Source organism: Bactrocera neohumeralis, chromosome 5, assembly GCF_024586455.1.
Source record: "Bactrocera neohumeralis isolate Rockhampton chromosome 5, APGP_CSIRO_Bneo_wtdbg2-racon-allhic-juicebox.fasta_v2, whole genome shotgun sequence".
Lineage (NCBI taxonomy): Eukaryota > Metazoa > Arthropoda > Insecta > Diptera > Tephritidae > Bactrocera > Bactrocera neohumeralis.
In genome coordinates, this window is record NC_065922.1 from 39,382,912 (window position 1) to 39,513,117 (window position 130,206).

General features: G+C 35.0%; 10 protein-coding genes across 16 annotated transcripts; 4 read left to right on the plus strand and 6 right to left on the minus strand.

Moving 5' to 3' along the window:
- Positions 1–4,025: 4,025 nt before the first annotated feature.
- On the minus strand, positions 4,026–9,616 carry LOC126760063 (integrator complex subunit 2). Its single transcript, XM_050475424.1, has 4 exons — positions 8,718–9,616; positions 8,328–8,572; positions 5,089–6,528; positions 4,026–5,012 (listed from the first exon to the last, which is right to left on the minus strand). Exons 1-4 carry the CDS (start codon positions 9,519–9,521, stop codon positions 4,154–4,156), a joined length of 3,348 nt encoding a protein of 1,115 aa, XP_050331381.1. The 5' UTR covers positions 9,522–9,616; the 3' UTR covers positions 4,026–4,153.
- A 377-nt stretch (positions 9,617–9,993) lies between these two features.
- LOC126760059 (spectrin beta chain) lies at positions 9,994–22,003 on the plus strand. Of its 3 annotated transcripts, none has more exons than XM_050475411.1 (9): positions 9,994–10,145; positions 11,481–11,960; positions 12,046–17,632; positions 17,709–17,905; positions 18,758–18,932; positions 20,671–20,721; positions 21,251–21,354; positions 21,415–21,581; positions 21,651–22,003. In XM_050475411.1, exons 2-9 carry the CDS (start codon positions 11,499–11,501, stop codon positions 21,835–21,837), a joined length of 6,930 nt encoding a protein of 2,309 aa, XP_050331368.1. In that variant the 5' UTR covers positions 9,994–10,145; positions 11,481–11,498; the 3' UTR covers positions 21,838–22,003. The 3 variants fall into 3 exon arrangements, with proteins under 3 accessions (XP_050331368.1, XP_050331370.1, XP_050331369.1); XM_050475412.1 differs by lacking the exon at positions 9,994–10,145 and adding an exon at positions 10,308–10,406; XM_050475413.1 differs by lacking the exon at positions 20,671–20,721.
- A 2,253-nt stretch (positions 22,004–24,256) lies between these two features.
- Positions 24,257–26,549, plus strand: LOC126760068 (signal recognition particle receptor subunit alpha homolog). The gene is made up of 3 exons (XM_050475438.1): positions 24,257–24,475; positions 24,531–25,166; positions 25,351–26,549. The coding sequence occupies exons 1-3, from the start codon at positions 24,359–24,361 to the stop codon at positions 26,422–26,424; spliced, it is 1,827 nt and encodes a 608-aa protein (XP_050331395.1). The 5' UTR covers positions 24,257–24,358; the 3' UTR covers positions 26,425–26,549.
- Positions 26,550–26,947: 398 nt separating this feature from the next.
- On the minus strand, positions 26,948–33,803 carry LOC126760060 (adhesion G protein-coupled receptor A3). Its single transcript, XM_050475414.1, has 4 exons — positions 33,298–33,803; positions 33,017–33,235; positions 32,741–32,954; positions 26,948–32,126 (listed from the first exon to the last, which is right to left on the minus strand). Exons 1-4 carry the CDS (start codon positions 33,510–33,512, stop codon positions 27,693–27,695), a joined length of 5,082 nt encoding a protein of 1,693 aa, XP_050331371.1. The 5' UTR covers positions 33,513–33,803; the 3' UTR covers positions 26,948–27,692.
- Positions 33,804–36,278: 2,475 nt separating this feature from the next.
- Positions 36,279–37,822, minus strand: LOC126760083 (26S proteasome regulatory subunit 6B). Its single transcript, XM_050475466.1, has 4 exons — positions 37,705–37,822; positions 37,569–37,652; positions 37,065–37,512; positions 36,279–37,006 (listed from the first exon to the last, which is right to left on the minus strand). The coding sequence occupies exons 1-4, from the start codon at positions 37,726–37,728 to the stop codon at positions 36,333–36,335; spliced, it is 1,230 nt and encodes a 409-aa protein (XP_050331423.1). The 5' UTR covers positions 37,729–37,822; the 3' UTR covers positions 36,279–36,332.
- A 1,451-nt stretch (positions 37,823–39,273) lies between these two features.
- On the plus strand, positions 39,274–62,776 carry LOC126760058 (uncharacterized). The gene is made up of 4 exons (XM_050475409.1): positions 39,274–39,757; positions 50,081–52,953; positions 54,480–59,271; positions 60,491–62,776. Exons 2-4 carry the CDS (start codon positions 50,109–50,111, stop codon positions 62,646–62,648), a joined length of 9,795 nt encoding a protein of 3,264 aa, XP_050331366.1. The 5' UTR covers positions 39,274–39,757; positions 50,081–50,108; the 3' UTR covers positions 62,649–62,776.
- A 2,876-nt stretch (positions 62,777–65,652) lies between these two features.
- LOC126760084 (protein TIS11) lies at positions 65,653–86,542 on the minus strand. 2 transcript variants are annotated; one of them, XM_050475467.1, is made up of 4 exons: positions 86,486–86,542; positions 85,434–86,218; positions 69,494–69,816; positions 65,653–67,284 (listed from the first exon to the last, which is right to left on the minus strand). In XM_050475467.1, the coding sequence occupies exons 2-4, from the start codon at positions 85,512–85,514 to the stop codon at positions 66,477–66,479; spliced, it is 1,212 nt and encodes a 403-aa protein (XP_050331424.1). In that variant the 5' UTR covers positions 85,515–86,218; positions 86,486–86,542; the 3' UTR covers positions 65,653–66,476. The 2 variants fall into 2 exon arrangements, with proteins under 2 accessions (XP_050331424.1, XP_050331425.1); XM_050475468.1 differs by lacking the exon at positions 86,486–86,542 and adding an exon at positions 86,385–86,473.
- Positions 86,543–88,409: 1,867 nt separating this feature from the next.
- On the plus strand, positions 88,410–90,302 carry LOC126760088 (ras-related protein Rab-18). Its single transcript, XM_050475477.1, has 4 exons — positions 88,410–88,587; positions 88,644–88,815; positions 88,880–89,140; positions 90,076–90,302. Exons 1-4 carry the CDS (start codon positions 88,529–88,531, stop codon positions 90,169–90,171), a joined length of 588 nt encoding a protein of 195 aa, XP_050331434.1. The 5' UTR covers positions 88,410–88,528; the 3' UTR covers positions 90,172–90,302.
- Positions 90,303–94,482: 4,180 nt separating this feature from the next.
- Positions 94,483–98,067, minus strand: LOC126760065 (RNA-binding protein 25). Of its 2 annotated transcripts, XM_050475435.1 has the most exons (10): positions 97,982–98,067; positions 97,772–97,905; positions 97,582–97,711; positions 97,412–97,520; positions 96,499–97,350; positions 96,122–96,302; positions 95,942–96,051; positions 95,186–95,865; positions 94,718–95,124; positions 94,483–94,658 (listed from the first exon to the last, which is right to left on the minus strand). In XM_050475435.1, the coding sequence occupies exons 2-10, from the start codon at positions 97,832–97,834 to the stop codon at positions 94,566–94,568; spliced, it is 2,625 nt and encodes an 874-aa protein (XP_050331392.1). In that variant the 5' UTR covers positions 97,835–97,905; positions 97,982–98,067; the 3' UTR covers positions 94,483–94,565. The 2 variants fall into 2 exon arrangements, with proteins under 2 accessions (XP_050331392.1, XP_050331391.1); XM_050475434.1 differs by having other exon boundaries at positions 97,772–98,066.
- Positions 98,068–102,591: 4,524 nt separating this feature from the next.
- LOC126760061 (calpain-D) lies at positions 102,592–116,745 on the minus strand. 3 transcript variants are annotated; one of them, XM_050475417.1, is made up of 11 exons: positions 116,294–116,745; positions 114,258–114,772; positions 109,900–110,650; positions 107,480–107,694; positions 106,803–107,069; positions 106,486–106,641; positions 105,161–106,422; positions 104,756–104,962; positions 104,416–104,682; positions 102,985–103,127; positions 102,592–102,929 (listed from the first exon to the last, which is right to left on the minus strand). In XM_050475417.1, exons 1-11 carry the CDS (start codon positions 116,563–116,565, stop codon positions 102,752–102,754), a joined length of 4,233 nt encoding a protein of 1,410 aa, XP_050331374.1. In that variant the 5' UTR covers positions 116,566–116,745; the 3' UTR covers positions 102,592–102,751. The 3 variants fall into 3 exon arrangements, with proteins under 3 accessions (XP_050331374.1, XP_050331373.1, XP_050331372.1); XM_050475416.1 differs by having other exon boundaries at positions 105,161–106,641; positions 106,803–107,066; XM_050475415.1 differs by having other exon boundaries at positions 105,161–106,641.
- Positions 116,746–130,206: the final 13,461 nt, after the last annotated feature.

Below are 130,206 nucleotides of genomic sequence, written 5' to 3' on the forward strand. Positions count from 1 at the left end.
TTACTGAATATCTGGAAGTCACACGAAGCTAAATCAGGCATACGGAGGTTGCCGCGCGGTATTGGTTGAAAATTGGGAAAAAACTCACGAAGAATCAATACAGTATGTCAAGGTGCATTATCGTGGTGCAAAACGCCAGAGTTATCGATCCATAATTTCGGTCGCTTAGGAATAGCTTCGTGCAATCGATATCATCAGCATACGCCAGCAGCTGTACACTCTTATAGAAGATGATACCTGCTCTATTAAGCTCTGCAGCTCGAATTATTTCCTCCAAGAGTAGATTGAAGAAGTCACATGAATGGGAGTCGCCTTGTCTGAAAACTCGTTTGGTATCGAACGGCTCGAAGATGTCCTTCCCGATGCTGACGGAGCTTTTAGTATTGCTCAACGTCAGTTTAGTTTCACAGCCGTATTAGTTTTGCGGGGATACCAAACACAGGCAAAGCGGCATAAAGGCAACTCCTTTTCGTGCTGTCAAAAGCAGCTTTGAAATCGACGAGGAAATTGTGCGTGTTGATGCTCTTTTCACGGGTCTTTTCTAAGATTTGGCGCATGGTGAATATCTGGTCAGTTGTTGATTTTTCAAGCCTAAAGCCACACTGATAAGGTCCAATCAGTTTATTGACGGTGGGCTTTAATCTTTCACACAATACGCTCGATAGAACCTTATACGCGATGTTGAGGAGGCTTATCCCACGTTAGTTGGCGCAGATTGTGGGGTCTCCCTTTTTGTGGATTGGGCAGAGCACACTTAAATTCCAATCGTTGGACAAGCTTTCGTCCGACCATGTTTAATAAAGCTGATGCATGTTTTTTATCAGCCGCCTTTCTTCGCCGCCTTGTTTGAATAGTTTGGCCGGCAATCCACAGGTAATTGCTATTCGAACTTCTTCATAGTCGGGCAATGGAACGTTTGCTCCATCGTCATCGATTGGGGAATCGGGTTCGCCTTCTCCTGGTGTTATGCTTATGGTGTACTGCCATTCAGCAGGCTGGAGAAGTGTTCCCTTATAATTTTAGTATGCTCTGAGCATCGGTTACTAGATCACCTCCTTAGATTCTACAAGGGTAGGCTCCAGTCTTGAAACCTACTGTTAGTCGCCGCATCTTTTCGTAGAAATTTCCAGCATTACCCATGTCGACCAGCTTGTCAAGCCCCTCGTACTCACGCATTTCGGCCTCTCTCTTTTTTTGTCAGCAAATACATCTCGCTTGCCTCTTCAACTTTCGATTTCTATCCTATTCCGCACGTATTGTGGTCGATTGTAACGTTGCGAGGTAGGTCTGTTTTCTCTCCGCTGCGCCACCGATCGTACCAGCTTTTGTTTTTTGCGAAAACCAATGGTTTCGTTTGCAGCTGTACGTTAGGAGCTTGAAATGCCATTCCACAATTCCCTTATACCGAGTTGCTGATGAGTGCTCTTAGAAGCAGGACTGCAAGTCGAGTAAAAAGCCGTTGGGCTGTCTGTTGCGATTGCAGCTTATTATTGGCCTTAACAACCGCGCCGTTAGTTCTGCTTTCTCCAAAATGGATACGGCAGCGAAGCAAATGGGTGTGGTGGTGAACGAGGGTAAGACGAAATATCCCCTGTCATCAAACAAACAGTCGTCGCAATCGCGACTAGGTACCCATGTCACTTTTGAAAGTAATAACTTCGAAGTTGTAGATAATTTCGTCTATCTTGGAACCAGTATCAACACCGCCAACAATGTCAGCCTGGAAATCCAACGCAGAATAACTCTTGCCAACAGGTGCTACTTCGGACTAAGTAGGCAATTGACAAGTAAAGTCCTCTCTCCACGAACAAAAACCAAACTCCATAAGTCACTCATTATTTCCGTCCTGCTATATAGTGCAGAGGCATGAACGATAACAACATCTGATGAATCGACGTTGCGAGTTTTCGAGAGAAAAGTTCTGCGGAAGATTTATGATCCTTTGCGCGTTGGCCACGCCATAAACTAACTAATTACGCCAGAGACATTAAATTTTACCACCGAGATAGTATGAGAAGGCTTTATGAGAGTCGGTGTGGAAATTGGATGATGGGCGTAGCACCGCCCAGTTTTTGGTGAAAGCCCATATCTTTGCAGCAATAATTCCCTTAAAGTATGGAACCCTTTGAGCAAAAATTGTCCAAATCCAACCAAAACTGTTCAAGACCCTAAGTACCGAAAATGTGGACCCCCGTATCTATAGTTGACTTTTGATCAAAAATATCGGCCAATGTGTGAGATATAAAATTGAAATCATGGATAATCCTTCTCTGACAATGGTATGTCTGTATTTCGATAATTGATCAAAATAGACCAATACTTCCCTTAATCCCCATATACCTAATATAATATAAAGATTTTAGAACTTCCAGGTGACTTTAAGCTGGATATATCAGCCAATGTTTGAGTTGTCTCAAAAATGGATATTATAGGGTCGAAACCAACACCCCTATACTATACATACATATAGTAATGACTTTCGTTTTTCTAACAAAATTATGCCGAATTTGTCGGTCAGTGTATGACTTATATCTTCTTCTTTATCGGCGTAGAAAACGCTTACGCGGTTATAGCCGAGTTAACACACCGCCAGTCCTTTCTTCTTTTCGCAAGGTGGCGCATTTGGAGATTCCAAGCGAAGCCTCCTTCTCCACCTGATCCTTTCAACGAAGTGGAGGTCTTCCTCTTCTTCGGCTTCCCCCGGCGGGTACTGCGTCGAATAATTTCCGAGCTGGAGTGTTTTCGTCCATTCCAAAGAATAATCTCATGTTACTTCTAGGAGGCGATTCCGCTCCAAACAGGTAGTTTCAAGAATGATATCTACGAAAGAAAACTCTTGGGGAGAAGAACATTGTGTTCCTTAACCGGAAACATGCAAGCCTCATTGTGCAAGTGTTCGGTGGAAGACATCAAGCGACACGTCTGAAGTTTATTAGTCTGTCTCCCATTATATGCAGGCGACCATACTGGTACTGGTCGATTACCTTGAAAGGCTCATATTTTTAGTATTTTCTCCCAGGTGTGACACTTCAAATCTTGGAATTGTTAACAGTCGGCACAGGGTTCTAATATTCGATATCAAAAGATTTGAAAAGTTATGATCCACCATTTTTAGATGAGAGGTGCCGCACAAAAGGCTCTATGTTTGCAAAGTGATGATACCCCAAATTTGCCAACAGTTCACATACAGCTCTGTCTGACCATCTTTACAATAAAATATATTGCTTCTGGCCTGTTCTTCTTCTGTTCTCACATAAACACCGCTTACGCGGTTTTAGCCGAGTTTACAACAGCACGCCAGTCGTTTCTTCTTTTCGCAATGTGGCGTCAATTAGAGATTACAAGCAAAGCCACGTCCTTCTCCACATGGTCTTTCCAACGGAGTGGAGATCTTCCTCTTCCTCTGCTTCCCCTGGCGGGTCTTTTCGGAGGCTGTTGTTTAATTTTCATTGGGGGCGTTTTTCACGCGGCGGGTCCCAAACCTAGCCCACAACCCTGGGGAAGGTATGATTCGCCTTCTCACTTTAGCTTGCCTACAAACGGATGTTCTTTGGCTACCCAGAGGGTGCTAAGGCGGGAACTCGTGGGCTGCTTGAGCCATATGTGAAAGAATCATTTCTGGCCACTCTCAAGTGAATGGCAATGAGAGAACTTTACTCACTTGCATTAACTTAACATAACATAACACTCCATCCTCCCTTCCCTTCTGTCCTTTTACTTTAGTAAGATAACGCACATATATAGTGGACGGGCGGTCAGACATCCCAATTTCACCCATCATCCTTAACCTCGTCTCATCTTCCTGATCAATTGGATCAGCACTATTCTATATACATCAGGGTTAGTTTTATGTGCTATAAATAACCGTCATATGATCAAAACTATTATATTGCAGGTAGATAGGTAGGAGTGATGCCACTTCAGGCTCAATTAGCGCTGATACGCCATTTCGATGCAACAAATTAGGAAAGTAAATATTTTCATTTTTTTGACATTAGTAATATAATTTTAATAAAAACTAACGATTTAGTTAAGATAAATCTTTTTATTAATATTACCAACAAACTTAAAAATAACGGAGAAGTCACTGCGACATTGTTTACTATTTCTTTACTGTCTAAGTGAATTGATTATTCACGTTTGTGGAACAGTTTCAGTACAGTTCAACTTTATTCACAATTTTAGTAATCAGCGTTTCAAAAGCTTCCTCTATCATGCTTATATATTGTTGTGTATCCTTGAAGCACTTTTGTTTTGTATTTGATGTAAGTTGCATTTGAGTTGAGTTAATACCTAAAGTTCCCTGTGAATGCAAACTCTTTCCAGTTAACATCAAAATATTAATACAGTCGTCAACTAAAATTGGGAAAGCTTCCGCGAATCGTATAAGGGCCGGAAGAATGTTACTTAAAAATTTGCACTTAGCATGTGTGGAAAGTAGAGATAAGGAAGATTGGACTGTGTTAATACAGAATTTTGAGACACTCAAACTTTTGGGTATAGCGTATTTAAGAACGAGATGTGATGCTAAATCGATTGTAAAAATTTGTTTATCCATTTCCGGCATACTGAGAAATTCATGCAAAAAATCTATACATATATGCATTGAAGGGACTCCCATTACCATCATTGGTATAACTTCTCGTGGATATGTTTGGAAGTGAACTAGTTTAGCTAAGGAAGGTTCGGATATAAAAGCCTGATGTATAAATGAGCATATTATGCCTTGCGTTTCTCGTAACGAAAACGTTGCTACCGTGTCTTTTGCATTTTTGTTCATGTCTGCTAAAACCTCCAGAAGTATATGCACAGCTGCGCTCTCCTGAGATGCAATTAATGCTGTCTTCAATTCATCGCGATCACTATCACTTTGTAACTGACCATTTTTATCTAATATCTGTTTAGATTGCATTTGTATGTTGAGAAAAGCTTTAGATGCGGCCAAACTTCCTTGAAGTATTCGGAGCAGTATCATTAACGTGTAAGGAGAGTAAAACACATGTTTACCGCACCTGAAATATGTAAATCGTATATTTCATTTCTTCGGAGTAAAAAAAAAAATAGCTATATAAATAGTTGTAGACATACCTTAGAACCTGTAATGGATCCAATAAATCTTCATTAACATATGTACATCTTGTAGCACCAGTTTCCGCATTCATTACAGAATTTAAAGACATTTTCCAAAAACTAGTAGGTAAAACCGAATTAAGTCGTAACCATATATCCTTATAGAGTTCTTGAATAATTCGTGGAACGTTTTTCTGAAAAACTTTTGACATGTTTTCAACTATTAAATCTGTATATTGCGCAAGATCTTCAGCAGGCAGCTTTAAAAGCGCTTTAAAAACCCGTATTGCTATTGCCGGTTTCGTACTTATTTTTTCAAGTGCCTTAATAACAAGAGCACGTTCAATTTGTTTATTCACCATGAGGTTTGGTGATACTGGATTAGATACATAGTGCTCCTCCATCCAATCGTCAACCATGCTCAAATGAGGATAGTTGGAGATAATTAAGCGAAGTAATGGATGAAATAGACCAGCGTAATCATTTTGATATTGTTCCGCTTTCTGCAACAAATACTTCATAGGCAGCTCTGCCAGGAAGTTATTGGTATACTCTTTTATTTTTCTTCCGGCGGTAGACTGATTGTGTGTATTAGAAAGACGAGTCTCTTCATAAAGAACCAAATAATATAGTATAAGTAGTTGAGCCGTTAAATTACATTTTACTTCAATGCCCACTATTTCCTCCAATTCTGCGGATGTAGCGCCAATTGAAATAGTTTGGGTGGCTCCAAAGAAGTTTTTATTATCAATAGTAGTAGCTTTCGATGATTTAAAAATATGTAAAATTTCGGTTTCAGAGAATGGTTTATGCATGTGATCAACATTGACTTTCCCCAACGGATTCGGTACTATTAACGAATTAACATAAACTTCTATTAAAGCTGGCATTACAGGATGAACTGGTCGCACAGAATTACAGATTTGCTTGTAAATCCATAGTTTAATAGGAACTTTATGCTTTAAAAATGCTCGAGATTTCAATAATTGATGTATACAATGGACCGAAAGATAACCGGAAATATTTGCATTTAAATTGGGTGTTACTGGCACGCGAACTGCATGAGATGCGACCACTTGTTCAGTAAATAGATCTTGTGTGAAAACTTGTTTTATACGATTTGTACTATTTGGACGAATAGGAATTTTCATGGCTAAAGTAGAACAAACTAACTCGCTGATGGCAGTTATTTGATTGCTATGGAAATGTATTGCGAGCAAGAGCAACATTTCACCCAGAGATGCAGAGGTGTCTGACTTTCTGCCAAAAAATTTATCTTCCTTTATAAGCCATTGTAGCCATTCAACTGATTTATTTTCAAGAACTGTTGTTGATACAAGAGATGGACACGCAATAAGCATACAAAGGGCCAATGAGACGAATCGAAGTCCAGATTGTGTTGGTTGTGGGCGGCTAGTAACTAGTTGAGTTAACATATTGACTTCGTCATCATTAAATCTAAACGTAAAAATAAAAAATATAAAAAATAGAAATAAATTATTAAACAAGGCTTTCTAAGTTTTATTTAATATATGTACATATATGTGTGTACATCTAAAAAGCTCTCAGATTTAATTTATCGAAAATTTACTATACAAAAGTCGACAGTTTTTTCTGAATCAATGGAATCAGAATTGCTTGGAAAGACATTTGTAAACTTTTGCAACATGTTGCTACAGAGTACAATAGTTTTGTTCACCTATCGATTGTATTTATTGTCTAAAACTAATCGAGATAAGACATATATATATAAATGATCAGGACGACGAGATAAATTGAAATCCGGGTGACTGTATGTCTGTCCGTCCGCCCGTGCAAGCTGTAACGTGAGTAAAAATTGAGATATCTTGACGAAATTTGGTACACGTGTTTCTAGGTAAAAAAAAGTAAGGACGAGTTTGTAGATGGGCGTATTCGGACAACTTTTACGCCCACAAAACGCCAATAACCAAAAAAAAAGTACCATAACTAAGCACTAAATTAAAATATAAAATTCCAATTTTTCACAGGAATGCAAAAAATTTTGAAAAAGTGGGCGTGGTCCCGCTTTCTTGTAAGTTTAATGTACATATCTCCTCAACCACAGAAGCTACAAAAGCCGAATTCGCCTAGCGAAAATATTATAAAAACTCCTAACGACAATGTGAAAAGCGCGATAAACCAATTACTAAATGCGGCAGAGACATTGAATGTTACTTCTGAGATAGTATGAGAGGGCTTTAAAGGAGTCGGTGTCAAAATTGGACGATGGGTGTGGCATCACTACTTTTAGGTGAAATCACATATCTCGAAACCCGCCCGACCTATTTCAACCAAATTTGGTACGTGACATTCCTCTGACATTTGTATGTTACAGTGTTAGGACTACAGCCACGCCATACTTCCATGTAATACAATTTTAAATTTTACTTTAAACTTTCACTTTCCTATTTACTAATGATCCAAACTGTTCCAAGTTCAAGTCCCTAGGAACTGAATATGTGGTTCCAGTGCCCGGGCGCAACGTTTTGAGGGCGGCAAAACGATCTTATTATAAAAGATAAAGAGTTGTACACTCACAATGTAATAATCTGAATAACAATGAAAAATATAATTTTTACTCGAATACTCTTCAGTCTTTGAATTGTCTTACATCTTTTGGCTTATATCTTTCTTAAAAATATTGATAGAACTTAAAAATGCACTTTTCTAGCTTTATCTAGCGACGTGTCACTCTCACAGTTACCACATGCTTTGGATGTAACACATACTTTTATTTCTCCAAATTTTCAAAAATGATATTTAAAAACTCCAAATCGGGCAAAAATTCTTGCAAATTGTGTCAAAAGTGTACAAGATATAGGGCGAAAATGGGTTTTTTCTATGGATTTTACTAAGATGTCTTGTAAATTTCCTACCAATTTCCTCAAAACCCGTATGAAGAGAATTTTGGAACTTCAGAATTTGCGTGGCTTCTAGTTCCTAAATTTTATATACTTAATATCGAAGATATTTTGTAAAAATTTACTTTTGTTCGAACCACCTTATGAAACTTGTAGGTATGAGGATAAAGGGGGGCGGCAGAACATCCTTGACCCCGGGCGCCCAAAGTTGTAGCTACGCCACTGGTTATACCCGAACTTAGCTCTTCTTTACTTGTTCTTATTTCTTATTTTTCGCAATTTTTAATAGGTTTAAAGATAAGGTGCCAATCTCCTATTTTTGTACATTAAGTAAAAACAGAATTAGGCGTATATACATACATATGTTACACTTACTTCAATCCGGCTATTCCACGCAAAGCGCAATATAAACGCATTAACACCACTCCTTGTACAGTATAATCTTCCCCATTTCCTGGATTTAAAGATTTTTGAACATTTTTTTGCAACTGTTGCAATAGCTCTACTCGCACTAAATTCAATGCGTCGCTCTTTCTTTTCTGGCTTGACCTTATATAAATAGCGAACCACGTCCGAACATTTTGATCATTGCCGAGTAGCATTCCAGTGAGAAAGGCCACCTAAGAGAATATAGACGTATGATTACATATGAAATAAATATACATGTAGATTTCTAAAATAATCAAAGGCTATCCGAGTGTCTGAAGCACCGACCTTCTGCATAGTTACTAAACAAAGTTAGTGAATATGTAAGTTATTACTTACCAAGTCTTCGGGAAACTTTAAACAAAGTTTGAGCATAAAAGATGGAACTTTTAGAATCTCTACACATATAGATCGCGTTGGCAATGCTTGAGATGGGTTCATTTCATTTAGCGCCATTAATAATGAGAGTTTTAGTTTCCCTTCATTACTTTCTTCATCACAATTCAGAATAATATGTGTAACCACATCCCTGTAGCAATCAGGAAAATTTGCCACTAAAGCGCAAATAATACGTTGTCCATTTTGCACATGCACCAAAGCATCCGCTAATTCCAAAATATTCAATAAGGAAGGAAGTTCCGCCAAGGCAATACATAAAATATCGACAACTTCCTCCAAATAGATTCCATCGTCCAGAATCTCTGATTGCAAAAATGTTTTTTGATCCGATAATTGCCATTGAATATTAAAAATCTCAGATAAAACAACTCGCACCTTCCGAGTAACATCTGCGCGCTCAAATCCGAGAGCTATACCGGTTTGTAAACCAAATTCATGCTGCTGCCCTTCGAAGTACACCGACTTCTGCCGTGCTTGCAGCTCTTTTTTTAATTCCTGTTCTAACTCATGGTAATTCACTTGCAAGTATGAAACTATACTATTTACAACTTCAATTCCAATGAGAACCGCTAAAATTTGTTTACGCGATTCCATTGATGATTCCGTGTTATCAAGAGGGGACAATAAACTCATCCGTACTAGTGAAGGTAACACCGGACGTATTTCGTGAGATGGATAAGTGGAAAGAGCTGCAATATCCAAATTTTGCATGGCCGCAAAAACTCTTGAAGTTATATTTGCCATTTTGTCTTCAAAATCGATTTAAATATTTACAAACAAACAAGTTCTTTAAACCTAAATCATAATGTCAAAATATTACTCGGAATAGGGATGGTACGACCGGCTTACTCGATTATAAAATTGATAACTTGGCGGTAAGCTACCAATCGGTTAAATTACAGTGCTATCAAAAATGTTAAACTTTCTAAAAGGTTTAAAAGTGATAAGCGAAACTCTTCTATACGTACAATTGTATAAATAAATGCAATATATAAAGATTTAAACATGGATGCCACTTTAAATATTTGAAAGTTTTGCACGTTGTTGCCTTGGCAAACAGTGCTATGTAATTGATAAGAATATTTCATTTCACACCCGAACAGACCTATTCCTATTGGCATAAACAGGCATTTGTTCTGGTTGGAAAATTGCAACCATGGTTGTATATTGTCGATAGTGCAGGTTATGCCGTATAAAGGCAACATATACATAATTTTTCACTTCTCTCTAGTTGTCGTTCTGCTGTTGTTTCCGAAGATTAATTTTTATAAGAAATTGAATGTTTAAAAGAATATTACCTTAATAAACGCCTAAATTTTAAACAAACGAAGTGAGAATTAATACATAAAATACAAAATACAGAGAGCGGTATGTATTGTTAATGTTTATTGAAAGGTTTTTACTGAACATTAAAACATAAAAAGACAACGCCCAGGAAAGCGTTGAAGAGGCTGTGGTGTGGTGGTAGAAAATTGGAACACAAGTATGTAATAGCATTGAGTGGTGTTTATAAAATTGTTCACTGTCATTGATGACATCACCTCGCTTACTCTATTCATTCTAGTAGTATTATCATGGGTCGTGAACATTAATTATATTTAACATGAACTAGGAAGCCTAATTTAAAAGGTGATTCCATTAAAAAATATATACATATTTATAGCTAATAATAGACAGTGAAAAAATTTCGAAAACAAAAATATAAAAGTGTTTAAATTAATACATAGAAATCTACAAATACGTGTGTGAGTTTTTAATCTAGGTGCTTCAGTGAAAGTGCTAACTTTATTTGGTAAACCTGGAGTGCGTGAATAATCTACTCAAATAATGTGAAAATTAGATGTGGTTTTCTTATCGGAGTAGAGAATTTTGAAATTCAGATTAAACGCTAATATAAAAAATAAAGTTCTTGAGTACATATGCAATTTCTTATTATTCATAATTAGGTATGTATGTATTTATACAAATGCGGTCGGAAAAGTAACCAAATGTTAAATTCTTCATTTCCTCTTATTTCTAAACATAAATATCTACATTTATTCACTAGTGATCAATATTTTATTACGTAATTGATAATGACCGCAGTCAGTCATATTTACCTGTATACAGTAAGAGCTTCTACAACTACATACATACATATGCAAGTGACCAAACTTTGCGGCATCAGCAGTTAAAAATCATTAAGAGAATTCAGTATATTAGGATATACTAATGGTCCAATTTATTTGCAAATTGTAGTTTTTTAAATATTTATATAGTACTAATGCAAAATAATTCAGTACTTTCGTTTCTGAACTTATAAAAAATATTAACAAGTATTTGAATAATTCGTGTTAACATTAATTTAACCAAAATATATGTGCTATGGAACGTTCGTTGACTTACGTATCTATATCTTATCTTATGTTATGCGTTACACATTTGATTTTAATACACTGTTCACATGGATGTGTTGCTAACTATGAGCACATACATGCGTAAGCACAGTAGGGCGTTGTACAAACTATAATGCGCTTAATTAATTTGTAGAAATATGATGAACGGCATATAGAGAGATACTAATTTCCTCCATTTTAAGTTTACAGTATAGAATTACCTTTTTGTAATAATTCATAGATATAGATATTTAATACGGTTCTCACAACTTGAACAAAAGTAAAAATTTTAATAAAAATTGTTATTCCTTTCTATATATTTTTTTAGATATAACTTATCGACAAAATGACGACCGACATTTCAATTGTTCGATGGGATCCTAGTCAGGGTCCTGGAAACGAATATATCGATGAATACGAATATGATGGAGGGAATTCCAGCTCTAGACTTTTTGAAAGATCGCGTATAAAGGCTCTTGCTGAAGAACGAGAAAATGTTCAAAAGAAAACATTTACAAAGTGGGTTAATTCACATTTGTGTAGAGTTAACTGCAGGATAGGAGATTTGTATGTAGATATGCGTGACGGAAAATACCTTATAAAACTGTTAGAAGTATTATCTGGTGAACGTCTACCAAAACCAACAAAAGGTAAAATGAGGATCCATTGTTTGGAAAACGTGGACAAAGCTCTACAATTTTTACGTGAGCAACGCGTACATTTAGAAAATATAGGATCGCATGACATTGTGGATGGAAACGCTTCTTTAAATTTGGGCTTAATTTGGACCATCATCTTGCGATTTCAGGTAAATTATTATTATTATTTTGTATTTTAATATACAAATTCTGTAAATGGTTCATATAAAATGGTTTCTACTAATTGTTTCTCAGATACAAGACATCACAATTGAAGAAGTCGACAACAAAGAAACTAAATCTGCTAAGGATGCTTTACTTTTGTGGTGTCAAATGAAAACTGCTGGATACAATAATGTGAATGTAAGGAACTTCACCACTTCTTGGCGAGACGGACTCGCATTCAATGCAATAATTCATAAACACCGTCCTGATTTGGTGCAATTTGAAAAGTTGTCCAAAGCGAACCCCTTGTATAATCTGAACAATGCCTTCGACGTTGCTGAAGATAAGTTAGGTCTTGCAAAGTTACTCGATGCCGAAGATGTATTTGTCGACCATCCCGATGAAAAGTCTATTATCACTTATGTGGTTACCTATTATCATTACTTCAGTAAGCTAAAGCAAGAAACAGTGCAAGGCAAACGAATCGGGAAAGTTGTGGGCATTGCCATGGAAAATGATAAAATGATTAATGACTATGAACATTTTACAAGTGATTTACTAAAATGGATCGAAACAACTATTCAAGCCCTTGGAGAAAGAGAATTTGAAAACTCTTTAGCGGGAGTGCAAAGTCAATTAGCTCAATTTTCAAATTATCGAACTATTGAAAAGCCTCCGAAGTTTGTAGAAAAAGGTAATTTAGAAGTGTTGTTATTCACGCTTCAATCGAAAATGCGGGCAAACAATCAGAAACCTTATACCCCTAAGGAAGGAAAAATGATTTCTGATATAAATAAGGCTTGGGAGCGTTTAGAGAAAGCAGAACATGAGCGAGAGTTAGCATTGAGAGAAGAGCTTATTCGCCAAGAGAAGTTGGAACAACTGGCTGCTCGTTTTGATAGAAAAGCTTCAATGAGGGAAACTTGGCTTTCCGAGAACCAAAGACTAGTAAGTCAGGATAACTTCGGATTCGATTTAGCAGCGGTAGAAGCTGCAGCAAAGAAACACGAAGCTATTGAAACAGACATATTTGCCTATGAAGAACGTGTACAAGCAGTCATTGCTGTGTGCGACGAATTAGAATCAGAACGTTACCACGATGTTAAGCGAATATTGCTGCGTAAGGAAAATGTTATGCGATTATGGACGTACTTGCTGGAACTATTACGCGCACGTAGAATGCGTTTAGAAATATCGTTGCAATTACAACAAAACTTCCAAGAAATGCTTTATATTTTGGATAATATGGAGGAAATCAGGCAGCTACTTTTAACTGATGACTATGGAAAACACCTTATGGGTGTAGAAGACTTACTTCAAAAGCATTCCCTTGTCGAAGCAGATATCAACATTCTTGGAGAGCGTGTTAAAGTTGTAGTCCAAAATTCTCAGAAATTCTTAAGTGATGATCCAGAGTCGTATAAACCTTGTGACCCTGAAATCATTGTTAGCCGTGTTCAACAATTAGAGGATGCATATGCTGAATTGGTTCGTCTAGCTGTGGAGCGCAGAAGTCGCCTGGAAGAAAGTCGAAAATTGTGGCAATTCTATTGGGATACAGCTGATGAAGAAAATTGGATAAAAGAAAAGGAACAAATCGTATCCACCGATGAAATTGGACACGATTTAACTACAGTAAATTTATTATTGAGCAAACATAAGGCATTAGAATCCGAAATTACGTCGCATGATCCTCAATTGCAAGGTGTTGCTAAAATAGGTGCCGAATTAATTACTGAAGGACACTTTGGAGCTGATCGTATTAAGGATCGTTTGAAGGAAATTCTTTCTAAATGGGATCATCTGTTAGATTTGACTAAGTACAGACGTCAACGTCTAGAAAATGCTGTAGAATACTTCCAATTATTTGCTGACGCTGATGATGTAGACAATTGGATGCTCGATACGCTAAGAATCGTTTCGAGCGAAGATGTTGGACGCGATGAAGCCAACGTACAGTCGTTGCTTAAAAAGCATAAGGATGTTGCAGATGAACTCAAGAATTACGCTGAAGTTATTAACGCTTTACACAAGCAAGCTGAAGATTTAAAATTGAACGACACAGAAAAGGCCAATGTAGATAAGCGTCTAGAAGCAATTGACACTAGATACAAAGAGTTGACCGAATTGGCGAAATTGCGAAAACAACGACTATTAGATGCACTCAGCCTCTATAAGTTGATGTCTGAAGCGGACGGTGTTGAGCAATGGATAAAAGAAAAGACCAAAATGTTAGATACAATGACGCCCGGAAAAGACATTGAAGATGTCGAAATAATGAAGCATCGCTTCGAAGGTTTTGACAAGGAGATGAATGCCAATGCTTCTCGTGTTGCCGTTGTTAATCAATTAGCTAGGCAACTGTTGCATGTTGAACATCCTAATTCGGACGAAATATTGGAAAGGCAGAACCATCTCAATCAGGAGTGGTCTACTTTACGCGAAAAAGCAGAAGCTAAAATGGATGATTTGAAATCTGCCCATGGAGTGCAAACATTCTATATTGAATGTAGAGAAACGATATCATGGATCGAAGACAAAAAACGCATTTTAACTGAAACCGATAGCCTAGAGATGGACTTGACTGGTGTGATGACTTTGCAAAGACGTCTAAGTGGTATGGAAAGAGATTTGGCAGCTATTCAAGCTAAACTATCTAGTTTAAGCAAAGAAGCTGATAGTATTGAGAATGAACATCCAGAAGAGGCACAAATAATCCGTGATAGAATTTCTCAAATAGAGCTAATTTGGGAGCAATTAACCCAAATGCTGAAGGAACGCGACTCTAAATTGGAAGAAGCGGGTGATTTACACAGATTTTTGCGTGATTTGGATCACTTCCAGACATGGTTGACCAAAACCCAAACTGACGTGGCATCTGAAGATACTCCAACTTCCTTGCCTGAAGCTGAGAAGCTTCTAAATCAACATCAATCAATTCGCGAGGAAATTGATAATTACACAGAAGATTATAAGAACATGATGGAATATGGTGAGCGTTTAACATCAGAATCGAATACGTCGGACGATCCACAATATATGTTCCTTCGTGAGAGATTAAATGCGTTGAAAGATGGTTGGGAGGAATTGCATCAAATGTGGGAAAATAGACAAGTGTTGCTCTCACAAAGTCTGGATCAACAGTTATTCAATAGAGATGCACGTCAAACCGAAGTGCTATTAAGTCAACAAGAACATTTCCTTAGTAAGGATGATACTCCAGTTAATTTAGAGCAAGCTGAGAACCAACTTAAACGTCATGAAGCATTCCTCACTACCATGGAGGCAAATGATGATAAGATAAATACTTTGTTGCAAGTAGCTGACACCCTTGTGGAGAAAGAACATTTTGACGCTGAGAAAATCGGAAAGCGAGCTGAAAATATTGCAAGTCGTCGTGACGATAATCGCCAACGAGCTTTGGATCAGCACGAAAAGTTAAAGAATCAAGTGAAATTGCATGAATTTTTACAGGATCTTGAAGAATTGGCTGAATGGGTACAAGAAAGATATGTAACATCCCAAGATGAGACCTACAGGAGCGCTAAAACAATCCATTCTAAATGGACACGACATCAAGCTTTTGAAGCAGAAATTGCCGCCAATAAAGAACGTTTATTTGAAGCAGAAAAGGCAGCTCAGGATTTGTCTAAAGAGAAACCAGAATTCAAAGATATTATAGAACCAAAGTTAAAAGAACTGGCCAAACAATTCGAAGATTTAGAGGTGCACACAAAAGAGAAAGGCGCAATGTTATTCGATGCAAACCGCGAAGTTCTGGTACAACAAACTTGCGACGATATCGATTCCTATATTACCGACTTGGAAAAGCAAATCGTCAATGCTGACACTGGCAATGACCTGACGTCAGTTAACATTCTTATGCAGAAGCAACAAGTCATACAAACTCAAATGGCAGCTAAGGAACGACAGGTAGAGGAGATCGACAAACAAACTGAATATTTGCAAAAGACAACTCCATTAGAGAAGATCGAACCAATTGTCACCAAGAAAACGGCAGTTCTTGATAGATTTGAAAAAATCAAAGCACCACTAGTGGAACGCCAAAAGCAACTGGAAAAGAAGAAGGAAGCATTCCAATTCTGCCGGGATGTTGAAGACGAAAAGTTGTGGATTGACGAAAAGTTACCTTTAGCTACTTCAAAAGATTATGGTAACTCATTGTTTAATGTCCATGTACTGAAAAAGAAAAATCAATCTCTTGCTACCGAAATTGATAACCACGAACCTAGGATAATGGCAATATGCAATAACGGCAGAAAACTAATAGATGAAGGTCATGAAGATGCTAAGAAGTTTGAGAGTCTGATTAGTGATCTAACTCAGAAATGGCAAGAACTTAAAGATGCTATTGATAATCGTAAGAGAAATCTTTTAGAATCAGAAAAGGTACAACAATACTTTTTCGATGCGCAAGAGGCTGAATCGTGGATGAGCGAACAGGAGTTATACATGATGGTGGAGGATCGTGGAAAGGATGAGATCAGTGCCCAAAATCTAATGAAGAAACATGAAAACTTAGAACAATCTGTTGAAGACTATGCCAATACAATTAGGCAATTAGGTGAAGTTGCACGCCAATTCAATACCGAGGACAGCGGTAGTGGTGATGCCGTGTCTCTTAAGCAATCCCAATTGGACAAACTTTACGCTGGCCTTAAGGATTTGGCTGGCGAACGTCGGGCGCGCTTGAATGAAGCTCTACAATTATTTATGTTGAGCAGAGAAGTTGATGACTTGGAACAATGGATTACAGACCGGGAAGTTGTTGCTGGATCCCAAGAACTTGGACAAGATTATGATCACGTAACATTACTTTCGGAACGCTTTGATGAATTTGCACGTGATACTGAAGCCGTTGGCGGCGAACGGGTTGCTAAAGTTAACAATATTGCTGACAACTTAATTCAAGCTGGTCATTCAGATTCGGCTACAATTGCTGAATGGAAAGATAACTTGAATGAATCATGGCAAGATCTTTTGGAACTGATTGAAACACGCACTCAAATGTTGGCTGCCTCCAAGGAACTTCACAAATTCTTCCATGATTGTAAAGATATCCTTAGTCGTATCATTGAGAAGCAACATGGTGTTTCGGATGAATTGGGACGAGATGCGGGATCTGTATCGACTTTGCAACGAAAACACCACAACTTCATGCAAGACCTTATGACTCTTTATTCACAAGTACAACAAATTCAAGAGGAATCAGCGAAACTACAAGACTCATACGCTGGTGACAAAGCCAAGGAAATTACTAACCGAGAGCAAGAGGTCCTACACGCATGGTCTAATTTGCAAGCTATGTGTGACGCTCGTAAGCAAAAACTCGCTGACACGGGCGATCTATTTAGATTCTTTAATATGGTTCGCATATTAATGATATGGATGGAGGATCTTGTGCGACAAATGAACACATCTGAGAAACCTAGAGATGTTTCAGGTGTTGAACTACTCATGAATAATCACCAAAGTCTGAAAGCTGAAATTGATACACGAGAAGATAACTTCGCCGCTTGTATATCTCTTGGTAAAGAGTTATTAGCAAGAAGTCATTATGCATCAGCCGATATTAAAGATAGGCTTCTGCAGTTGAACAACAGTCGAAATGCCTTGCTACGACGTTGGGAAGAGAGATGGGAGAACTTACAACTAAGTAAATGAGTTATATATTAAATTACAATTGAAACGATTTTAATTTCCATCTTTTCATTTTGTATTTTCAAATATAGTATTAGAGGTATACCAGTTCGCCAGAGATGCTGCCGTTGCTGAGGCTTGGCTTATTGCCCAAGAACCTTATCTTTTGTCTTCAGAATTGGGTCACACCATTGATGAAGTTGAGAACCTAATTAAAAAACATGAAGCATTCGAAAAATCTGCTGCTGCCCAAGAAGAACGCTTTAGTGCTCTTGAGCGCTTAACAACTGTAAGTATTTTGACTACACATCGCCACAGTAATGAATTGCACATTTTTATAAGATTAGGTAGTCCTTCAATCATACCAATAGAATTGTGAAAAAAATTATTAACTAAGTTCGGGTTGTTCAGAGATATAAAATCGGTAATACAATTTTGAAAAAGTTTATTACGTTGTAAACAGTATGATATTTAATATACGTTTGTGCTTACATAAAAAAGCTTACATAAGAAGGGGTGATTCACTTCTTTCGGGGTAGAACCGATACCAGGGTCGTTAAAGACACCTCAAGTGTCTCGGGGCTTACCTGAAGCCCGCACTTAAACCCCATACAGAGTGTAAGGGGACTATTAAAAGACCATTTGCAGCGAAAAACCCGTCATAATAGACTTCATTCTAGCAAATTCGAAAGGACGAATGGAGCAAAAATTCTCCTGGCGAATATAACTTACAGATTTGTAAAAAGAGCTAAAGCTGTAAAGAGCTGCAGGGAGGTAATTTTCCAAAAGAAGTCTCCAATAAACTACTGGACTAAATAGATCAAATTTTTTATACAAAACATCGAAATCTAATATGTACTTGACATTTTTTTTTTGCTGCAGTTGGCTTAATGATATGAGCACAAAAAATACAATGAAGAACAAATTAAATTTTTTAACATTAAAATTAACCTTTAAAAAACTATAAATACTATACATTAAAAGTCGATTCTTTTTATTTTGCGAAACTTGTTTTTTCGATTTATCAATAAAATCTAACTTTTAGGAATTTGTACATCATAACGTGTCGTGGCTTAATTGTGTTAGCACAAGTGTATATTGTTTAAATATGTATATACATATATATATTTTTTTGTTTTAGTTTGAGCTTAAGGAAATCAAGAGGCGTCAGGAATTGGCGGAGGAAGCTGAGAGGCAGCGAGTAAAAGAGGAATTGGAGGCTAAAGCAGCTTTGGAAGCTGCTGAACAAGCTAAACGGGAAGCAGAGAGACGTGATATTGTCGATGCGGCAGCAGCAGCGGCTGAAGAATCAGCAGGTAATTTTGATTTTATTTTTATTTCATAACAACAGTAACATAATTTAAAAAGAATTTTTAAATATTATAATATTTGTGAATTTTATTTTGTTGCTCATATCTTTTGATACTCTTGCAATATGTTGCTACAGAGCATAATACTTTTGTTCACATAGCGGATATTTGCATCACCTAAAACTAATAAAAAATTTATATATACATATAAATGATTAGGATGACGAGACGGGTTGAAATCCGAATCTGTCTGTCCGTCTGTCTGTGAAAGCTGCAATTGGAGTAAAAATTGAGATATCTCTATGAAACAAGTTCGTAGATGGATGCAATCGGAAACTGCTACGACCACAAACCGCATCCGCAAGATATTTCGTTTTGGCTTCGTTCACTACCAGACCCATTTGTTTCGCTTCTTTGTGCAACATGGAGAAAGCAGAACTAACATAAATCGTTTGGTATCGAACAGCCCGGAGAGGTCCTTCCAGATCCTGACTGAGCTTTTGGTATTGATCAACATCAGTTTACACAAGCGTATTAGTTTTGCTGGGATACCAAATTCAGATGTGGCGGCATAAAGGCAGCTTCTTTTCATGCTGTCAAAAGCAGATTTAAAGTCGACCGGTTGACTTTGCTCCTTATGTATTATTGATGGTATGTGAGGTACCTTAATAAAACTCAGACAGCATATTTTTCTGTTAATAATATTTAATAATGCCAAAAATGGATAAAAAACAGGTCAAAACTACAGCTATCTCTCATATACCTAATACAAGATTTTCAAACTTTTTGTTGGCTTTATACCGTATAAGTAAATCGGTCAATATGTATTAGCAAAATTAACTGAACTTATAATATTGGATATACTTTAGTTTAATGCGGAAAATATGTAAAATTATATTAAACTACATATAATAATTTCCGTTATTCTAAGAAATCTTATTATGGTTTAGCGCTGAAGCATGAATGGAGTTGGTTGAGGACAACCTAAATATTCTTACCAGCCTAACCTTTAGATAACCTTTAGAACAACAACAATGAAGTTGGTCAATAATCTCATATCCTTATTATCAATTTCGATCATCTGGTTGTCGTTTTGCACATTAACTCATCGATTAAATTTAGGCTATTCGGTTTAGTTTATATCACATATATCTTCTTTGAAGTTGATTTTAACTGACGTGAAATAAAATATATCAATAAAATTATATGAATGAGTCGATGACCTATAATATAACTTAATAAAATACCTAAGTTGATTGTAATTCAATCACGATTTCGTCGAATAACAAATGTCGAATTCTTTTGCAACATTTTTAAAAATAAAGTTTTGCCAACACCTGATTGTAATTCACCAGATTTGATCCTTGCAAGTTGCAGGAGTACGAAATGTTCGGTTACTCCCGAACTTATTCTATTAGATATTGACAATCGAATGACGGTATGTAGAATATAAGCTTTTTCTGCCCGAATTTTAACTTGCGATCTATCTCACAGTTACGAACTATAAAGAGAGGAAATAAAAGTTGAGAATTAAGAAACCTTAAACTCTTTTTTTATGTTTGAATTTATAATTCACATTTTGTCCAATTCGTTTTTTTACTTTCATTTTGATGTTCTTAAATAAATTATTTGCTTAATTGTTGCATTGGAAAGTATGTAATTTTGAATATATAACTTTTAGTCATATAAACTGTTTAATATCGGTCTCATATTTTACTTAAATATTTTTGCTGCCATGGAAAAGTCGTAGTAGATACATCTGTTGATGTGGAACGTACTGTAGAGCCACAAACAGGTATTTTAATTAATCTGTGATAAAAACATGTTCAGAAAATGGTCATGTAACTAAAACAAATAATTTAAATAAGTGTATTATTTTGTTATATTTATGAAGCATATATACATAGAGTACAAAGTATTCAAAGTTTAAGTTTAAGAAGTAGAAATGATTGGATTTGGAATGCATTGCATATGTTACGCTGGATTAGTGCATAATATTAGATACAGTTTGTAAAGGAAGTTATTTCTATTCATTGGGTGTCTAAATACATCGGAATGGAAGTAATATATTGTTGATAAAATCAGCGCAGTATTCTGATCACCCGTCACAAGTGTATTGCAGTTTTCTTATTCGTCTGCTTCTATAGACAGCTTTCGTGTCGCCTTGGCGCTTTAAGCATTTTTGCTGAATTTGTGGAAGGTTGTAGGCAACTATATTGTTTTTATTTGTATGGCCACGAATATACAACATATGCTTCTAAATATATTTTTATAAAACTTTTTTTCAAATTCAATATTTATACGAAAAATTTTTTAATACTCAGAACATGCAACTTTGTCGGCTGGAGAAGGACAGGAAGGTTATCTCACAAGAAAGCATGAATGGGAATCTACTACGAAAAAAGCTTCGAATAGGTCTTGGGATAAGGTATGACTCGCTATTGTAAAAATATCAAGATTCATTTTCTGGATTATTTTTATTTTATAGGTATACGTAGTTGCAAAAGTAGGGCATTTATCATTCTACAAAGATCCAAAGGGTTATAAAAGTAATCCTGAATTGACTTTCCGTGGAGAGCCCAGTTATGATTTACAAGGTGCAGGTATTCAAATTGCTACCGATTATACCAAAAAGAAGCATGTCCTAAGAATAAAGTAAGTATAAGCAATGGTTTAATGAAATACATTAAATTTTTTCATAATATGTGTTTTCGTATTTTAAAGGCTTTCTGGGGGCGCCGAATTTTTATTACAAGCGCATGATGATGATGAAATGTCTCAGTGGGTATCGTCCCTGAAGGCCCAAAGTGATTCAGCAACCGTTGCTGAAAGCAGATCGCAAACATTACCAGCTACTTCTCAGAAGGATGAACCGAAACGCAGATCTTTCTTTACTCTTAAAAAAAAATAAAGTGAGGACGTTCATTATTAATAATAATATTAAATTTTGCTTACAAAATTGCACGACAAATATGCTAAATATATGTATATGTATCTTATTTATTAAAAACATGTATGCATTTCAATGTATTCAATAAAACATTTATTCCTCAAACTCTTATAGGGGAAGATCAATATTTAATTTATTTCAAATTAATTTGACTTTTTTCAATTTCTTTCTAAAAATTTTAAAATCTTACCCTGCCCTGATCATAATGTACTGGGTTTCCCACTCTTGAAGCAGCATATAGTAGTAGAGTTGCTCCCAAGATCACAACAAATCTGATTTAAAAAAATTTACTGTGAACTCCAAAGTATGGGGGAGATAGCTGCATTCGTGAACACGGAAAGTGTATCAATAGCTGCAATATCCAGAACGAAGCTGCGCAAGGGTCACCCGCGTTTCTCGCGGCAACTCGAGCTCTTTGTCTGCAATGGGTGGTGATTTGACCCAAGAACGCAATTCACTGGAAGGGAGTCGGTGAAGTTGTTGATAGCTCCACTGTGAATGGTGATCAGTACCTGTCGGAAGTTAGTTGCGTTCGAAGTCCGGTCGGCGTACTGTTCGATGTCGTCGACGTAATTGAGGAAAGACCTCTTGATGTTTCTAGGAGGCGGTTCCGCTCCAATCACGTGGTTGCAGAGGTGATTTCTGCGAAAACATTCTAGCAGGAACTGCTTGGAGAGGAGTTCATTATGCTACTTAACGGGGGGAATAAGCGTCTAACTAATCGCGGTCGTATGAGGAGTGAAGGAGCATAGACTATCAAATGTTACACCTAAAATCATAGGATTATTGACAGTCGGAATCTTGACGCCATCGACTGCAATATTAAGATCAAGTCTATACTCCTTCGTCCAGTTCGTAAATATGGTCGCTGTGGATTTGATGGGTAAAAGTGTTAGGTTCCGTGCAGAGAAGAAACGAGAAAGATCGGAGAGATAGCTGTTTACCTTTGAACACATGCCATCGATTCCATTGCCCGACGTCAATATCGTACAATCATCAGCGTACGAGGTTATGGAAACTTCCTCTGGTGGGTGTGGGACTTTCGAGATGTAGAAGTTAAACAGTAGCGGGGAGAACACATCACCCTGCGGAACCCCCTGTTTAATTCTTCTTAGTTTAGATTTTTCTCCTCGAAACAGTACGGATGATTGCCGACCGCTCAGGTAGTTCATGGTCCACCTCTTCAGTCCTGGAGGGAGCGTAGTTTTATCAATGTCCTGGAGTGATTGACAGTGTCAAAAGCTTTTGACAAGTCCAACGCTAGGAGGATCTTTCTCTCACAGGATGGTTTCTGGTTGAGGCCACGAACTATCTAAGCGTTTATGACGCTAAGTGCTATGGTGGTACTGTGCACTTTTCGGAATCCATGAGGGGGGTAGGCTCAAGTGATCAGTGAAGGTCGAGAGTAGCAAGGTCTCAAGTGTCTTCACTGCTGGGGAGAGGAGAGTTATCGGGCGATAGGACTCCCCTTTGTTGGCGGATTTCCCAGGTTTCAGTAGTGGGACCACTCTTCCGACTTTCCACTTTGAAGAGTGATCAGCGACATGTTGAGGACCTTGGTTAGATAGCTTACTCCCGTCGAGCCTAGATGCTTTAGCATCAGTGCCAATGGATTTGGATGATTTCGCTTTGTTGATGACATTCTGAACCTCCTCATCGGTGAAAGCAAGTGTCGCGCAGTCTTATGGCATTTTGCGCAGCCGCAAGCACATCGCTTGGTTTTGTCTACCGAATCTCCAAATTGAGATCCCTTATTCGGGGATCGGCATGGCGTAAGGTGTCGCGCTCATTAGCTAAAACGGGTGCTTCGGGTGGGAAATTTGGGCGGAAATACTAAAGCACCTTTAGCGCACTACCCATTCGTACCTAGTCGTTAGTGAATGTTAATTCCAGAATGGTGCCGAGTTGACGTCCTTGTCTTTTCTAGTTTCTGCTATTGTTTGACATATGTCGCTTGAAATCTGCCGCACTGTTTGTGTTTACAGCTTCAGAGGTAAACAGTTTTTATATTGCAAATTAAATTATGTGCAAGTATATTAACAAAAAAAAATTTTAATATATTTAGATGGCAGAAAGTAAACAACGCACAGTTTGCTATCCATTTTTGCAATATTCTTAACTTTTTCGCACACTTTTATTTAACTTTTTTTTATTAAATGAACAAATTTCACTATCAGCTGTCTAAATGCACAAGTCTGCCGTCTGTCACCATAAAATTTCAATGCGCATTAGTGTTGCTTAAGGAGCATTAATTTTGCTCGTCTGTCAGGGCTGTTACCCAAAGTTTTCTACACAGTACCTGGCTTTATTTTTTACGAAGTTATCGCCTTTCAGTAAATCAGCTATCTGGCACCTACCTTTAGTTGACAGTTGAGCTGTATATAGTGACATACGTGACGTGATTGAAATGTTTATATGAATTTACGAAAATTGGTTGTTTCTGCTGTGACGTGTCAGGGGATGCATATTTAATTAATTTGATATGTTGGATTACGTAGTAGTGTTCACAAAAGGAGGTATAATCCTTTGGGATTACAATTCCTCTGAAATAACTTACTCTGCCTTCATAAATAATCTTATTAGAAGTTTCATACTTGAGGTATGTTGAATTTTATATTTATTTAGGGCTTTATTTATTGAGTAAATATTTATAGGATCGCAATACGGAATGTAAATATTTTGAAGAGGATAATTTAGCAGTACAATATAAACTTGATAATGAATTGGAACTGGTATATGCGGCTGTTTTTCAAAAAGTTATTAAATTAAATTATTTAGATGCATTTCTTGGAGAACTGCAGCAGGAATTCAGGAGAAAGTTTGCTGATATATTATCATCTGAAGGAAGACTTCCTACACAATACGATTTTAGTGCAGAATTTCGAAAAACGTTGACAGCTGTGGAAAAGTCGGCAAGTAAAGTTAGCAATGCACCGAAACAAATGCGCTCTTACAATGAATCCACAAAGTCAAAAAAAAATGTTGCGTCGATGTATGATGATAATAATAAAAATGAAATTGTAAAAAAAGTGGTCATACAGGAAACATCTAAACCCAAAGACATTAATTTAACAACAGAAAATTTAATTTTGGAAAACCGCAAGAGATTGAAGGAAAAAATGGCTGCCAAAAAAAGTCCTACAGAACCAAAATCAAAAGCAAATGCATCAGAAAAAGCTGGCAAAAAACCAAGAGTATGGGATTTAGGAGGTAGTTCAAAGGATGCGGTAATATTGGATAGATCAAAAGATCAGCACCAGGATGTTCAATATCAAAAAGTACAAAATAACGTAAGTTCGTTTACTTTCTTTTACCAAAAATACTTGTTTGGGAACCCGAAGATATACCAAATTTGCAAAAGCAATATTTAGTGTATGGTTACATCTTTATATTTAACAAATACGAATTATGACATATATTATGATAAATGGTCCATCCAATATGCCAATACCTAATGATTATCTTTACTTACAGATTGTTGGTACAATGCAGGGTCGCATTCAAGACCTAGAGGTTGAAAGCGATGATGAATCAGTAGAACTTGACGAAACAAAGAGTGGTAATCCAAATAGCGGTACGAAAACTAGCGGCATTTTGTCTTATTTTAAAGGGATCGTTGGCTCTAAAACTTTGTCAAGAGTGGAACTGCAGCCAGCACTTGAGAAAATGAAAGATCATCTGATATCGAAAAACGTTGCGGCTGACATTGCTTACAAGTTGTGCGATTCTGTAGCTACTAATTTGGAGGGCAAATCACTGGGTACATTTGATTCAATTGCTTCATTGGTGAAAAACTCCTTAAATACTTCATTGGTACGTATATTGTCACCTAAGAGGAGAATAGACATTATACGAGATGCTCTGGAAGCAAAAAATAACGGCAGACCATATACAATAGCATTTTGTGGCGTTAATGGAGTAGGAAAATCAACAAATTTGGCCAAAATTTGTTTTTGGCTAATTGAAAACGATTTTAGTGTTCTAATTGCTGCCTGCGATACATTCCGAGCTGGCGCTGTGGAACAACTTAGGACACATACTCGCCATTTGAATGCTTTACACCCTCCAGAAAGACATAACAATCGAACCATGGTTCAACTGTATGAGAAAGGTTATGGGAAAGATGCTGCGGGAATTGCAATGGAAGCTATTAAATATGCCAATGACACAACCATTGATATTGTTTTGATCGATACAGCCGGTCGCATGCAAGACAATGAGCCCCTTATGAGATCATTATCGAAATTAATTAAAATAAACGATCCCGATTTGGTATTATTTGTTGGCGAAGCGCTTGTAGGGAATGAAGCTGTTGACCAACTTGTTAAATTTAATCAATCTCTCGCAGATTACTCTTCAAATGAAAATCCTCATATAATAGATGGAATTGTGCTTACAAAATTCGATACAATAGATGATAAAGTGGGGGCTGCTATTTCCATGACCTATATTACCGGTCAGCCGATTGTATTTGTTGGAACCGGACAGACTTATTCAGATCTTAAAGCTCTAAACGTTAACGCCGTGGTACATGCATTAATGAAATAAATTATTTACTTAATTCCCCTCCATTAATGGCAATTCGTTATTTTTCTTAATTATGCCATACTATTAGACCAGGTATAACATGATGTTAATTTATACACCAATAAAGAAAAAAATATTTTCATATATGTAATCGTTTTTAAATCACAAATAGATCGGTCGGTAAACGCAGTTTTTAACCACAGGTAATGGGGTATTTAACATTAGCAATTGTATTTCAATTTTCTTTATATATTTCTTAAGAGTTAACATTTTTTATTTTAAATATAATGTATGAAAATTGATCATGTACCTTGCGAAGTTGACAGCCAAGTTGCACCAATGGCAATATCATATACTACCAAATATCGCTTGACATGGGAATGTGTCAGGAAGCTAACTGCAGTAGCGATCGAAATAAAGTTCGACTATTTTTGGGTATTAAAGAAAAAGAAATAGAAGACAAACTTCTAAAAGAAGGTGCCTCTGTTGCCTATCTGTTGGGATATATAAAATGTATAACCAATAACAAGAACAACGTAATAAATATTTTTAAAATTTGTGTTTATTTTATCTTAAAGCTATTAACCTAAAACATAATACAAGTTAAAATGTACAAGTTATTTACGAATTTATTTAATAATTATTATTATATATATTACTTATTACTATTATTACTATATCTTACATCTTTGGCTACTAAGTATAGCAGTCAAGACATGTTACCCTCAACTGAGTTGCCTCCGCTTCAGTGCCAAAACAGCCTTATCTGTTATATTTTGTATTCAATAATTTATGTTTATAATGTTTAGTTTCTATTGTAGACACGAAATATGCTATTTTTTATAAAAAACTTATGTAATATTCTTTGTATGACTTCAGTTCTCTAGGTTGATTCCAACATCAGAATAAAGTGTCTTCAATACTAAAAACAATGATTTTTAATTGTACATACCTATGTATATAAGTTATAAAAACTTAAAAATGCTGAGTAAGTCAAGCTTAATAAGAGCCCATGTGGTAGCTTGTAAAATATTTCATCACAGTAAGCTTTAATTAATCACTTGTATTCATACTCTTTTAGGCAGAAAAGCGCAATTCGCCAACACTTGCGAAGTAAATTTGCTTATTTTAAATCATTATATTGCTTGCCGATAAACATACATATGCAATACGCATATATTATGTAATATAAACTTGAGTATGAAGTTGGTGGCTTGACTTTGGATTGGCAATAACATTACACCCTTGGCAAGCCAACGTTAAAGTTTTCAGCAATGGAGATTACATTTCTAACTTCCCTTAACTTTTTGGTCTATATAAGAAATTATGCTACTTTGACTACTATCATCCTCAACTGCATCATTAGACGCTTCTACAAGCGGTTTCGCTACCACACTATATGACGAAAGGCTTGTTGATTTTGTTTGAGGTGAAGGTGTCGTAATCGGCATTGATGCTACCTCCGCCTCGGTATCCATGCATTTCAAATTATTGCTTCCATCTATGCTGGTAGCATTGGTGGGAGTGTGATGATGTTTAATAGCTTCATATAGTTCATCAATTGATGGATCGTTATCACTCATTTGATGTCCTAACGTATAATCACTTTTAGGATTTTCATCTTCAAAATCATTTAGCGGATCTTCTGTGTCGCTAGTGTTTGATGACTGATAGGGAAACTCTTCGGTTAATGTAATGTTTAAGTCGTTGTCAGGCTGAGGTTCGTATAAGCCATGACTTCTTATGCTAATTTCAGAATTTTGGTAATTCAAATCACTTTCATTTGTCGGACTAATCGAATGAGCGGTATTTGCGTGTGGTATGCTGAAGACATTATTTTCGCTGGCAGACTCATATTTATCGGCAAACTCGGCCTGTTTTAGTTTACGGCATTTAGGAGTCCTTTGGTTGTCACTAACCAAAAATGGTACACTTAAGGAACTGGCATTCCAAGAACCCACTCTACCATTCTCTAAACTAAAATTTGATGAATTATTTGAATGTTCGTTATTCAAAAATCTATTTGAAGTATCAATGGAATCATGTAGATTGTTAAGTGACTTGGAATGCTTTGGGTTGTGTCGAATTAAAATACCCGCCATAGAGGATTCTTCAATGTTAATTTGGTTTGTAATGTGTAATGTATTCGATATATAAATCTCATCTGGCTTTAAATCAAGTGTCTCTGATGGTTTACTTATTTCATAATTTGTAACACTTGGTAAACCGACACTATTCATTGCATTAACATCTTCATTTTCCATTAATGGTGATGGAGCCTTTAATGGGCTAGAATGCTTAAGCAATTCCGGTTCTGCTGGGAACGAAATTGCTGAGGAAACTGCCGATGCATTTTGATATAACGGAACTTTTTGTTCATCCGAAGAGTCATCTTCATTTTCAATTTCTTCTTCACGCTCACTTAGAGTCTCAACACAACTGGGTTTATTTGGTCGATTTGAGTTCCTAACTTTTATGATTTCATGTTTCGGTTCTTTTGTCTCAGGTATATTAGTATATATATTTGCAACAAAATCGGATGCACAGGGGCGGTTTTGTACTGAACAATCGGAATTCATTCTAGACATAGCTAAGCCATTTCGATAATTCTCCATCGGTGTATAGTGTGGCGACTTAGAGCCAGCATTTGTATAGGCATTCGATTTATAATAGATGTTTGTATTGTTCACTTTGCTACCACCTCTTAATAGGGTAATAGCATTGTGTCGTTTCGAATAGATGTGAGCATTTTCACTTCCTGTCAAAGATGAAATGTCACTAACGTTGTCCAAATATTCAACGCGCTCCACTTGCCGTTGAAGTTCAAAATTATTGCGTTTCGCTAAGCGCTTTTGTTTTTTAAAAAACTTTCTCGCTACTATTATTTGATTGGGATTATAAAATATTTCAGCACTTGGTATTTCGCTAGTGATGGGGACAGTGGTTAGACTGTTGACAGCCATATGGTGATTGTTGATGATAGATGTTTGATTTACGTTTGACGAGACTGTGCCGAGTAAAGGACAATCGAGATTTTGTAAAATTTGATCGGTTTTATGTGAGTTGCTTTTCATACTGCGTACACTACTACTACGATGTCTTGAGCATTGGCTATTTGTTCGGGAACCGGACATACTTACATCATAAACGGCTGAGGTTTTATTTGCTGGCAAAGCGGAAGGCACATTTGCATCATAGTAACTCTGTTCATAGCTTTTACAATTGGCATTTGTTAAACAAAATCTTCGCCCCCAAGCGCTTCTTGTATCATTTCTAGACAATGTGTAGAATAGGATTAAAAATAATCCAAGCAAACAGCAAGATGCCGCAAACACCATACTGTACATTCGATTAGTCGTTAAATTTTCTGAACTTTGGTGAACAAATATTGCTGCTGATATCCAAGATACAATGAATAGGATCAAAAATAGTAAATGAGCTCGCAAATGTGTTATATTCGATCTTTCGAAGTCATCGACTATACTGCTCACTGGATTACTAAGGGTAAGACTTCTATATTGGTCGACCCCTGTAGAATTATGATTAACCCGTGACACAGTGTTTTGCTTTAAGTCCAGCCAGTCTAAATCAATATTTTCGGTAGCCATTGTATTATCGGCAAAGTGTTTATTTGACAACACATTAATGGCTCTCTGAGACATATGGCAATATATACATAGCATTAGTATAACAAGAAAAATTAAAAGTATTATAGCCGGAACAAATAATGCGTTCAATGACGATGAATTATGTAGAAAACAAAATGAATATGAAGCATATTCGTTGACATTAACTGCGCTCGATATACCACAAATTATCATTCCAATACCCCAGCCGACTAAGTATATACTAAGTATTGGTTTTTTAAATTGTACTTCCTTGGGCACGTCAGGTTCAGAGGCTACTTGATAAGTTTTGGATAAACCTTTGTACAAATTGCTAAGACATACGCACAGCCATAACAAAACAGATAAAGAAAAGTAATGTAATAAAATTCCAACTACCCGGCAAATATGAGGATATTCTGTTTGGTATATGCCAAGTACAAACACGGCTGATAAAGATGAAACTGACAGCCATATATTCACCAGAGAGTGCCTTTGTTGACGATTCATTCGAATTGCTTTGCGAAAAATTACAAAAGTAGTTATATTAATCCACGAACATAAGAAAACAACTACGCTTCCTATATATACGCTTACAGGTGCGAATCTAAAAGTAGCTCCTGACCCTTCAGTTATATAGTCATTAAGGTATTCAGGGCGTTGCAGAAGCCCATAGTAACCCAACCGACTACAAGTGAACAACAATAGGCCACGGTGAAAATACAACTTTCGACATTCCCGCGGATTCCAAATATTTAAATTATCATCCCACCACGCTGGTATCGGCGAACTTTTTTCATTATGAAAAGGATGTACTCGTAACATGATGAATATTTTATCACTTATATCAACTAACGGTAATGACTCCATTGACTCTTTTGATATTTTCGCTCCGATAACTGCAGATGTCAGCAGTAAATTTTGTACTTCTGGAAAATTACTATTTTTGTCCATAAGGCCAAACAGATTTCCATTTCGAAAGAGTGCAACCATAAGTCTAATTGATTTTTCAGTTTTATCGAACAAGGAAGTTACAGGAATCTGAATAGCAGCATCGATATACCTCTCGAACATCGGAAACGTGTCATTAGAAGTGCTACATTCAAAGTTACGATGTTCTAAGTTATTAACACTATTTAGCCATGTGCACGATATACCAGTAAATGAATCAACATGAATGTTGAAAAAGTCCACGAAAATATTTCTGGAAATAGACAACTGGTCATTACTGATGTCTTGATCAGTGGGTGGTAAAGACTGAACATGCGATGATGCTGTTTCGATTGTATTCAAAAAACTAAGACATGTTTCAAATTTGGTTTGCGCTTCTTCAAACAGACGCTTTGGCAACAATAAAAGGTTTGATACCATACTTAGTAGTAAGTATGGCATATCTTGCTTATACGATATGTAGTCCAAATATTTCTTCAAAGTGCGTGCAATGAACTCCAAATCCATAGGATCCTTAATATTATTCAAATATATTTGAGTATGTGTGAAATTTTGTAGCCGTTCAGCAATTTCGAATGCATTATTTTTTGTAAAATTCATTTTTGAAAAATGCTCTAAAATTTTTGTAGTTTCACTTACGAAAGGACAAACACTTGTATCTAAGTTTTCCCATTCTCCTATTGCATTGCAATTGTATGTGACTATGAGCCCTTCATTTTCAGCACATCCCTGACTAACAGTTTCTCCACGTATAGCTTGGGGCCAGTAATAAGTTCCCTTATTTGTTCGAACTATTGTGGCTTTACAGTATGTAGTGTCTTTTGCTATTACAACTACTGTAATTGCTTTAGATAAATTCGCCTGTTGTGAATTTAATGTGCAATCCCACATTCCAGAATGATTTTTAGAAATTTGTTCAATTTTGAGGATAGAATTGAGTATACCAGAGTCAGAGATGTGCTTTGTTGAGATATTAACATCGGTAAAAACTTTCTCTGGGTCGTTGTAAATTATATCATCAGTTGAGTTAGAGCTGCGAACTTTTTCTGACCAACCCCAAAAGATATGGGCCCGTGATGAAGGAATGTCTTCTGATTCTCGAGCTACCTCTATGGCAACACGGGGAGCGCGACATTTTAGTACTAGTTGATCTCCTTCAAAAACAATCTAGAATACAAAGAAAATTATTTAACTGGTAATATTTTGTCAAATTAATGTAATTATTAACTTAAATTGCGATGTAACGTTTGTATTTAATTATTTGTAGTTAATTCATGCGTATCAACATGTATTATAGGCGCTGATTCCAGTGATGCGAAAATAAAGAAACGAGCTTAGATCGAACAGATCTTTAGATGATAGATTGGTTGGTTGAAATGGTAATAGTTAAACTAACATAATATATTAGCGAAGCGTTTGTGAAGTATCGTGTTTAAATTATCTTGTAAAGCTGAAAAATTTCTACTCCTCCGTTTTCTAACAAAGTGTTTTTACCATGTAAAGGATATTGCCACCGAATTTTTGATTGAATTTCGGTAGTATGGAAATACAATTTGGTATAACTTAGTTAAATATTAATATTACTCGTTCTATATGTTTTCTTTAACGATATATATATTGTAAAACATGCCAATAAGTGAAATTTGTGGTGGACATTCTAATTTCTAAATAACTTTAATATACTTCTTTTATGTATTTATCTTGAGGGTAACTCTTGGCGTTCATATCAAAATTTAACTTTGCTCTGCGCATAAGATTTTTTATATTTATATTAATTTTACCTGATTTTTTAATGGTATTAGTTCCAAAAATGTTTGTAAAGGAGATTCGCAATGTAAATCCACGCCAACTCTTAGTTTTTTCAAGAATGTATCTTTAAAGTATACAGGTGATTCGCACTTAGGTGAAGGCTGCATTTTTATGACGCGATCAGTAGTCCAAGCTAAGAGCCAAACTAAATCACAGTTACAAACTAGAGGATTATTTGAAATATCCCTGAAAAGCATTATATATTTAAACATAATTTGGTGGAAAAAGCGTTCAAGTTCGATACTTACAGGTACTTCAAATTTTGCATAAATTCAAAGGAACCAGAAAATATATGTCTAATAGCATTTTTACTCAGTTTTAAACGTTCCAAATTAATTAGTGATGCTCCAAATGTGTCCTTGTCAATTTTTCTCAATAGATTTGAAGACAAATCTAAACGTTTCAGCTGCGTTAAACTATTGAAATCGTCACTTTGGATGCTTGTGAATGCATTATTGCTTAAGTCACTATAAAATATATTAGAAACCATTAATAATAATTTCTGGTAAATATAACAAAATTTTCCTACAGCGAAATCATATGTTTTCCAATTTCAGAAAAGTCTAGGTTTTCCCAATTGGAGATAGTTGTCTCTGCAACACCACCGCACTTAACTCGTACATTGGAGCTATTATCTGAGGCTGCTTTACACTGGCATCTAACCGGACAAGAATTTACAATGTTTGCCAAAAACGTGTGCATTGGCCAAACTATAAGCCAAATGTAAATACTTTGCACCCGCATTTTGATTTTTTATGAAAACTTTTATTTATAGACACATTCCAAAATAAAAACTGAATACCACTTTTACTATGTTGGAAGAACTCTTTATGGATAGATGTATTTTTGATACACTAAACACAATTTCCTATCTGTGTTCTTCCATTAAAATACGTCAATATACATTTATTTTTCATTTGTAATATTCATAACAAAATAACTTTAAAATATGTTATATACTTTTAAAAACAAATATTTCCAAAAATATCTTTTAAGCGAAAAGCCAATAATTTAAACATCAACAAAAACGCTCTCGGAGTAAACTGTTCCGTTTCCAAAGCATTTCCGTGTTATTCTAAACGTTACCACATAACCAAAAAATTTACGGCAATTACACCCTTGGCTGTGTGCCAAACGGTAACATTTTTATCCTTGCTGAGTTAGGGTAAACAATTTTCCAAAAGTGTAAAAAAATATTAAATTTTCTTTTGCCAAAAATTTAAACATTTACATTGTTGGCGGTGTTGGTACTGATTCCAAGATAGATGAAATTATCAACGACTTCGAAGTTATGACTTCTAACAGTGACGTGAGAGCTAAGTCGCGAGTCGCGAGATATTTCGTCTTGCCCTAGTTCACCATCAGTTCTTCGCCGCCGTGTTTGAATAACTCGACCAATGGCATGTCTGCTCCATCGTCATCGATTGAGGAATCGGGTTCGCCTTTTCCTGGCGTTATACTTTCATTGCCATTCAGAAGACTGGAGAAGTGTTGCCTCCATAATTTTAGTATGCTCTGGGCTTCGGTCTCTAGATCACCTTTGGGGGCTCTAGAAGAGTATGCTCTGGTCTTGAAACCTTGATGAATTTTCTTATGCTGGAATATAGTACTACAGATAACCATATTTCGGTCCCCGGCGAAGTCGATCAGCCTCAATCCATTTGTGTTGAGTGGACCCTAGTGCCAAAGTTATCTTTTTTGCCCACCCTGACGTTAAAGTCTCCAAGCACGATTTTGATATCGTGGCGGAGGCAGTTCTCGTAGGTGCGTCGGGGAGGACGCAAATCAACGATATGTTGAAGAACTTCGCTTTGATGCGGTTCATCCACCGGGGTGAATGACAGTACTCGGCGACGGAGTCTCTCTCCCACCACGAATTCCACACCAAATTTGCCCTCCTTTATATGGCCACTGTAGTAAACGCCACAATCACCACCGGAGTCAAACAAACCACTAGCATGGTTTCCGTAAAGTGCACAGCACCACCACAGTACTTTAACCAAAAACGAGCTTGATCCCTTCAGGGATCGAGAGTTGAACTACAATACAGTCGGCAATCATCCGTAGTGTTTCGATGTTAAAATTCTAAGAGAGATATTTTCTATCAACTCGTACGCTGATAATTGAACGATATTGACGACCGGCAATAGAATCGATGCTACTTCAGTCCTCACACAACCACGATTATTGCCAAAGTTCTGAGGCGGAACAAAATCCTCAAGTCGCTAAAAACTTGGTTGGCAACATATAAGGCAATCGGCAACATATAAGGCAATCGGCCTGACGGTCCTTCACCACGCCGGACGGCTATGGTCCCTTGGATGCAGTCAAACACCGTCGAGGGAGCTTCAGACACGCCAGAACTATCCGCACATAAGGCAATACGCCGACCAGACTTCGGACGCAACTAACTTCAGACGTGCACTGACCATAAACACCTTTATCGACTTCCTCTCAGTGAATGACGTACTTGAAATAAAACCACCACCCATTACAGACGATTACTTCGAGTTGCCGCGAGGATCGATAGTGAGCCTTGCGCAGCTTCGTTCGTGATGCTATAGCAAGTAAACTCCTGCTAGTCTGCCCACCAGGATTATTCCTGCTGCCCACTGTAGCGTTCTTAGAGCTACTCCATACCAGCCAGTAAGCGTGGGAATAGTCCGCGTCAGCATTTTCTCACCAACTGTCAAATTCTTCGCTACTCCAATATCAGCGCGGTCTTAACGACAACAACAACAACAGTATCAGATGCAGTTACAGCAGAATCGCTGAAATTGTGCCAATCATAGGAATCAGGCAGGGCTCATATTTTTCAAGTTTTAGTCTTAAGCCAGACTTTAAGAAGACCTTAGAAAATGAAATTGTAAAAGTTAAAATCCAAGTGGAGAAACAATTTGCTTAAATAAAAAAGTTATCAAATTGTAAAAGTGGAAATTAAAATTATTTTCTGGACAACAGCCGTAGGACTGAATCAATAATTTATATGATCAGCATGCATGCCCAGCTAATCCTACACATCTGACACCCCTCTCCTTATGGTCCAACTCCGTCGAGACAGCACGTTTTCTAGGCCTACCCTAACGGGGACTAGATAACCGTTACAATAAAATGTGCGTTAAAAATGTTTGCAAACTCGAACACATACGTTTGTTTATCAGTTTTTGCACAAGGCCTTTAAGAAAAAAATTGAAACTTTGTTCTGCGCGCTAACAAAATTTTTTCCGATGTGACTGTAAGTTACCGTTTTTCATTTCGGTAATGTTAAACTGTGGTGAAACACTATCACTTTTTGTGCTGTTACACGCTCATCTTGACGATTTCTCTATTCAATATCCAGAAGTCTACTTTGTAGGAATTTTGTGAATTATGTATTCCGTTTTATAGAGGAAAATTAGACACAGGCCAAATGATGCAAGGGTTTGCAGAAAACATACAAATCAGTTTTGTGAATTTTCAGAAAGTTTTAACACGACGTCAGCTAAACAGCTTCAATACAAAATAAAAAAATTGAATATTAGAGCAATTTTAATACACAATTTTTAGAAAATAGCTACAAAGTACTTATTTATAGAACTCATGCTCTTGCTCATCTTTTTTGATGTTATTTTTATATCCTTTCTCGAAATCCTTTCCTAAAACAATATAACGATTCTCTCTCACAGCATGCATTCCAGCCTCTTGACAAATGGCGTTTATATCCGCACCAGATATTTTATCTGGGCGTGCCACAAAATCTTCCAAGTCAACATCCTCACTTAAATTCATTTTCGAGGTAATTGTTGAAAATATCAATCTCTTTTGTCTTCTGTCTGGTAGTGGAAATTCGATTTTTCTATCCAAACGGCCAGGGCGTAAAAGTGCTGGATCCAATGTATCTGCTCGATTGGTTGCCATAATAACTTTAACATTTGTCGTTTGATCAAATCCGTCCATTTGATTCAAAAGCTCCAAAAGAATACGTTGAACCTCTCTATCTGCACCAGTTTGAGCATCAAACCGTTTTGTAGCTATAGCATCGATTTCATCAATGAAAATTATAGCCGGAGCATTTTCCTTCGCTAAACGAAAAACATCTCGTACCATTCTAGGACCTTCTCCAAGATACTTCTGAACGAATTCTGAACCAACAACACGTATAAATGATGCAGTGGTATGGTGTGCTACTGCCTTTGCCAACATAGTTTTTCCACAACCAGGTGGTCCATACATAAGCACTCCTCGGGGAGGGTCAATACCTATAAATTGGGATTAAAGTTTATTTGAATTGCTTTGCTAATTACCATTATTTATTACCAATTTGTTTGTACAACTCGAAGTGCGTCAAAGGTAATTCAACAGCTTCACGTATTTCCTGTTTTTGCATATCCATGCCACCAATATCTGCGTAACTTACGTCTGGCTTTTCATCAGGTTGAAGCATAGAAATAGAACTATCGGCTTCTGGGGGTAGTACGTCTACCAAAGCATTACTGTGTTTATGCAATGCAACCGATGCCGAAGGTTTTAATAATTCTCGATCAATCGTAGATAATATGCGAACATAGTAATTAGAACCGGTAGTAGAACCCACTATTCCCGTATTCTGGTCAACAGCTTCCAAAAATTGCCCAATAACCAATGGGACCGATTGAATACGTTTAACCTCCTCTTGAGCATGAAGGTATTCTTTCTTTAAATTACGTTGTTCGTCCTTAATATATTCTTCTTGCACTTCCAAAAATTCGAGTGTTTTTTGGAGTTTCTAAAAAAAAGCTAAATTAAGTAAATACCAATAAAAACATTCACACATTTCATTACCTTATATCTGACATATAAATCATCTATGTCAAGTTCATCTAAGGAACTATGCGCATCCTTTAACTTAAAGTCAAGTATATCCTCCTACAAATTTTAAGATATTTAATATTAAAATAAACAATTATATTCTGTATACCTTTTCCGGAATAAGTACATCCATTTTTGAGTGTAGTAATTATTGAACGCACAATATAAAATTTGTAATGAAAATGACTGGGTAAAATTTTAAAGCCTTGCCATTTCAATAAATACTGCATGGTGATGCCATATTAAAATTATTATGGTATGTGAATCTGTTATACATTAGGTATATTTGATTGCAGCGAACTATTATGCTATTATTTGTTGAGTATAGAAAATATGCGAATATAATTATTAGATTATTAAGGTTCTCCTTTATTACTACAAACTTACTTACTTGGAGTTATTTTCGCCTAGATCCCAATTTTCGTGTACATATTTTAGGATTTGTGTTTAATTTCTATATTGTTTTCGTATATCAAGGCAAATATATGTACAAGATATTATTTTAATTTCCTTTTTAATTCTTTAATTTAATTTATTAACTGCATTAATCCGGATTAATTCAGGTGTTAGTGAAGATAACTCCGTTGCTAACTTTAAAATTTTAGAGTTAGCTGCATTTTTATTGGCAACATAGTTATAAATAGCCAATTGTGAATACAAAACAAGCAACGCTAACAGCTGTTTTTCAAATTTTCGATAATAAAAGAAGATTTATGTTATGATACAGTTTAAAAAAAAACGTGTTGGTATGTTTTTGTTATAAAAAATGGTTTTTTAAAAATGTGGTCGGCTAAGAACCGCAGTGTTTATCTTCTATCCATTTTCATTGGAAATATTATAAAAATTCCAATCAGCTGTTTACGAGAGTTTCAAACTTGCATAACTGACATCTGTCACCTACAAATTTAGAATTGATTAAGTGCGCAGTTAACCCGGATTAACGCTGTAGTCTGTCGAGGCTATTACGGTAACACATTTTCTTCAGCAGCCTTATAAGTTTTAGTTATGATTAGCAAGCGGCCGGCCTATTCCAACATTCACACTTGAAAATAAAAATATGCCATGCTCATATATTATTTGATAGTTTAAAATCGAAAATAACTGTAATAAAAGTAGAGGACTATTCAAGGCAAGTATTTGGAATATATTAATTTCTTTAAAAGAAAAAAATATACGAAAATTACTAATTACACAAAAATATTCATGAAAACTATTGGAAAAACTTTAGATTTAATTCAATATATTCGGAATTATTTTTATTGTATTTGTAAATTTACTTATTCTAAATTGAAGCCTACAACTCTAACCTTGATAATATTATAGCATCACTAGGATAAAATAGAAAAAAAATCGAAAATTATCTATGAGATTCTGATTAGAATTATTGTGGCAACAATACACAAATAATAAATGAATAATTTGTCAATTTAATTCTGTTTTTAATATTAAAAATATGTCAGATGCATTAATTTTTCAATTGTTTCTTCCAATTGGATTTCTTTTTCGAATAAGATCGAATGAATATAGGAAAACTGCAAGCATAACATTTTCCATATAACTAAAAACGATTTATTTTGGAAAGAGTTGGTACTTATTGAAATTGATTAAATTTTGAAATCGAAACATAAAAAGACTTGTTGGCAACACTGATAGAAGTCGACATTTTGACGAAGTTTAACTCGTTCGATTTTTACACCCTGAGTACATAAATATTTTCTATGTAATACAATAAATGTATTCCAATAAAATAATGAACTTCAATACATTTCGGGTAGAATTTTGAGAATATAAGTAATTAAAGAATGTATGAAATGTATTGTTTTTGATAAAGAAGCCTTAATTGCCAAAGGCTGGAACTGACTAACGTCCGTGTGCTGCGGTAGGCTTCGCCGTCGCTCGCTGTGTTCGGTCGCCGCTGTTCTCGCTCCCACAGCTACTACATTGCCATATCCTTTGTGCTTTGCGTGCTTGTTACGCATCGATTTGGGCTAAACGTTAGATACCACCTAACAATATTTAGGGTGTAGTGTTTTGCTATTAAATGTTATTTACGCTCGCTATAATGTGAAATTTTACGAAAGTGATTTATTAAAACTAAAAAATGCGGCGATATATCCAAGAACAAAACTAGATTTAATTTTCATCTAGGCTATTGTTTACTGGTGAGTTCTTTCTACATAGTAATACACGTTGTATAATACATAGCGTTGGCTATTAGTACAAATTCAAAAGTAGTATGTACATTTAAAATTTTCCAGCGATCACTCAAAACCATTTAAAAAAAAGTTGAATATATCAAAGTTTATTCAAAAATACAACATGTGTATTCATAAAAAAATTTTGTAGAAGTGAAATGGTCCTATGAATAATAAAAAAGAAAGTGTAATTTGCAATTACTTGATTTGGTTGTAATATACACATAAGAAAAATCAGCTCAGACAATGTTTGGATACATTAGAAGCGTTTCTCACTTTAAACATTATATACTTGTACTATACTAAAGATGAATTTCCTAGGACAGCAAATCAATATTAAGACCTGATAGGACTCGAATGGTATTCTGTTACTGCAGTTTCAACCTCAAATGTTGCAAAGCTGTTTCCTTCTGTTCGCTAAATACTTATTGAACACACAAAATGTGTATATTTGTTATGGGAGAAAAGTGATTTTTATGACAAATGTCATTTAATGCTAATGTTATAATATATAAAAACTCTGAAGGCAATTGAATATTTCCACAACATCGCAATGCTATATTGGTTAACATTGGTAAGGAATCTACCGAAATAAATAAATACAAATTAGTAGCGCGAATATCTATACAAGTATATTAAGGGTGTAGGGTTTAGACACAGGTCTAGAGTGATATCACCGTTCCGACCATATTTGGGTCTAGGTGGAACGAATCGACCAACGATTGTCATCTAGGCGACATTTCTCCAAATTCATTTAGGGATTCCAATTAATTCGAAAATATAAAAAAATGACTAACAAATGTTTTAATATTAGCAAATAATTTCCTACGTTAATGTATGTCTTGACTTCCTCAACTTATAACGGTAAGCTAATGCTGTTATCATAATTAATTTTTTGTTGTTATACCTTATTATCGCTTTCTAACGAAGTTTGATTGTACAAAGAAATATGTTATTTGTAAAAATATTGAATATTAATTGACAGTCGTAGTAACAATACATTGTTTTATATGTAGCTGTTAGACAAAAAATAAAATACCTTGTTCTACACATAAAAGCCAAAAATCCAACGCTGATTGCCAAAATTATGAATTGTTCGAGGAAATAGTATTTAAAGCTATAAATTTGGGTAAATTTTAGAATAGCATCCCCCGATTTCAAGGTTAAAATGGGTATGTATGGATAGGGGAAGTCCTCCAGATTAAGAGAATATATATATGTATATATGTATATATGTACATAGTTGCCGCTGATTTATGGTTGCATTTAAAGTTCAAAAATTCAACTATTTAAAATGCGTGTTTCTCCCTCTTATAATGAATTTTATAGTTATATTTTTTTTTATATCCACTAATACTTCACTAATTCGTTTCTAACCATTTATTTTATATTAAATAGTGCAAAAATAACTTTTATTCAACAATTAACTTTTGTTCATTTATTTTCGTTCACACAATAACAAAAGGGTTGCATTCTAACTAATAATCAGTGCTACCTTACGTTCATATTTTACAGAAGAACCAAAAGAAATAAAGAAAACAAATAATACCCCAATGCCAGGAAATATATAACACATTAGTTTTCCGCATATATGTAATTCCTTTCTGCATTGACGACCTTCGGCCGCGCTTCAAAAAAATAACCCTCTGTCGGACCAACACCTGGGCGTGCTCAGTTCTTTTGCGTTGAACTCCTTTTTGCGTTGGCGGCCTTCGACCGCGCTTCACAAAAATAACCCTCGGTCGGACCAACACCTGGGCGTGCTCAGTTTTAACTACTATATGTATATATATTCTAGATCTGGAGAACCTCCTCTATCCATACATACCCATTTTAACCCCGAAATCGGGGGATGCTATTCTAAATCGCAGCCATAAATTTTGTAAAAAGTTACGGTACCGTTAGAAAGGGGAAATCCTCCTGATTAAAAAATTTAAAGGTCATAGGTACCGCAAACACTTATTTTACGAGATATTCGACCTTAAAGTTCAAAAATTCCCAAAATTCGAACATTTCAAGAAGTTTTTCACCACATTAAACACACTTTACGCGTAAAAAAACGAATTTCGTTATAAATGTGGTATATACTAGGGGAGATGAAGAAAATGCAAAAATAATGTTGCTAACACTTATATTTTTAAACTATTCTCGATTGAAAATTCAAAAATTTGTATTAATAACACATGGTATCTCAATGTTTCGCTAAATTTTTTCACATTTTTCACTTTGTATATTTAAATATACACTTTAAAGATTGAAATAAGTCCACATTTTACTTTTATTTTGTTATTTTTTAGCTAAATTTATTAATTTAAAAATCACTTACCACACTTTTGGCTGAAGAGGTTAGAGTGTTTACAATTATGAGATAAACCAGCTTTGCCACATCTTAAAAACCAAATATGAAGGATTTATCAACGACAACGTTTTCTTTGTTTGGACTTTCGCGTGATTCTTTTTTCTATATTAACTATAATAAAAAATACTTTTCAACATTTTTCAAGCTATAATTGAGTCGTGAAGAATTTTTCCATATACATATGTGTATGTATAATATGTGATTTATATTTAATAAACACATTCTATGATAATATTATAAAATGTATATCATTGTAATCTAACATTTTAATATATTACAATTTTATATTATAACAAGATCAAGTCGCTCTAAAAAAATAACACTTCTCGAGCCAAACCCTGGGTGACTGAAGTACTTTCGCGTAGTACTCCTATCTGTGATAAACACTTGTATTTATTAGAACCAAGATTGCTTAACTGTGGGACGGCATTTCAAACTCCTTACGTACAGAAACCATTGGTTTTCGGAAAATGCAAAAGAACAGCTGGTACGACGAGGAGTGCCGTGTCGCAGCGGAGAGAAAACAGGCTGCCTACCTCGCAACGTTACGATCGACCACAACACGTGCGGGATGGGATAGATACCGTGAGTTGAAGAGGGAAGCGAGACGCATTTGCAGACAGAAAAAGAGAGCGGCCGAAATGCGTGAGTATGAAGAGCTTCACAAGCTGGCCGACAGGAGTAGTGCTCGAAAATTCTACGAAAAAATGCGGCCGCTTACAGAAGGTTTCAAGACCGGAGCATACTCTTGTAGAGCCCCCAAAGGTGATCTAGTCACCGATGCCCAGAGCATACTTGAATTATGGAGGGAACACTTCTCCAGCCTGCTGAATGGCAGTGAACGTACAACGCTAGGAGAAGGCGAAAGCGATTCCCCAATCGATGACGATGGAGATGACGTTCCATTGCCCGACCATGAAGAAGTTCGAATAGCAATCACCCGCCTGAAGAACAACAAAGCGGCGGTGGCCGATGGATTGCCGGCCGAGCTATTCAAACACGGCGGCGAAGAACTTATAAAGAGCATGCATCAGCTTCTTTGTAAAATATGGTCGGGCGAAAGCATGCCCAACGATTGGAATTTAAGTGTGCTATGCCCAATCCATAAAAAGGGAGACCTCACAATCTGCGCCAACTACCGTGGGATAAGCCTCCTCAACATCGCGTATAAGGTTCTGTCGAGCGTATTGTGTGAAAGATTAAAGCCCACTGTCAACAAACTGATTGGACCTTATCAGTGTGGCTTTAGACAACCGATCAGATATTCACCATGCGCCAAATCTTGGGAAAAGACCCTTGAAAGGAGAATCGACACATACCACCTCTTCGTCGGTTTCAAAGCTGCTTTCGACAGCACGAAAAGGAGCTGCCTTTATGCCGCGATGTCTGAATTTGGAACCCGCAAAACTAATACGACTTTGTAAACTGACGTTGAGTACCACCAAAAGCTCATCGGCTTCAACACCCGCGCCGTTCTGCTTTCTCCAGACTGGACAACGAAGCAAAGCAAATGGAAGACAAGACGAAATATCTGCTGTCATCAAACAAACAGTCGTCGTACTCGCGACTTGGCTCTCACGTCACTGTTGACAGTCATAACTTTGAAGTTGTAGATAGTTTCGTATATTTGGGAACCAGCATAAACACCACCAACAATGTCAGCCTAGAAATAAAACGCAGGATAACTCTTGCCAACAGGTGCTACTTCGATCTGAGTAGGAAATTGAGAAGCAAAGTATCCTCTCTCGACAAACAAAAACCAAACTCTATAAGTCGCTCATAATTCCCGTCCTGCTATATGGTGCAGAGGCTTGGACGATGACAGCAACTGATGAGTCCACGGTGCAAGTTTTCGAGCGAAAGGTTCTGCGAAAGATTTATGGTCCTTTGCGTATTGGCCTCGCGAATATCGCACTCAATGGAACGATGAGCTGTACGAGATATACGACGACATTGACATAGTTCAGCAAATTAAAAGACAGCGGCTACGCTGGCTAGGTCATGTTGTCCGAATGGACGAAAACACTCCAGCTCTGAAAGTATTCGACGCAGTACTCGCCGGGGGAAGCAGAGGAAGAAGAAGACCTCCACTCCGTTGGAAGGACCAAGTGGAGAAGAACCTGGCTTCGCTTGGAATATCCAATTGGCGCCACGTAGCGAAAAGAAGAAACGACTGGCGCGCTGTTGTTAACTCGGCTATAATCGCGTAAGCGGTGTCTACGCCAGTAAAAAAGAAGATTGCTAAATAGAGAGAGAGGAATTATAGAGAAAAATAGAAATTTCAGCTAATTGATCATTATTGTTTATTATCATCCTCCATTTCCTCATAATTGTTAGCACATAAATGATTTTCACTACGAGTATAAAAAGTAATTTCTAAAATATAGAATTCGTATATCTTCTTCTTAAATCTAGTAAAATAGGTTGTTGAAATGTTCGAATTTTGGGAATTTTTGAACTTTTTATAACCTTATATCCGTAAGACTTTCTCTATCCAACGGTAATTTCAGATGGCGGCGCCAAAGAAATCGGAAGTTCAGATGTACCACAAAAAACCGTTAAGCGCGACGGTGGTAGAGTGATTGTCCGGGGAGCGTTTTCCCGGCACAGCGTTTAACAATTGACGAGAATAGATGGTAGAATGGACCAATTTTCATATGTCATATCTCTACATTCCCAAAAAGCTAAGGTACCATTCTCGTTCGAATCTGTCTGTCTGTGAGTTGGATTTTTAGCGCTCACTGCAAAAAGTATTGATAACGTCCCGATTAAAACCAGCGCCGACTCTCAATGAAAACCGCATTGAAAATGTATGGAGTGATGTTAAGATACAGATTGCTCAGAAAAGTTTTAAAAAATATTGATGAATTGATCGTGCAGGCATGGTACGCAATTCCACAAGTGGATGCCAGAAGTTGGTGGATGTCAAGCAATTTTGAAAAATTCGTAGACACATTACATAGCATTAATGTTGTAATTTTCTTATTTTCCGCAGAATTGGCACCGTGCTATTTCTATGTCCAGACCAAAATACGCAATTAGAAACTCAATAATTTTTTTTAAGATATATGAAAAAAATCTTATAAATTGTTTGTACTTAACTTACTTGTTCATAGATTTATGACATGCTAATGAAAATATTCAATTTGTTTTCTGGTTAGATTAAGAATAAACTTCGTATTATTAGATGCTCAAAGTGTGCTGTCCCTCAGTCCACGTCTGTATGTTTCTTCATACAAAACTGTAATTTGTTATGAGGAAACGCAAAAATGAGAGACTTTTAGGCTGAACAGTCGTGGTCCGCCCTCTAAATGGTTATATGTACATATCTTCCAAACCGTTGAAGTTAACTAAGCCAAACTTGTTGAGAGAAAGTCTCAACACTACGTCTTCGCACATTCTGAAAATAGGTATAATCATACAATAACCTCGCCATCTTCTCATATATAGGTTATGTTAAAAACTACTAAAAATGCGATAATCCACTGGTGGAGAGAGGCTTTATAGGAGCTGGTGTAAAAATTTTACAATCGGGGTGACACCGCCCGCATTTAGGTGAAATCCTGTACTCAAGAAATTTCACCAAAATTTAGTGTGTGAGCTAACCTCAAATCAGATATACATGATACAAACTCAACCAAGGGACTAAGTATAGTATATTGGATATATGTACATATATGTAGTCTAAGGTATCGACCAATTTCCCACGACAATCGGTTCTACGCACCGGAATTGACTCGAATTTCATCCGACCAAGGGCTGTTCTTTCGACGATCTAACCCGGTTTGGATCGGTTTAAAAAAAAAAAAAAAAAACAATTTCTTTCATATTCAGCGCTAACCCACATTATTTTTAGGAAGACTTGTCCGATATATTCGGTATAGAGCAAGTTTGCATATACTTCATTCAAAAAATAATTCAGTTAACATTTGAATAAAATTTTTCTTAGTCCCGTATTTGGATTCGATATTAACGAAAAATATGACACAAAGCATTTTTTCATAATAATACAAGTATTTTTAGGTCAATATTACTGTCAGTATATATGTATTAAGAATTATTTGTCACTTTTTAGTTCAATGTCCTAGTATAAAAGCATGGTTTTAGCCTTTTAAATCATATTTATTATTTAGACACACGTGGTATTTTCACTTTCTTTAAGGATTTGTTTGAGTAAATTTGTTACTCAAATGACATCATTGTAAAGTTGATGATTTTAGCTGCATAGTTTTAGAAGTATTTTTTTTTTTTGCAGGATGATTAGTTAATGGCTTAAGCTGCATAGTTTTAGAATAATTTTTTTATTTTTTTGGAGTGCCTAGCAAACCCTCGGTTCTTCTTTCAGTGCCATTCAGTTTCAGTTACAAACATACAGATGAAGTTAATGAAAGCGTTATAAATCCGCTAAATGCATTGGGTACAGGTATTTGATGTCTGGCTCCCTGAAAAATTCTAATCGGATTTTGATAATTTTTGGATATAAGATCAAATACTTTAAGGGTACTATGTGTGCAAAGGTTTTCCCCCGATATATTCATTGACGTACATATATTGGAACTGAAAGGTGCTGATGGAATTTAAAGTTGCGTTGTTGTATATTGTAGAAGTGGGAGGTGCCGTGAGCACTGCCCGGCTTCTTGGTTGTGAAGTTAAAACTTGTAGCGTGTTTATTCAGTGAATTATCGCGCTTTTAGTACTTTTTAACTTAACCGCTATATAGACATGAGGTGTGGTTATTATTTTTATAGGGTATGAAAAGACTTCTTTTCAGCAACTTTTGTTGAGTTTATTTCAGGGGATTGTCACTTGTTACCGTGATCTCTTGTACCAAATTACAGTTCGGTATCCAAATTATGAGCTTAGTTATCAAACTTAAAGGGTTTTCGTTTAATGGCATTTTGTAGGCGTGGCAGTGCTCCGATTACACCCACCAGCAATACATATATAACTCTCTTGGGGTGTTCCTTAGTACCCAAGAGAGGTATGTATATCTGTTGTAACAATCCCCAACAATTTGCTTTAAACATTCATTTTTAATCCTAACATCGGCATTAAAAAATTAAAATCTAATTTTTAAACCAAATTTTTTTAATTAAATTAAGAAAACATTTTCGGCTCTAAACTACATATAGTATATTCAGAATTTTAATTTTACTAAGATATTTTACGCATAAACCGATTTATACAATAGCATACAAATTTGTAGACCTTACTCCTTTTCTGCGATGAATTTATCAATGAATGTTTTATACTTCCATAACAAAGATATATAACAGGGTATATTAAGTTTTCCACGGAGTTTGAAACACCCAGTAAGAGTTTGTTCATAAGTTGAAAATTGTAATTTATTTTTCAAAATCTATGTCATCTACCTCAAAGTAATCCCCTTTGGCCCCAATTTACTTGAGCCAACGTTTTTCCAATCCTCGAAACAGTTGTTAAAGTCAGTGTAAAAAGTTGTTAAAGTAGTGTTTGCTGAATATCCTGAAGTCACATTGCTGAATATCCTGAAGTCACATAAGCTAAATCAGGCGACCTCTTTTTACAAATAGCTTCGCGTAAACGACGGCTTCGGCTCCCCTTTGACACGATATTCGGCCTATTAATCGTCTGTTTCATAGCATAGATCCAAGACTCATCGCCAGTAATAATACGTGTCTTGACATCCTGGTAGTGGGAAAGCAGTATGTCACAGACGTTAAACTGATGCGGTTTTTCGAAAAAATCAGTTATTTTAGAACCAATCGTGCTTTCACGGTATGGCCGCCAGTAAGCCGGTGCAAGCCTTTTAAATGGCCTCTACGTCTACATATCGCTTTCCTTTCATGGGCAAATGCATTTTTCCGAAAAGGAAGAAGTCGCACGGTGCCATATCAGGTGAATACGGCGAGTGGTTAATGGTTAAAATGTGATTTTTGGTCAAATAATCGGTCAATGATGTCCTTCGAATGTTGGATTCTGAGCAATTTTTGGTCGTCAGTCAATTTGTGCAGAGCAAACCATGCACACACCTTTCGTAAGCCCAAATGGTCGGTCAAAATTCGATAAATCGATGTTTGGAGATGTTCAATTCCATTTTCATAAATTTCAATAATGATTTCGGCTGATTTTTGATGAATTCACGTACAATTTCGATGGAATTTCTGGTGAACCCGGATTTTGATTGGCCCAAATGTTGATCGTCATTTATGTTCATCAATTGAAACGTTTCGGTAAAAATCTTTACCAATTTAAAAACAATACTTAATGTTGGCTCTTTGTTAGAGGCTCATTTTCGCACCAATAACACAAACATACTGACACTTAAAACGCAATAACTTCACTTCCAATCAATGAAATATCATGAAATTCTCACTGGACAATCGATAAAGTTAGCAGATTAACGCAACAGTTGACATATAGATGGCACCACCAGGGGGCGCAAGATTCAAAAAGTCCTGTTTATTTTGAAATGCGCCTTGTATTGTATCATCTCATATTTTCATACGATCAGTGATTTATCCGGTTTATACCGGTTCTGCCTGCTTGTTTCAAGTAAACAGCGTATTTTACGATCATTTTATTTAAAAAAAAAATTATCAGAAATTTAACGGTGTCCGAAACGGTTACGTGTTCTATTTTTGGATAGCAAAACGTTTTTGAGTTCACATTCTTTTACGTTTTTGAAATTACTGAGTTTAAGATTTATAGGTACGTATACAATGCCTAGGCAGTGCGTAAATTGTGCCAACAGTTTTTGTTATGTGTGCGAAGAACTAACTTTTAAATCGCAAAAACGCAATTTTACTCGGCTTGTGCTAAAACCTTACGAACTGTATTTTGGTGTTAAAGTTAGGGACCAAGAAAAGCATGAGCCCCTCATATCTGTTGTAAAACTTGTGTAACATTGTTAACAGCTTGGTCAAAAAGTTCATATCAATTGAATTCAATTGAAGGACACCTTACATATCTTAGATATCATATTTTCTATCGCATTGTAATAAATGTAACTTGTATTCGTCACTCCGGAGTACTCTATTCCAGTATTGGGGATTTTTTTTACATTTACTTTGCAAATCTTAACAGCTTCTTAATATTTAGTTTTTGATACTAGAGTTTCTTTTGGCAAAGAATCCACGAAGGTTCGATTCTTCTAAGCGCCTTCTTATCGTCCGAACTGATGTGTCTCCATTAATTTGATGTCCTACTTTAGCCTTTATTTCACGAGAAGTCATGAACGGGTTGATTTTGCTCGTACTACAAATTATCCAGTCTTCTGACGGACTGGTTTTTCGCGGTTCTGAACTTCTTTGCAGGTTTTGTGCTTTGTTTTTTTTTTTTTTTATACAATTAAATAGCTCTAAATATAAATTTTTAGAGCAAGCGAACTTTTGTGCGATAGCCGACATTGATTTCTCCTTCTGATAGCACCTCACAATTAGCTCTCTCATTTTTGAAGTACATGACATTTTTTTTGCAGATTCTAATAACTGAAACGTATTTAAATTATTGCCAGTATATTTTACTGTTAAGTTAAAAAAAAAATCGAAAATATAAAGAAAAAACTCCGCGTTTCTAATTCCGTGGCCAGCCAAGAAACACAAAACGGGAAATATTTTCTTTTTTTTTAATAACCAATCAGCAAATAGCCATATGTTTACTTACAAAAACCATTCATCGCCTGAACCATGAATAACGGTGCTCATAATTTACAGTGCGCGTCTTATAAAAAGTATACAGCAATTTGATTTTTTCTACCATATCATTTCTAATTATAAGGCCTCCACTGTATTTGTAATTCATATTTTTTTATAAATAATATAATATTTTAAGTATAAAATGAAAATTTGCTTATTTGCTTAATATATGTATGTATATGTACATATGTATATATATAGTACAATTGTCACTTAATAATTTGATCAATAAATATGTTTAATTTTTTGTTACAGCTAAACGGCATCATTGCGCAGCTTCAAAATGTCTCGCTTTGGATTGCGAAGCAGTTCGGATATCTTCAAAGTCTCTGAGGAGCAAACAAATCGCAAGAAAATTGGTCCCGACAGCAAAATGTCATCGAAACGAAGTTGTCAGAAGAAAAAGAAACTTATTTACTTGGATAAAGATGAGAGATTGAACGAGTCTTGTACTCAAAAGGAAGAAAATAAGTCCCCGGTTTCTATTATGTGTAGTTTGCCTCTGAACCGATTAAGTGGATTTATAGAGAAACTTAAAACAAACAATTTGAGTTTTGAAATTAAAAACCAATATAGTAATAAAAGTTCCCATAATGAAGAAGAAGGAGTAGATGGAAACAATTTGTGTAATAAACAATCTACTGGAACTGTCTGTGACAACGTTGGTTCAAATCATCAGGAATTCGACGACTGCACTTCATCTGTTGAAGAAAGTGTAAGAATTCTTTGCTTGTACTGTGATAAAAAGTTCACGTCCTACAAAATGCAACTGAAACATGTAGAAAAGTTTCACATTCAACATAAGAATCGCAGATGTAGTGGCCGCAACTCACAAGTGGCAGTACTAAGCGATTCAAAGAAACAGCGAGGAGATCCATGCGGCATCGTAGTAGCCAAATATCCAGGCTGTACATACTGCAAACGATCTAGGACTAATCAAATTGAGGCATCGATTAAGGATTTAAACGATCTTTTTATTCATTTCGTTGATTGCCATCCGGACAAATATTTTGGATGTAAATCTTGTGTACAACGCTTTCCAAATAATTCCAAATTGTCCCAACATATGCAAACCATTCATAAGGATATACCACATTTCACTGATGATAGTTTAAAATGCAAAGATTATGATTTAACTATATCGGAAAAGGAGGATGCTGAAAAGAGCTGTCGAGATAAATTTAAAATGTCAAAACCACGTTGTTCTAAAGCACAAAAGAATGCTAATGCTATTAGCATTCTGACTGCATCTACTGAGGACGCTATCCCCACGAATTCCAATACAATAATGGGTGCTGAAGAACCAATTTTATCTAGATTAGGACTAGCACAAAATCGACTACCTAATAGCAGAAAAGGTATTCGTTCACGAAAAGATAGCATCCTCTCAGACTCAATACTGAAGCCTGATCAGCCATCTGTTTATATGACAGCAGTCAAAGCACGTAATAAATCTGGAAAAAATGCAATCAGAGAGAGTGGTGATGCCGAAGTGGTTTTTCGTATGCCGACAAGAACGGAAATATTGTCCAGTGTATTCGATGAAAACTTTTACAGAGATGTTGTTTCAAATGTTCGACATAATCTATTATATTTTTTGGATGGGAAGCTTTCGGGAAATATGGGCAGTGCCATGAATATGAATTCATCTATTTCTTTGATTAAACATCAAATACCAACTATTAGAAGTACGTTGGCTGAAAGTCCCATTGTCCCAGATGATCGAAATAATATAGATAGTGAGATTCATGCTGCCACAAGTCTGTCAACAACTACAGCTTTTCCAACGCTCTTAACTGCAGAACAATATGGTGGAGATGCAGTTTTATCAAAAATTCGGAGGCCACATACAAAGCATTCTTGGAAGTGGAAGTGGGACAGTGTGAAAAAATTTAAGTTAATAAATGAAGGTGGAAAAATAGTAAAGAAAATGAAGCAACCAATGTTGGGCCTGCGCGATTTATCAAAACTGGATATGTGGACTCAACTGTCTATGCGTCGAAAACACGAAATACAACAATACATTTTAAATGTTGGTTCCCATTCGAATGAAAGTGTACGTGAAGAAAAGCAACGAATAAATGAACAACTCAATTATATTTTGGACATGCGCCTATTACCTCACATCATCCTGGAACAAAATGAGCAAGCAATAATCAAAATCGAAAATGATGAATTCGGAATATTATCCCATATGCCAAATAGTGAGGAAGATGGAGCATATAACATTCTGACTCAATCATTTGTCGATGAAACCTTTTTTTCCATACTTCAACTTTCACCTAATCACGAACATCATTTTAATCGAACACAGTTTGTATTAAGTGGAGAATGGGCACGACCACGATGCTATCTATGTATGTGTTGTGGCGCAAAGTTCGAAAAGTTGAAATCATTAGAGGAGCATAAAATGTTTCGCCATTCGCATGTTCTTTCCGCGCACTATGAGGTTGTTGGGCGCGAGTTACTGGCAGGAAACTCGCTATGTCACTTATTTATACCTAATAGAGCACTCAGTTATTATGGCAATGAAAGTTACAATAACTCGAATATTGTACGTAAAATTGGTTGGAAAAAGAATGAGTTGATTCACCTAAGTCGAAGATTATTAACGGGTTCAACAGGAGATGATGACTCTTCTGATAGTATACAATCGACTCTAAATAGTTGCACATTAAATGTTTACAGTGCTAAACATAGCACAACCACAGATGAGTGTGACACTGACACAAAAACCACCTTAGACATTAACACCGGATCACCATCTAATAGTATGCAATCGTCGAATTCCCTTTTCACAGCACCGTCGAAACTGCATCTCAAATATAAGGAGGCAGCTTCAATTTCTACAAAATGTTCCAAATGCTCTCGCAGATGTAATGGAACGTTGGATTTGTATCGGCACATGTTAGATTGCTCAGGTGATTATATATGGTCTTTAGCGAAGAAACGAAAATACCGTTACTATTGTGGATCGAAAAAACGGCGCTCATGGAACAAGCATAATTTCGCGGAGTTACGCAAAAAGCCTCAAAAAATCGCAAAACCATCGCCGCCATCAAATGACACTGAAGAAAGCATTTCTTCTTCCAAAGTTAAAACTCCATCAAGACAGCGCCCTAGTGATGGTAAGCATTCATGTAGACTAGATATATTTTATAAATAATTTTTGTGTTAAAAAATGTTCCTTCAAAGTGCTTAGCGCATTTCACTTTAAGCGCTCCATGTCGGTTTTAATGAAGTTAAGTGGACAAGTTTTTGTAAAAATATTGTGGTTTAGCGTTGAGAGCGAAGTGATTTTCATCCACTGGTTGATGTTTCTTTTATATACTCAAAATTTAATTAAAACTAGTATCTATATCATTTGAGTTAATTAAGTTTATCTAATAACGGGTTTTTCAATAAGAGCGCTACAAAAGTTTATTAAATAAAACCAAAGCAGTTTGGGATACCAATGAAGTTCTTTATTCCTGTGAAAGTACATTCGATGACATTATATTCTTTTTCATGGCTACCACTAGCATGCTTGCAAAAGTCCGGACGCCGAACCCAATTTCGACGGTTTTCAAGCATAAATCGGCCGATGTTGCTGCAATTTCACTTTCGATATTGGTACGAAGTTCATCAATCGTCGCTGACTTGTTGGCATAGACCATAGACTTAGCGCACGACGTTCACCAAATTTGGTTTTCAATAAATCGATTGAAACATTCGCTGTGTGGCTTGTGGCGCCGCCCTGTGGAAACCACATATTGTCTAAGTCCATATCCTCCAATTCGGGCAAAAAATATTCGGTTATCATTAAGCGGTAGCAATTCCCATTCACAGAAACGTGCCGGTCTTGATGATCACGGAAGAAGTACGACCCAATGACGCCGCCGGCCCAAAAACCACACCAAATCGTAATTTTTTCGTAATGCAATGGTGACTCATTTAGTACGTATGCACAGGAATAAAAAATTTCATTGATAATCCCAAACCGTTTTTCTTTAACCGCTTTTATTGAAAGACCCGTTATAAACATCCGGTACTCGAAGTAAAATGTAGAAATGAAAATATAGAAGTACTATATCGCCGAAAGTATAAAATAATAGTATATCCTATATGATTGTAATCCTTTCTTTTTACCATCAAATAATGAATATTGAATTCCTTCGCAACATTTTTTAATATAAAGTTCTATGAATATTTGAAAATATTTCTCCGACTTTGGTCATTCCAAATAGCGAGAGTATAAAATTTTCGGTTACTACATGATAGCTCTTCATTTTACGAATAAGTAAACTACAGGAAAAATAACCATTTTTAATAGAATCTATTGATTGCTAGATTTTTTTCCGATTTCAATTGGCTCGCTGTATACAGGTTGTCAACTAAAAGAAACATATTGTATGCTCGATTCAACTCGAATTTGACATGATGTTTAAATATAATTTGATTATTTCTATAAATCTATTTTTATTTTATGAAATTACAACAAAAAGCCTATAAAAATTTACATGCTGCGACTACTTTATCGTGGTTATCACATGAAAATATGTAGAATTGACATACTAAACACTTCAGATTATTTGAAGTGTAGTTTAAAGATTTGAGCTGTTTTATATTAAATTTTAACAAGTTTTTACAAGAATTATTTTTTCTCTTCCCTTAGCTGAATCAATTAAAAAGATGCTGGAAAACTTACCGCCGAAACGCATTTGCAAAAAAATATTCCCGGCGTTGACCAAAACAAAGAAATCGAAGTTTATAACGAAACATAAGATATACAGTAGTCAAGGAAGACTTAGATCTACACGGGCTAGACAAATTTCAAAGCTATCAAAATCCAAAGTAAAATTTTCCAACAAAACTACCAAAACTAAGAAAAGATTGCATCATAAATCAGACAAAATGCTCTTGAAACACAAGCCCAAAAATTTACTTAAAGTGGATAGAAGTACAGAGAGTAACGACGATATAAATGGTTTTACAAGTAATATAGAAAATGAAAATCATAGAAAAGCTCAAACTTCTAGCAATATTTTACCTCAAGTCGATGCATTCTCTCATAAATGCGATGTGATTAATGAAGAAACAGTTTTGGAAAAATGTAATACGCCATATGTTGTTGAATGTACGGACGAACCAGCAAAGAATTCAACAGAAAATACCACAATTCCGAATGAGAGTAGAGTCTGTGACAGCTTACGTTCAAATAAATTTGGGACAGATTTTCAAAAATTGTCGACTCTTGATATTTCGGTAAACAATGAGGCCAAAAACAACTCGCAATATATTGATAATGTTACCTGCAATAAGAAAAGAAGCAAAAAAATTAATGACTGTATTGCGATGCTGACCGGTAAATTGGAGGAAAAACTAAAGACTGAAAAAAGTTCATTAAACAAAGATGAGTCATGCATAGAAAAAGAAATTAACAGCGAAAGCAAAAATAAGTTAAGCAGTGAATCCAAAACGCCTAAAAGAAAAGCACTTTCGCGAAAAATAATAAAAGTTGACAGTATACCCTCCCAATCATCAATAGCTAAAGTTGAGGTAATGCTGCAAACTACAACCACAACCGCACCAATTATATCGAAAATGCCGTCTACTTCAATCGTAGAAAATGCGTCAAATACAAAAATGTTAACAGTCGCTACGTCAACAGTAACAATAACCACATGCAAACCAACGGTTCAAAATAATTTAAATTACCTCCCGAAACCAGCAAATATAAATCTGTTGCAAGAAAATAATAAATATTCTTTGTTAAATAAACAGTCCACGCAATTAGTATCAACCAATTCCGGTTCTGTTTTATCCGTAATGCCACCAATATCCTTGGCTTCATCGAATGCTACTTCATTATTGCTGCCAAAACCTCCCGCACCGTTAGTCGTGGAAAAAAAGAAAAAAACAACGCCAGCAATGCTAAATACAAACACAATTGCTGAATTGGTACCTCCGTTTCCAACACTGCCACTTAATCTTCCATTGCAAGCTATACAAGTCCATCCAACACCCATACCGCCGCTGCCCCAGCCGCCTGTTTTAACAGTATTACCACAGCCACCTCTTCTATCAACGCCGGTGCCTATCGCTCCTGTTGTACCTGTTGCTCCTATGGCGCCCATTGTACCCGTAGCACCAATGACACCTATAGTGCCTGTTGCGCCCTTATTTAATTCGGAGCCACTCAATTTATCCAATACGAAAAATATCAAAAAACCAAATGTGAACGAATTAGTTTGTTTACCTCCATATCGGGGTGGCATACCTATGAGAAGACAAACCATTTGTGGTTTTGAAGCTAGAAATTTTATTCTGGAAGATGAACCTTTAGACCTCTCTAAAAAATGTAACAAAGATCAATTAAAGGATGTAACGCCTGTGATGCCACTTCTACCTATTATTAAGCCCATGGAGGTCCATAATATTCCTCCTATTGGCATGAATATGGCTATTGCGTCACATCAAGATGCTGTTTTAAATAAGCAATTCTATTCGAATCTTGAACTGCTAAAGATTCCACAAATACGCAATCCTGGAAATTCGAATAGCAATGAAGTGAGTTTTGTGAATTCAATCCCAAAATGTCCGGTTAAAAAACGTAATGTAGGTAAAAACAACAACGAACCGACTTCAAAGACAGAAACTTCAAATAGAAATAAGGGCAGTAATAAAGAAGCTTTATTGAACAAAAAAGATAACTTAATGAAGGGAAAAAACTCTCAAAAAATGGATGATGAAGTTATTAATCATATCGATGATGCTATAAATTCGGTGATTAATGCTGTTAAGGCAAGTTTGCCAGATAATGAGGATGATGTTGGTGGCAAATATAATAAGTGCAATAAAAATATTGATCAAGTGCAACCAGTAAATCTAATACCTCTAGCTAATCAAAGAAAAGCAGTTCAGGCAGAGCTCCCTACAACGTCGACTCAAATTCTTATGACGCATTTACCATTGCCTGAATCATCCTTAAACATGCAAAAGTGTAACGAAGAAGTAACGAAAAATGAAGTAACAGTTGGTAGTTCAATGAAGCCTTTGGTGCAACTACCTCAAAAACGTTACGTTCGATCGAAAACTGTAGATTGTCGTCCAAACGCGTTATCAATTGCTCCAGAAAACACATCAGATAATTTGCTACATCAAACTGAGTTACCCGTGGTTGAGCTCAACGTAATAGCCGCAACAACTACAAACATTGTTTCTAATATATCGGAATGCTCAAAAAGTGTCAATGTTATGCCTGAAGATAAACTTGAGATCCCAATTATAGACTGTAAAACGAAAAGTTCAAGCTGTGAAACCTCTTTTCAAAACTGCGAAACAGTATTATGCCAAAAAACAAATAACGATTTAAGTGTTTCTAACGAAACGCACTTAAATGATAAAGAACCTTCAAGTCTTCCGTCTGAACCACAAAAGAAATGCATTTCTCCCGCAGTCGAAGTTTCGAATGAAATAAATCCAAACATTACAACTGAAGAAAATATGAGCAACATTAATAATACGTCATCTGGCTTCCATAGTTGTGGACAAGTCGATAGCACCGTGGAAGCTACGAAGAAACAAAGACGTCGACGTAAAAATGAGTTAGCTGCTATTGTGGCTGACCAACTTCTGGAAAGCTTTAAAATTGATAAAACCCGTCGTGATAATCTTAAAAAGTTGGAAAATTTAGCATACGAAAAGAGTGAGGACCTGTTTGTTACAGGGATGTTATTAATGTCAAGTACAAAGAGAATTGTTACATGTGCTAAAACCGATCAACTAAGTAATGATGTGAACTCGAATAAAAATACTGATAGCGTAAATCGGCAAAGGCAAGAGCAAAACAAAACCAAAGCAGCCAAGGTGAAGCACAAACAAAATGCTTGTAACAATAAAACCATCCAGCTTGCAGACATAATACCAGCTCTCGTGAATACAAACAATGGTCCGAATGAGAAATGTAGGGACGATAAAAGTGCTGTAAATAAAAGAATTAAAAAACGACAATCTCGTAGCAAAGGCAAACCATTGGACAATGAGAATATAAGCAAATTAAAATCATCACTTGAGTCATTTTCTATTGGTATAGAAAAGCAGCTTACAGAATTAGAAGCTAGAAACTCAACTACTATTAACGTTCCTGAAACAAAAGTCTTAAATACTTCCCCAGTTTCTATGAGACTATCTCTTCTAAGGCCAAGTATACTTTCTGCCAACATCGAGTCGAATTTAAATGAACAAAAAGCGCTCACTATTGAAAGTAAAACTGCAATTTCCAGCCGTGATCCGCGCCTCAATAAGAACATACACAAAAATGATCATAATGAATTTTCTGAAACGGCACCAGCGGAAAAGGATAAGAATTTGGAAGAAATAGGTGATGTTGAGGAAGATAATTATCTTACAGAAATCGCTAAAAACGTAAACGAGAAGATAATGTCTTCAGAAAATGAAGAGTTTATGTTCGTAAATGATGGCTTTGAATTAGCTAATGAACTGCAAGATGATTCAAATAGCAAATTTTATAGCCGTCCACCAACTTCTATGAGTGTTCGAAGTGCTCCAAACTTTAACGATGATCGCTCGAATTTCGGATCAATTTGTGATGAAAATACGAATACAGAAGTGATGGACATGGATTTAGAAGACGAAATGAGTGTGTATACCAGTTATTCACAAGATGTAGGAAGAGGTCGTGGCAGAAGAAGGCGTCGACGAAGAAGTATTTTGTTAAAACGGAGACCAAAAAAACGTGTAACTCATGACAGTTCGGCAGAGAAATTCGAGTGTACATTGTGCAAAAAAATCTTCTATTCACTGAACTCATTGACGAAACACAACATGACTTTAGCCCATGTATCAAAATTATCTGCACAAGAGTACCTATTATCGAAAAAAATGGAGAACACATCAGTTCAGATTGAACCCAACAATAAAGATACGCAAAAATATATTCCAACTGACTCCACAGTTTCTCGAAAACCAGCGGACAACAGTGATACAAATCGAGTTTCTGAATTGAATGATTCTGATCTTCCACATACCAATCGCTTGGAACAACGGGTTCATACTGTCAATATCACGGGAAAAAGGGAACTTTTTGATACTGACAAAGGTAAACCACCTTTTAATAATGCGCCACGCTTGAATCTCAATCCAGATGAACGATTGTTTTTCGAATGTTGTAACATATTGAAAGGGGCGGAAACAACATGTGTAAATAATGTCGAAGATAATAATATTGGCGGTGCATTTGATTACAACTTCAAAGACAAAAGTCCAGTATGCATGATCCCAAGCAGTACATTCAAATCGTTACCTGGTGAAATCTCCAAAAAGCAGATGACAATAGAACCAGTTAGTGGCAAATCCAAAATCCATCAACAAGAATTTAGAAGTCCCTCGGTTCAACAGGCAACTATTTTAAACAAAGTTGGGCCTACTACATCCACTCGAGATCAGTAAGTATAATTATTATGGACAAAGTGCATCCGTCTAGTATAATTTACAAATTAGAAATTTGTATTCCCAATTATATTTTATTTACTAATGTTTTCTTTTTTATTGTCATTGCAAAAACTACTTTATTGTTTATGAAAAACTATAAATATTACTTTCTTCAGCACAACTCTTACCAAAGCTGGAATAATTAGTTCAATTTTTTCTACTAATATTTCCAATTTAAGTTCAAATGATTTGTTTACTAATCATGGAACTTATAATTTATTTTCATAATTTCGAAAAAAAAGACATCAAACTGGTGGTTAAAGGAACTGTTAAAATTTTACTTAGCTTACTATTTTTCTTTGGTGATTTCGATTTCTTTAAACAAATCATTTTACATTTTAGTACTTTTAATAATACTGCACCAATATATGTAAACTAAATTTTGTGCAAACTAAACAAAATTTCGTCCGGTTTTAGTATATATCTCATATATTTCAATAGAAGATATGTCAATTAAATCAAACGAGAATAATTAGCATTATGCAAGAGGTTTCTGTTGATTGATTTAAATATAAATATTAGTGATAATATGACGTACCTATGATAATATAACCGTGTTCCCAATGATGTGTCAAATATGATTGTAATCTATTCAAGATTTCGAATACCCGTAAATAATTCTCCGGCTTGATCCTTGACAATTGCGAGAGTGTAAAACATTCGATTATACAAGAGCTTAACTCTTCCTTCCTTCGTCTAGAAGATCTTGTTGCGCAACTCAGTATTTAAATTGTTTGGTCATGATACGTTTCCTAGTATACTCAGATCAGTAGCATTATGCGATGTACAATCTTGCTTCGTACCTAGGTCAAGTAGGCAAGCCAGTCATAAGTAGTCTTACACAATACATTTGAAAGCCAATACCATATGGAATGCGGCCAGTCTATTGATGGTTTGAATTTGGCGTCCCTTATGCAAATATGAATTAAATTTATTGATTTTATTCGTTTCGTTGTGTGAGTTTGTTTCATTAAAAATATCGTAAGAGAGCGAACTTCCATTAATATTGGCTTATAATAGTTCAAAGTAATGCAATCAGAAAATCACAACTAAGTTCTAAGAATTTTAAGTAATGGGTAAATCTAAATTAATAGCGATTTTTTTATCACTTGGTATCTGTGATCAACGGAGTTAATATTTTATACTTAATAAAGCTTTTTGGTTTTTTTTCAGACGCGCTGCTTCTCCTAACTATTCCGCCATTTCTCAGTTTTCAGCGGTAACGAATGCAACGTCTAGATTTAAAACTAAAGCTGCTATGAAAGGTTATGAAAATACTAATGTGGACTTATCAATGTGTAAGGAATTGGAAGCCAAATCGCCAGCTGTCTGTAAACTGACAGAATTAGCTGAAATCGCCTTGGGAAATGAGAAATCAAATTCACCAGAATTTACCTCCATATCAAATAACCAGGAAGGCTCCATATATAGGCGGTTAGCAAGTCGAGAATATATAACATCGTCAGTCGCAGTTGATAATCCAAAAAATTGTATTGACGGTAATGACAATGCAGACCGAATCAAAAGTAGTGAAGCTCAAAGTTCTACATCATCGAAAACCATAATGCATTCTTCCAAAATAAAATCTGTAGTGGGAGAACATAGTAAAGAAGCCTGCAAAAGAATTGTTATACCTGAGAGGCCGTTCAAAAATATCGGTCTCGAGGAGAAGGAAACAATTACTTTTCAAAAGCCCAAAACAACTGTTAATTTGCTAACAGATGATAACAGTATTTCTACAACTAGCTACTCGGATCGTGATGATTTTGATTTTGCCTCTTTGAGTTGCGATGAAGAGCCTAGCCCAAAGGTGAGTAACGAAAGAAATATCAAAGATAACTCGGATAGTAGTTCTAGTCGAGCAACAGCTAAAACTTTTGAGAATAAATCACTCATAATGGATCGCATATTTAAGAATATGGGTACGAAAGCAAAAACATCTGTTAAAGTACAAAGTATAGGAATCCAGAAAGACCCGTCACCCAAAGCGGATATCAATCAATTGTTTGATGAATTACGTGGTGATTGTGGTCCTAAAGTGAGAGGATCCGAGAGCACTTCAAAAAAGCATACTAGTTTAGATAGCTCTGAAAACTTGCAACTTAAGCAAAGGCAAACAGCATCTCAAACGGAAAGGCCATTATCGTTTACTCGTGGATCGAAAGAGAGCCGAAAGAAATCCAATGTTACTTCGAAAAGCCAGAAAGAAATAACGAGACTGCAATCGGAATTAGGTATGAGTCAAGAAGAGATTGTCAAACTAATTAACGAAGGGCAGAGAAAATCGAAAAGACGTTGTGCGACAAATAGACCAAAAAAGTTGGTGGAAATGTGGAGCTCAGATGAGTATGAGGAATTTTTGTCTACGAAAGATATAATTGCCTTAATAGAGGAAAAGGAAAAGCAAGAAACCCGAAAAAAACGAAAGACCTCGAATCACTTAAGTCCATGCAATAATAAGAATAAAGTTATTGAAACTCCAAAGCTAATAACTGGTAGGAGAAAAAGTGTAAGGTGTGTAGCTGATAATAAGGAAAGACATATAGAGGCCTCTGTAGAGTTGCAAAATTATCACTGCAGTAAATCGAAGGCTCAGAGCAATCATGTGCCGATACATTCCTTGGAGAATAAAGGAAAACATACTCGTAGTTGTACAACAGTTGACAGCGATATTAAACTTAAAAATAATATTAGTAGCGAATTAAACCATAAAAGTACAACTAATCGCCTAAGTAATAAGAAAAAACGGTTGGCTAAAGCCAGTTCCGAAACTGTTGTACCCAAATCGTTAGCATTAATTGGGGAAAATAAAAAGGAGTCTAAAATGGAAACCACTTCCACAGAAAATGCTAAAGATATGCGGCAAGGGAAGGAGGAAAAACTCGATAACAATTTATCAGATTTGAAGCAAATTAATTCTAGAACTAGGAGTAATAAAGATAGAAAGCATGTTGAATGTAAGGAAATTGTAAATAACACAAAATCATTACCTAGGGAACCTGGCACTAGTGTTGTAGTTAATAAGAAACACACTAATAATCAAAGCTATAAGAATCGAAGAAAAAATCAATCACATCAATCGCCCCCACGTCGTAAACGTTTGGCATCTGAAAAACTGTACTACTGGTCGTCGTCAAGCGATGAAGATTTTGGTAAAATTAATGCGACGTGTGCCCAAGAGTTTGATGGCGGCGAACAATATCAAAAGCATGGTTGGATTGTAGGAGATTCTCATAAAAAATTAGTAACTTTACTCGCAATAGCAAAAGGAAATAAAAAAGTTGATAATAGTTGTGGAGTAAAGAAAAATGTTTGCAGGAAAAAAAACTAATGTTGAATAAGCATGTAAATATATAGTTTTAAAATTAAGCTAATGTTATATGTATAACGGATTTTTTATTAAATATATTTTTAAAATAAAGCCTAGCTTATGGTAATTTTCAGAAAATGTTGAACTTAGTTAATTGGGTTTTCATTGAATAAAAAGTTGTAATCTATTTCATTTTATACTAGCTCTGAAACAATGTATTTTACAATTGTTATATTGTATTTAATAAAGTTGTTGGGTTAGGTGAGCGATTATAAGTATATATGTATATATATAATGCTCAAGAGGACGAGAAAAGTCGAAAGCAGGGTGACTGCTCGATAAAACTTGATATGCGGGTTCTTAGTACACAAAAATTACAAAATTAAAAAGTTCTTGAGGGGCGTAATCGGACCACGCTCACAAAACACCATTAACCGAAACCACAACTAAGCACTACATGAATACATAAAACTGTAATTTGTCACAGAGGATCCGTGGTAAATGCGAACGATTACAAAAGCACTCCGAACTAAATATAGCCAAATGCAAATGATATTTCTGCAAGCTCTCAACATAACCAAATAGGCACGTATGAATATGTACTCGTGTGCCATATGCAAACCATTAAAGTTTGACTTCGAAAAGTGCTTGATTTGCTCGTGTATTTGGCTGTTAATATCTGTTGAACTTCCATTTGTATTGTACTTATTTTTTGCACAAATTATTTTTTCTGCAGCTGCTGCAATTGCGAACGCCTTGCAATGTAGCAAGGGGCACCTGTGGACGAACAATTTTTAAAGAGTGTGCGTGGCCCCGCCCTCTAATAAGTTTAATATATATGTATATATACATATATTATAAGAACTGCTACCGACCATGTGAAAATAAATGAAATCGGAAGATAACCTCGCTCACTCTCCATATAACGATACTGTTCAAAACTACTAAAAGCGCAATAAATCAATAACTAATTACGTCAGAGACATTAAATTTTAACTCCAAGATGGTATGAGAGCTTTATGGGAGCCGAAAATTGGACGATGGGAGTGGCATCGCCCACTTTTGGTGAAATCACATACATATCTCTGGATCCGATCCATTTGAGTCTTTCACATTGCAGTATACAAATCAAGAAGTAAATAATGTAACGGGATACAATTTCAGTAGAACCTGAGAAATCGTGGGTATCGTTCCGAAAAAGTCAATTTTGAGAAAAACGCGTTTAAAGTTTAGGAGACAATGCTAGTGAACACGGACGCCACGTCACAAAATCGGCTGTATCTCCGAAAATAAGTAGAATTTTGAAAAAAATCGATTTTTTATCATTTTATTGATTTATTTTTTTAATTTATGACGAAATTTAACTAAAACGTATTAGCAACATCTGAACGGAAATGATAACGGTTATTTTCCTACGCATTTAAAGAGGCGTGAGAAGCAGTATTGATCTCCTAATAACAAATTTATGGAAATATCTCTCTTTTACAAGTAACAGCCATATCTCTAATTATGAATGCAAGTGCGCTAAATCTCTATCCATAGCTCTATATATGTAACTGCTGTGAAATGTTTTTTTAAAGACATTTCAACGTCGATTGATGTCTTATTATACTCCTAATTGTAATTGTGTTTAAACGCTGAGCGCAAAGGAATCTAACTGCTGTCCCTAAATAAAGCAAATTACTGTTGTGCGTTGTGCGGCGCGTTTTTTATCGCTCAGCGTTAATGCCGACGCGGCATCCCTAAATAAAGCGTGAATTTTACGTAAAATTCTCACTTAAATTCAAAAATTATCACAAAAAAAATTAAATGGAAAATAAATTAATGTATTATTAATACTTACATCCATTTGTACAAGCATTTAACACCGCGCTTCAATTTTTTTTTCAGGGAAATTACAAATTTTCTGCAGCCAACTTTACTTCTTTACCCATTTAGACCTGAAACTACTTTTTTTTTATTGAAGTGTTTTTTGTCTATTTTTATTAGTCCTAAGGTATCACAGAACATAAAAAAATTTTTAGAAGAAATAACATTTCTACAGTTTAGGTAGAAAAGGCCATATCGTATGTGATACAGTAGGCTCATATATACTATACATATGTATATGCAATAATACAACAAAAACAATTTCTTATCAAGGGAACTTCAAAATAATTTATTACTTCTGGTGTATCGTATATGAGACGGAAGTTCTAAATGGGTTAACGCGGTGTCAAAATCAAATTTTTTAACCCTCAGCTTTGCCGTCGCGGCAATTAATTATAAATATATAAAAAAAAAGTGCACGCATTTTCTTTAATATTCGTTAAATAATGCAGACTACTGCTCTTGAGCAGTTTCCTTCTATAGTACGTAACATACTCTCGCGTAAAGTACAAATTGATATTCTGTTCTCGTATAGAGGGTGTACAATTATCGATGTGTAAAGAGAATTCTGTAAGCGAAGTATTCATCATATCGGTTATGGGTACCTAGCGAAGGTATGGAATATTTCTTGGAACAGAGATACTAGATTTTTATTGAAATCTTATTTCGACATTTTTGTTGATGTTTGAGTTACCTTAGGCTAAGGCGCCCAGTTTTTGTGCATTTCAAATTGCATACAAGACAGGATTATGGACGACTTGATTAACAAATAACTATTTCAATAGTAAATCACTAATTCAGTGTTCAAAACTTGATTTTCAAAATATTGATTACTTAGCTTTTAACTTTTAAATTTGGTATATCGGGGAAAAATTTAAATTAATTTAAGCAAGCGTTGGATTTTTTTCGGATATAATGGGCACGCAGGCTACCCAGTGGATTAGGCACTTTCAATACATTATTTTATAAACTAATTATGTATAGTATGCGTTTCAACACCATTAATCCATGATTGTAAGGGTAATAGAGAATATTTAAAGAAAATGAGCAATGAGGATTAAGTTTTTTGTTTTAGCCAATTTGTATTCTATCCAGCAGATATATTTATACGATTAAATTCCCATAAAAAATTACCAAGAAAAAACAGTTATAAACATTTTAATAAGAAAAAGTAAATGTATTTTATTCAAAATTTGTATAAGCACATGTAAAAATAAATGGAAGCATTTTTTAACGAAAGTAAAAAAGGAAGACGACTAATTCACGAATCATCTCTTAACCAATTAAATAAAAATTGTATAAATACTAAAATATCTACATATGTATATATTTAATTAACTGTAAGGCACTTTGAGAATTTTCATCAGTGTTAACCATCTTCGAGTTTTTGTAACGTATTGGAATAAATATTTTTCATTTCATTTACACATTATTATTGTGTAAAAAGATAAAAGTAGGTAATAATTTACGTTATACAGGTAGTTACGTTAATATAGTATCCGGGTAAATATATTTTCAATTTTAATACTACAAAATATTAATTTCTCATCTCACATTGACTTCATTTCATTAATAAATTTCATAACTGCACCTAATTTATTACATTATCCATTGTGTTTAAGTTATAAATTAAAAATTTTATATGGAAGTATTTTAGTGGTATATAAAATATTTCTGTAAACAAAATGAAATGATATATTGTATATATAAAATAAATATTATATATAGATAATTTAATAAATGCAAAAGCATATTTTGCCTATTCATCTTTCTCCAACTCTTTCCTACGAACTAAGTCCCCTTTCTAGTATATACCCATTTTCTGGATAAAGAGATATTTAATATAAAATATATAAATTATCGTAAAATATATTTTTTGTTTAATAATTTAGCTTGTATATATATATATGTATAATTTAAAATGTAAAACAACAAAAAAACTAGAAATTTTAATTATATTCAAATTGAGATTTCGTCAAATTATAAAGCTTTGTTAGGAAACTTTTCAACAGCTGAGCTCAATCTGTTAAAAACTGGCAGACGTGCATCTTCACCACTGTTAAGTGATGAAACAGAATTAACTTTGGCCGGAATTTTATTAACATTCCTGATTATAGCGATTGGAGAGCTCGAACTCTTTTGTAGGACCTGTTTGCCTTGAATTGTAACAGGCTTTATGTACAACGAAGTCTGATTTTGTATTGAACCTAACATTATATTAGGTGGTGGTGTATTCACTGGGGAAATTGGTGCGTTTGGGCTTTCGGGTGGAGTGTTTACGTAAGGAAATGTGTTCTGGAAAACCGAATTTACCGGGCTAACTTGATCGCCAAATGTAAAATTAGTCATAGAACTGGTAGGACTTAAGGATAATGACCCTGTGGGTGACTCTCGATCTGAGCCTGTTGACATGCTCAGGGGAGGACTCAAAGGTAGTGAATGATTGAGATTAGCTGCGCTGTTTCCTGGTTTAGGCTGCAATGGATAAGTTGTGATGCAGTTATGAAAACTGGAATGATTTTGCAATTTTGTTTGCTGCTGTTGTTGTTGCTGTTGTTGCTGCTGCATTTGTTGTAAAGCTCTAGCTTCATCCGCGTTATGTACAAAATGACATCTTGGGCCATAAGGACAAAATCCAACGCTGTGGAATGTGCGACAATATTCGGTTTTGTACTTTGGGTGTCTTTGTAAGTTTCGTAGCTCATGATATCCATGAGCAAACTGGCACTTTTCTCCATACTTGCATTCACCGGCTTCTTCGAACGGACGACAAAGTTCGGTTTTATATCTTAAAACAAAGAAAACAATCTATATAATATAAATATTTCAAATTTATAAAATTGGTATAAATAACTATGGTAAATTGCAAAGGACGTTGTCTTCAGTTTTGATGCATGCATAGAGTGTGTTTTTAGACATTTGGTTTTCAATGAGGCACTACTTTTATGGGAGCTGACCTTTCTGACAGCTGTTACTTGATTTATGCTCAGTTTCGTTTGCCATTTCATAATGCCTAGATTTACTCCGGACCTAAGGTGCCACACGTTAGGTGAATGGACCCAAAATGAGATGGCCACCTATCCCAATTTTCTCAAGAAAATTTTGTTTAGCGTTGAAGCTTACCTTTTATTTGTGATAATAAACGGATCAACGAAAGTCATTGATCCATATTTAAAAATAAAAATGAAGTCATCCATAATGATACAGTGAATGAAGAATTCTATAGGGTGATCATTAATGACCTTTCCGTGCCTGAATTGGAAGATGTTGATGTGGGCGAACTTTGGTTCCAACAAGACGGCGATACATGCCATACACCCGACTAAACAGTTAATGTCTACGCAAATAAGGCCGAGACGATTTACGCCTTGAAACAGAATATTCTGCGCGTTATTGTCGACATACGGCCGCAATGCGCGCAAAAACTGATCGAAAATTGAACCTCTCTGTTGGAATTAATTCGAGCAAGTCGCTGCGCGGCATTGCCCTGCCCGAAATCATTTTTAGAACATTATAATGCCCTTATTTTTATAATATATTTATATTTTTTATAATAAAGGCAAAATCTTGGCAATAACATGAAATTAATGCCAGCACACATGCCTTGAAAAACTGTCTTTATAAATTACTAAAAAACAACAAATGTCCACACTGCCTGCTTTCTCCATCTGTTCTCAATTATACCGGCACTTTAAATTATTCAGTATTTCGTTTTTTTTTAACATAGTTCCATTCAAACGTGATATGTGACCTGGTCTACGGAAAGGGGTCTTAGGTGTCAAAAAAAAGGAGAACAATTAATGAGATAACGAGAAACTGACGATTATTTTTAACAGCTTTTCCCAGAAAACTAGTTTTTGCACGTTAGCTGCCTTTTCGTAGACCAGGTCACATATACTGATCATAGTGATCCACCAACTTTTCGATACCAGTTTTGTAGTACGGGTTTTCCTTTGCTTCAAAATAGGCCTCAGTTTCGGCGATCACCTCTTATTCAATTTCTTCCCAGTGAGCATTCATTTTGAAATCTTAGAACAGAAAATAGTCGCTTTGGAGTGGGTTCATCGTGAGCAGTTCATTTGGATAACTGTCGATTGAACTTTGGAACGAAATGTTATGTTTCATTGTCACATATCGACGCAAAGGAGAAATTTCAGTTGCAACTACATTTTTCCCTTCAAAAAGCAATGTTCTTTTTTAATCTTTTTTTCCAAAACAAACAAAAGTTGCTTCACTTAAAATGATATAATTTAATGCTCCGAACAGCTGTCTAATTTGTACACCCTTTTGAAAGTTAGGGCTAACTAAAAATCATATGGATTTAATTCTAGCGCCATCTACTTGTATGTGTCAGGTCGGGGAAGTTTCCATATGTTAACATGAAAATCATTGTTAATGGCTACATACAAACATACTACAGCATATAGTGCCACACAAACTGAAAGACCATAACTAAGTCCTTTGTATTGAAAATTTGTTTATTTGACAAGATATCTTTACAAAATTGGAATTTGGAATACTGTTCGAGATAACAGTACAATCTCCGAACAAATTTTTTAGATTAGGCCACCATAACATATACATAGATGCCATACAAATTGTTAGATCGAAGTCAAGTTTTTGCATGAAAGTTTTTTTTATTTATAAAGGGTATTATAGCTTCGGCGCAAACGAAGTTAACGTTTATTCTTTCTTTTTGAGGAAATTCGTGACTCTCCTGCATCGACGTTATGTTAATTATTCAAAATTTAATTTTTAAGATGACCGTTGCATCAGTAAATGACAAAAAATGGATAATGTGGATATTTGGACAATGCGTAGACTTCATTCCTACAACGATTCATCAAAGCTATAACACTATTTATAATTTAATATTTAATTAATTTGTAGCATAAGTTCTCCGCAGCAAAAATATGGTTTATATTGTATGATTATATCAAATTAATATGCAAAAATAGTGTATTACAATTTAGAAAAAAAAATGTTTATTATATTACCTAGAAGTATTAACTTGCTGTGGTAAGGGTTCAGATTGTGTTCTCTCCAGTTTACGATGTAAGTTCAAGTTTCCGAAGTTTTCTAATATAGTTGTTACATAGGACTCAACATTTGCCTCATGTTGTGCCTGAGGTTGTGGTTGCGAAATGGTTCTGGTCAACGCAGTGTGCGGACGGCATTGATCAGAATCTTTCTTGATGTCCAGCTTTACTTTCTGGTCGACTGCTTTGACAGAATCATCCATTTCGGAAGTAATTATATCACCATTGTTGCTAACTGTACGACTTGAACGAATATGTTGCTGTTGATCATTTGACTGGTTCTGAAAAACATATAACACATTAAAAAACGTGTATAACAACAAATAATCATATGAAGATAATGCATAATATTATCCAAATAATTATAGAAAGCTAACTGCATAATATTATAAAAAAAATTTCCGTTGTTTTTGGTTTTTATACTCTTGCAACACATTGCTACATAGTATAATACTTTTGTTCATCTAATGGCTGTTTGCATCACCTAAAACGAATCGAGGTAGATATAGCGTTATAGGAGACGCGACAAGTTGAAATCCCCATGTCTATCTGTCTGTGCAAGCTGTAACTTTAGCAGTAAATGTAAAGTGTAGTTGAGATGAATGAAATTTGGTACACGTGTTCTATGGTTAAAAAAAATTAAAGACGAGTTCTTAGATGGGCGTTATCGGACCACAGCCCACAAAACGGGATTAAAAGAAAATCTACAATTTCCACAACAGCCGGGTCTTCGTTACCGGAAATGACCCGGATTTAATTCGGTCGGACGATAGGGAGTCGAATTGCCAGAAACCTTGTTTGGTATCGAACGGCTCGGAGAGGTCCTTCCCTATCCTGACGGAGCTTTTGGTATTGCTCAACGTCAGTTTACACAGCCGTATAAGTTTTGCGGGGATACCAAATTCAGACATCGCGGCATAAATGCTGCTCCTTTTCGTGCTGTCAAAAAGCAGCTTTGAAATCGACGAAGATTCTCTTTTCACGGGTCTTTTCCAAGATTGGCGCATGGTAAATATCTGGTACACTAATAAGTTCTGGCACACTAATAAGTTCCAATCAGTGTGTTGACGGTTGGCATTAATCTTTCAGACAATACGCTCGATAGAACTTTGTATGCAATTTTGAGGAGACTTATCCCACGATAGTTAGCGCAGATTGTGGGGTATCTCTTTTTAAGGATTGGGCAGAGCGCACTTAAATTCCAATCGTTGGGCATGTTTCCGTCCCACCATATTCTACAAAGAAGCTGATGCTTGCTCCTTATCAGTTCTTCGCCGCCGTGTTTATATAGCTCGGCCGGCAACCCATCGGCCCCCGCCGCGTTGTTTTTCTTCAGATTTGTAATTGCTATTCGAACTTCTTCATGGACGGGCAATGGAACATTTGCTCCATCGTCATCGATTGCGGAATCGGGTTCGCCATCTTCTGGTGTTATGCTTTCACTGTCATTCAGCAGGCTGGAGAAGTGTTCCATCCATAATTTTAGTATGCTCTGGGCATCGGTTACTAGGTCACCTCTGGTGGTTCTACAAGAGTACGCTCCTGTCTTGAAACCTCTTGTTAGTCGCCACATCTTTTCGTAGAATTTTCGAGCATTATCCCTGTCGGCCAGCTTGTCAAGCCCCTCGTACTCACACATTTCGGCCTCTCTCTTTTTTTGTCTGCAAATACGTCTCGCTTGGCTCTTCAACTTTCGGGTTCTATTCCATTCCGCACGTATTGTGGTCGATTGTAACGTTGCGAGGTAGGAAGTCTGTTTTCTCTCCACTGCAACACCGATCGCACCAGCTTTTGCTTTTTCCGAAAACCAATGGTTTCGTTTATACGTAAGGAGCTTGAAATGCCGTCCCACAGTTCCATTATACCGAGTTGTTGATGAATGCTCTCAGAGAGCAGGAGTACAAGCCGAGTAGAAAATCGTTCGGCTGACTGTTGTGATTGCAGCTTCTCGACGTTGAACCTTCCTCGTGTTTTCGACGTGCGTTTTTTCCTGCACAGAGGCAGATGAGAATCTTGGCTGCAAAAAGATAATGGTCCGAGTCGATACTTTGACCTCGGTGAGTTCGCACATGTAAAACACAGGAGACGTGTCTTCCGTCTTTTACAAACATGATCGAATTGGTTTATGGCTTTTCGATTCGGAGACAGCTTGATAAATTTTCCTATGCTGGAATAGTGTACTACAGATAACCATATTTCGAGCCCCGGCGAAGTCGATCAGCCTCAACCCATTTGGGGATGTTTTATCATGGAGGCTGAATTTACTGACCGTTGTGCCAAAGATACCTTCCTTGCCCACCCTGCCCTTAAAGTCTATAAGCACGATTTTGACATTGTGGCGGGGGCAACTCTCATAAGTGCGCTCCAAACGTTCAGAGAAGACATCCTTGGTCACGTCTTCCTTCTCTTCCGTCGGGGTGTGGGCACAAATCAGCGATATGTTGAAGAACTTTGCTTTGATGCAGATTGAGGCTGGACGTTCGAAGTTTCTCTCCCACCACGAATGCCACCCCGAATTTGCGCTCCTTTATATGGCCACTGTAGTAAATGCCACAAGGAACTACTCATCTCAGTCCTAGTCCATCACATTTCTTGGACTACGTTGTTGTCAGCCTTTACTTTTACGAGGACATCAAACCGGCTGGACAGCGGCACCTTTCCAATTAAGGGATCGGATATTATAGGTGCATGTCATGGCCGTCATAAAAGCTGAAGCAAACATGCCGCTGAGATAGTGGTTGGTATCTGAGTGGCTCAAGGATGCAAATGTGATTTGTATGCAATGACCTAGTCAATCCCCTAATCCCAACTCGATTGAAAACTTATGGAGTGTCTGACCTTAAGAGGAGATTGGCGCAAATGTAGCGGAAAGCAAAGGACCTTTGGGATGATACCCTATTGGAAAACTGCCAAAAATAACTTCAATCCATGTCGAATAGAATTAGAAAACATATGAAAAACCATGGTAGATATGCAGGTTATTAAAAACCCGGGAATATAATAAAGGATAACTTCATTTTTTGTTTTTATTTTGAAATTTTTCAGTTTTATTTTTCGTCATACATATTTAGGTTTAATATAGTAAAGCAAAATATAACTACAACAAAATCGTTTTAATTGCAAATACTTCAAAGCTATTAAGTAAAAATTGCTTACACCCATTATTTTGTCCATGTCAAACAAACACGCACTTTAAATAGTTGAATTTTTTAACTCTAAATGCAAATATACATATGTATCAGTTTGAGTTTTCTGTTTCCTATTTGATTTTTATTTACTTCTTGTGTGTCAGTATCTCCCGGTTTTATCAACAAATTTCCAATTCCTTATTTTGGAACGATTGCGTTTTCCGTTACTGGAGATAAGTGTGTTTCAAGGATATCAAGTCGGGAGATTGATTTTTTAACAAAACTCACTATTTAACTGATCCATATTTTGGAACGAGTGTGTTGAACATTATCCCAATCCGTTACTTTAGCCCCCAAAGTGTTTTCCAAGATTCTTTAATTCGGGAGATTGATATAGCCATTTAAAAGAACGATATATTTTCCTGAAACCAATCTTTTATCAGCAGCCCCAGACCATTATGTTGCCGCCACTGTGTTTAACGGTTTTTTTTTGTATACTATGAATGCAATTCTTTACCTTTCGGATGACGAACATTCCGTCAGGTATCAGTTTCAAACAAATTAATTTATTTTTCGTCACTCCACAAGATATTGCGCCCACTTTTTCTGACCACTTGGGGCGGACCAAATTGCATGATTTTTCGCGAATTGTAATATTATCTGTAATTTTTGTTTGCAATAATGGTATTATTCTTGCTATCCTGTCAGGTAAATTAGCTCGATGTAGCCTTCGTCGGGCTATTCGGAAAGATATAATAGTCCTGACAGACGACAGCGCTAATTTGCATTAGCGGGCTTAATTTACATTTACTTGCGCATTTGACCTATGTTAATGCAAATTTGTAATGAACAAGAATTTCGTGCATTTAGCTGAATTTACCAAATTTGAGTAGGCAACACTGCTCAAAAATTGTCGATTTTTGCTATTTTTTGACAGATGTCGCTTGAAGTCTGCCGCCTCCTTTGCGTTTACAGCATCAATGGTAAGCAGTTTTATATTTTGTAATTAAATTATGTGCAAGTATATTAACAAAAACAAATTTTCATATTTTTAGATGGCAGAAAATAAACAACGCACAGTTTGCTATCCATTTTTCCAATATTCTTAACTATTTCGCACACTTTTTTCGCGTTACAATCAATTATTGCTTTTAATTTAACTCTATTCAGGGGTGTTGTGGAATCCAAGACAGAATTGCTTAGATGTCAGAATTGCAAACCAATTATGATTTTCAATGGTGTCACAGAAGCTGATTGGATTTTCGTCTTTTCGAACATACGCAAAACCAATATTCGAATTAGCTGTGTACTAATGTGACAAAACTTGCAAATGAATACATTTGGAAGCAATACTTTAAAGTTTTTAATGAGTTCCGAATTAAAGAAAGATTTTAAGAGATAACATTTATCGAATGAATAGAGACGCTTTTGGATGTTAAATTACGTTTTGTAAATCTAATATCTTTAAATATCCGGATTTTTTTTCCAAAAACTCAATAATTAAAACATTTTATGTTTTATACTTATGTTTTCCCCTATAGAAAAAAAGATAAATTAATTTGAAATAATAAAATAACTTGATTTCTTAACTTATAATACAAATCTATAAGCGACTATCTTCTTGCTTTGTTTCAGATAGCAAAACCGATAAAATTGGTTTCCGTGACACCCGAAACCGATACAAATTCTGCTTCGAATATCAAACCAATTATATCAGAATTCATGACACCTACTACTTTTTTTGATCGGTTTCAATTCTCATTCCGACAACTATCCGATTCCACAACACCCCTGATTATCTTTGAACGTAGTTAATAATAAACGTATTTTTTCGTTAAATTTATATTGATTTTCCAAAAATACCAACATTTTTATTAACAATTTCTCTTATTAATTTTTATTTCACTTTTTTTTTATATAAATAAACAAATTTCACAATCAGCTGTCTAAATGCACAAGTCTGCCGTCTGTCACCATAAAATTTCAATGCGCATTAGCGTTGATTAATGCGTTTTAATTTTGTCCGTCTGTCAGGGCTATTAAGCTACCAATATCGGCTGATATTATCCTTGAAGATATAAATGGGTCCTTTTTACCAAGAGTGGCGATATGGTTGTCCGTTGTTGTTGATGTCTCTTTTGGTCCACCGCGAGTTTAAACATTCTTTGTAATCTTTAGGACATTCTGCACGAAATACAATGAGCGGCCTAATGTGTTAGCGATATTCCCAAAACTTTAGCCCTCTTCTCTGAGGTTCAAGACGATTTCCTTTTCCTCCGCACTGCAATGCTTTTTTCTACCCATCTATACAAGTTGTTAGTTTTTAATGCATTTTAAACATGGAGCTATACAACCGAAAGAGCAAACTAATACAATAAATCGTCCGATTTGCTGAAAGGAGATCCAAGAAATATGAGGATATTTTGCTCAAACGATAGCTAATGCCCTAGATAATAGAAATAACAATTAAGGAAGGCTAAGTTCGGGTGCAACCGAATATGCTTCCTGGGTTTCATAAACTACCTCACACACAATCACCAATCATATGGAGTAAAGTCTGTTAGATGTACGAAAATCCTAATATTAATTATATCAAGTTTTCGCCCTATTTTATGCATTTTGGGCGCAAGGTTACACTGTTATCAAATAACTACGCTCTCTCATTTTAATAGAGATAACTCATGCGTCAGCTGATATATGGGGTAGAAAATCATCTGAAGTACGAAAATCGTTGTGCTAGGTATATGGGAGCTAAGGGAAGTATTGACACGATTCAACCCATTTTCGACACACAGACATACCAATGTCAGGAAAAGATTATCCATGAATTTCAATTATATATCTCACACATTGACCAATATTTGTCAACTATAGCTACTGGAGCCTAAATATTCGGTACCTAGGAGCTTGAAAAGTTTTTGTTGGATTTGGATTGGTTATGATCATAAGATGGCATTCGCTAAAGGCATTATGTGAAAGTGGTCCGATTACGCCCATCTCCGAACGCCATATATTTTTGACAAAGAACAAGTGTACCATGTTTCATCAAGATATCTTAATTTTTACTCAAGTTACAGCTTGGATAGATGGACGGATAGACAGTCACCCGGATTTCAACTTCTCTCGTCGTCTGATCATTTATATATGTATATATAACCCTATATCTATCTCGCTTAGTTTTAGGTAATACGTACAACCTTTAGGTGACCAATCAATGTGTTGCAAAAGTATAAAACTTTATAGTATTTACATACATACATATATGGGTATAGCAACAAGATAATGACACTAAACATTTCATCAAGTGATTGTATAGTCGACGGAATTGAGGTTAAGCATCAGTTTGTGCAGTTTCCTAGCCTCAACTCTATATAAAATCTCAGGACCGATATGAAAGAATTGTTTCGAACGAAAATCAACCAATTTGAGAAATTTGTAGCAGGTAGTGAAAAACGTTTGAGCAGAATTACCATATGCACTTTGCCAGGATCTGATACATCTGTTATATCTAGGAAGCGTGACCTTCTGTTAAAAAAACGAAGCTATTCAATGAAATATGATGTATTTTATTATTCTGCTAAAGTTGAATCCATTTTAATGTAATTATTTTAAATTTTACGTACTACATAGAATACTCCTATTTCTATATACATTTGAATATGTTGTGCAAAATTTTTGAGACAAAACACATTTTCTTATGTAAAATTAGAAGATTCGTTTCGTTCATGTGGTATAATTTAAACAAAGGTTTGGCTCCTATTTTATTTTAATGAATCTAAAAAATATTTAAATCTGTTAAAATTATCTTTGGTTTGCAAGCATAGTTAACAACGTGTATACATTACAGTTGTGAAATACATACTTTCATAAATTACATATGTATGCATATTGTCTAATCCATTAATAACAAATTATATTTTTCATTTTACTTTATATCTGCAAAAATTGGTACTAAGCTCTTAAGTTAAGATTATAAACTTAAATAGTACACAATCTTTCAACATTTATGACCATATACATACTTATGTATGTACATATGTACGTTCATATACCCAGACTTTTTTTGGAAACGTTAAACCAACCGTCAAAAATACAATAAATGGAAATAAAAAAGCCAAACAAAACTCTTGCTTCGATGCTGTAACACATTATGCAACTTACCAATTATGTATAGAGCTCAAGTTCAAACCACTACTATGAAGACACCAAACAACACACCACTCACTCCACAAAAAGTTAAATCACAAGAAACCCAAAGCAAATGCCTCTTCCAATAACCTGCTGAGCAACCATGCAAAACTTAAGCGAAGTCAAGTAAATGAGGCAAACTCATCTACGGTAACTCGGCAAGACAGAGCAAATAATAACGCAAGCCATCAACTTAGTTTTTTTTTTTTTATTATTGCAATAGCCAACCTACTCAGCTAAACCCAACCGGCTGAAATACCTTCACTTCAGCTGAAGCTGTGATCGGCAATCTTTAACTGCATTTTCTGTACGTATTTTTAATCATATTCATGCGAGGCAATACATACACAACATGCAACAAATTGAAACGCAAAAATAAAAATAAAAAATTGGCTAAAATTGTAGTTTTCGGTGCTAGTCTTATAGCGCTAAGTCTAACACCTCTTAGGTAAGCTTGGTCTATAGGTATATTATTAACGTCAAAATATTTTACCTAATTTCATATTTCACAATTAACCATCTCTTCTGGTATTTAAAACAGGCAATGGCCGATTTGATTTGTTAACGTTAAAATTAAAAAAGAAACACACAATGAAAGCAGGTATCTATATAGATATACATATGTACATATATAAGAATATATGCACATTTTCATTTGAGGTATACATACATACATATTTACGTTTTTAAAATTTTGTCTGTAAATATTACAAAACAGAGGTAAGTTGTTGTCTCTTAACCTAAAAATTTCCTAGTTTGCATTGATTAATTTTCCTTTTCATTGAAAATTGAGATTAGGGAAGTCCATCCAAATACTCTCACTCAGAAAAAAACCCAGATAACAAATTAAACAACTCTGCCATTCGACTGATTCCCGCATCTTGCGTCATATCGCATTACTACACTACTTTGTATTGTTTTGAACGTTATAAACTGGTTTACCACAATCGCATCTACCCTATAGTTTCGCTCTTCGCATCTACATTTTCTCACATATTGCACTTTCAAACACATTTACACAATACAAATACATACATATATAAACAGGCATAAATATATTTACATATGTATGTAAATTCAAAGTGATCTTTTCCTTGTAGCGTGTTCAAAAACCTGTACGCAACCCAAAGTAATCACTAACTCTCAAGTTGTAGACTCTCAAGAAAAATATCAACTTTGTCTCTTTTCAACCAACAAACAACTTGCAAGTTAAATTTATTTTTAAGCAACGTGTGTTAGCACTTATCTCCACATGTATGAACAAACACATTATATACCTAAATGTATAAGTATATATGTAGATATATAAATTATATATACATATGTATATGTATGTATGTATATGTTACAAAGTTAAAAAGTACAAGTATTTAATTTATACAGTAATTTTATATTAAACACAAAATTATTTACCTAGATTTATATATATACACATATACATATGTACATAAAAATATGCTTGTGCTCGTATGTACACAAATATATCGTATATAAGTACGGAGTTACATATACATAATCGTATAGGTTTATTTATATGTAATTGTATGTGATGTTGTATCGCGCTCGTATGGGCGCTCATGGACAACAAATACCGGACATGTGAGTGAGTCAAAGCCGAACACAGAGTGCTGGCAAAGACTTGCTTGACTCTTGTTTTCAAGTAGAAATACTTGTATATACATATGTATATACATTGATATGTATATATGCACGTCTTTATATGTGTGTATGAATATATGTATGAATGTATATATGTCGGTACATGTGTTGAGCAAACACACAATCTAAACACACATCATATAGATACGTACATTTGACGCTCACAAAACGACTATTGTGATCTTAGTTCCTGTTCAGAAAATGCAAACAAAAGTGAGTATGTTAAGAATAATATATTATTATTATCTTACAGGTTTTGGTGCTAAGCTATATTTTCAGACAAATAACTTTAAGTGCATATATACATACATATGTATGTCTGTACAGATGAACGATTTAATTAGCTATTACAAGCCACAAATTAGCAAAAAAAAAAAAAACTCTCAATATAGAAAGAAATTAAATTAAAAAAATTAAATTAGGGTGAATTATTTAATTTTCAATTACGGTAGCAACGTAAGCACAACTATACCCTGCGATATCCCACTATCTCTACACAAAATTGAAAGAAATATTTGGTTTCCCTCCTGTCCATATCTAGTAAAACCGATAAAGATAAGAATAGTGATAAACGATAGGTTCAACGAGTTCATTAAATACCTATTTTACCACCGAAATAGCGGTAAAATAATTCAAATATAAAGTCCGAAGGAGTTAAATGTAGCATATGTATAATATAAGTATGTACTATATGCTGCTGTTCATGCAAATGTGGAAATTTTACTCCAATTCTTTTTATTTAACAAACATATGTATGTATCAATTACACGCGTATGCGATATTATTTTATGAGAAACCCCGTGACTACCACTCAGTTATTTAGTTAGTGTGCGAATGAATTGAATCAATGTTATCCAACCGAAAATGTAACTGAAAGATCCGACCCTCCATTTTCGGCTTAGATCAAAAACACTATTTTGTGTATAATACTTGGATTGACTTAACAATTTTACTAGTGGAGGAAGGCTCAAAATACATCTAATTCAATTTTTTCACGGTAGATTGGTTCCAGAATAAAAATCCGTGTGAAAAAGACATTGATCTTTCTCCTAAATTTATGCTATTTACCAATGCTCGGATTCTTTTAAATTTGTAATATGTCATTTATAATTTATTTTTAAATCGTTTAAAAACGTAGCCCTAACATTAACAGGGAGTGGGGGTGGCACTACCAACATTAAATCCATAAGATTTTTAGTCATACCTTATCTTTAAAAGTTACTTTTATAAATTTGACAGCTTCGTACTAATCTTTTTTGAGATGTATCATTTTGAATGGAGCAACATGTTAGTTTAAAAAAAACATGGCTTTTTGGGAAAGCAACCGATGGGAAGTGGATTGCTAAGTTTAAACGAGGCGAAATGAACACCGAGGATGCAGAAGCAAGGCCTCAAGTGTCTTCACGACTGGGGAGAGGAGAGTTATCGGAAGATAGGACTCCCCTTTGTTGGCGGGTTTCCCAGGTTTCAATAGTGGGAGCACTCTTCCGACTTTCCACACATCGGGTATTTGAAGAGTGGTCAGCAACAGGTTGAGGACCTTGGTGAGGTAGCTTACTCCCGTCGAGCCTAGATGTTTTAGCATAAGCATGTTGATTCCATCATGGTGCGCAGCCTTTTGGCCTACTGAAGGGTGCAGTCATCATGTCTCTTCGGATTAGACAAAGCCTTGACAGTAGACCAAAGCTCACACGGGTGGAGGCTGCAGGACTTCAAGTGCTCTATCCATTTCGTCCGTTAGCTAAAACAGCTGCTTCGGGTGGGAAATTAGGACCGAGTTCCGCAATTCTTCCAACCGGAATGAAGCAAGCGGCAGCTGCTGCGATCACCTTGCAGAATCGATGTTCGCCAACGGTTACGTGCCGTAGGAATGGGTAGAGCGGTGAAGGTTTTCTCAGTAAATTCTGTGAAGCCGACCCAGTTAGCTTTGTTAAAGTTAACAAAGATACGGTCGTCCACAGAAACAAAATCGGGAGGTTTCTCGATCGAGATAATTATGGTCAGGTGGTTTGATGCGAGAGTTCGCATAGGTCGCCAGGTTATGGTATTTATCAGACCACCGCTAGCAATGGTAATATCGGGGGAGCTATTACAGATGCCCCTATTTCTGGTGGGGGCTTCATCATTCATTGGGCAGAATGTCGAATCGTCAATCTATTCCGCCAGCTCCATCTCCCTACGATCGTTTGACAGACAGGAATGCCAAAGATCGTCGTGCGCGTTAAGTCGCCTAGTACCAAACGATTTTCACTACAAAGTAGCGCTCCTATATTCGGGTGATATCCAGTAGGGCAATATGTAACGGTGGAGCGGTGGAGTTGTTTATGCTTTTTACAGCATTAATGATATTGTAGTTTTTCCAAACTTCTTAGATCGCCGAAAGAACAGCCCTTGGTCGGATGAAATCCGAGTCAATTCCGGTGCGTAGAACCGGCTGTCGTGGGAATTGTGTCCAAACTTCTCGTATTTATTGCTTCTTTTTCCCGTCCACTTTTTCAAATACATATCTGCTTTAATGTGATTGTTGTTGCTTTAGCGGCTACGTAGTCCCCGTGGGGATATAAAGCCTTGTTCCAGTGATCGTATTAATGAATGTATATGTATTCGGATGCAGTTTCGGGGAATCCCCGGAATGAGATTTATTTATAATTTTTTTTTTATTTGTAAAATATCGTTCAGCCAAGGTTCATAAAGATTCTACAATTTGTACTCAAGTTAGCATTTACATGAACTGACGGAAGACAAATAAATGGAAACCAATTCGCCTATTCATGCTGATCAAAAAAGAACAGCCAGATGAATGAAACTATTCTAAATTTAATATGTTGTGAAAGTAAAATATATACCATATACACATATACATACATATATACAATACTTATGAAATCTTAGGCCCCTAGAAGAGGTTTTCAACGATGGTTAATTATTTTTCAAAGCCAAACTGCATTTTGAATTACCTTGTGAAGCTATAAACATATTTTTGAACTGTGTGAATTTTAAGTTAGGATTGTAATTTTATTTCGATATAAAATTTGTGGTATTTAACCAGGCTTAGGATAATCATGTCAATAACGATCATTAAGCGTTAAAGTGGTTATAACAAGGAAATATCATAAATATATAATAATTAATTTAAATAATTTAATATATAATATTTAACTTTGTAATACACCAATTTTAGATGGAAATTTATAATATTTTTGTAAATAAGATTTTTACTTTCATTTTTTGAAGCTGTGTAAATTCTGAAACCATTTCTATATATAATATTCATATGCATACTAATAGTTTACTTGAAAAATATATTCCAAATCCATTTTCCAGTTGAATTTCGTGGAAAACATAGCAATTTTTGCCCATACAAAGGTTTTGCTTGAATTAATTTCAAGTTTGTGAGCCCAATTAAGAGGCAAATTTTATGTTATACATATACATACACGTATTCAATAATATGTGCATGACATGATTGTCTACGTTGTATCTAAAAGTTCAATCCCTTAAATTTGTTGGTACTTTTGATTATACTCGCACACTGTCTCTGATTTCAAATACCGGTTTTGTATTGACGATGACTTCGGAAAAGTAACAAAAGAAACAAGCAAAATATTACGATTTATATACCCACCATTAGGTAACCATGAGGTATTTAAACTATGGCATAGCAAAAGAGTGGCACAATTTACATAACATACAGTGATTGAGGTCTAGGTCGACCATTACTATGTAGTGAAAATTTTAGTATTCAGAGGAGTTCATAAGCCCTTATCTGTGTTTCAAATTTGGTACGGTGTATTTAAATGCGATAGTTTAATTTTTTATACAAACATACTCATATATGAACATATGTAAATAAATGTGAGTATTGTCCACTCAAAAACTACTTACATTTTGATAGCTTTAGTTTTTGGCTAACCAACAATATTTGAAATTAGCTGAATAAGTGTAAAACGCCAAACAAGTTACCTGAAGTACCTGGTAAGGAGCCATATTAATTTCAATTATCCTAAATATATGGCAGTCCCCATATATCCTTTTATATTTTATGTTATCTATACAGAGTCCTAAGCTTGCATAAATCAATCGTAAGTAATTTAAATATTTTCCACTCGAAATTAGATAGTTAATATCAATGCAATGAAATTTTTTGTCGCTTTATTTTTGGTTGCAGAGATGATGGATTACTTGTATGGTATGTTACTTAAATCTTTAAAATAATGGAAGCAATAATTTTATTTTGTCAGTTTTTGTTCATCATTATCTTATTGTCACTTGCTTAACACAATATTAAAACACAATATTAACCATTACCTCTATTTTAATCAAAGTTTGGTAGTTATAAATTACTACCACATAAGTAACAAGAGAAAATTAAATGGTTAAAAACGGAATTGCGGACGGAAAACGGAAATTGTTGCTAAGCCCTCAGCAATATGTAATTCTAAGTTCATCTACAAGACATCTTGTAGAAATATTGAACATGCTAATTTTAAATTTTAAGTCAATTTGTTCCATTAAAAAAAATTATTATTTTTGTCTACAGAATCACAAGAGTTAGTTTTTCCATTAACTCAACCTTTCTTAGGCACGAAGGCATACAAATTAACATAAATATAATTCGAGTTTGCAATATTTATAGAATCGATTCAATTACATATAAAAAAACTTTCTTTTTCTCCATTATATTAAAATGTATATATGAATGAATTTATTGTATAACCAGCTTGTGTGTACCCTTCAACTATATTATGTCTTCAAATTATTTGGAGAATGCTTTCGGAGTGAATATAGAAAATTATATATTAAAATATCAATCAATGTAGAAAATACATATGCCAATGTTTCAAAAATCCAACTGAATTGACTGGATTGTTAATTAATTTTAGCCTTTATTCATATAAACACACTAGGTCGAACTAATAAGAGAACGTTTAACAAAAAATATTTGTAAGCCCAAAAGTTTTGTAAAATCTACTACTTAAATAAATATGCGATCGTTTGGTATCAAATGTCAATAGTAGTTATTACACATGAAAGCAGCATATACCTTTCCCCCATTTTCTTTCAGCAGTGCTTAGGAGTACGAATCCGATCTTTATTCATTCAAGTATATAAAAACAAATTTATACATGCGCATATGTGCGTTTCTTGTATGAAACGGATGACGATCATGCCCTCAGTTGTCAGTGCGTTAGCCGTATACCATCATGTACGATGTTCGACTTTCGAAGCAATTTGCTATTGATACATTAGTTTGCTTATGACATGACTATACTAATGCTTATGTCTTATGCTTTGAACACAAAGACGACTGCACCACACAATCCGCACGACAACGAATGTTTTGTCTGCAATCTGCAAATGTCCTCTTGAAGCCAGCTTCTTGAACATTTTGAAGACCGCAATGAAATTTCAAACGACAGTACACAACCGTACTAAAACCGTTGACATGAATTATATTTAAATATTTTTCAATGCCTTTAAGTAATTGTTTAGGTGTAAACTGCAGTCACAACATTTAATCAAAATAAATTTGATTTTACTTCAAGTTATTAAATGAATAACTTTATTTTCAAACAGACATTATTTATTAAAATTGTATAAACGTAACGTTTACTAAGTATATCTATATATAAAAAAGTATATCTATATATAAAATGGAAATGTACTAAATGCGTCACTATCTTATATTGTAATGTCATAAAGAAACATATGTACAAGTAAACAATCATATAGTACTAATGTATTATAAATCAAGTCATAGTTAGTGAGTGTGTAAACTAGGAGTATACGAGTATACATGTGTAACGATCAGTAAACCTTCAGTGTATACTTATATACAGATAGATCCAAGAATAATAATTTGTACATATACCATTGAAGTGCTCATATGTATATTTAGGTTTTCCTTATCTCAATTTAAAAAATTTAACGCGCATACTTGCATATGTGTGTATGTATTTAGGTACTTGACAAACTCTTTAAGATTAAATTAAAAAAATTCTTACGACCAATGAAATATGTATATGTAAAGGACGAAATGAATTTAGGAACTAAGGTAGCTAGGTTTGTGTAAATTAGTGAAAAATCAGTTTTTGTTTTAAGATATGATCGTTCGCTCAACTACATTCATACCATGTGAAGGCATCAGAGTGAAACAGCAAATAAATACTCTATTGGGAATATACTTATTGTGTCTGATTTTTTTTCTTAGCTACTCAAACGTCCCGGCTGCCGCACACGGTTTTATATGCTTGTCTAATCTGCTCAATGGTTTTGCTGGTGTCCATCATAAATAAATATAAGTACGTTCCACTATTATCAATGCTATACTTCTCATGAACTAGCGTGTATATTATTTTACTGTGGTTTTACTCGCTAATATAGTATATTATTGATACGCGATACACAACGATATGGTTTTAGATAGATATTCATAACAGATGTTTCCTCTGAGTAAAAGAATAGTTAAAGATTTAAGACAGTACTAAACTTTAAAGAAATCTAAATATTATAATTACATAAATAGCTAAAAACCATTTCGCCGCATGGATTGAACATCTATACTTTTAATATACTATTCACGAGATTTATCAGTAATGCATTATTGTTGAAATAACAAATTCCTTTTCATTAATCGATGGCTAACGTTAGAACTTTAACGTAAAAAAAAATGTAAGCGTGCCATTTATATGCAAATGTAAAAGTATGTTGTAATTGTATAATTTTTTTAATATACATATTTGAAATACTCTCAATATAAACAAACTCCGAAAAATATTTTTCATTTGGTTTTCCATTGTTTCTAATTAGTACGTGTAACATACAAATGTAGATATATGTATATATTTTAATTTTTTTTTTTTCAATATATATCACTTTAAATATAAGTTATAAAAATACTGGTTAACATTTATAGTACTTACCGCTTTAAAAATATCACCGCACTCAAAGTAAATTAATGAAGAATTGTTTGTACTCTTCTGCTGTATAATAGCTGCAGACATTATCGAAAACAAATATTGTTATTCCAAGTATAAAATATATAATTTATGGGGAGAAGCACGCTTTTCCCGTTGTACACAGCGATACGAAATGAATACTCTAGAATTCTTCCAGGCAAAGGCACAAGTTAAAATAGAGATGTGTGTGTCTTTGATAACGTATTATGAACCACTTTTTCGATTGCAATATTTAATTATTTTTAATTTGGTTTTCAATTGATCGTATAACAAAGCACAAGAAAATAAACCACAATGAAAGTCGCAATGACAGCACAAAAATACACTTGATATAGCACATGGGCAAATATGTGTGATGATCGCTGTTTCGTTTATAGTTATTCCAATTTATATGTATTATGTTTTATTTTGATTCTTCTTATTTGAGAAGTTCCTTCGGCTCTCGTATTCGTTTCTTATTGTGCTGTGGTTGACGACGTCTTTTTGCTTCTATTTATTTCATATCGAATATTATCAGCCTGTTGCTGCGTCGATTCTTGTTTTTCTGGCGTAATCGTTTGTGTTAGTAGCGTTAATGGCGGCGCGAATTCATACTACCAATTGCTTGCAGGGCAGTTATGTTGTGCGGTTTTTTGCGTAGGACAAAGTACTATGATTTGTGTACAGTTCTTTGAGTTAGTTTTTCCTTTTACTATTTTATCAAATTCTACATACGGTTATATTCTTATTCGCTCACAGTATATTGGAATCTAGAATATGAATTTTAAACAAATCGTTGGAAGCATTAATAAAAACGATTCTAACTCTAATATCCTTGCCACATTCTTTATAATCCTCAATGTTTTAAAAGCTTCAAAATATTTTTTCCAATTCGTTTATATATATATTGAATAGGAAAAAATATTTGAACAGTACACAATAAACGGCAATCTGAATTAATTCATCGAATAATTTTAGTTCCAATTATCTACACAAAGCACTATAACTAAAACAATTAGGTAAATTCAAATTTATACCAAAACACAAAACACAAACCACACTCGTCAAACTCGATTAGAAGACTGATTGAAACCTTGCTTTAAATAAGCACTACAGAAGTATAAATGTTATCGACTTTCGATACACTATTTATAAAACGTATCAAAGAAACTACCACGCTGCAATTAATAACTGCCGCCGTCCCAGGCTTTGTCCAAGTCAAATTATTTCTAGAGCACAACGAGTTTATTTAAAACAAAAAAAAAGATTATTTAGTTATATAATAACAATTGCAGCAGTTACTTTTAAATTGTATGAACATGTTTTTTATGTATTCATGGCAAAACGTTATATAGTTTTCATTTAAATATACTTTAATTAAACTATATGAACTTACACGACACACACGTTATATGAACTAAAACGACATACAATCCATCGACACACATGTGATTCTTTTTTCTATATTCTGTAATAAAAAATACTTTCCAACATTTTTCAAGATATAATTGATGAAATCATATATGTTTCGTGATTTATATTTAATATCATAAAACTCTATGATTTATATCAAATACATCTTAAACACCTTTAAAAAAATAACGCCAATACCTAGGGTGACTGAAGTACTTTCGCTTGGAAAATTAGAATATTAGAGGCAAACTACTGTTAAAGAAAACAGCACTGATCAACATTAACTTCTGCAGTAGGCAGGGTGACGAATTACGATTTTTTGTTACAAAGGGCGTTGTTTTCGTAAAAACCATCCCGTCAGTCGTCTGCTTGAAGTGAAGTCGCATCTTAGGAACATCAAGAGGCCCCTCCTTGCTTAGGTCGACAACATTGAAACGTACGCCTACTTGGCGCATGGTGAACATCAGGTCAGTTGTTGATTTTCCTGTCCAAAAGCCACACTGACAAGGGCAAATCGGTTTGTTGACCGTGGGATTTATGTTTCACACAATACGTTCGTTAGAACCTTGTATACGATGTTGAGGAGACTGAACCCATGGTAGTTGGCGCAGACTGTGGGGTCTCTCTTTTTGTGTATTGGGCAGAGCAAACTTAAATTCCAATCGTTGGGCATGCTTTCGTCCGAAGATATTCTACAAAGAAGCTGATTCATGCTTCTTATCAGTTCTTCTCAGGCGGGTAATTGCTGTTCGAACCTCATCAGAGTCGTACAATGGAACATCTATTCCATCTATTCTCCATGGAGGCTGAATTTTCTAGCTGTTATACCAAAGATGCTTCCTTTGCCCACCCTGGCGTAAAATCGCCAAGCACAATTTTTCATCGTGGAGGGGGCAGCTCTCATAGGCGCGCTCCATGTGCTCATAGAAGAAATCTTTGGTCACATCGTCCTTCTTTTTCATAGTGGAGTGGGCGCAAATCAGTCCTGTGCTGAAAATATTTGCTCTGATGCGGATTGTGACTAGACTCTCATTCGCCGGAGTGAATGCCAGGACTCAACGACAGACTGAACACGAATCCCACATCGAATAATGTTATACACAAAATTTGATTAAAATTAGTTTAGTTCTTCAGATATAGGATTTCAGGAAAAGTGGGCGGTACCACGCGCATCGTTCAATTTTATTTTTTTTTTAATTTGCAATTTACACAAAACATTAGATCATCAGACGATCAAGAACTTCCTTTCAAATCGATCATGCAAAATATTTGTCACAATATATTTATATTAACAAGGTAGGGTTTACTTTTATTTCTTTATAATAAATTACAGTTTTAAGATACCATCATCGGCTAGAAAAAGTTATATCAAGATGGCGTTTAAGTTCTAAAAGTTGGAATGTACTACCACTTTCTCACTTTCATGAATGTATTGCAATTTGAAAATAATTTCTTTGATTGTGTACATTCCGGATAAGTGTTTTATATTTTGCAGCTCAATTGCGATAATGCAATAAATTTATCCAGGCAACATCTATTGCCTGTGAAGATACCCCTTACACAGTGTCAAAAATTTCGACATACAGCTTAATTAAACAAAACTACATATAGATATTTACGATTTTACGTAGAATTCTTTTTGAAAAATCGTCATCACATACATTGAAATGAACGACAGAACTATTAAATTGTTGATTATTGGAGAAAGTGGAGTTGGAAAGTCAAGGTAAACAATTAGAACAAGTGTGTAATGAAAATAATAAATGTATGTAAATTTGGCAGCCTCATTCGTCGATTTGTTGAAGATAAATTTGATGACAATCACGATGTCACTATTGGCATGGATTTCAAAAGCAAAGTTATAAATATTGATGGCCTTGAGTATAAATTAGCACTTTGGGATACTGCAGGTGCTGAAAGATTCCGAAGTCTCACTCCCAGTTTTTATAGAAAGGTATAGAAAAAGTGATTGAATGATATCAAAATATAAACAATAAATGTTTACTTTATTTTTCTAGGCGTTGGGAGCTGTATTAGTGTATGACATCACTAACCGCGAATCATTAACCAAATTAGAAGCGTGGCTTGCAGAGCTTGAAAATTATAGTGACAATCCAAACATAGCTACTATAGTAGTAGGAAATAAAGTCGATAAAGAACGTGTTATTAGCCGTGAAGAAGGTTTGAAATTCGCTCGAAAACATAGAGCTCTTTTTCTTGAGGCGTCCGCAAAGGGTGATAAATTTGTTGCAGACGTTTTCAAAGAAATAGTTGAAAAGGTAAATAACAAGATATCTTTTTCAGTTGCAATATTTAGCAGGTTGCGTTTTCAAAACTACTGAATTTGTGGTTAGTATGTGCTAGTGGTAGGCATTAATATATGTCAAAACACCGAAAAAACAGAACACCAAAAAATCAAAATACTGACAAACCAAAATGTCGACGTGTGAAAAATATTTTATCTTGTCCGCCCTTATTTATATCGAAGCACAGAAAGAGAATTCTACTGACTAAGGGTTATGATCCTGAGCGAACAACGCGACCTTTTCTTTATTTGCCTGTATTGTGATTTGTCGGTATTTTGACTGTCGGCATTACCTTATGCACACAAAATATGAAGTGTCGTTACGTAGTCCATTAGGAGTAGTCACAACAACGGAGCATGTTTCACTGGTGCCTTGCTCTTGACATTTTATGAAGTCTTCTCGATCTATTGGTCTCCATTCTTGATTGTGTGCCGCCACCAAACTGTGTGAGCGGAGTTTTCCAATAATGTTTCTTCAGTTCCTTCTATTGAGTACCTTTGGAGCTTTGTAGGTCGCTCCATTGCGTTTTTATCTTCTATGCAATGTTCCTGTCCAAATCGTAGAACAGACAATGCAATAGTTAATAGATGTCGATCATGTTTTTGGCTGGCAGTCGTACAGCACTCTTGGCAATCTCGTCCACTATCTCATTACCTCTATGTTTTTGAGTCCTGAAGTGAAGACGGTCTAGCTACACTTCCGTCCTGATAAGCGAAATGAGGTCAGAGATTTTAATTTTATTGAATGTTTGTGAAATGGCAGAAATTATTCCTGATACCCGGTTGTTGATGTCCAAGAAAATCCAATTGGGTAGTTTAACTTTTATGTAAAAAATCGGCACTGATATTAATATTTTTGTTTTTCTTTAATATTTTATAATTATAATAAAAACATGTTTATTGTTTTAGATTGTGTCATCGGACTATTATAATTTTTCTCAAAATGGAGGTACAATTGACGTAAGTGCCGAGGAAGAGACGGGTGCATCAAACTGCAGATGTTGATATTTGTTTACAATACCCACTGTATGTAATTTTGTAAAAACAATATATATGTAAGTCAAGTAATCATCTATTTATAGAAAATTTGTATTTCGTTAGTTTATTGGTTAAAAATAAAGAGCATATAACAATTATATACAAAAGTTTTTGTCTTACCCCTCGAACTTTGACAACATTTTTATTCATACTGTAATGTTCTGTTTTTCTTTTTACAGTATAAAAAATTTCTCAAAATCATTCTTTTTTTACTTAGAGAACTTATGTAGCCTCGGTTGCCTTTGCATTTCATATGGAACCCACTCTTCTCACACTTTTGCCTGTATTTGCGAATTAGTAGAATTTATGGATTACTTGCGGGAACTGTAATTAATTACAGAAAATTTATAAATAAAAAATTAATGAAGGCCTAAGTTCGATTGCCAGAGCCCGAAATATGGCTATCTGTTGTACTACATTCCAACATAGGAAAATTCAAGCTACCTGGCTGTCTCCGGATCGAAAAGCCACCAACCAGATCGATCATGTTGTGATAGATGGAAGGCACGTTTACAGTGTTTTAGACGTGCGTACGCTTCTAGGCCGTCACATAGATTCTTGTTGCAGCGAACATACGCACCCGCCACATGCACCAAAGAAACTCACGTCAACAAACACAAAGAAGGTTCAACGTCCAGAAGTTGCAATCACAACAGACAGCAAAATGATTTCTCTCTAAGAGCACTCAACAGCAACACGGTATAATGGAATTGTGGGACGGCATTTCAAGCTCCTTACGTACAGCTGCAAACGAGCTGAGCCTAGGTGTGCTCTGCCCAATCTACAAAAAGGGAGACCCCACAATCTGCGCCAACTACCGTGGGATAAACCTCCTCAACAAAGTTCTATCGAGCGTATTATGTGAAAAACTAAAGCTCACCGTCAACAAACTGATTGGACCTTATCAGTGTGGCTTTAGGCCTGAAAAATCAACAACTGACCAGATATTCACCTTGCACCAGATCATGGAAAAGATCCGTAAAAAGAGGATCGACACATACCACCTCTTCGGCGAATTTAAAGCTGCTTTTAACAGCAGGAAAAGGAGCTGCCTTTATGCTGCTATGTCTGAGTTTGGTATCCCCGCAAAACTAACACGGCTTAAATTGACTATGAGCAATACCAAAAGCTCCGCCAGTTTCAAGAAGGGCCTATCGAAGCCTTTCGATAGGAAACTAAGTTTCAGACAAATCCATTTCCTATCGTGCGACTTCTTCAATCCACTACTATAGAATATAATTCGAGTTGCAAAGCTGAATAGAAAAGTACAATCTTCTACAAAGAGTGTACAGCTGCTGGCGAACGCCGATGTCGTCGATATCAATGGCCATAAAACCGCACCGTTGGTTCTGCTTTCTCCAAACTGGATAAAGAAGCGAAGCAAATGGGTCTGGTAGTGAACGAGGGCAAGACGAAATATCTCCTGTCATCAAACAAACAGTCGACGAACTCGCCACTTAGCTCTCACGTCATTGTTAGAAGTCATAACTTCGAAGTCGTAGATAATTTCGTCTATTTAGGAACCAGTGTTAACAACACCAACAATGTCAGTCTGGAAATCCAACGCAGGATAACTCTTGCCAACAGGTGCTCTTCGGACTGAGTAGGGAATTGAGAAATAAAGTGCTGTCTCGACGAACAAAGACCAAATTCTATAATAACTCATTATTCCCGTCTTGCTCAATGGTGCAGAGGTATGACGGTGACAACATCTGGTAATCGACGTTACGAGTTTTCGAGAGAGGTTCTGCGGAAGATTGATAGCCCTTTGCGCATTGGCCACTGTGAATACCACATTCGATGGAATGATGAGCTGTATGAGATATAGGACGACATTGACATAGTACAGCGAATTAAAAGGCAGCGACTACGCTGGCTAGGTCATGTTCTTCGAATGGACGAAAATACTCCAGCTTTGAAAGTATTCGACGGGGAAGCAGAGGAAGAGAAAGACCTCAACTCCGTAAATGGGAGGATGGGGCTTGAAAGTGTTGGGGCCAAATTTGACGATGGGTATGGCTCCGCTTTCCTTTAGGTGAAAGCACATATCTCGGGACTTGCTCAACAAATTTCAACCAAAATCGAGTTAAAATTTTACACGAATAGTGTCTTTGAAGAGTGTCACCTAATGACCAAAAATTTTCCAAATGGGACCAAAACTTTTCAAGCGCCTAGTGTCTTTTAAAATATCGATCGATGTGTGAGATACATATATAATTTAAATTGAGAGAGAATGCTTTACCGATAGTAGTATGCTTGTGTGTTACAAATGTCTTAATTAGAGTTAATACTTCGCTTAGCCCCCATATAGTTAATATAAAGATTTTCGAATTTCCGGATGACTTTATACAACATATGTATATGGGCCAATGTGTAAGTTAACCTAATAAATTTGTATTTTTCTAAAACAGCTCATATTTTTACTTAGAAAGATTAAAATCGAAAAACTTGCCTTGTAAGAGTATACTTGTAAGTTTAAAAAACCTTCAAAGTATTATACTAGAATTACTCATCTTAACTTAAACTTTATCAATTTAGATTATAAGCAAACATTTGCAGAAACTAGAGTGGAGAAATAGGTATTAGACGCGCTGATGACACAATGAGTTGTAAATTAAAGTATGTAGAGTAAAAAAATTTTTCAACCTTTGAAAAAGTTAATACGTGTCAAGGGAGCATCTCATGTGACGGTTTCAAAAAATCGTATTTGGTTTTTGCATAAATCCAATCTAAAATGTAATTTTCCGAAATTGAATGTAGTTGGAAAAATGCAGGTAAGGTCTTCAGAGCGCGTGACCTACTTGTATTTTCAAACGCTTTTTTTCACGAAACAACATTTTTTAAACTAGCGTCCAGGATTTCTCAAAAACGGATCCATCGATGACTTTAAAATTTTAATGTTTGATTCATTACACATGTGGCTATCGCCCCAACTAGAATTTTTTAAAAATATTGAAACGTGTTTTATTTTCATAAAAAAGTACACCCTATTCTTTTTTTTAGACGGTAGATACGTTCCTCAGAAATCCGTGTAAAAAAAGAGGCGTTTCTCATAGTAAAATGGGGGATACGTTCCATGTCATTTCAAAACCGAGTAAGACGAAATAAAGAACTATATTTACTTCGAAAAACCATGTAAAAAATGTTGAAAACTATAGAATTTCAGATATGCATACAAATTGTATGTTCATATTGCATTTTATTGAGCATTAAAACTTAAAATACATAATTCATACAGGTGAAAAATTGGTAGATTAAGCAAAAAACAAAAGAAATCTGTTAATTCAGAATTATGAACAGAAAAATTAGAATAGAAATAAAGAAAAAAATATTTACATAGCTACATAATTATTCGTCGCTACTTGATAACAAGCGCAATTGTTTACGACGAACTGGACTAAAGTCGGTATCATCGCTGAAGATATCCATTTCGGCAATGTAAATATCATGCGAACAAAATGTGGAGGTAAGAGTTATCGAATAAGTGGATTTCCCAGCTACTACTATGTCTGTTCATTTCAGCAATGGTGCTATGTAAGTGTAGTAAAAACAAACATAATTACAAGACAGTGATTTTGAAACACTACTAGATTAAAAGTTGAAAAAATTTTTTTTTTTTCAACCGCGTAACTTCAAATCTGGTAAAAAGAGTTGGGTGTAGTCGCAAAAAATCATAAATTTTTTGATGTTAATGTTTAAAAGATTTGTAAAAGATCTTAATTTCGGCGATAGCATATTAACATGCTATTTTTTTATGTAATTAGCCAGTTTGTTGGAATTATGATGTAGTTTGTCTACCTTTTTTCTTCATGGGTGCCAATGGAGCGAAAAACTTTGCAATTAACAAAAAAATTTCCTTAAAAAAATTCAAAATTACAGCTAAAGGCTTAATAAATATATAGTAAAATTTGAAAGCTCTGTGTTTTCTCATTTCGTTTATAATTATGTCTAAAAAAAAATCCTAATAAAGGCCATACCACGGGATATCGACTATGTATACTAAATATAGTGCAATGCTTACAAGTTTTTATATGATGCTTTCTGAGCATCAGAATCTTGATATATACAAACAACAGGTGTACTTAACGAAATAAATTTGATTACTCGTTTGCATCATCACTATAATGTTATTTAAATAACATCCTCTGTTGAAAGCATTGTGCAATAGTTTGTTGGACGTAATAAATTTCAATACTTTTTTTATGAGAAAGTAATAAGTAAATACGAGATACATTATTTAAATTCTCTTTAACTAAAAGATCCAAAAAAAGCTATGAATATTATATCTAAAAACCGATATATTTCATATCAGGTTTATTTTTATTTTATTTATATAAATATGCAACTTAATATTACACAAATTATTTACCTATCCCAATTTTTTTTGCATCAACTTCATAAATTAGCAATCTCCACATTTTAACAACGAATACTTCTGCTTCTTCGTCTAGGACCTAAATAAATATATTTATTTATATATCACAATTTTTAAAACTCCCTAAATGTTACTTACCATTTGCACATCATCCAAAATGCTTTGAGGTGAACTTCCAGCAAGCACCTTTGAACATATAAAATCCACAAGAGTCGGTTCGGGCTCCCCAATATATTCAATAATCTTTTTATTTATCCATGGTCTAATTTTTCGTTCCATAAGGTTGTTGTCGATTTCATTACGATCGAGTTTATAATTAAACAAATCCTCCTTTTGTGTCGGAATCCTGTCAATAATGCTCTTAATATGACGCCGTTTTTCATCATGTATCCTAGTATTATTTTCCTCCTTTTTGTTATTCACTGTTTCTTGACTGGCAGTATCATTCTTACCATGTTTTTTCGAGTTAGCTTTTCCGATATTTGAATTTTGGCGGTCTGTCTGTGCTGTACTTCCCCCACTTCTTGATTGATTGTCATCATAATCTATGTTAAAATAATACATTTTAATCTTTATGTCAAATTGTCAAAAAGCAAATTATGTTACCCAATGGAACCAATTTCCGTCTCTTCGAGTTATTTTCATCGTCTATATCCTCGTCAGCGTTAAAAACACCTGTCGCCTCAATTTTCTTTTTTTTTGAGTTAGCACTTAAATTAAGACTAATAACGGTTGCTTGTGTGGGCGGCGTGGTAGCATCTGTCTTCTGAGATCTGGAATTGCTTACACTCTGTAATGTGCTCGATGGTGTAGAGCTGGTTGCATGAGTATTCACGACAGGTACAAAATCTCGTGACTCAGAACCATGGCGACTGTAGTTGGTTTCTATATTTGACGTGGAATCAGCTCGAGAATTCGCATCATCGTTTGAAATTGACTCTATAGAATATGATTTTGATAGAGCATTTAATTCTCCTTCATCATTTGAATTAACATCAAGTAAGAGTCGTTTACTTTCAATTGATTGCAATTTTTCTCTAATACGCTCCTTCTCACGTTCTTTCCGTTGTATATTTTCCAAATTTACATCAATTAATATTTGAGGTTTATACAATTTTTCGTGTTCCTTCTTTGCCCTCTCATATTCTTGTGAAGGATTCTCATATTCCCCACTGAATATTTTATTTCGTAATTCTTCCAATTCTTCCTGTTCTTTATTGCGATCCTTAGCATCAAGATCTGCTTCTCGGACGCGATCTCCTAACCTTCTCTGCAGTTCTCGACCTCTACAAGAATACAGTAAACAGAAATTTAAGAAATATATACAACATTTTTAGTAAATACAAGTTTTTTACGCCTTACTTATAATATTTATGATCATCTCTTTCATCATCATAGTCTTCAACGAATTCTTTAAGTCTTTTGGCTTCCTTTTCACGCTCTTCTAGTTTCATTTTATCCTTAATTCGTATCTTTTAATAACATATGTTAAGAATATTTTTAATAAATTTACACTTCATGCACTTTGTCATATTTCCATACCTTTTCGTACTCTTTCGCCTTTCGTTTTTCCCTTAACTCCCAGTTTTTTAGTCTTTCTTGGTAAGCTTCTTCTTTTTCTCTAGCCTTTTTTTCAGCTTTCTTACGTTCTCGTAGTTCTTCCTCAACTTCTTTTTCTCTTTGTAGATCTTTAATATTTTTTACAATTTTTTCTTCTCGTTCCCTATGTTGGTAATTAATGTAAATAAATTTGGTTACAATCCAATGCTTTTGAATTCATAAATTAGAAAAAATACATTTTATAAAGTAATTTTAGTAAAAATAACTTATAAATAAATAAATTATGTGTCTAATAAATAAATTATTATTACAGTGTATATCACAAAATATGTCGTTTATTGACCATTTTAAATATTAACCTTTCTCGTTCTCGTTCACGTTCACGTTCACGCTCTCTTTCTCGTTCCCTTTCACGCTCCTTTTCTCTTTCTCTTTCCCGTTCACGTTCGCGTTCTCTTTCGCGTTCCTTTTCACGCTCCCGTTCCCGCTCTCGCTCCCTTTCGCGTTCCCTGTATTCTCGGTCACGTTCTCTTTCGCGCGAACGAGACTTACTTCTTCTTCTTCTGCTTTCCCGTTCCTTATCCTTTCTATTGGGTGATACGCTGCTGGAGTGGCGGTCCTTTCGACTGGTCACTCTTTCGACTTTATCAATTGGGACCTTTTTTTCTGTAGAATCCCAATCTTCATCACTTATATCGTCTTTTATAACATCAGGTTTTCGATCCTTTTCTCTTTCTTTTTCATATTCTCTATCCTTATCTTTCTCCTTTTCTCTCAATTTTTCTTTTTCCTTTTCTTTTCTGTGTTCATCGGCCTCTGCCCTTTTTCTGAATTTTCCGATTTCGCTACTAATCAAATTTCTCTTTTCCTCTTCTAGATTAGTTTCGTTAAGGACTTTTGTCATTTTATCTTCCGTCCGGGCCATTTTAGATTTATTTATTCTACCTCCGAATACGTCACCACGAGAATTGGAATCAAATTCATCGAATTCATGTTTATGCTCATCAAGTATTTTTCTCATTTGACTAAGAACATAATCATCTTCTGATTTCTCATCTACCGCAGAAACATTGATTCCGTTTTTCAGTTCTTCTTCCTTGTAATTGTCTAAAAGAAGTTTATTTTTCGCATCAACTTTAGCCACAAGTTTCTTCCCATCTAATTCAAGTTCACTTAGAAGACGTACAGCTCGCATACCCGCGTTAGGTCCACTATAAATTAAAAAAAATTCGATTATATTTTGCATTTTATAATTTACAACTTAAGCCTTACTCATATTCACAAAAACCAAAAGTGGAAACTCGTTTCCAATTCACCACTACACCACAAGCTGCCAATATTCTTTTGATCAACGCTTCAGGCACTCGTTCACTTATATTTCCTACAGTAAAATAAGTATTTCAATATAAATAGCATATTGTTTTTTTTGTTTTTATACGTACCCACAAAAACCGTAATAATTGGACCACGAAACTGGGGAACCGGATCAGGTAAACGTTGGTAAACTGTGGGCTGGGAACTGATAGTAGCAGAACTTCTATAATTCCTTGCTGATGGTATAGGAGGCATCATCTATTTATCACATAATATAATTTCATATATAAGATTTAGAAACTTTGATATACAACTTACATGAGGAGGTGGTATAGTCGGATTCATATAAGGTGGTATAGGTGCGCGAGATGGATACGACATAATGCTTGGAATATTTTGTTAAACTTATTACTTCAATATTATAGCTGGAACTTTTTAAACACCGGTGATTCCTATGTAATTCAATTCAAAAATCGCTCAGTAAAGTATTGTTAAAAAGTTTTTAAATTCTATTATATTTTCACGCACACATTTTTACAAAATTCAAAGATTTTGCCACACACTGATTGCCTTCTTATTTCTATCAAATGATGGCGGACAAACTAAATGATGCCACATTACTGAAAAAAGAAAGATGTAAGAAAAAATTCGGTAACGATTACACATAAAGTGTTGCCAGATTCATGTCCTAATTACTTAAGAAAAAAGAGAAACCACTACACCTGGGATAAATTTATTTATCTCTGTCTACACCATTATTAAATTTTCTATGGTTATGTGTCTTGATATTGTTCTACTTATGTCGATAATAGTTTTTAATCCATATTGGCAAGTCACCTTTTAAGTATTTCTCTCATGAACTCCGCGGTTTATTAATTTTCAGTTTTCACTGAAAAAACAATTTTTTTGTGGCTGGAATGTTTGTTAGCAGAAATTAGCAAACTAATGTTAATAAGTGGTTTTTAATAATGGCATCATACCATCTTTTTAAAATTAATCACTGGAATTCTCAGTCAAAATTTTTGTTCATATTTTCCTTAAGAACAAATCCACCAGGTATACGCGAATTTTCGTGAAAAATTATGGATGTCTTACAAACTATCTCCCCTTTTTTTACCTAAATTTAATTCGCTTTCGTCAGACAAAATCAAATTTTACCACTTTCGGACATTATGACCACCTGACTGAACTTTGCGAGATTACGGACAATGAACTTACAACTTTCCTCACTTTGCGTGACAGTTCATACCGAAACTACGAAACGCAGAAAACAAAGGGCAAAAAAAATTGTATGATTTTCTGATTTCTGAAAGTTACCATTCACTAAACAGTTGATTAGATCCATTTGTTTACAATTGAGAGATTTTTGTGACTATCACGCACTGAATTGCAAAATAGTTCAAAGTCACAAAAATTGTCTCCAACGGGGCATCTCGACTTTAATATCTAAATCTAGTACTTTGATACAGAGAGATTTTAAATTTGAAACGCCTTGTGCCAAATATGTCGGTCAATATAATAATTAATATTTTGGACATTAAGTCTTTGAGTCTTGCAAGTTGCAAGAGTATTAAATGCCTTTTCTTTTACTTAATTTTTTTTACTTCTACATGTTTGAGTTGCTTACAAAATATAAAAACCGACATTCAATTAATATCTATGATGATCTTTATAAGTGAAGTGTAAGTATATACAAAATGCAAAAAATATTTTGTGACTAAAGACTGTATTGTGAGTAGTGAATTGTCAAAAATTGAGACTTTACTTTAAAATGTCTCAAATATGTAGTGATTGCGAGACTCCTTACGGAGTTGCGCTATTAGATTGCCGTTTTGTTGGCAATAACACGTGAAAAACTAATTCAAATTACATCAGCAGCCCGTTTCTTCGTTTATCAATTTTCGAAAAATTTCACTTCACTAGGGATGGCAAAAAATTTGTATTACTCGATTAATATTTTGTAACGGATTTCGCGATTATTCGTCTTCCTTGTAATTCACGCTCTGCACACATAGAGCGCGACAGACTGCAAGCGACATCTGTCAAATATTAAAATACACACGTTCTTATAGACACAGTTACATATGTAGCTGCGCAGCTGCCTCAATAACTGTGTCCTTACAATACTGAAAAAAATAACATGACAGCTTGACACGATTCACAGGCGATCTGTCCAAAAAAGCCCATTGAAAATAGCATTTAGCTGGATCACCCGTTATATGTATATTTTTTCAATAAACTTCCTAATTCCAGATACTATGTTCTTATCGATTTTTTTGTGTTTATCGTGTTTTCCACTTTGATCAGGTTTTGCTATAAGGGTTCGTATTGGAATTAATCATGTGATGCACTTCATTATATGGAGTCACTCGCTTCGCTGTTAATTTTTCCCAATTTGCTCTTTCATTTTCATACCTCAGACAGGAAAAAAAAAAGATGTCCAATGGACATATTTTCTGAAGCAACCGAGCACTCTCAAAAACTGTGTCAGGATGTGCCATCGTTTCTGCCATTTATTGATTACTTGTTTGATTTTCGTCTTTCCGCTTCGCAACCCATACTCTTTGTTCTTTCGTACTCTTTTGACTTCCATGTCCATTTTGCCTGGTGATATGATACCAGCTGCCTCGTGAGATACTTTGCGAAAAGTGCAGGTGCCTCCAATAGCACTGAGCCGAATTACCGAGTTTGTTTTCTTGACGTATGTTTTATTCCGCAGTGCCTGCTGAGTTGTGATGCTATAGTCGTCGCTATTCAGGGTGATAACTTCAAGCATCTTGCTGTTTGGTTTATTGCGTGTCCAGTGAGTCAGTCTTCGATCTTCGGTGCCGACTGATGACGTAGCTTCTCATTTTGCTCTTTTGCTACCTCTCTTACTGCAAAGTTATTCGCATATCCATCGATGTGAACCTTCCTCGGTAGTGGAATGCATAACACACTCTCGTAGAGTACATACCCTAACAGTCAATCTGAGCTGGATACAATTTTCCCAGGTATAATTTCTCTAAATGTGAATATAATCGTATACAGAATATTCGCTCTAGTATTTTGCCAAACAATTCTGTGAATGGCCTCGCATTATTATTGATGGCAATCTTTAAGACCTTATTTAGAATGCCATCCAGGCCTGGCGCTTTAGAATTATCAAACCTCTGTGTCGCCTGAATCACATCCACGTCTTTGACTATTGTTCATCCATTTCAGCATGTTCACCTGCTTAAGCCTGTCGTTTCTCTGGTGGCTGCGCTGGGAAGAGGGTTTCCACGATGATTCAAAAGCTTGAGGCAGCCCATTGTTTCTCCTCTGCTAACCATGCTATTCGGCATTACCAGCTTGTACGCATTGTCCCGTTTTAAGGTCATTACAGTACTCTTTGTAGCGTTCGCATAGTTTCAAGGCTCGGTTGATCACCGGTTCCTTTGGCAGCTCCTCCTCGCATGATAAAAGCCTCGCATGCTTTGCTAATGTGTCTTACCAGCATCTTCGCCTGTCGATCTACATTTTCCGTACAACTCATATTACCGTCGAGCAGGAGTTTGAAAAGTTTTTCTTATAAGGTTTCGATCTCCCATCCTTTCGTTTGTACAGCGTTCTCCTTCGATTTTGGGTGGCTGGGTGCCCCATGTTAAACATATTGGCCTGATGGTCACAGTGTGTATATACATACATAGGTCGCCCATGCATTGAAATCGCATGCGACCACGTTTCTTGTAGAAGACAAAACTGCTCAGTAAGTTAAGCTACATATGCTATACTTCCTGTATACCGTCTTTTGTACGTATTTGGTGATCTATGTTTTCTCTGCTCTTTTTCTTACATGCATTACCCGATGGGTTCTTGTGCATCTCGATTCAGCCATACAGTCTCAACGACGTTGTACCGCCTTCGCCAGAGGTGTGATATTTCTCAATGCTGGTGGTGATGACCTCGCTCTCGCAGGTTTGTCGACATCAAGGGTTTTGACCATTTAGGTGACCCTTGTAAAGAGTTTGTTCCTTGCACGTTATTCATGCCATCGCTCAAGCTTCTAGAACTGCTGTTGGTGCCAAAAATGTTGATACTGTTGTTGTTATTGGTTTTGTTGACATTTTGAGGGACCCAGTGTGCAGTGCTGTGTATCGGTCAATTCTTGATTACAGTACAGAGAAGAGAACTGCAACGAATAATACATTTTGTTCAAACTCGTGGGATGATCAGTTACTCTCGCTGATTCTGTCAGTTTGATTCATACGCAAGAATACTCAAAGCTCATACATTTTTGGCCGGGTATGCCTCATATGATTGTTATCAGTACTACATATTGATCGGCTATACAAACTTACTTCATTAATGAAAGCAGACACCATCACATCTTCCCAAGCATGCGCTTGCCTACTACCGACTTTTCGTAAAGGGGACAAAATTTAAAAATCATAAATTGGGAAACTTTCTGATATTCCGTCTAGAAGGGAAAATTGACAACCCCGCAAATTTTTGTCAATTCTAAAATGTTTTACCGTGGCTCAAACATAAACATACATATTTACGAGGTTTGTAAGCAGAGTTGTTAAATCGGCAAGAGAAGCGGTGACAATCAGCGTTTGTTCGTTTGCTTTTTTTCTGTACAGCTCGGATCACTACAGCATATAGCTGCCAAACAAACTGGATGATCGGAATCAAGTAATCTTGTAAGGAAACTTCTGTATTTATGAAGGGTATTTAGCTTCGGTGTAACAGAAGTTAACAATTTTTCTTGTTAAAAACTATTTGTGAAATTAAGTAACTCGGGAATTCGTCAGACAGGGATGAACAAAAAATTAAGAGAGGCATGCATCGCGATCTGTTTTATTGTACCCTCCCTTGTTTATAATGTCTTACCTTAATAATTCCAAGATCGTGCTTGGGGTTAAAGTTAATGTGCTCCCTACTAGAATTTGTGAATTCTGTCTTGAAAACCCTTTCAGGGGTCTATATATAGAGCCACAAGTAATATAATCATAACCTTTCTGCTTATTTCATTGAGCTATCTTTTCCTTCCACTTTTGGTATGAATATTACCTGGGCGATCCTTTATAATTTCTGAATGTATGCAAGGCACAGAAACTTTGGTTTTTCAATACATTTCCGGCTAAAAAAATCAAATCAATCAAGTAAAATCATTTATTTTCAATGTGGTCTTTATTCACTTTTGTCTTACATTACTAGGAAAACAAAACATTTAAATTATTTATTAATCCTACGTATATGTGTATATTCGTACTTGTATTTATAAATATGTATGTTTCAGTATAGTGAAATGTAGACTAGAATGCTGAAAAGTTAAGTAATCAAACGAGGTGCATGCAATCCATGAACATTTTCTATTGGTGGGCAGTGCGTTGCGCCTGGAGGTCCCCAGTCATGAAGTCCCCTGGAATTTGCAAGACGATGGGTTAGGCGATGGGCAATACTAAAACCACCGCTACCTTCTAGTTGGGTTAGAACGATAATAACTTGCCTAAATTGGAGACAGATAATTATTGCAATTGGAATACAATTTTACAAATTTATACCTTTGCAAAGGCGGTACCGAGTCCACCGTTTTTAATTCACCTCTTGTGGATACAACGTTGTAGCTTTCTTGGCAGTCACATTTAACATGTATCCATTTATTTTCGTGACGATTTTCAACCATTACAACAAGCCCTGCCCATCCCTAGTTAATGAAAATAATATTTCAAAAAGAATAGATATTGTGTTTAATTTGAACTGAAGATTTTTGATTCAAATAATTATAGAAATTTGTAATATATAAAATCCTTCCTGGTCTTCGAACCCGAAATACTTTTTGTGCTGACTGATAAGCTTTGATCGAAGATCTTGAACTTTTTTTTATAACTGCTACACATAGATACATACATATGTACACGCAGCTATGAAATTTGAAGAGTCAATTTTCTTTTATACTCTTGCAACATGTTGCTACAGAAGATAATAGTTTTATAAACTAACGGATGTTTGTATCACCTAAAACTAATCGAAACAGATATGGGTTACATTTATATAAATTAATAAGATGACAAGACGATTTGAACGATTCTTTACTTTCCAAAATACAAATCAAGAACCAATTAATATAACGACATGAAACCTTGCACGAATGGTGCCTTTAAACTATGTCACCATATGACTAAAAATTTTCCAAATCGAGCCAAAACTGTTCGATTCCCTAGGTACCGCATATGTGGACTCCGGTACCTATGTTGACTTTTGAACGGAAATATCGGTCAGTGTGTGGGATATATAATTGCAATTCAGAGGGAATCCTTTCCTGATAATAGTATTCCCGTGTGTCAAAATTGGGTTGAATTGGATCAAGATAAAATCGGCTCAAATACATCCCTTATACCAAATATGCAATTTCAAACTTCCGGTTCGCCTTTTACCATATACATATACGTATTACCTTCAATAATGAAATATAATTTTCATTTGTAAAATAAATATCAAAATTAAAAAAAATTTATTTCAGAGCACACATATGATTGTTTTTCTTCAAAATCTAACAAAATAAAAATTTATCAAGACTTTTACCATACTAAATAATTAGTTATATAGTATTGTCGATAATCTTTGATATTTTTTAAGGGGTTCAATGCGAGAGAAGCCGCGGGAAAAGTTTTATATATATATTATGTTTTTCTTTTTTCTAACAAGCCTTATGGCAAATATGTTGTACAGTATGTGAGTTATATATTTATGAAATCGCCGGTCTTGATTCTTACAAGTTTCAAGATTATAAAATGTTTGGTTATATCCGAACTTAGCCCTTCCTTACTCGTTAAAACAAAGATTTGCCAACAACTGAAGGTATTTCTTAGTTTTTGATCCTATCAAGTTGCATGAGTATGTAATGTTCGGTTACACCCGAATTTAGCTCTTGCTCACTTGTTTTTACACATTTCCTTTTAAAAGTTAATTTAAGCTTTTTAACCTGTGATTACCTTTGTTAAATAGTAAGCAGTCATTCCTTCTCTTCCTTCGTGGCGCTGACCTTTTGTTAAAGTTAGACTTATTATTGCATCAGCTAGCAAATGTGGCGAAGGCGTAATTTGCTCTACAAGTAGACGTTTAGAACTGTGTATGGCTAAAATACACTGAGGATATTGATGAGGTTCTTCGATTCCAGTATGCCAATGATTAAATGCAAGACATACTAGTAAGTATATATCACGTTCTAGCATTTTATGACAGCCCACAAATCCGCGCACCTATTAATTAAGAAATAATATGCAAATAATTATGTAAACATTTTTTTATTTATAACATAGACAAACGTTCTACCTGCCGTTTACTATGCTCCACCAGTCGCCCAATCTCTGGTGAAACTGGCGAACGAGTTCGGAATATCACAACACATAAATCTAGCTGCGAACGCTGAGATTTTTCTGAGTTCCGTTGTCCCTCTTGGAAAAGTGTAAATTCGGCTTCCGTTGGCTCCAACACCGTGAGCAGAACACATGAAATGGAACATAACGGTTTTAACGTATCCTATAAAATGAAAGGGAGATTTAGAGATACTTAAATTAATTTATTAAACAAAATTTGACACAAAGTTTAACATAAAAATGCAATTCACTTTATTTCTAAGTCCACTACTACTTATATCCTATAAGTATGTGTATTAGTCATATATTCTTAATATTTCTTTGCAGATATAAAGTTGTAGGTAAATAGGTTGAGGTTTACCTGCAAACGGACTTCATTCCAGCCAGAGCGTACTTTGCAAATATCAATGCAATCGAAATAATTTAATACATCCTCAAAAGAAATCCAGAAAACACCTTCTGATGCCCCGTGCGGCATTAAAACTTCTCTTAAGTCCTCGGTCCAAAGTTCAGAGTCGTCGGACCAATCTCCACGCCAGGAGTAATGCCCCCATGGATTACGGAGCTTTAATAAACGGTGGCCTTGAATATCTCTAACATCTAGCACGGAGTACGCATGACGAGGCCTAAGACCTTTTCGTTGGTATTCGTCTTCATCCACCTTCATATTGCCTCCACCACAACTAGCACCCATTAAAAAGCGTACACAACGCGAACTTAGTAATTGCGCCCAGATTAAATCTTTATCTAATTCATCTTCACTGGGCATTGGAAGCGAACTTGCTTGCAACGGAATGCTTTCACAGGGTGCTCCCGTCAGGGTAGCTAAACCTTCAATCGCACGTCCAGAAACCAGAGCTTCATAACAACCATGAATTTTTGCTACCGCTTTTTCAATTAAAGGAACCCAAAGTTGTTTTCTTTTGGCTTGGGAATAAACGAGGTGTCCGCGTTTGTCGCAAGGTAACAAATCGTCAACCAATACTGTTATCCATTTTCCGTCTTTACATAGGCGCACTTGATAGGCGCCCTGTAAACATATTTCTTTCGTCACCAACACTTCTCGAACGAGGTCTTCGCGTTCTGCTAAAACAGCAAGGGCACTGAGCAACCAACAATTTCCCAATACACCTTGACATATGTCAGACGGAAGTGGGGTTCTAAAAACTGCCCATGGAGGAAAAACGCCGCCTTCACAACTTATCTCATGAGGACGTCTCCATTGTACAACTGGATTGCCATCAGGAATGCTATTGGTTGGATTGTAATATAAACTCTTTGGCGCCGGAGGAAATGAATCGTCGACAAAAAGTTCGTTGTTATCACTACAGTACTGAATAATATTCTTCCATTTATTTAGGGCCTCCTTTTCTTCATTTTGTCGCAGATTTTCCATAAGTTTACTTTCTTGCCGAATATCCATTGTAATCTTTCCACACAGTGGTAATGCCACTTCGGTTAAGTTGCAAGCTAAGCCTCGGGGACTAGAACACATGTCGCAAACCACAGAAGCTGAGCAGTTTTCATAAGTGCACGCTGGGCACTGCCATATTTTGGATGATACAGTATTATGACCACTACTAACACTGATCGCATGCTGACTGTTACTCTCATTTGATGTTGCTGTTGGTGAAACGGAAGTCATAGTAGAACTTGTGTTTCGAGTTAATATACTGCCACCCGTACTGTGTCTCTTAGGAATGGCACCTGATGAACTCCGCGTTTGTCGAGGTGATGGGCTCCTCGACACCTTTGCCTGACTTGGTTGTAAATTTACCGTCTTAATCATAAGGGGTTGTCCAAAAGGTGAGTTGCAATTCAACGAGTTGGAAGAAATTGTTTCTGTAAGTAAATCGATATTCAGAAGTTCTAACTTTATATTATTCGTTCAAGATAGGGGAAAAAATAAATTAATAATTTAGCTTAGAGCAATTGAATATAAACTAACAAACTTTGATGTATGTAGTAAATTGATTTTTTAATATTTTATAAGATAAACTCACCTTCGGTATTGACTTCATTTAACTGTAGTCTCTTGGGTTCAATGGGTAGTGATCGTACTGATTTACATGCGATACATACTCCGGTAGATAGATTGTTTTTTAGGGTACATTTACTGCAAGTCCAAAATTCACCTTTACGCAAGGTCATATCCTCAATTGAGCAAATACTTCGTAACTTCGAACCTCCACATACTGCGCAAGCGATTGATGATGGATCGTTAACTAATGTACATTTTTTGCATGTCCACTGGCCGTCAAGCCGATCTACTTTATGAAATAAAAAAATTTAAAATTAATTACAAATTTTCAAAATCATAATGTACTGATACAATAAATGCGCACGTTATTGCATTTTTTAATTGACCCGATGTTTAAAAGGGTGCTGGCACTAAAATGATTATATATTACCTATTTGAAAGAAAAATATTTTTATCTCACAACTTGCAACTACTTGTACTATTGAAATTAAACAATTTATTTTACAAATCACAAAAATATAATAAAAAATAAATAATAATGCAAATATTATAGATTAAATTAAATAGTTATAAAGAGCAGAAATACACACTTGAATTTAGAACTAGTTTATATTTATATGAAGAATAAGACAATAATCAAAAGAAAAATCGGTTAATTGGTTTAAAAAAATCACTACTAAGAAGATTAAAAGTACTAACCAGGATGTGTTATTGAGTGTTCAGACTTCGTTACTGTTATTAAACTAGGCTGTTCTATAGTTGGTTGACTACGAACAGATTCGCAAATTTCACAACTATCTGTCCAAATACGATTGTATGCATAGGAACACTTTGAGCATGTCCACGTTCTCCTTGTGTTATTGAGCATATTATTGTCATCATGCAGTCCACATCGATTCGAAGATGCATTTAATCTATAATTGTGAAATAACTTACAAAATTTAATGTACAGATCTATTAAATTCTAAACAATATATAATTATTCTTGTCATAAATTCCGTTACAGAATTAATATTGCATTAAGTAGGTTACATTTATTGAAAAAAATATTATTTCATTTTTTTAACAGCATGAACTTGTAACAGAACTTATGGCAGAACTAAGTATGTACATACATACATACATATGTATGTATATACAAGTCTTAATAACTTTTTATGCACAAAATTTCTTAGAATTATATTATAATTAATCTTTTATATAAAGAGCATACTTATATAAGTTTGTAGCAATACATAGAGTGTACAGAGAGATGATTTGACTTTGAAGTGACTCCTGAAGTATTTAAATTTTTGAGTTGCATTCTTCGCATTATCAACTATAAAAATGTAATTAAAAAATCCTGTTTTCCAAAAATTTAAAATATCCAAAATAACTCAATTTTTTAACACAAAAAGAAACTACTTGTATAGTTTGCATAAACACTTTTTAACACTTTCAAGGGAAAATTGATATTTTGCACTCTATCATGGTTTGTGGTTTTTAGCAGTATCCGCCATTTAAATTGATAAATATATATTTTAATATTGCCTACTAGTCCATTTTTTTACATAATTCCTTCGATGAAAGCAATATTACCGACGCCATTTGTTTTCACTGTCCCTTTTTTGCTTCCACCAATGCAGCCTCCTCTTTTTTCTCTTTTAGCGCTTAAACTTCCTTACACCATACAAATTGACGACTATCGCAATAAACTAAAAGTAGACACATCTGTAAAAAAAAACTACAGAATCGCAAAACTCGTCCTCACGGTGCACTTAGAATAAGTAAGATATTTCTCTTTAATGTTTACACTCTAAAAATGCAAAAAATCCGAGAAATGCAAATTTTTTGGGCGTCAATCAAGTTAAAAATGAGATAAATTAATTTTTTGCAGTTGTTTATTGTTAATTTTTTTATAAAATAAAAAAAGTAGAAGTACATAAAATTCTCTTAAAGTTAATATTGATTTCACTTTGAAAGCTGAAATAGTTTAAAAGAAAAGTCCCTTCAAAGTCAAAACATCTCTCTGTACACTTCTGATTTTTGGTTCACTGTATATCGGTTTGTACAGCCAAGTGATAAAAAAATATTTCAGAAGAAACCAAAAAGTAATTACATATTTTGTTTAGATTTTTTAGAATTCAGGATAACTAAATTATACATCGGGATGTAAGTATTATCTACAATTCCAGTGGCACCAACATTTACCATGCATAAATTGAAAAAACAAAAATTAAAATTAAAATTTAGTTAGAAAAAAAATTACTACATTTTTTTACACCTACACAACGTTTTCTTCTAATCACAAAATTCAAACACCATTAAAAACAAAAAGCATTGAAATTCTTTATGTCGCCGTAGGTTCAAGAAACTTTGGAATGTTGTTACGATAAGTATTTTATATTAATTCCATTAATAGGAAAGGAAGTATGAAGAAAAAAGGCATAAACACTTGTACTGAAAATAGAAATAGTACAGTGATAGTACAACAGATGCAGAACATTGCGGAAATAAATGAAGAAATAGATCAATGATCAAATAGATCAATTTGCCTCTTAGTAATTTGTATAAGGATTTGAATTAAATGTATTATGGCCGTAAGTATAAATTTTTCAAATAAAAATGGACTTAATTTTTATTGGTTAAAAAAATACTTGTTTACTAGTTTGTATACATCATTTCATATGTATAACTGTACTTGCTAATTTACTGGTACAATTTGCTTTATAAGCTCCTTAATTTACATATATACTATATTTGACTTGCATTTTCACAAAAACAGGCTTAACCATCACGGTAGCTAGCAAGAACAAAGTATTAATTAAATCGTGAAAAATAATATCATTCGCAGAGGTGGAGCATTTTACACTCTTTGTATAATTACTATGAAGTTAAGGTGTTTAACTTTCCATTAAAATGTTTGGTAATTAAGTAAACTAAAAATAACGATTATTTTGATCGAAGGTATAAATACAGTAACTAGATAAGCCAGAACATTTTTTTATTTTGATACTTTGAGTCATGCGGGTATATTTTCAAATGCATGTGAGTTATATATTTTAGATGTGTGTAAATATTAATTACAAAATACAGAAAAATAAACTCATGCCTCGTGATCTTTAGCTAAAAAATCATACATTTTTGATTCACTGGTTTTCCGAGGGCCTTTCCACACCTTTGCATATATTGAGTGCTCAGCATTAATATCCATTTTCGGATCTGAAGTTATCGAGTTAGCGCTTATGTTAACTGTATCGATGTCTGCATAATCGCTTTGCGGAACATTATCATTGGAAATCATTTTTACCGCCAAATCTGTGCAGGTATTAAGAGCTCCTTTACATTTGGTTTTGCTGTAGATTTTCGGTAGATTATCAAGTTTCTCTGCTATATGGCTGGTTGAATTGGGTAAAAAATCTTGCTCCACTGCATCGTCAGCTGAAATGTTTTGTTTCTTTATTTTTTTACTTTTATTGACTATAGCATAAATCGGTTGATTATTTTCCTTCGCATTCACATTTTCATCGTTAATATTTATTGTTCGGTTTGTGTTGTTTTCATAAATTGGTTGTGATTCCTGCCTTCTATCATCTTTGAAGTTTGCATAGCCACTTTGTAGATGTTCATTTCTGAAGACCCTAGTAGGTTCGGTAAAGTCAATAGATTTTTCTATATTGTTTACTGGAATTCGTTTTTGATCCTTTAGCAAGGAATTTGTTGTTTGTGGGACCCAATCATTGACCGCTATTAAAACACTAGAACTTGGTAAAATGAAGTTACTTTTTTCTTGATCGACATTATTGCCTTTAGAAAGTGTTGTTATCGTAAAATTGCCTTTTGGCTCGAGAGTGTAATTATCGGCGGATGTGGTTTGAATACTTTTTCCTCCTGTGGACGCCGCATGGTATTGAACAAAAAGATAGTTTTGTTCAAATTATTGTTTTAACTTTGTATAATAATAAAACAAAAAAAAAATACCAACAAATAAGAAAGAGCTATGTATAAGCTTTGCTTGAAATTTGAAAAAGTTGTTAAAGCGGGGGGCATATTTTCAGATGTCGACAATACTTGAAAATTCAATATTCATTCTTCGACGAAATTATGAATGCATCAGTCAAATCTAAGGTATATTAAATTTGACACGATGTCTGTAATACCCAGAGGAGCACTTCCGAGATCTTATAAATAATATTTATCGTCACCTAAAATGCAAAACAACGTCAAAAAAATTGAAATTTCAATGAAAACTTATGAAAAATGATGTTAGGTTATTTTGCATTTTTGGTGACGATATACATTCATATAAAATAATGACGACCTGTCCATCTGTCTGTACATACTCGAACTTGTATATGTGTGTCTTTGAGATATCCTTTTGAAATTTTGTACTCGTCTTTTTCTTCTAAAAAGCTGCTCATTTATGTGCATGATATCGGTCCACTATACCTGTAACATACAGCTACCTTACAAGCTGATCTATACTGTCATATAGCTGCCATACAAACTGAACGATCGGAATCAAGTTCTTGTATGGAAAACTTTCACATTTGACAAGATATATTTACCAAGTATAGATTATTTTTTAAGGCAACAATGCAATCTCCGAAGAAATTGTTAAGATCGGTTAACTATAGCATATAGCTGCCAAAACAAACTGAAAAAAGTGCTGGTATCTGAAAAAAGATAGAGGTATGGTATAAAAACTTTTGCATTGTGACTAAAAAATCATTATGAAGTTTTTATATGAACAGGGTATATTAAGTTTCACGAAGTTTTAACACCCAGAAGGAAGCGTGGACCCTATAAAGTATATATATTTCATAAGGCAACAATCCGTCCGTCCGTCCGGCCGTCCGTCTGTGTACATATATACGAACTAGTCCCTCAGTTATTAAGAAATCGTTTTGAAATTTTGCAAACGTTATTCTCTTCAAGAAGCTGCTCATTTGTCGGAACTGCCGATATCGGACCACTATAACATATAGCTGCTATACACGCTGAACGATCGGAATCAAGTTCTTTTTCTAAAGCAAATTTGGTATAGATTATTTTTTAAGGCAACAATGTAATCTGCGAAGAAATTGTTCAGATCGGTTAACTATAGCATATAGCTGCCATACAAACTGAACGATCTGAAAAAAGTGCTGGTATGGAAAACTTTTGCATTTGACAAGATATACTCACGAAATTTGGTATAGATTATTTCATAAGGCAACAATGTAATCTCCGAAGAAATTGTTCAGATAGGCTTACTATAGCCATATAGCTGCCATACAATCCGAACGGTCAGAATCAAGGGCTTGTATGGAAAACTTTCGCATTTGACGTGGTATCTTCACGAAATTTAAGGTAATAATATAACCTCCGAAAAAATTGTTCAGATAGGATTACTATAGCATATAGCTTCCATATAAACTGAACACATAGTTACTAAAAGAAATGCACGTGTGTAGGGTATATTAGCTTCGGTGCAGCCGAAGTTAAAGTTTTTTCTTGTTTTTCTGTTTATTTGAGGAGTAAACAAATATGTCAAAAACTTTGATAGTATTTTTTCCCTGCGAAATAATCGTTATATGTTGATTTTTATTTTTCGCTTACAAATCATTATCAATAAAATTATCAAATAACTTTTATTTAATGCTTACAGAATAATAGTTAAGCGGTAAATTTTAAATAACTCTTACTCAATAAGAGTAAGCTTTTTATTTCGCATTTGCGATTTGAAAGTAATAACGTATGTAAGTGTATTATTTGTCAAGGCAAAAGAAAAAGCTTACTCTTCAACTCTTATTGCGTAAGAGTCATTCAAAACTACCGCATAAATAATATTGTAAGAGCAATAAATAAAAGTTATGAAATATCTCTTATTTTGTAACCGAAAAATATAACGACTGTTTTGTGAGGAAAAATAAAAATTTAAAATTAATAAATAAACTTGATTTTTTGCCCATTTCCTCATAACTGTTGCGGTCCCTGGTTTTCATTGCTTCTTGATTCATATATTGTTTGGTGAAAGTTTCATATGGAATTTTAAATAGCGATATATGGGATATAACGGTAATTGTAGTCCAATTTCGCCTAATTTAACAATCTAACATAAGAACTTTGGGATAATCTTATATACCTAATTTGGTTGACATTGGTGGAGTGGTTTCTAAGGTATTAAGTTTAATATAAAAATGGGTAAAAGATTCGTCCATATCGAGTGTGAAATACATCTGAGTTCTTTATTTAGTGAGTTATCGCAATTTTCATAGTTTCCCACGAAACCTTTATATGCCAAAGGGTGTAGTTGTTGTCAAATTTTCGCTTAACCGCAGTTTATTGGCGAGGCAATAGTCCGATCGCGTACATATACAATACCAATCTGTCTTGATTGTCAAAGAATCCATGTAAAATAGTTTCATCAAGTTATCTTAATTTTTATTCAAGTTATCGCTACCAGGGGCAGATAGACACTCGAAATCAACTGGTCCTATCATCTTTTTTGTATGTACATATATGTATATAAAACTCTATATCCACCTAGATTAGTTTAAGAAGTTACTAACAACCATTAGGTAAGCAAAGTTAATATGCTCTGTATCTAGTTGTAAGTGATATTTTGAAAATTAATTTAAGACAAAACAAGTAAATTATCATGTGAATATTTTCTTCCAATGGACAACAACTATGCGCCTGTGAGAAACACACTTTTACTGTAAATTAGGCCTTTTATGCCGTTAAAAGTTACTTCTGTAGTTTCTCAGTTTCCTTTAGGTGATTTTGTTAACATTTATATATGTATTTACTAGAACAACCCAGCCACGCTTTGCTAAGGTATAAATAAATCACATTACCGTTAGTTGTTTAATAGAGTGAAAATGTTAAATCCACGGAATTAAAATTTAAACACTATTTATTATGAATATTTTTTAATTGTACGGACATGCTTATGGTCAATCGAAGTTTTTCAACACTACCAAAAAGTATATTGTTGCCGCTTAAATCATGCATGGTTCTGTCCAATTCTTCTCAATTATATGTTTACGTTTAGAAATATATATTTTTTGTTTTTTTTCAATATTGAGACACAAAGTATCCCATCTTTTAAGATCTTTTAGAACAAAATTGGACACAGTTTATTAAACTATTCTAAAATCGTTTCAGTGTTTAGTATAGAATATTTGTCATTCATTCAGCCCTAATATGAATATAAACTTGCAAAAGTTGTAAAAAAAAAGCTACCAGCTGTTTGATTTAAAAAAATAAATATTTAACCACTAACGGCTTATAACATATGATACCAGTACATCTAATTTATACACGCAATTTTTTATGTCATAGATAAAATAGAGCACTTTACAGTCAGTAAGTTTTGTCACACATTGTTAAATGATTAATTGGTGTTATTGCTTTCAAATCTAAAATTTTAGCTTAAACGAGTTTTTGAACATAAATTATATTTTGTCAAATAATATATAGTGAATGTAAGGAATTAAAACAAATATCTCACCGAGTGTATCGCTTGTCTTTTTATCGCTTTTTAGCATAAACGTGTCTGGAAGGTTAAAAATGTCTTTGCAATTATTTACGAAGCAAATATGACAACTGCGACAAGAGACTGATTGGTCTGTTGTAAGACTCTGAGTTTTACGTAAGCAATAAGGACGTTTGAAAACCTTGTTCTTTTTATTATCTTTCGCTATTGGGTGCTTTGTGCTGCCTTGTTTATGATAGCTGTAACCACGATTCAAAATGGTATCTTTATATATAGGCGCCAAATAGCTGACCGTGTCGCAAATAATGCAGTGCCACGTAACGGAACTATTTTCAGTTTCACAGTTATTACAAACCCATCGTCGGTTCAACGATGGATTCGAAAAGTGATGATATAACTCGATGGAGGTTTTAACGTACTTCCGTGTATCTTCACAGTCTATACAATTTGATGGCAAATTTTTATTGTTGCGTTGTGGCCTTCGTAGACAACCTCTAAGCATAGATTTATAAACCCTCTTATGCTCACTTCTGAAAAGTGAATTATATAATTATTTAAATATTTCTAATGAATGAATTTAATGTTATATCCATTAAAAATCAGTATATATATTATATTTTGTAAGTTTTCTTATACACATTCGATTTAGTCAAAAATATAGTATATGGGTATAAAAATATACATACATATATATATATGTTAATATTTCAAAATATTCGTCAATATCATTTCATTAATATTGTGATCTTTATTTTTTTATAATTTTATTTTTATGTTTATATGTTAAAATTAAATTTGTATTTTTTGTGTGATGAAAAACAAAATACGATTATTTACTGTACTTAACAGCGATAGTTCGCATTCATATTGGAATGATAATGAAGAAATTAGTGCTGAATTATTACCATATCAGAATATAATTTTTAATTTAAGCGATTGATGCACATGACAGTGCAATATGAACCAAAGTGATTAAATTCGTTTAGACCAATTGTTTTAATTTGCAATTTAGTTGATATTATTGTTTTTAATTATGTTAAAGCAAATCAATAATGCTGTTAGCGCATATTATGTGTCAATAACTTTTATATCCCTCAATTTGTTTTGTAAAATCATATATTTATGAGGCCGAATAACGATCACACATCAAGTGACTTGTAGTAACCAATTATGTTTTCGATGTTGACGCGGAAAAGGGGCTCACTTTGCAAATTTGTGAATGCTTTTGTTCCATCGGTCCGTTTTGGGTTGGTTTTGTCTTTTTAGTTCTTGCTGACTAGTACTATATATAGAAAGCTCTGTCCTTATGGTTCGTTTCAATTATAAAGTAATAATTTGTTGTTTTTTTTTAAATATGTTCCAAGAGATCGAAAGTTAGTGTTTTAGAAGGCGAGAGTGTTGTTTTAATAAACAAATTCTTACCATAATAAAAGTTAGAGAAGCTTTCTTTACTGATAAAGGATTGCCAATGTTTCGTATTTACGGTTAGTAAAATATTTTCCTTTTCATGATCCACATGTATCTTTAGGGTGCCTTATTCGGTTTAACTTAGAATCGGAAATTTGATTGAAATAGCAATAATGAAGCTTTGCTCTAATTTTATTAATTATACATCTTCAAAAATATATATCCATAGTGAAAAATGAATGTAAATATTTGTATATAAAATCAATTAATAAAAATCAAGTAGGTTATATATTAATATTACTATAATATTTCTGTTACTTAAAATATTATATAAAATACGTGTGTTTTTAAAGTTGTATTTTGCTTTTCAGTTTGTTTATTTTAATATTAAATTTAATTTTTTTCACTACTTCACAGTTTAAATATATTTATAAAAATTTTTCAAAAATATAATCATTAGAAGGTATGTATATATGAATATTAAAACCAGAAAAATTTACATATGTCTCAAGCTCTTTGTTAACTACCTTCGATGTTATATTATATTGCTGAATAATCAATAAAATGTGTCATAAAGAAGTTTACTTAATTGATTTTTAACAATTTTTATTATCATGCCCAATTCCCAATGAACATTAACCTACTTGGTTATGATTTCATCCTCTTCCGATGAGCTATTAGAAGATGGATCAAGATCCCTTGAGGCAGGAAGAGTTTCAGACCCTTCAGCATTACACAAATCTTTCTCTTTGTTTGAAAACAAGATTCGACTATTTTGCATACACTTCTTGTCTTCTGATATATTTGCACTTGTCGACAAAATTCTTTGCATTGTACCACAGTTTATACATTTTTGAGGGTCGATACTATTACAAATTTCACATTTCCATTGTAAAACAGAAGCTATAGTGCCCATTTTTCAATGGTTAACGCAATTCCCACTCACAGATATCATTTGAAATTCACTTTCCTGTGAACCAGTACAAATTTCTCACAAGCAGTTCTTTTGTTTCTAATTTAATGATTAAAAACATTAATAGCTTTAATGAAAATAACCAATTTATTTATCCATTAGGAAGTTGGTTAAACAAAAGTATAGGAAAGTGCAACCCAAATCATTCCACGAAAAAAAACGCAACAGGGTTATACCAAATGTGGAAATTTAATTTAATAAGAATCTTTGCACTGTCAACATTATTAAATGCTCAGACTGTGATAAAATATAATAAATGGTGCAAAATTAAAATTCTGACAGATAAAAGTGAAATGGTGACCTGTTTCGTAGTGTGGAAAGTCAGATTTTTAATTTTTTTTAGAAGAGGTTCTCGAGATCAAGAAAAAAAATATATATATAGTTGCCGCTGACATATGGTTTTTGAGATATTTTCATTTAAAGTTAAAAAATTCAACTATTTCAAAAATTATAATTAATTATAAGTTTATAATGAACTTTAAACTTATATTTTTAACTTTTATATCGACTAACACTTCCCTAATACGTTTCTAACTATTTTTTTGTATTAAATAATGTAAAAATAACTTTAATACCATTTTAAACTTTAGTTGAAATCCATTTATTCATACAATAAGAAAATGGTTGCAAACAAGCAAAAAGTTAGTGTTGCCACATTGTGTAATGGAATAAAAATAAGAAAAAAGAACGATTTTGCCGTCAATACAAAATTCATTGTCGTGTGATGAATAATGTAAAATCTTTCAGAATTTTCTTTACATATTTTGATAAATACCGGCGTTCAATCGACCAGGGTTATTTTTTTAAAGCGCGGCCGAAGGCCTCCAACGCAAAAAGGAGTTCAACGTGCGGGATGTGATAGATACCGAGAGTTGAAGAGGGAAGTGAGACGCATTTGCAGACGCGAAATTTGAAGGGCAGACAGGGGTAAAAAAAGAAAAAATGCGGCGGCTTACAGAAGGTTTCAAGACCGGAGCATACTTTTGTTGAACCCTCAAAGGTGAAGTGACCGATGAATTATGAAGCCTGCTGAATGATAAGCTAACGAAGAAGGCGAACCCGATTCCCCAATCGATGACGATGGAGCAGACGTTCCATTGCCCGACCATGAAGAAGTTCGAATAGCAATCACCCGCCTGAAGAACAACAAAGAAGCGGGGGCCCGATGGATTGCCGGCCGAGCTATTCAAACACGGCGGCGAAGAACTGATAAAGAGCATGCATCAGCTTCTTTGTAAAATATGGTCGGGCGAAAGCATGCCCAACGATTAGAATTTAAGTGTGCTATGCCCAATCCATAAAAAGGGAGACCCCACAATCTGCGCCAACTGCCGTGGGATAAACCTCCTCAACATCGCGTATAAGGTTCTATCAAACGTATTGTGTGAAAGATTGAAGCCCACCGTCAACAAACTGATTGGACCTTATCAGTGTGGCTTTAGACCTGGCAAATCAAAAACCGGCCAGATATTCACCATGCGGCAAATCTTGGAAAAGACCCGTGAAAGGAGAATCGACCCACACCACCTCTTCGTCGATTTCAAAGCTGCTTTCGACAGCACGAAAAGGAGCTGGCTTTATGCCGCGATGTCTGAATTTGGTACCCCGCAAAACTAATACGGCTGTGTAAACTGGCGTCGAGCAACACGAAAAGCTTCGTCAAGATCGGGAAGGACCTCTCCGAGCCGTTCAATACCAAACGAGGTTTCAGACAAGGCAACTCCCTATTGTGCGACTTCTTCAACCTGCTGCTGGAGAAAATAATTCGAGCTGCAGAACTTAATCGAGCAGGTACAATCTTTTATGAGTGTACGGCTGCTAGCGTATGCCGATGATTGATATCATCGGCCTCAACACTCGCGCCGTTAGTTCTGCTTTCTCCAGACTGGACAAGGAAGCAAAGAAAATGGGTCTGGCAGTGAACGAGGGCAAGACGAAATATCTCCTGTCATCAAACAAACAGTCGTCGCACTCGCGACTTGGCTCTCACGTCATTGTCGACAGTCATAACTTTGAAGTCGTAGATAATTTCGTCTATCTTGGAACCAGCGTAAACACCACCAACAATATCAGTCTAGAAATCCAAAGCAGGATAACTCTTGCCAACAGGTGCTACTTCGGACTGAGTAGGCAATTGAGAAGCCTACACGGTGACAACAACTGATGCGAGTTTTCGAGAGAAAAGTGGAAAATTCATAAAAAATCACAACATTCTAAGAAATATGACGTGACGAAATATTCAGAGTCATTCAAGTAGATTCCGAGATAAGAATATCCTTTGTTGTGCATGGTGCCACGCTCACCGTTTTAGAAACTATATTGTAACGGATTTGTCGATAAATCGTCTACTTTGAAACTCAATCTTGAGTTCGATCACTGGATTGTTAAATGAAAGATGCAATTTAATAGCTATACACTTATCTTTATAATAAAAGTAAGCAAATAGGTCAATTAATTTGTTTTAAATTATCAATTGTTATTAAAAATGATATATCAGAGCTATTTTATGCTTCTGTTAGTAAAAAACGTTCGACTTCTTAAAGCTATGAATAATTTTATATATCATATGTATATTAGTGGTAACTTACAGCTGTCCATTGTGGTCAGCAAAATTAGAAATGATTTTAATTTAGCGACAGCGACAACTGTAAGCCCGCTTTCGTGCATTAAACATATAGACGACGGCAAGCGACAGATAGTATCTGTTAAATATTAATTGGCACATTTTATTTAAATATAAATAAATATTTTTTATGATCTAGCTACTTTATCCCTGAGCACGACTTCACGGCAGCAGGCTTGCAGTTGTCGTTTTCGCTAAATTAAAATCATTTGTAATGTGGCGACAATGGGCAACTGTAAAATGTAAAATTATTCAAAAGCTCTATCAAGTATATTATGTTATTTTACCAACAGAAACATAAAATAGTTCTAATACATTATTTGTAATAACAATTGATAATCTAAAACTAATATTTACCTATTTAATTTTATTTGCACAAAAAAATTTTTCTTGAACAAAATATTTCAATTTAATTCAAGTAAAAACTTTAAGTACGACAATAACAATATCAGCTGTTTGATATATCGCTGCCGTCTTCAAAATGTTCGAGACGTCGGATCCGGCCACGCGTTGCTATGATATGATATTGTAGTTGAGGTTTAATTTTGAAAATGTTCATACAAATAAATTTCATTAAAAACAAGAAAAAACGTTAACTTCGGTTGCACCGAAGCTAAATACCCTTCACAGGTGCATTTCTGTTAGTAACTATGTGTTCAGTTTGTATGGCAGCTATATGCTATAGTTAACCGATCTGAACAATTTCTTCGGAGATTACATTGTTGCCTTAGAAAATAATATATTTTATTTTATTTATGAATTGTTTTTGAGCACTTGAAAAGAAAATGGAGTTTATCAAAACTATCTTCTAAGTTATATATCGAACTGGACACATCGTGTGCATATATACATATAAATTTTTCTGACAAAAAATCGGCTCAGTAGTTTAGGAGTCCATCGCGGACAAACAACGTGACACGTACTTTTCATATATAAAAATAGTAGTAGCAAAACTTCGCCACTCGAACATTGGGTCAACTACGAATTTCGCTGTTTGATTGCATCTGGCAATTTATCTTCGATTCTCTTATATTCTCGTGTACTTCTCCGTCACAATATTATTTGCGTTAGATATATAATTGAGGAATGCACCGCGACCTTAGGTCTATTGAAATCGGATAATAACCACGCCCACCTCCCATACAAAGGTTATGTTGAAAATCACTAAAAGTGCGTTAACACGTCAGAAACACTAAATTTTTTGCAGAAGGAAGCTGCACTCAGGCTTTTTTCAAAATTTAAAACGCCCACTTATGGACAAGAACCACCCAGACCGATTTCAATGGAATAATATAAGTTTACCACTCTTTTTGTTTAAATTTCAAACGTATAATGAAATCTCGATTAGACTTTATTATATTTTTTCAAACATTGTGTTGTGCATCCGGCAATTTATCTCATTTTTAACCACCCACTTAAGGAATAATGAACAATTATATTTTTTTGTTGATAATTTTTACGAATGAACAAATAGAATTCGTTGGAATCATTGGAAATTATATTATTTAAATGCTTTGTGTAAAATTTGTATGTATTTTATGAGATATGAACATATTCATTTGAATTTCTATCTTATCTTGTAACATTATTATTGGTCATCATTTTTTCTTTCGAATATTGTGTTTTTAAAATTTGTAAAATAAATAGCTTAAAAATTTTCTAGAATTTCATTCTATTATACTTTGATTATGTAATATGGCTAAAAATATATAGTAATTATCTTATCATGAAATAAGTTTTTCCACCATTTTTGCATTAACTCTATTTTAGTTAAAATAAATATATTAATAATTAACGATTAGCATTTTTGGTGTATAGATGCATATTGCTAGTAGATTAGAAGAATCTCACATCATTGCTGTAAACTGTGAAGAGCTCCCTAGTCCACTAACCATAACGCATCGAATTGTTAAATTCAGTTATTGAAATTAATGAAAATGTATATTACTATGCACAGATTTAAAATAAATAATTTTAACGAAAAATTGTACACCCTTCGACCTGAATAATTCCTCAACTTCTGCACACAGAGTACGCACCTGCTCGAAGTTTCTTTAAAATTAACTTGAAGTTGTGTTAATCGAAGCATTTATGTATATAACAATTCTTTATCTGTTCTTCAATTTAAGTATACATAGATAAAATGACAAATATAAGGCAGCGCCAATAATTCCTATTAGGGAAAATCTAACTCGATTTACATAAGAAATTAATGCTTCCAATACTTCCTTGCTTCCTTTAAGGTTATTTATACACATACATATGCATACTTATTTCAAAATCAAAATGGAGCATAATACATTTTAACTTTTTGCCTTACTCGCATTATTTTATTAAATATATATATGTACATATGTAGTTCAGAATTTTCTCAAAGGGAATGTACGTATTGTTTGTAAAACATATTGATTAGATTGATTAAGCCCTGTAGATATTGTAATAGTATCTATAACCCTTTATATGTTTATATATACATATATATATATATATATATATATATATATATATATATATATATATATATATATATATATATATATTAAATAAAATTCTCCTCTTCGATAGTCTATAATACTTATCAAATGTGAATCGAATATGCATACGTAGATACATATGTATAATGCACACAAGCAACGTTTATTGATCGTTGGCACTGGTTTGAAGTTCTGCCCCAAATTCGGTAAAATACGAGTATGATTCAAAATCCACCTCATTGTAGAGCTCATATTTATTTAGCTCTGCTGTCCCTCGACACAAATATTCTTACTTGATACTGATAAAGGTTACGTAAGCAGGTAATAAAATATACATAAGTGAACTTTAAATAGTGTCGCATATGAATGTAAAAAATGTGAAATATTTCGAGATTTGTGTATTATAATTTATAAGTAAAAGATATTATGTTTTATATGTAAATTCATTATTATTCTAATAAGTATCGATTACTTTAAGATTAGTATAAAAAAACCTATCCTATAGGTAACATAAGTATGTACATATTTTCTTCGTTTCATTACTGTTATCGTCTTATGGGGCTTCGCAAAATGTTGGCCAATTGCTATGAATGTTTTATATGCGACCGGATTGTACTAAGTGACACCTTTTTATATAGAACCACAATTTTTATTAAATTATTAGTTCAAAGTCATCTAGATTGGTTTTAAATGAACTGGAGGAACTGAACTAATTTTGTTTACTTATGGAGAAAAAGTAAACAATGACTGAAGGAAGTATTAGAATTAGATTTCAAGTCTCTATTAAACTCACAAAAAGCGTTGACGTAAACTTCAGCTTGTATTAAAAATGAGCATTACAAAGGGCGAATAGGTCTATGTATGGCGTGACAGCCAGCCAGTGCAATCTAACCTAAGTCGTAATATATCAATGGCACTTAAGGTTCTATACACTTTATTTCGATATCTTTTTTAAAGGTTGAGTTGTGTATAGAAACATTAGATAAGGCTATGAAATTCCAAATATTATTCTACGGAAACTACTTTCTGTAGATTGTCATTCGCTTGAATACCGAACACAACCACTGCCAACTGTACAAAGTAGGTGCCGATAAAACACAATGGTTATCAACTATATAGACACATTCGTGTTATATTTTTTATTATGCCGACAGTTTTACTTTGGGGTATACGAAGACTGTACTTTAGAGGCTAAGAATAATTTTTACATCGCGATTCCAACAAAATGATTTTCAAAATAATGGGCCTCGGTGGAAACGATGTGTTCTCAATTCTCTACTGTGATCCCGTAGAGAACATCATCTGTAATGAAAAAAAAAAAAAAAATTTTGAAAATGACTGCGCCCTCTCCACAGCATTTGGCGTTGAATATGAATACATATATGAAATTTTGGTCTACTTCCCATAGTCTTAATGTAATGAATTCCGCCCCTATCGTTGACTTCTTCTTATAAGTTACATTTTATATATGATATTTCCATTTTTTAGATAGTCTTGTTTATTTTTATATAATATATAAATTTGTTTAATCGATCTTAAAGACAATGGATATTATCGAAAAAAACACCCAGCTTTGGACTTCATGACGGGCGCATTAAATTTGAGTGATCAATACGAATGTTTGGGCAGGTAGACAATTCTCATGAAATAGAGTTTAGTAACGAGGATCTTGTAGGAAGCTCCCCAAAACACCAAGCCAATTGGCCTCGCAGTATGAATTCGTATGCATGTACTTTTACAATTACATACATATGTTTATTAGCAATGAACATACACTGCGCTACCTCAGTTATATCGCGAACAACACTTAAGAGCAAAAACTATATAACATTTGATGCAATTAGTTTCTGGACAAGAACATTGTATGTATGTATATAGATTTTTAGGCGAACTGGCGGCATCTCTCATAAAGAGGACCGCTGTTTAAAATTAATACCATACTACACGTTTTCGTACTTCTCCTTTTTTGTACCCAACCTTTTAAAATAAATAACTTTCTGCACTTAGTAATTTATTCTGTTGTCCTTTGGTTATATCTAAACTGTTAAACCCTTTACAACATAATGTAAAATATTTGTTTAACTTTTAATGTATGCGTATATATTATATGAAGTTCTAAATATATGGTAAATAAATTACATCATTGATAAAAAAATTATTTTAATGACTTACGTCACTTCTGTATTGAATATATTTTAGGAAAAAATAAACATATTAAAAATAAATTTTAACATTTTCTTATCACATTTTTTTTTGCCAGCGATGTATAGATGCATATTGCCAGTAGATTAGAAGAATCTCACAGCATTGAATAAAACTGTGCAGAGCTCCCTAGTCCACTAACCATAAGGCACCGATTTTTGTTTTTACATATTTTATTAATTTTCATGAAAATGCGTAGAAATAAGAATAATAAGTTGATGAATTAATGCTTTGGTACAAAAATATTGTGAAATTAAAAATACACCCTTCAAATTTCAATAATTATACAACTCCTGCACACATAGTACGCACCTGATCAAAGTTTCTTCAAAATGGACTTGAAGTTGTGTTAATCGAAGCATTTATGTATATAAAATTTCCTTATCTGTTCTTTAGTTTGAATATAGATAAAATGAAAAATATAATGACAGCGCCTTTAATTCCTGTTAGGTAAAATCTAACTCGAATTCACCTTTGCTGGTGAAAGAAAAGTACGGAGTAAAACGTTTTACTGCAGCTACAAAATCAATACATCTTAGAAAAATGTTTGGTCCTATAAAAAGGATTAGAGAAGACTCAACTCCTCTTAACATTTAATACTACTACTTAATCGTCACTACAAACAAACAAATTTCTTTTAAAATGTACACCGAAACACTGAAGTCCAAGCAGAAGATCGAAACTTTAATTAAATATTAAAAATCAAATTTTCATAAGTGCGAATAAAGACACAATTAGCAGTTACCAAAAATATTAATACGTTGCTTAATAGATTTCGAGTGCATAGTTTTTTTTCCAACCATATGTATCAACAATTTTAGACTGACAAATATATGTAGGCGGAATATTGGTTTATGTTTAGGTTTTCTTATTGGGACTGTACGCAAATGTTGTAAAACATATTGATTAGATTGATTAAGCCCTCTACCTTTTGAGTGTATATGTATTTTCAATAACATGTATACCTATATACATACATCTACTTATACGTTCACCAATATGTATGTATACATATACATATATACATATATATACATATACTGATCAATGTGTACATATTTATACAATATCCCCGGGTAGTTGCGCTTCAAAAATTGCACAACTTTTGTTTCAATTATGTAACTGGGAAGTCAATTAACCGATACTCGCATTATTGAATTACAGGAATCCTGCTTAATTAAACAACCTAATCTAGGATGAAGCCATGTGTCGAAGTTCATGCAAGTGAGGAAAGTTCTCTGACCACAAGTCACTTGGGAGGGGACAGAAACGATTCTTTTACATATGGCTCAAGCAGCTCACGACCTCCTGTCTTAGACCGAGTATCCTTTTGGGAAGCCAAAAAACATCTGTTCAAAGGCGAGCTAAAGTGAGAAGGCGAAACAAGCCCTCTTCATGTAAAAAAAACTTACCAATGAAAAGTAAAGCTGCTTTTTACAGCGTGAAAAGGAGCTGTCTTTATGCCACTATGTCTGATTTTGGTATCCCGGCAAAACTAATGCGGCTATGCAAACTGACGTTGAGCAACACGGAAAGCTCCGCCAGAATCGGGAATGACCTCTCTGAGCCGTTCGATACCAAACGAGGTTTCAGACAAGGCGACTCCCTGTCGTGCGACTTCTTTAATCTACTGCTGGAGAAAATAATTCGAGCTGCAGAACTTAATCGAGAAGGTACAATCTTCAATAAGAGTTTACAGATGCTGGCGTATGCTGATGTTATCGTTGGATGAAAACACTCCAGCTCGAAAAGTATTTGTCGCAGTACCCGTAGAGGGAAGCAGAGGAGGAGAAGACACTCCGTTGCAGAGATCAGGTGGAGAAGGATCTGGCTGCACTTAGTATCTCGAATTGTCGCCAAATTGCTAAAAGAAGAAACTATTGGCGCGCTAAGCGGCGTCTACGCCGTTAAAGAAGAAGAAGAAGAATCAATTAAAAGAAAATCATATATATACTTTAAGTATTTATTTAGTTTTTAGCAATAATATTTAAATACTATTTTTAACTTTAAACGAAAAAAATAAGAAACAAAAATAATATAATGCGCTTATATATTTAGAGATCGTTTTAATAAAAAAAAAAAAACAAGAAAAAACGATAACTTCGGCTGCACCGAAGCTGATATACCCTTCACAGGTGCATTTCTTTTAGTAGCTATGTGTTCTGTTCATATGGAGCTATATGCTATTGTTAACCGATCTAAACAATGTCTTCAGAGATTACATTGTTGCTTTAGGAAATAATCTGCACCAAATTTCGTGAATATATCTTGTCAAATGTGAAAGTTTTCCATACAAGAACTTGATTCCGATCGTTCGGTTTGTATGGTAGCTATATTCTATAGTTAACCGATCTGAACAATTTCTACGGAGATTACGTTGTTGCCCTAAAAAATAACCTGTGCCAACTTTTGTGAAGATACATTGTCAAATGTGAAAGCTTTCCATACAAGAACTTGATTCCAATCGTTCAGTTTGTATGGCAGCTATATGTTATTGTGGTCCGATATCAGCAGTTCCGACAAATGAGCAGCTTCTTGAAGAGAAAATGACGTTTGCAAAATTTCAAAACGATATCTTAAAAACTAAGGGACTAGTTCGTATATATACAGATGGACGGCCGGACGGACAGACAGACAGACGGACATGGCTAAATCGGCTCAGCTCAACATACTGATCATTTATATATATACTTTATACGGTCTCCGACACTTCCTTCTGGGTGTTACAAACTTCGTGACAAACTTAGTATACACTGTTCAGGGTATAACTAAAATAAATGTAAGGAACAAAAAGAATTCATGTTATTTTTTTTTGTATTTGCAGCAATTACATTCACATATGTATTTATTTTTAAAATGTTAATTAAATAAATTTGTTATTTTTTTATATTGTCAAATGTAAGCGCGATTTCATGTACACTAATTCACACAAAAACTTGTTTTCTTAATAAATACTATATATGTTTGAAGTTCTTGTCTGTATTTTAAAACTTTGTGAGCTGACGGAGGATTTGGAAGATCATTCGTCTTATGCTCCTGAAGATTTACGCCATCCAAAATATTGCAACGGTTTTCTCGATAAATCTATAACTTACTCTTTAGTTCGATCACCGCATTGTTAAATAAAAGTCCCAATTTAATGACTATAACACAACTTAACGTTTTATTACACATTATTTTACTTTTTATTTCCATTTTTAAACTCCATTCTTTTTAAACTTTCGACTTGGATTAACTAATCAAGAGTGCATAGATGAACTTAATTCACGATGAAGTTCTACCAAGGACCAGTGCTCTTGGTGAATTCAATCGAGGTCGTAGATCGCTCAAAGACGAATTTGAGGGAGATCGTCCAAAATCAGTTGTTGTTCCAGAAACTATTGATGCTACATTGCATAGTAAAGCAGTCAGTTATTGGAATTAGAAATAAATATATGTAAGTGTTGTTTCACAACTGAAGTAGGAGCTGAGGCAACGTGGTTTGACAAAAATGGAGAATTGTCGTGATACAGTCACGGTTACGAGAGGCCTCGGGTGTAGAAAATATTGATGCTATCGATTATGTGATTCAATTGGCATTAGAGGAAGAGATTACGACGATAGAAGAGGCTCAATGCTCGTCAAAGGTTATGGGCATGGACTTGATTGTTGCTGCAATATCGACGCACAAGTCAATGAAAATTGTGATGCAGTCGGATGCGCGGTTGTTAGCAATGTTGGAAGCATAGTAGCGTTGGTTGGAAAGGTGAGATTCTTTACCTGTGGCAGATGAGGTCAATATCGTCGCAACAATATAAATGCGGTGCGTACAAAAATTTAGAATGAAAATAGGCAACTTAGTAAAACTATTTACTGGTTTCTCTCATTTATAGCTGCTTCGAGATTCGACATTCCTTTGGTTTTCGGGTTTTTCGTAATTTTCTATAAAGAAATGAAAATATATAGAGCTTCCAAATTTCTACTATATGTATAATTATATCGTCTGCGTAGGCATCCACCTGCAGCGTCGTTTCTCAAGTTCCTTCAAATAATAAATAAAATAAAATAAATAATAAAATAATGTTGAGTACATTCATTTGCGCCAATAGAAATGTTTAACGGAAAATATTAAAATTTACTTGGTTCAATCTAACGAATCTTCAAAAAAGTGCAAAAGTTATAGGGACACACACTGTATTTAATCGAATAAAATCGCAAAATTGACGGTAATTTTTCAAAAAAAAAAAAAAAAAGAGTCCTCCGTTAAAAGCTTCTGTCGTCCTGCAACCTCTCCACCGGTGTGAGTAAGCTTTGGGCTACTGTCAAGGCTTTGTCTCACCCGAAGATACATGACGACCGAGTTGAAGTTCTATCAATGGTCATGCCTCTTCGGACCCGAAGAAGTGCGCGAGCTATTTTAGCCGGCAATTTACACTGCACCCTTCGGTAGACAAAGCCAAGAGATGTGTTAACCGACGGCTGCGCAAAATGCCAAACAACTGCGCGTCACTTACTTTCACCGATGAGGAGATTCAGAACGCCATCAACAAATCGAAATCTTCCAAATCCATTGGCCCTGATGGAATCAACATGCTTATGCTAAAGCTATTAGGCTCGACGGGAGTAAGCTATCTTACCAAGTTCCTCAACCTGTCGCTGACCACTCTTCAAATACCCGATGTGTGGAAAGTCCGAAAAGTGGTTCCACTACTAAAACTAGGGAAACCCGGCAACAAAGGGGAGTCCTATCGTCCGATAGCTCTCCTCTCCCCAGTAGAGAAAACACTTGAGGCCTTGCTACTCCCGACCTTCACTTACCACCTGAGATTAGCCAACCACCAGCATGGATTCCGAAAAGTGCACAGCATCACCACAGCACTTAGTGTCATAAACGCTCAGATAGTTCGGCCTGGCCTTAACCAGAAACCACCCTGTGAGAGAACGATCCTCGTAGCGTAGGACTTGTCAAAAGCTTTCGACAACCTGAGCGGTCAACAATCCTCCGTACTATTTCGAGGTGAAACATCTAAACTGAGAGGAATTAAACAGGGGGTTCCGCAGGATGGTGTCCTCTCCCCGCTACTGTTTAACTTCTACATCTCGAAGCTCCCACAGCCACCAGAGGGAGTTTCCATAACCTCGTACGCTTATGATTGCCCGATATTTGAGTCGGGCAATGAATCGATGGCATGTGTTCAAAAGTAAACAGCTATCTCTCCGACCTTTCTCGTTTCCTCAATGCACGGACCATATTTACGTTCTGGACGAAGGAGTATAGACTTGAGCTTAATATTGCAGTCGATGGCGTAAAAATTCCGACTGTCAATAATCCTAAGATTTTAGGTGTAACTTTTGATAGTCCAAGCACCTTCACTCCTCATAAGACCGCGATTATCGCCGCAACAAATTGCTCAAGTTGCTAGCCGGAAGCACATGGGGAAAATACAAAGAAACGTTGTTGGCAACATACAAGGCCATCGGCCGGCCGGTCCTTAATTACGCCGCACCAATATGGTCGCCTGGTACGCAGCTGAGGAAACTTAAGAAGAAACTGCTCTCCGGACCACGACAAGATACCTCTTGATGTCTCCCATCGAACACCTACATAGTGATACGCTTATGCTCCCAGTTAAGGAGCATAATGAACTCCTCTCCAAGCAGTTCCAGTGAATGGCGTAGTTGGAGTCAAATCACCATCCATCGCAGACGAAGAGCTCGAGTTGCGCGAGAAACGCGAGCGACCCTAGCGCACCTTCGTTCTGGATACTGTAGCAAGTTAAGCTCCTACTTGTCCAGAATAAACCCCGACACATTCAACATATGTGCTGCGTGTAATGAGTCTCCGCATGACACTGGCCATCTCTTTGCATGGCCCGCCAACTCCACTCATTTTCTCCCTTTCCTCCCTTAACTGTGCAAATTTTCGTGTCTCTCCGAGATGAAAAAGCGTTTAATTTTTATATACTCTAAGATCGGTGCAGGGATCGCGGGCCCACGTACTAAGCTCTCCATACCCATGGGAGAGTTCCCAAGCATTTTCCAGGCAGAAGTTTTTGCTATAAGTCGGTGTATAGAAATAAACCTCCATCGCAACTATCGCAATGAGAGAATAGCCATTCTCAGCGATAATCAAGGGGCGCTAAAAGCGATCTCCTCTTACGAAATCAAATCGCTATTCCTGGTCACAGAGGTAGAGTCGGTAATGAACTGGCGGACGAGCTAGCCCGTTCCGCAGCCACCACCAAGATGATGGGACCAGAACCCTTTATTGGGGTAGGTCCGCATACCATAAAGGAGCTACTCCGC

Coding starts and splice junctions, on each gene's coding strand:
- LOC126760063 (XM_050475424.1), bottom strand. CDS start 9,521: ATGGCAAATATAACTTCAAGAGTTTTTGCGGCCATGCAAAATTTGGAT. Junction 8,573..8,717: donor TAAAGTTTCCCGAAGACTTG/GTAAGTAATAAC, acceptor ATATTCTCTTAG/GTGGCCTTTCTCACTGGAAT. Junction 6,529..8,327: donor CGTGGAATAGCCGGATTGAA/GTAAGTGTAACA, acceptor TTTTACGTTTAG/ATTTAATGATGACGAAGTCA.
- LOC126760065 (XM_050475435.1), bottom strand. CDS start 97,834: ATGTCGTATCCATCTCGCGCACCTATACCACCTTATATGAATCCGACT. Junction 97,351..97,411: donor TTTGGTTTTTGTGAATATGA/GTAAGGCTTAAG, acceptor TTTAATTTATAG/TGGACCTAACGCGGGTATGC. Junction 95,125..95,185: donor ACGGAAATTGGTTCCATTGG/GTAACATAATTT, acceptor ATTTTAACATAG/ATTATGATGACAATCAATCA.
- LOC126760084 (XM_050475467.1), bottom strand. CDS start 85,514: ATGTCTGCAGCTATTATACAGCAGAAGAGTACAAACAATTCTTCATTA. Junction 69,817..85,433: donor GCGGTGATATTTTTAAAGCG/GTAAGTACTATA, acceptor TATGTTTTTCAG/AACCAGTCAAATGATCAACA. Junction 67,285..69,493: donor CAGCAAGTTAATACTTCTAG/GTAATATAATAA, acceptor CTTTGTTTTAAG/ATATAAAACCGAACTTTGTC.
- LOC126760059 (XM_050475411.1), top strand. CDS start 11,499: ATGACGACCGACATTTCAATTGTTCGATGGGATCCTAGTCAGGGTCCT. Junction 17,633..17,708: donor ATGGGAGAACTTACAACTAA/GTAAATGAGTTA, acceptor TTTCAAATATAG/TATTAGAGGTATACCAGTTC. Junction 21,582..21,650: donor AAGCATGTCCTAAGAATAAA/GTAAGTATAAGC, acceptor CGTATTTTAAAG/GCTTTCTGGGGGCGCCGAAT.
- LOC126760060 (XM_050475414.1), bottom strand. CDS start 33,512: ATGCGGGTGCAAAGTATTTACATTTGGCTTATAGTTTGGCCAATGCAC. Junction 33,236..33,297: donor GGAAAACATATGATTTCGCT/GTAGGAAAATTT, acceptor TATATTTTATAG/TGACTTAAGCAATAATGCAT. Junction 32,127..32,740: donor TAATACCATTAAAAAATCAG/GTAAAATTAATA, acceptor TTTGTATTCTAG/ATTGTTTTTGAAGGAGATCA.
- LOC126760088 (XM_050475477.1), top strand. CDS start 88,529: ATGAACGACAGAACTATTAAATTGTTGATTATTGGAGAAAGTGGAGTT. Junction 88,588..88,643: donor AGTGGAGTTGGAAAGTCAAG/GTAAACAATTAG, acceptor TAAATTTGGCAG/CCTCATTCGTCGATTTGTTG. Junction 88,816..88,879: donor CTCCCAGTTTTTATAGAAAG/GTATAGAAAAAG, acceptor TTATTTTTCTAG/GCGTTGGGAGCTGTATTAGT.
- LOC126760068 (XM_050475438.1), top strand. CDS start 24,359: ATGTTGGATTACGTAGTAGTGTTCACAAAAGGAGGTATAATCCTTTGG. Junction 24,476..24,530: donor TTAGAAGTTTCATACTTGAG/GTATGTTGAATT, acceptor AAATATTTATAG/GATCGCAATACGGAATGTAA. Junction 25,167..25,350: donor ATCAAAAAGTACAAAATAAC/GTAAGTTCGTTT, acceptor CTTTACTTACAG/ATTGTTGGTACAATGCAGGG.
- LOC126760058 (XM_050475409.1), top strand. CDS start 50,109: ATGTCTCGCTTTGGATTGCGAAGCAGTTCGGATATCTTCAAAGTCTCT. Junction 52,954..54,479: donor AAGACAGCGCCCTAGTGATG/GTAAGCATTCAT, acceptor CTCTTCCCTTAG/CTGAATCAATTAAAAAGATG. Junction 59,272..60,490: donor ACTACATCCACTCGAGATCA/GTAAGTATAATT, acceptor GTTTTTTTTCAG/ACGCGCTGCTTCTCCTAACT.
- LOC126760083 (XM_050475466.1), bottom strand. CDS start 37,728: ATGGATGTACTTATTCCGGAAAAG. Junction 37,653..37,704: donor ATGTACTTATTCCGGAAAAG/GTATACAGAATA, acceptor TAAAATTTGTAG/GAGGATATACTTGACTTTAA. Junction 37,513..37,568: donor ATTTATATGTCAGATATAAG/GTAATGAAATGT, acceptor GCTTTTTTTTAG/AAACTCCAAAAAACACTCGA.
- LOC126760061 (XM_050475415.1), bottom strand. CDS start 116,565: ATGGGCACTATAGCTTCTGTTTTACAATGGAAATGTGAAATTTGTAAT. Junction 106,642..106,802: donor AAATGAAGTCAATACCGAAG/GTGAGTTTATCT, acceptor ATTTACTTACAG/AAACAATTTCTTCCAACTCG. Junction 104,683..104,755: donor TGGAGCATAGTAAACGGCAG/GTAGAACGTTTG, acceptor CTTAATTAATAG/GTGCGCGGATTTGTGGGCTG.